General features: G+C 45.7%; 2 protein-coding genes across 8 annotated transcripts; one reads left to right on the top strand and one right to left on the bottom strand.

Moving 5' to 3' along the window:
* Positions 1-8,979: 8,979 nt before the first annotated feature.
* KDM1B (lysine demethylase 1B) lies at positions 8,980-68,585 on the bottom strand. 3 transcript variants are annotated; one of them, XM_040432725.1, is made up of 21 exons: positions 68,529-68,585; positions 65,221-65,334; positions 63,605-63,729; positions 59,815-59,904; positions 59,631-59,742; positions 51,612-51,728; positions 51,058-51,096; positions 39,050-39,245; positions 38,775-38,953; positions 36,343-36,519; positions 36,188-36,262; positions 35,811-35,948; positions 34,694-34,865; positions 34,405-34,532; positions 32,684-32,815; positions 28,680-28,754; positions 27,218-27,334; positions 26,319-26,444; positions 23,734-23,856; positions 12,848-13,000; positions 8,980-9,906 (listed from the first exon to the last, which is right to left on the bottom strand). In XM_040432725.1, exons 2-21 carry the CDS (start codon positions 65,311-65,313, stop codon positions 9,823-9,825), a joined length of 2,451 nt encoding a protein of 816 aa, XP_040288659.1. In that variant the 5' UTR covers positions 65,314-65,334; positions 68,529-68,585; the 3' UTR covers positions 8,980-9,822. The 3 variants fall into 3 exon arrangements, with proteins under 3 accessions (XP_040288659.1, XP_040288660.1, XP_040288662.1); XM_040432726.1 differs by lacking the exon at positions 27,218-27,334; XM_040432728.1 differs by lacking the exons at positions 8,980-9,906; positions 12,848-13,000 and adding an exon at positions 15,183-15,626.
* TPMT (thiopurine S-methyltransferase) lies at positions 68,155-99,372 on the top strand. Of its 5 annotated transcripts, none has more exons than XM_040432733.1 (9): positions 68,155-68,212; positions 76,075-76,199; positions 76,799-76,891; positions 76,975-77,107; positions 95,862-95,914; positions 96,428-96,502; positions 96,749-96,834; positions 98,308-98,352; positions 99,062-99,372. In XM_040432733.1, exons 2-9 carry the CDS (start codon positions 76,084-76,086, stop codon positions 99,181-99,183), a joined length of 723 nt encoding a protein of 240 aa, XP_040288667.1. In that variant the 5' UTR covers positions 68,155-68,212; positions 76,075-76,083; the 3' UTR covers positions 99,184-99,372. The 5 variants fall into 5 exon arrangements, with proteins under 5 accessions (XP_040288667.1, XP_040288663.1, XP_040288664.1 ...); XM_040432729.1 differs by lacking the exon at positions 68,155-68,212 and adding an exon at positions 68,533-68,660; XM_040432730.1 differs by lacking the exon at positions 68,155-68,212 and adding an exon at positions 68,907-69,220.
* The last annotated feature ends 9,781 nt before the right edge of the window (positions 99,373-109,153 follow it).

Genomic DNA, 109,153 nt, shown 5'->3' with positions numbered 1-109,153 from the left:
AAAAAATCATTTTCCGCTAACTTGTGACAAAAAATAAAAAGTTCTATGAACTCACTATGCCCATCAGCGAATACCTTAGGGTGTCTACTTTCCGAAATGGGGTCATTTGTGGGTTTTTTTCTACTGTCTGGGCATTGTAGAACCTCAGGAAACATGACAGGTGTTCAGAAAGTCAGAGCTGCTTCAAAAAGCGGAAATTCACATTTTTGTACCATAGTTTGTAAACGCTATAACTTTTACCCAAACCATTTTTTTTTTACCCAAACATTTTTTTTTCTCAGACATGTAGAACAATAAATTGTTCTACATGTCAATTTCGATTAATAACAAAAAAAGTAAAAATGTCAGCAGCAATGAAATACCACCAAATGAAAGCTCTATTAGTGAGAAGAAAAGGAGGTAAAATTCATTTGGGTGGTAAGTTGCATGACCAAGCAATAAACGGTGAAAGTAGTGTAGTGCAGAAGTGTAAAAAGTGGCCTGGTCATTAAGGGTGTTTAAGCTAGGGGAGCTGAGGTGGTTAATGCAACTCCTTTTAAGTTGCATTACTGAAATAAATGAACTTCTGCATGATAACGAGATTTTTGGGAACTCACCTGTAAAATCTCTTTCTCGCTTTATTCATTGGGGGACACAGGACCGTGGGTATAGCTTGCTGTTGCCACTAAGAGGCGAAACTAGGCTGAAAGCTGTTAGCTCCTCCCCTGCAGGCTTTATCCCCTCCAGCCTGGAGAGAGCATATCAGTTTGTGCTTCAGCAGTAGGAGAAACAGAATTAAACTAAAACCAACAAGGAAAGCACACTGCCGTAAGACCGAACCAAACCCGGTCCCAACTGGCAAAACCTGGACCCACTTGCCGCATAACAAAAAATGGCTTAGGACAAAATGTTTTGCAGAATAATGTCCTCGTTAATGTGAAATGCAGATACAACCTTTGGTAGAAAAGACGGCACTGGGCGGAGCACTACCTTATCTTGATGGAACACCAAGAAGGGCTCCCTGCAGGAAAGAGCCGCCAGTTCTGACACCCGTCGAATAGATGTAATAGCCACCAAAAACGCCACTTTCCAGGAAAGCAACCGGAGGGAGACCTCTCTGAGGTTCAAATGGCACGGCCTGGGGCGAAACCAGAACTAGGTTCAGGTCCCAAGAGTGCAACGGCGGCCGATAGGGAGGCGCTGTGTGAGCCACCCCCTGTATGAAGGTTTTGACCGGACCTAAGACCGCCAGTGTACGCTGGAAAAAAATGGAAAGGGCTAAGACCTGCCCCTTCAAAGAACTACGAGCCAGACCCAGTTCTAATTTGAACTGAAGAAACGCTAGTACAGTAGCCAGGGAGAACCTCCTGGGAGGAAGACCGCGTTCCTCACAGAAGTGTAGGAAAGACTGCCAAGTCCGATAGTAAATCTTGGAAGAGGAGGCCTTCCTAGCCCTAATCATAGTCCGAATGACCACATCAGAAAAACCCCTCTGTTTCAACAGCCACGCCGTTAAACTTAGCGTATTTAAACTCTGATGGAAGACTGGGGCCCTGGGAGAGCAGGTCGGCCCTGAGTGGAAGAGGCCACGATGCATCCCCCAGAAGAAGAATGAGCACTGAGTACCAAGCTTGTCGAGGCCAGTCTGGGGTGATCCGGATTGTCTGGATGCCCTCCATCCTGATTCTGCGCAAGATCCGAGGTAGGAGTGGTAAGGGTGGAAACACGTAAAGGAATGAGAAGCTGTTCCATGGTGCCACGAGAGCATCCATGTTGTACGCCCTCGGGTCTCTTGCGCGGGAGCTTGTGATTGAGCCTGGACGCCATCAAGTCCATTTCCGGACGTCCCCACCGGAGACAAAGAGCCTCTAACACCTCCTGAAGGAGAGACCAGTCCCCCGGGTCCATCGTCGTCCGGCTGAGAAAGTCTGCCGTCCAATTGTCCACTCCCAAAATGTAGACTGCCGAAATCACCGGAACATGGGTTTCCGCCCACTGTAGAATCTTCGCAGACTCCTGCATCACCGCACGGCTGCGAGTCCCTCCTTGGTGGTTGATATAGGCCACCGCAGTGGCATTGTCCGACTGTACTCTGACCGGACGACCCTGCATAAGGGGAGTCCAATGGCGAAGGGAGAGGTAGATGGCCCGGAGTTCCAGGATGTTGATGCGCAGTTTGGACTCTGATGGAGACCAAACGCCCTGGACCGTCCAGGTGGCGAAGACCCCGCCCCAGCCGTGGAGGCTGGCATCGGTTGTAATGACAGTCCATGTCACTGGGAGAAAGGATTTCCCTGAAGACAGGTGCGCAGTCACGATCCACCAACTGAGTGCTGAGCGCACTTGCCGAGAGAGACGAATCCTGAGATCCAGAGAGTCCAGGGATTTGTCCCAGGATGACAAAATGGCCTGCTGAAAGTACAAAATGTGGAATTGGGCAAAAGGGATTGCCTCGAAGGAGGCCACCATCAGGCCCAGCACTTGCATACAATTGCGGATATACGCACTGCGGCGCTGGAGTAGCAGACGCACCGACCTCTGAATGTCCAGTCTCTTGTCCAGTGGCAGGCGTACCACGGCTGCCCCTGAATCTAACGTCATGCCCAGGAACCTGACCTGAGTGGCAGGAGACAGGAAGGACTTCCGCAGATTGACTATCCACCCAAAGCGGGATAGAGTGCTCATAGAGATCTGAAGACTCTACTTTCATTGAGACGCCGTAGGAGCCTTGATCAAGATGTCGTCCAGATACGGGAGAAGAGTAATGCCTCTGGATCGCAGAAGACCCAGAAGGGGGGCAAGCACCTTTGTGAATACTCGCAGAGCTGTCGCCAGACCGAATGGTAGGGCGACAAATTGGTAATGGGCCGAATGAATGCCAAACCGAAGAAAACATTGGTGAACGGTTGCGATGGGGACGTGGAGGTAGGCATCCTGGATGTCTATGGATGCCATAAATTCCCCTTTTACCAATGAAGCAACCACGGAACGGAGGGACTACATCCTGAATCTCTGAATACGGAGAAAGCGGTTTAATAACTTGAGGTCCAGCACTGGGCGGATATCGCCCTCCTTTTTGGGGACCACGAACCGGTTGGAATACAAACCCGTAAACCTTTCCTCTTAGGGGAACCGGCGGCGTTATCACCCCCGTGAGAGAAGGTATTGAACTGAACGTGAAAGAATGCTGCGGCTCGAACAGGATCCCTGGGAGGCTGAGAGGAAAAAACGGTAGGTGGGATAGACTTGAACTCTATCTTGTAGCCCGAGGAAACGACCTAGAGTGTCCATGCGTCCGAAATATGGGTTCGCCAAATCTCCTGAAAAAGGAGGAGATGCCCCCTTCATGCTGAAGGCTGTTTTCCTGGGGCGGAACGAGGTTGCTGAGCCTGCTGATGCCAGGCCTGCTGGGGCTTAAAGGACGGTCCCTTCCGTCGGTCTTGAGTGGACGGTCCTGCCGTTAAGGTGGGAGCTGGACGGGTGCCCGAGAACCGGCGAAAAGGACTGGTAACGGGAGGAGGAAACTCTAGAATGAAAGGGACGCTTCGCCTTAGGTTGGGGCAGATGGGTGCTTTTCCGAAATAATCTCGTCCAGCCGGGCCCCAAAGAGTCGTAACCCAGCAAAGGGAAGCCTCAAGGTCTGCCTTCCAGACATTGAGCCATAACTCTTGGCGAATAGATATCGCGAGAGCCGAGGAACAGGCGACCATCATCCCAGCGCCCAGAGCCGCTTCCAGAGATACTTCCCTGCCTGAGAAATTTGGACTGTTAAAGACTGAAGGTCAGAGGGGGGAAGGTCGGACGCTAGGTCTTGGTTCAAACGGACAGCCCACTCTGAGACCGCCTTGGCTACCTATGCAGAGGCGAAGATCGGACGTAATGCAGAAACACTAGCTGCAAAGATAGACTTGGAGAGTGACTCTATGCGACGGTCTACTGGGTCCTGGAGAGAAGAGTCGTCTGCCACCGAAATGACCGTGTTCTTAGCCAGGCGAGCGACCGGTGGATCCATCTTCGGTCCATTTTTCCACGTAATCGCCTGGAAAGGGATAGAGTAGGTCCAGTCGCTTCGGAACAATGAAGCGTAGACCTGGCTGGTGCCAAGCTTTTGCGACAACCACAGAAAAGTCGTTGTGTAATGGGAAAGACTTAGGTGCCTGTCTTGAACGCAGAAATGACACCCCCTGGTGGCTAGTGGAGGGAAGATCCTCCTGAACCTGGAAGGTGTCACGTATAGCTGATATCAGGCTATCTACCATGGATGCAATCTGAGAAGAATACTCCAGGTCCATTTCTGCATCCGAATCCCCAATCTCCCCCTCTGACAGTGCGTCACCTAAGAGGGAGGATGCCTATGATTGGGAGCCAGGAGGAGGAGGGGATGATGAGGCATCAGAGGAGGAACGGTGGCCTGTTCTGGGACGCTTACTAGGAAGTCTGCCTCTGGTCTGTACGCTATGCGACGGTGTGGATTGCACCGGTGGCGATTTCTCAACCAAACGACCAAGCAAGGAAAGGTTGGAATGGGAGATTTTAGAGAGGTCTTCCACTGCCCGGGACAGGGATCTTGCCCAGTCGGGTTCCCCATAGCCAGGATGGTCCTGCGCTTCTGTGGGCTGCTGAAGAATAGGGGGATGGCTCTGTGCAGGCGCATGACATGCAGAGCATAGTGTTAGTGACTGGCCACGAGGGAATTTCACTGAGCTTGAGGTGCAAGCATAGTAAATGGTCCTGCAGGGTACCTGAGGGGGAGTATTGGCTGATTGTGGCACGGTCTCTATGCTGGAGGGGGTAGCGATCTCCTACCAGAAAATATGGCAGTCCCCGGTCCTGTGTCTCACCCTGTAGCGCTGTGGGAAGGAGGAGGAAGCTGTGCTGCGGCGGCAGAATAAGCCCCGCCCCCTCAAACTCTGAGAATGAAGGCAGAGTGGCCGATTTGAGGAAGCCACGCCCCCCGCTCCGGTGCTCTCGTCAGGCAGCGCATGCGGCCGCCATTAACCACGGCCAAATCGATTTATCACCCCAGACAGTGGCCGCAGCGACAAGAATGGTGCCGCATGTGGCGATATGCGCCCTACTGAAAAAGGTGCCGATGCTGCGCTCCTAGAAAGGGTGTCTGGGGGGGGGGGCATTGAGGGAGGAGACTCTCACCCATCGCAGAATGCATGCGATGCCGCCGGTGGTGGACGCCAGGAGGGAGGAAACCCAGGTTGCTGAGCCAGTTGCTACCCCCTATAGGTCGGGAAGGGAGACAGGGAGAGGGGAAAATACTCACCTGACTTCATCTGTGGTCTACGCCCTTTAAATCTGTACCAGCAGGGCCACCACACAACCGCTAGCACCAGGCAGCAGGGGTCCGGGCAGAGAAGGGCTGGAGATTAGGTGGCCCTCTTGCTGGCGGGAAGCAGGGGAGCGAGGCTGCTCTGGTCCGCTTTATCTTCTTGGGGGAGGCAGGGCGGTGGAATCAGGGACACCGGCCAGCCTCCCAGGGAGACAGAAACGCCATGCGAATCTATGCCCCATTCAGTAAACCTATAAAAAATAAAAATATATAGAAAAAAATAAATCAAAAAGTGCCTCCTACGACACTAAGCTAAAAACTGATATGCTCTTTCCAGGCTGGAGGAGGTATAGCCTGCAGGGGAGGAGCTAACAGCTTTCAGCCTAGTGTCGCCTCCTAGTGGCAGCAGCAAGCTATACCCACGGTCCTGTGTTCCCCAATGATATGAGCGAGAAATTCGAATTTTTCGAGTTTCACCTGTATATGCATAATACCACTTCCCTCTACACAGTGCAATCTGCAGGCAGCATATAGAGCAGAAGGAGCTAAGAAGACTGAGATATAGTTTTGTGAGAAAATATTCAGTAAAGCTCACTATTTATTAATTTAATCCCTTGAGGACAGAGCCCCATTTTTCAAATCTGATGTGTCACTTTATGTCATGATAACTTTGGAGTGCTTTTACATATCCAAGTGATTCTGAGATGTGAAATGCTCAGTGAAATGTAAAGGCAAAGCCTATGGTACCGATGACCAAAACAGCCTTCATTGAACTAGTGGCGCAAAGGGTGTACTAAAGGAATTACTTATTTCCATTATAGGAGCCTCCTTGAGGATTTGTAATTGTAAGTAATTGATGGACTTAGGTCTTTTTTCAATTGTATTAACTATGTAACTAAGTAATAAAAATTATCTGATTAAAATAATAAATTATAAGGATCCTGTGACCTTGGTTCCTTCTGAATCAGAATAGGTTTATTTAGAAGTTCAATCTATATATGGGAAAATGGCTTACAGAACCTTTCTACCAAAAGTCAGACCAATACTGGATGTAAGCTAAGGTGCCACCAGCAATACTGAACTATAGGTTCCCACACACTCTGCGGCATTAGTATAGGCACTTCCATCTTCTATCCTGGACATGCTGTAAATGTGACATGTTTTTCGGTCCTGTGCAGACTGTGGTACTGGCAAGCCTTGTTCTCTAGCTGTCATGAGCTCTGAGGTTAATTCAGGCTTCAATGTTAGGCCCCGTGCACACGACCGTATCCGTTTTGCGGTATGCAAACTGTGGATTCGCAAAATACATATTTTTATATATATACAGTATGGACCAAAAGTTTGGACACACCTTCTCATTCAAAGAGTTTTCTTTATTTTCATGACTATGAAAATTGTAGATTCACACTGAAGGCATCAAAACTATGAATTAACACATGTGGAATTATATACATAACAAACAAGTGTGAAACAACTGAAAATATGTCATATTCTAGGTTCTTCAAAGTAGCCACCTTTTGCTTTGATTACTGCTTTGCACACTCTTGGCATTCTCTTGATGAGCTTCAAGAGGTAGTCCCCTGAAATGGTTTTCACTTCACAGGTGTGCCCTGTCAGGTTTAATAAGTGGGATTTCTTGCCTTATAAATGGGGTTGGGACCATCAGTTGCGTTGAGGAGAAGTCAGGTGGATACACAGCTGATAGTCCTACTGAATAGACTGTTAGAATTTGTATTATGGCAAGAAAAAAGCAGCTAAGTAAAGAAAAACGAGTGGCCATCATTACTTTAAGAAATGAAGGTCAGTCAGTCAGCCGAAAAATTGGGAAAACTTTGAAAGTAAGGGCTATTTAACCATGAAGGAAAGTGATGGGGTGCTGCGCCAGATGACCTGGCCTCCACAGTCACCGGACCTGAACCCAATCGAGATGGTTTGGGGTGAGCTGGACCGCAGAGTAAAGGCAAAAGGGCCAACAAGTGCTAAGCATCTCTGGGAACTCATTTAAGACTGTTGGAAGACCATTTCAGGGGACTACCTCTTGAAGCTCATCAAGAGAATGCCAAGAGTGTGCAAAGCAGTAATCAAAGCAAAAAGGTGGCTACTTTGAAGAACCTAGAATATGACATTTTCAGTTGTTTCACACTTGTTTGTTATGTATATAATTCTACATGTGTTAATTCATAGTTTTGATGCCTTCATAGTCATGAAAATAAAGAAGACTCTGAATGAGAAGGTGTGTCCAAACTTTTGGTCTGTATTGTATATATTTTTTATTTTTGCAGACCCATTGACTTCAATGGGTTTGTGGTCCACATTTTGCAGAACTATTCCATCTTTTTGCAGAACAGACATAAGGATTCAGAAAGCACACGGATAATCCATGTGCCTTCCTCATCCGTATGTCAGTTGCGGATCCGCAATTTGTGGCCTGCAAAGTACATACGGTTGTGTGCATGGAGCCTTATGGCATACTGCCTGAAACAGGGCCACAAGACCAGCATGGCCTGACGCCACTGATAGTGATGTACTTGGGCAATTTTCAGTCTGGAAATAGTCACCAGTCCTGTTGAATTTTATTAATATATACAGTATATTTTTTATATACAGTGCTGCCAATAATTATTCATAGCCCTGGCAAATTTTGACTTAGTTACTTTTATTCAACCAGCAAGTAATTTTTTGATGGGAAAGGACATGGGTGTCTCCCAAAAGATAATAAGACGATGTACAAGAGGCATTATTGTGGAAAAAAAACATTTCTCAGCTTTTATTTACATTTGAGCAAAAAGTGTCCAGTCCAAAATTATTCCTAACCTTCTCAATAATCAATAGAAAAGCCTTTATTGGCTATTACAGCAATCAAACGCTTCCTATAATTGCAGACCAGCTTTTTGCATGTCTCCACAGGTATTTGTGCCCATTCATCTTTAGCAATGAGCTCCAAATCTTTCAGGTTGGAGGGTCTTCTTGCCATCACCCTGATCTTTAGCTCCCTCCACAGATTCTCAATTGGATTCAAGTCTGGACTCTGGCTGGGCCACTCCAAAACGTTAATGTTGTTGTCTGCTAACCATTTCTTCACCACTTTTGCTGTGTGTTTTGGGTCATTGTCATGCAGTTTCTCTGCAGACTGCCTGATGTTGTCGTTGAGAATCCTCATGTATTGCTCTTTTTTCATGGTGCCGTTTGCTGTGATTAGGTTCCCTGGTCCATTGGCCAAAAAACACCCCCAAAGCATTAGGTTCCCACCACCATGTTTGACAGTGGGGATGGTGTTCTTTGGGTTGAAGGCTTCTCCTTTTTTACGCTAACTGGACACTTTTTGCTCAAATGTAAATGAAAGCTGAGAAATGTTTTTTTTTCCACAATAATGCCTCTTGTACATCGTCTTATTATCTTTTGGGAGACACCTATGTAATTTCCCGTCAGAAAAATACTTGCTGGTTGAATAAAAGTAATTTTAAGTCAAAATTTGCCAGGGGTATGAATAATTATGGGCAGCACTGTATATATATTATACAGTAGAGATGACCGTACACTTTACATGCTTCACTGTGATACATTTGTATTAAATATTCCTCATGAAAACATTTGATTGAGCCCCACTCATTGTATTAGTAATGTGTATTTATTTCCCACCCAAATAAGATAATTTGACCGCATTTATGGATAAATCAATCCGTTTCGCCTTATAACAGACTCACCAACTCTTCACCTGGTAACATTTTGTTGCGTTTATTTTGCGATATTATCCAACTTAGCATAACATTCTTCACGCTTGACCTTCTCTAGTCCAGGTTATGATTTACAAATCTGTGAAGTCGCTTCTCCTCACAGTAATCAAAAAATGTATAAAACTCAAAAGGATGGAACTGGTATCAAAATTGTATTTACATTAATATACATTCCTGTATAACCAAAATCTTAAACTACACATGAAACCAGTCAGCTTAAATTATACAAAAGTACAATTATGTAAAAATAAATTACACAACATTAACGGGGTATGCTGCATCCAACCACTTCAACTCACAATTTCCAAGTTGTAAAATGTAGTCTTCTTTGGATATGCTTATACCTACTTTGGTAAGTATAATTATAAAGAAGTATTTCTGCAGGGTACCTTTATTGGAGGTGTCTAGAAGATCTGCACCCTTTTGCATTTAGATATAGTTTATACCGGGGTGTCCAACCTGCAGCCCTCCAGCTGTTGCAAAACTACAACTCCCACAATGCCTAGACAGCCTATAGATATCGAGGCATGTTGGGAGTTGTAGTTTTGCAACAGCTGGAGGGCCGTAGGTTGGGCATCCCTGGTTTAAACAAATGTCAGGTTATTCTTTTGCGCCATTGGGTACATGTTTGACCAATATACACTGCTATAACATTCTTTCAACTGAATTGAAAAGTGTAGACTGCTAAACAGCCTTATAACCATTATAACCAGGTATAGTAAAACAAACACATAATGCACAATTGTTCTGAAATACAAAGGCTTAAGTCAGCCTTTTTTTCCTTGAAAAACAACATAAAAATGAGACAAAGAAAAAGTGAGGCATGATTTAGAAGGCTGTAATTTTGCTTGCTTCTCGCACTCCACTTAAATAGGCTCCAGTCACAGTCTGTGGAAAATGTCGATTTGTGGCCTGTAAAAATGAGATAAACATGATAACATCATCTACAGTTGCAGACACAGAAAAATCTATTACGTACATCTTCATTTTTTTACTTTTATTTAATAAAAAAGTTTTTTTGTGAAGACAATCCCTTTTTGAACAGAAGCTGGCCCTCTAAAACAGCGGTCCCCAACCCCGGGCCGGGCCCTGGAAGATTGTTTGCCGGGCAACAGAGGAGCAGAGACGCCAGGCGCATGCGCGCCTGACGCACACATCAGAGTGGCCAGAGTCAGTGGAGAAGAAGGGAGGGAATCCCTCCCATGAAGCGGCCGCCGCAGAGCCCAATAAAATGATCGGGCTCTGACGCTGCCCGCACCACTGCCACCAATGAATGTGTGGCTAATATTAAAGTAGGAGGAGGGACGGGGGAGGGTTTACCGCTGCGTCGTCTCAGCTAGTGTGCTCGGCGAACGGCAGCCTCCTCCTCCTGAGTCTTGTGTTCTCCTGTCCCCAGCCATTAGTGCTCTGAAAAGCGCAGGTACCCACACACTGCAAAATTATTAGCCTGCCCCAAAATAAAGGCAGGAAAAAAGCATGTATCAGGCAGCCAGCAAGATTTGGGGTTAATGTGACTCATTAACCGCAATGTTGCCAGTAGCCAGAATTTGAGAAGATGGGGTCTGTATGGCTGCCCCCATACAGTATAACGTCTCCTTGTGGCGCCCCCATACAGTATAACGTCTCCTTGTGGCTGCCCCCATACAGTATAACGTCTCCTTGTGGCTGCCCCCATACAGTATAACGTCTCCTTGTGGCTGCCCCCATACAGTATAACGTCTCCTTGTGGCTGCCCCCATACAGTATAACGTCTCCTTGTGGCTGCCCCCATACAGTATAACGTCTCCTTGTGGCTGCCCCATACAGTATATCTCCTTGTGACTGCCCCCATACAGTATATCTCCTTGTGACTGCCCCCATACAGTATATCTCCTTGTGACTGCCCCCATACAGTATAATATCTCCTTGTGACTGCCCCCATACAGTATAATATCTCCTTGTGGCCCCCCATACAGTATAATATCTCCTTGTGGCCCCCATACAGTATAATGTCTATTTGTGGCCCCCATACAGTATAATGTCTATTTGTGGCCCCCATACAGTATAATGTCTCCTTGGAATGTTATAGTTCTGTTTTTGGGCCTTTTGGTTGGTCAGTGGTCAAAAAATACACGTGTGTGTATTTTATTGTTAAAATTAGTATCGGTAATTGGTATCGGTGAGTACTTAAATAAAAGTATCGGTATCGGGACATCCCTAAATAATAGAGTAAGGTGTAATTACACTGCACCTCTGCTACAAAGGAGACAACGCACAGGTCATTTTGAAGAGGAAGCAGCGTTCACACGAGTGCCGCTATTCCTCAAATGGCTTATCGGCAGGGGTGCCTGGTATCGGACCCCTGCAGATCTGATATTTAAGACCTATTCTGAGGATAGGTCATCAATACTAACCCACTACACAACTCCTGTAAGAAAGCAGCCATTTTGGACCTTAAAAGGGTATTTCCATCTTAGACAATGGGGGCATATCGCTAGAATATGCCCCCATTGTCTGATAGGGGCGGGTCCCACCTCTGGGGTCTGCCCCTGTCTCGTAAATGGAGCCTTGTAAGTCACAGATGTTGCACTGGCCATGCACAGCCGCCCTCCATTCATTTCTATGGGGCCAACGAAAATAGCCGAGCACTGGCTCGGCTATTTCCGTTGGCCCCATAGAAATAAATGGGAGTGGTGGCCACGCAAGCGTGGTGCACCCTCCGTGACTTTCAAGGCTCTATTTACGAGATAGGTGCAGGTCCCAGAGGTGGGACCCACACCTATCAGACAATGGGGGTTGTCTGAGATGACACAACCCTTTAAGTATGCACAGATTTTTTTCTTTTTTTTTTGCACTGTTGCATTACAAAAGCCATTATATTAAGATTTTGTTGATGCTGCAGTCTGAGAGCTTTTTCTTTTTGGGGTAAATAAAATAAACAAAGTTTGTAAGGTTAAAAAAAGGACATCTGTCCATCCAGTCCATCTAAGGGGGGGGGGGGGGGGGGGGGGGGGGGGGGGGGGGAGATCTCTGTACTGACCCAAGCCTCCAATCTATCCAGATCCCTCTGTAGCAGTTTACGTTCCTCTTTAAGCCTTCTACAAGATCATTAATAGGTATATTAAAGAGAATAGGGCCCAATATTGACCCCCTGAGATACCCCACCACTTAGATGCTATAGTTGCTATGGACCGTGGCATCTAAGAGATGAAACATCCGGGAACAGAGATCTGATCCCAGTCGTTGCAACAGGATAACAGCTTCATATTACAGCTCCTGCGCATGTGCCATCACTATGCTGCAAATGTATAGAAATTAGTGTTTCAGCCCCAGCCTATTATGTAAATGTACATCCCGAGGTGAGAAAGAATTAAGCATGGCAGATTATGAACAATCAATACTGACAACTATGAACAATATTTGGATCGGTTATGACTAGTGTTGAGCGAACTTCTGTTTTAAGTTCGGCGTCTAAAGTTCGGCTTCCGGTTAGCGGAGAATCCCAATATGAATTCCGAATTTCGTTGTGGTCCGTGGTAGCGGAATCAATAATCGGCCATTATTGATTCCGCTACCACGGACCACAACGGAATTCGGAATCCATATTGGGCTTTTCCGCTAACCGGAAGCCGAACTTTAGACGCCGAACTTAAAACAGAAGTTCGCTCAACATTAGTCATGACTGATCTTTTTGCTTGTTCATGCAGGCTACGGTTGTACAAATGGTTGAAACTATTCAGACCCGATACATAATGGCTTTATGTGAACGGGTCCTGCTGCCGTCTGAGTTTTAGTTTTGACTAATTTCTACAAATTACTATCAACAGAAAAATTATAGACTACATTCATTTATAATATGTGTTTGGTTCCTTACCTCTCCCGCAAAAAATATTTTTCCTTGAACATCTTCCGCTAGTATATCATAGGCTTCCCCACTGCCACCAGTCTTTACAAAACTATAAGCCATCTGTGCCCAAGGGTCTTTAGACCAGCGAGTAACAAAGTATTTCACTGGGGATGGTACCTCCTGCATCAGTAAAGAGGTTTGCTCAGTTAAACATTAGCTGGAATTTTGCTGGTTAAATAATATCAGAAAAGTGAAACTCACGCAACCCACCACCAAGTGTTCAGATGTGCAGACTATTCTCCACTCTATTATTTAGGCTAGGGCCAGACGGGACAGATATTTGCTGGAGCAGACAGTGTCGGTGACCCAAAATAAAATCTGCAAGTGCTAAAAGTGGATTTTGTTGTGCATTTCCCTGACTCTATACATTGTAAAGGGTTAAATCAGCAGTGAAAATGTTCACCAAATCAGCAGCAGGACTTACCTGCTGAGGTTTTTGACAATGCACAGCATGGCCACATAGTAACAAAGGAAACTCCAATACGTTGCAAAGTTACCTGGTATTTTTATTCCACAGATGCTGGAATGGGACATAAGGCTCAATTTTCTAAGCAGGAAGAGACCTCAGATAAAGACACCTCAACAGACAAATGAGACTTAACCCCTTAGTGACCAGCCTGTTTTGGGCCTTACTGACCAAGCGTTTTTCTTCCTTTTTTCATCGTCATGTTCCAAGAGCTATAACTTTTTTATTTTTCCGTCTATATAGCTTTATGAGGGCTTGTTTTTTTGTGGGACAAGTTGTAGTTTTTAATGGCACCATTTTGGGTTACACATAACTTTCTGATTAACTTTTATTAACTCTTTCTGGGAGGGAGAAAGGAAAAACAGCAATACTGCCACTGCGTTCTTACGACATAGATTTAACGGAGTTCATTGTTCGGTATAAATAACGGAATAAATTTATTCTCTGGGTCAGTACGATTACAGTGATACCAAATACATATAGTTTTTTTTACATTTTACTACTTTTTTGCAAGAAAAAAATGTTTTTGCATTGCCGCTTCCCAAGACCCATAACTTTTTTATTTTCCTTTCTATGGAGTTGTATGAGGGCTTGATTTTTGCTGGTATCATTTTGGAGTAAATGACGCTTTTTGATCGCTTGCTATTACGTTTTTTCGGTGGCAACTAAGAATAAATGAGAAATTCAGTGTTTTTTTTTAATGGCGTTCACCGTAGGGGATAATTTACATGATATTTATGTAGCACGGGTCGTTACGGACACTGCAATACCAAACATATGGGGAAGATTTTTTTTTTTTGCAATTTTTTTCATTGAAAAGCGTATTTTTAATGGAAAAAAAGTGTAATGATTTCTTTTATTGAAACAATGAGTTGTTGTTTTTTAAAGTTTTTTTTACCACTTAATATTCCCGCAAGGGGACTATAACAGACAGCTTTTTGATTGCTTTTAAAATGCAATGCACTATCCCTCTAGGGCATTGCATTTTAATAGCAATGTTATTCTGATATTGACTAGCAGGTTGCGCCAGAGAGACGAAGCCTGCTGGAAATTGCTGAGGGCTGGTCTGGGGCCTACATCAGACCGCAGGCAGCCTTCACACACATCGGCACCCCGCGATTGCATTTGCAGGGTGCCGATTGGAGACAGAGGGAGTCCACTCCCTCTGTCAGTACTTTACATGCGGCGGGCATGTAAAGAATTAAACAGCCAGGATCGGCACTCCTGCTGGTCCAGGCTGTTAGAGCAGGGCCACAGCTCTCATGTGAGAGTAGGCTCCCAGCTCTCTGCTGCACGGGAGACCCGTGCAGCGCTTAGACTGGGCTGTCGTAAAAAAGAGGTGGCCCAGCCTAAGGCCCCTTAGTGACCACCGTAAAAACACGTATGAGTGGTCACTAGGGGATTAAGGACTGGGGCTTAAAAGGGTTTTCCAGGATATTTATACCGATGACCTATCCTCAGGATGGTCATCAGTAGAGTTGAGTGAGGCGAGCTTCGGATGCTACATGTTCAAAACTTTGGAATAATACTGTACGGAGATTCGGCTCCATACAGTATTAGAATGTATGGGCTCCGATGAGCCAAAGTAAGTTAGTAAGTGGGGGTCAGACATTCAGAATTCCAGCGGATCAGCTGTTTTGAGAAGGCACCGGCATTCCTGTGAATGCTGCTGCCTTCTCACAGCTCACCAAGCACAGCACCGTACATTGTATAGCGGCTGTGCTTGGTATCTCACTCAGCCCCATTCACTTTTATGGGGCTGAGATGCTCCTAGGCCACGTGACAAATGAACGTGTCGTCACTCAGCCTAGGAAAAGTAGAGAGAAGGCTGCGGCTCTCACAGGAGTGCCGTTGCCTTCTCAAACAGCTGCATAAAACAAAAGATGATGGCAGCATCTCCAGTGTATTTCTTTATTCGACAAGCCTTTACAGAATGCGTGCAATAAGAACCAGACAGCTAAGTTTCGGCTATGTCCTAGCCAGAGGCTTGATAAAAGCTAGGACATAGCCGAAACGTGGCTGTCTGGTTCTTATTGCACGCATTCTGTAAAGGCTTGTCGAATAAAGAAATACACTGGAGATGCTGCCATCATCTTTTGTTTTATGCTACTTGATGGACCACTGAGGATCTGTGGACGTTGGTCGGCTGATGCATTCTGGTGAGGTCATGAAGGTCTGAGTGCTGTTCTACATTTGTCGTTTGCACGTTCTCAAACAGCTGATCATCAGGGATCCCGGGTGTCGGACCCCAAGGTCATCAGTAAGAAAATCTCAGAAAACCTTTAAAGAGAAAGGTATGATTTCAACCATCTTGTGGTGACCATGCACTCCAAAACTCTAGCATTAGAAGTCCCAAATAGGGCTTTTGCGACTTCACTAGTTTTCAAAAGTGGGTTGGAAAATGGGCATGGTTAGGTATGTTAACTAGTTTCACTCCAGATTAGTCTGTGACTTAAAAAAAAAAAAAAAAAAAAGTTTCTGAAAAAAAAAAAAAAGTCACTGCAAACTCACACTAGTAAGGGGGTGGCATAAAAAAAGTGGAGTAACGTACGACAGACAAATAGCATAAAATAGACAAGAGTGTCAGTATAGTACAAACAGCATAATACACTGTAATGCATAAGCAGTACAGTATATTATAGAAGTGATCAGAAGACCAGAAGTGTTATGTACCCTGAAATGGTACCACAACTACAAGTTGTCCCATAAAACACAGCTCCGTAGAAATAAAAATAAAAGTTATAGGTCTTGGCAAGTGGCGATGAAAAAACAATTTGTTTAAAAAAAAAAAAGGGATTTATGTTGTGCAAAAGTAGTACAATGTAAAAAAAAAAAAAAATACTGTATAGTAGTTAACCTGTAAGTTATGTGTACCCTATAAACAAGCCGTCATATGGATACTCTGACAGAAAATAAAAACGGTACAGCTCTTGGAATAAGATGATGAAAAAATGAAACAAATTGCATTACAAAATTATGATGTAATTAGTTTATATTTTATTGTGAATAAAATGTCGCTGTTATGGGAGCGCTGTGGATGTCGCTGTTATGGGAGCGCTGTGGATGTCGCTGTTATGGGAGCGCTGTGGATGTCGCTGTTATGGGAGCGCTGTGGATGTCGCTGTTATGGGAGCGCTGTGGGTGTCGCTGTTATGGGAGCGCTGTGGATGTCGCTGTTATGGGAGCGCTGTGGATGTCGCTGTTATGGGAGCGCTGTGGATGTCGCTGTTATGGGAGCGCTGTGGATGTCGCTGTTATGGGAGCGCTGTGGATGTCGCTGTTATGGGAGCGCTGTGGATGTCGCTGTTATGGGAGCACTCTGGATGTCGCTGTTATGGGAGAGCTGTGGATGTCGCTGTTATGGGAGAGCTGTGGATGTCGCTGTTATGGGAGCGCTGTGGATGTCGCTGTTATGGGAGAGCTGTGGATGTCGCTGTTATGGGAGCGCTGTGGATGTCGCTGTTATGGGAGAGCTGTGGATGTCGCTGTTATGGGAGCGCTGTGGATGTCGCTGTTATGGGAGCGCTGTGGATGTCGCTGTTATGGGAGCGCTGTGGATGTCGCTGTTATGGAGCGCTGTGGATGTCGCTGTTATGGGAGCGCTGTGGATGTCGCTGTTATGGGAGCGCTGTGGATGTCGCTGTTATGGGAGCGCTGTGGATGTCGCTGTTATGGGAGCGCTGTGGATGTCGCTGTTATGGGAGCGCTGTGGATGTCGCTGTTATGGGAGCGCTGTGGATGTCGCTGTTATGGGAGCGCTGTGGATGTCGCTGTTATGGGAGCGCTGTGGATGTCGCTGTTATGGGAGCGCTGTGGATGTCGCTGTTATGGTAGCGCTGTGGATGTCGCTGTTATGGGAGCGCTGTGGATGTCGCTGTTATGGGAGCGCTGTGGATGTCGCTGTTATGGGAGCGCTGTGGATGTCGCTGTTATGGGAGCGCTGTGGATGTCGCTGTTATGGGAGCGCTCTGGATGTCACTGTTATGGGAGCACTCTGGATGTCACTGTTATGGGAGCACTCTGGATGTCACTGTTATGGGCTGCATTTTCAGCTTGTGGTTTTTGATGTGACAAAATACACGGAAACACATGGAGCGGTTTTTGTTTTGCTTCCCATTCATTTCAATGGGAGAATCAGAGCGGATTCTACTCCAAGATAGTAAATAGTTTTTATTGATATCATTTTGAACCTTTTTTCAATTATTGGAAAAATATTTTGTTATTTTAATAGTACGGGTATGTTTATTTTTTTATTTAGGTATTTATTTTTTTATTATATGGAAAGGGGGGTGATTTAAACTTTTCTATTACTTTAAAAAATTTTATATATTTTTTAAAAGTAATGATTTTGAAACTCGTAAATGAGCCTACTAAATAATTTTTTTTTATTTAGAAAAATCATGTATTTTTAAAATGACTTTATTACTGTCCATTTGCTCATTTCTTACTTTGGCCTGCAACCTGGTGGCCAAAATAAGAATTGCAGTTTTAATGCTTAAAGCCTCTTCAGCGAGGCTGAGCGCTTTCGAATCAATTACCGGCATCCTCACTGGCCACAGAGATGCGAATGTTCGTTTTTTTTGCGCATTTAGATGCCCTTATCTCACTTGATCACGGCATCTAAAGGCTTTAATTACCAGGATCAGCATTGTTGCCGATCGCGGTACCGTATATACTCGAGTATAAGACGAGTTTTTTGGCACATATTTTTGTGCTCAAAAAGCCTCCTCGTCTTATACTCGAGTCTAGGTCTTAGCTCCGGTAATACAGGCAGTGCGGGGGGCGGCGCTCACTCACTGACGTCACGCGCCTGCGCCGCCTAGTGGGAGAAGGCGCGTGACGTCAGTGAGTGAGCGCCGCTCCCCGCACTGCCTGTATTACCGGAGCAAAGACAAAGTAAGATATCCACAGTTAAAGGTTACTGATTAGTTTAAATATACTGCTGTGAGCGTCGGGGAGGGGGATCTGTGGATGGCACTGTAGGGGGATCTGTGGATGGCACTGTAGGGGGATCTGTGGATGGCACTGTAGGGGGATCTGTGGATGGAACTGTAGGGGGATCTGTGGATGGCAGTGCCATCCACAGATCCCCCTACAGTGCCATCCACAGATCCCCCCTCCCCTAAACAGTGCCATCATGGCACTGTTTAGGGGAGGGGGGATCTGTGGATGGCACTGTTTAGGGGGGATCTGTGGATGGCACTGTTTAGGGGGGAGATCTGTGGATGGCACTGTTTAGGGGGGAGATCTGTGGATGGCTCCCTGTATTTAATGCAGAGTGTGTGTGTATATAATGCACACACTCTGCATTAAATACAGGGAGTCACCCTCTTGCAGATGTGTGTATATAATGTAGAGTGTGTGCATTATATACACATACACTCTGCATTATAGCTGCATTTCCCACCCTAGTCTTATACTCGAGTCAATTATTTTTCCCATTTTTTGGGGGTAAAATTAGGGGCTCGGCTTATACTCGGGTCGGCTTATACTCAAGTATATACGGGTAATTAGGAAGGGTTGATCATGCTGATTAAAACAATACTTTTATCCGGTTTTATTCATATACTGATGAGCAAGTTGGTGCACCAGGAGGCAGGGCTGAATCCTTGGAGCACTGCCTTCATACCACCCCTGTGCTCTGAACACTTCTCCCTCCACCTGAGTGACAGGGCTGGACATCAGCATAGTGAGGGCGGAGCTGCAGCTGTTTCTCATATCTGTATATCTCGTATCAGTTTTTAAACTTGCCTTCACACTGAGAAACAGATCTTCCACTAGATAGTAATGTGTACTAGCTTTCTAAACATACAGTTGTGGCCAAAAGTTTTGAGAATGACACAAATATTCGTTTTCACAAAGTTTGCTGCTAAACTGCTTTTAGATCTTTATTTCAGTTGTTTCTGTGATGTAGTGAAATATAATTACACGCACTTCAAACGTTTCAAAGGCTTTTAATCGACAATTACATGACATTTATGCAAAGAGTCATTATTTGCAGTGTTGGCCTTTCTTTTTCAGGACCTCTGCAATTCGACTGGGCATGCTCTCAATCAACTTCTGGGCCAATTCCTGACTGATAGCAACCCATTCTTTCATAATCACTTCTTGGAGTTTGTCAGAATTAGTGGGTTTTTGTTTGTCCACCCGCCTCTTGAGGATTGATCACAAGTTCTCAATGGGATTAAGATCTGGGGAGTTTCAAGGCCATGGACCCAAAATGTCAACATTTTGGTCCCCGAGCCACTTAGTTATCACTTTTGCCTTATGGCACGGTGCTCCTTCGTGCTGGAAAATGCATTGTTCTTCACCAAACTGTTGTTGGATTGTTGGAAGAAGTTGCTGTTGGAGGGTGTTTTGGTACCATTCTTTATTCATGGCTGTGTTTTTGGGCAAAATTGTGAGTGAGCCCACTCCCTCGGATGAGAAGCAACCCCACACATGAATGGTCTCAGGATGCTGTTAAAGATGTGTGAATTTTATTCTATGATTTGTATATCTAGGACTGTAATGCGTTAACTTTTTCTTTTCCAAGTGCCTCCCCCACACCCCTCTCTTTGTTTCAAGGCTGGAGAGGAGAGAGAGGGGGGCAAAGTGCTGTGCTGTAAGAAGTGTCTGATTTCTCATCTTCTTGCAGGTGTCCCATAGAGTGTGGTGGAGATGCGTAAGCCAATCATATGGCTTGATGATATATACACTGCTCAAAAAAATAAAGGGAACACAAAAATAACACATCCTAGATCTGAGTTAATTAAATATTCTTCTGAAATACTTTGTTCTTTACATAGTTGAATGTGCCGACAACAAAATCACACAAAAATAAAAAAATGGAAATCAAATTTTTCAACCCATGGAGGTCTGGATTTGGAGTCACACTCAAAATTAAAGTGGAAAAACACACTACAGGCTGATCCAACTTTGATGTAATGTCCTTAAAACAAGTCAAAATGAGGCTCAGTAGTGTGTGTGGCCTCCACGTGCCTGTATGACCTCCCTACAACGCCTGTGCATGCTCCTGATGAGGTGGTGGACGGTCTCCTGAGGGATCTCCTTCCAGACCTGGACTAAAGCATCTGCCAACTCCTGGACAGTCTGTGGTGCAACGTGCCTTTGGTGGATAGAGCGAGACATGATGTCCCAGATGTGCTCATTTGGATTCAGGTCTGGGGAACGGGCGGGCCAGTCCATAGCATCAATGCCTTCGTCTTGCAGGAACTGCTGACACACTCCAGCCACATGAGGTCTTGCATTAGGAGGAACCCAGGGCCAACCGCACCAGCATATGGTCTCACAAGGGGTCTGAGGATCTCATCTCGGTACCTAATGGCAGTCAGGCTACCTCTGGCGAGCACATGGAGGGCTGTGCGGCCCTCCAAAGAAATGCCACCCCACACCATTACTGACCCAATGCCAAACCGGTCATGCTGGAGGATGTTGCAGGCAGCAGAACGTTCTCCACGGCGTCTCCAGACTCTGTCACATCTGTCACATGTGCTCAGTGTGAACCTGCTTTCATCTGTGAAGAGCACAGGGCGCCAGTGGAGAATTTGCCAATCTTGGTGTTCTCTGGCAAATGCCAAACGTCCTGCACGGTGTTGGGCTGTAAGCACAACCCCCACCTTTGGACGTCGGGCCCTCATATCACCCTCATGGAGTCTATTTCTGACCGTTTGAGCAGACACATGCACATTTGTGGCCTGCTGGAGGTCATTTTGCAGGGCTCTGGCAGTGCTCCTCCTGTTCCTCCTTGCACAAAGGCGGAGGTAGCGGTCCTGCGGCTTGTTGCCCTCCTACGGCCTCCTCCACGTCTCCTGATGTACTGGCCTGTCTCCTGGTAGCGCTTCCATGCTCTGGACACTACGCTAACAGACACAGCAAACCTTCTTGCCACAGCTCGCATTGATGTGCCATTCTGGATAAGCTGCACTACCTGAGCCACTTGTGTGGGTTGTAGACTCCGTCTCATGCTACCACTAGAGTGAAAGCACCGCCAGCATTCAAAAGTGACCAAAACATCAGCCAGAAAGCATAGGAACTGAGAAGTGGTCTGTGATCACCACCTGCAGAACCACTCCTTTATTGGGGGTGTCTTGCTAATTGCCTATAATTTTCACCTGTTGTCTATCCCATTTGCACAACAGCATGTGAAATTGATTGTCACTCAGTGTTGCTTCCTAAGTGGACAGTTTGATTTCACAGAAGTGTGATTGACTTGGAGTTACATTGTGTTGTTTAAGTGTTCCCTTTATTTTTTTGAGCAGTGTATATTATTCACTGCCTATAGAGAAGCACCTCTTTGAAGTGTCACATATGACGTATGCAGTATTATTGTTAGAATAGAAGCCATTACAAAATGGCGATGGTAAAGAGATGTTTACATTAGTTCACATTCCAAAGTGGTATTCACTGCGCAGATGCAGGTGTATTATCTCCTCTCTCTTATCTCTTCTTCCTTTTTGACCAATGAAACAATGTTTTAGCCTCAGTGGGGACTGCCCTCTTCTGAAGATGTATAATACGGCTTACCTGATGTAATAAAGTTAGAGATTGCTTTGACCAACTTCTGTGTCAGTGTTCAGTCTCTCAGCCACGTGTGGATATTAACCCCTGGGGGGTACAATGATCTGGAACACCAGAGTGTATCTAAAAAGCCCTAATTTAGGGCTGCTTTAACAATGCTTTACTGTTGGCATGACACAGGACTGATGGTAGCGCTCACCTTTTCTTCTCCGGACAAGCCTTTTTCCAGATGCCCCAAACAATCGGAAAGAGGCTTCATCAGAGAATATGACTTTGCCCCAGTCCTCAGCAGTCCATTCACCATACTTTCTGCAGAAGATCAATCTGTCCCTGATGTTTTTTTTGTAGAGAAGTGGCTTCTTTGCTGCCCTTCTTGACACCAGGCCATCTTCCAAAAGTCTTTGCCTCACTGTGCGTGCAGATGCGCTCACACCTGCCTGCTGCCATTCCTGAGCAAGCTCTGCACTGGTGGCACTCCGATCCCGCAGCTGAATCCTCTTTAGGAGACGATCCTGGCGCTTGCTGGACTTTCTTGGACGCCCTGAAGCCTTCTTAACAAGAATTGAACCTCTTTCCTTGAAGTTCTTGATGATCCTATAAATTGTTGATTGAGGTGCAATCTTAGTAGCCACAATATCCTTGCCTGTGAAGCCATTTTTATGCAACGCAATGATGGCTGCACGCGTTTCTTTGCAGGTCACCATGGTTAACAATGGATGAACAATGATTTCAAGCATCACCCTCCTTTTAACATGTCAAGTCTGCCATTTAAACCCAATCAGCCTGACATAATGATCTCCAGCCTTGTGCTCGTCAACATTCTCACCTGAGTTAACAAGACGATTACTGAAATGATCTCAGCAGGTCCTTTAATGACAGCAATGAAATGCAGTGGAAAGTTTTTTTTGGGATTAAGTTAATTTTCATGGCAAAGAAGGACTATGCAATTCATCTGATCACTCTTCATAACATTCTGGAGTATATGCAAATTGCTATTATAAAAACTTAAGCAGCAACTTTTCCAATTTCCAATATTTATGCAATTCTCAAAACTTTTGGCCACGACTGTAGAAGACCACTATTCTCTATGTAGTAAGGCTATAACCTGGAGGTAAGTGATCTGGCTTCTATATAGACTTGTCAGGTTTAATCCCAGAGGAGACAGATTTTTTTCCTTTAGTTAATTTTTGTCTCCCTGATTTACCCCATAATAAAAACTTGATAGAAATTAAAATCTTTTGTGTATGGCAAAATGCCCTGAAGTCATGCAGTACTGTAGTGAATATGAAGTCATGCTATGACACCGCTCTAAGGGTCCATTCACACGTCCGTATGAACAGTCCGGATCCGTTCAGACCCATTCATTTTCAATTGTGCTGACCCATTCATTTTCATTGTGCTGTCCGCATCCGCATTTCCGGTCCGCAGCTACGGACAAGAATAGGAATTTCTATTGGAGTGCCGGCCCGGTGTTTCGTGGACGTGTGAATGGACCCCAACATGAATTTTACTTCTTACCTGATCCCTACACGTAAGGATGTCTACGCCGGTCAAGAGGGGAGGGTGGTGTGTGCAGAGCAGTGCTCCAAGGATTCAGTCCTGCCCCTGAAGGTCCAACCTACTCATTAGCATATGAATAAAAAGGCAGTAGTTCTAATCAGCATGATCAACCCTACCAGGAACTATGCCTGGTTTAATAGCGTTGTGCATGCTGACAGAGCAGAGGCCCTTTAATTGCATTTCTATTTATGAGCATTCAGCATGGAAGACCATGCTCGGCTTTATGTTACCTCCATATAAAGATCTGACTTTTCAGTATACAAGTCATTAAGTTCAACAATTACTCAAGGAACGTTACTGTGCTCACCTGTTCTTTAAACAGCTCCTTGAGAACCACCATACACTGCTTCACCACTTGCTTGTCATCCATGTCTGCAATCACCTTCACAGCATCTCCGGTAATGACCGACATGAGGACCGCATGTTTACCCTGCAGAAAACAATTTCATATTACACTCATCAATTCCATCCTCTGAGCCTTTCTATATGGGGCAGTCAAGCAATTCCCCTATATACTGGACTGCTATTAACCTTATCAATCATGTTAGATGTGGGAGCCATCAGGGGACGGCAGGTATCTACACGTGCCTCCAAGTGTCATTAACCAAATGAAGGTTAGAGGCATTTAATAATATTCTACATTTTACAAACCAGCACCTGGATCTGAACACTTTTGTTGCTGCATGTAATTAAAATTGAGTATAGTCACTGAGCTATTTAATACAATGCACCTGTACAGTGCCAGCTGCTGTTAGTCCTTTTCCTGATTTTTTGTCCATCTAACTTCGGTGGTCGCACATGCTCAGTTTAAAGGGCTTCTGTCACCCCACTAAAGTGATTTTTTTTTTTTGGGCTAGTTAAATTAGTTATATTGCGATATATGAAAATATAATGGTGTTACTTAGGCTACTTTCACACTAGCGTTTGGGTGTCCGCTTGTGAGCTCCGTTTGAAGGCTCTCACAAGCGGCCCCAAACGGATCCGTCCAGTCCTAATGCATTCTGAGTGGAGGCGGATCCGCTCAGAATGCATCAGTCTGGCAGCGTTTGTCCTCCGCTCCGCTCAGCAGACAGACACCTGAACGCTGCTGGCTACTTTCACACTAGCGTTTGGGTGTCCGCTTGTGAGCTCCGTTTGAAGGCTCTCACAAGCGGCCCCAAATGGATCCGTCCAGTCCTAATGCATTCTGAGTGGAGGCGGATCCGCTCAGAATGCATCAGTCTGGCAGCGTTTGTCCTCCGCTCCGCTCAGCAGACGGACACCTGAACGCTGCTTGCAGCGTTCGGGTGTCCGCCTGGCCGTGCGGAGGCAAACGGATCCGTCCAGACTTACAATGTAAGTCAATGGGGACGGATCCGTTTGAATTTGACACAGTATGGCTCAATTTTCAAACGGATCCGTCCCCCATTGACTTTCAATGTAAAGTCAAAACGGATCCGTTTGCATTATCATTAACAAAAAAAAAACAAAAAAAACGAAGTTTTATAATATGTAAATTAGGTCTCTACCAGCAAGTAGGGCGGCTACTTGCTGGTAGCTGCTGCAGAAAACCGCCCCCTCGTCGTGTTGATTGACAGGGCCAGCCGGGATCTCCTCCTCCGGCCAGCCCTGTCGGCATTTCAAAAATCGCGCGCCTGTGTTCAGGCGCTCTGAGATGAGGAGGCTCGCCTCCTCAGAACTCCCTCAGTGCGCCTGCGCCGATGACATCACCGAAATAGAAGACGTCATCGGCGCAGGCGCACTGAGGGAGTGCTGAGGAGCGATTTTTGAAATGCCGACAGGGCTGGCCGGAGGAGGAGATCCCGGCTGGCCCTGTCAATCAACACGACGAGGGGGCGGTTTTCTGCAGCAGCTACCAGCAAGTAGCCGCCCTACTTGCTGGTAGAGACCTAATTTACATATTATAAAACTTCGTTTTTTTTAAGAAACTGCTGGATCAAAGTAAGTAACACCATTATATTTTCATATATCGCAATATAACTAATTTAACTAGCCCAAAAAAAAAAAAAACACTTTAGTGGGGTGACAGAAGCCCTTTAAATCTTCAACTGTCACCAGCCGTATGTTCTGTTAGAAGCTGTGACAGTTACAGGGAATAAGCTACAGCAGAAAAGACATAAATCTGGCAAAGCAATGAATGGGGAGATCTCTGGATCCATGTGAGGTACAGAGCTGGTTCTAGCTTGTTAGCAAGAGACTGTCATGTACTATGATGTATGATTTTCATTTTTTACATCAGTCATGGCATAACAACTTACCATGTTTATCCACAGGATATGCCATAAATGACCAACAAGTATAATAATGGGAACCACATTTATCTCAAGAAGTGGGGTACCATGACCAACATGTCTCGAGGCGGCAGCTTTCACCATATATACCTCATAGTATGGGTTGTTACAGGTGTGCTGATATCAGTTTTGCATACTTAATAAATAAAAGATAAGCCAACAGAAGGAATGTGTTCTTTTTTTTCTTCTATACCTTATTAACCTGTTTTAATTACGGTATCTTTTTTAGCCCCATTATAGGACTTGAAAGTGCAATACTTTGATCTCTTCCTCTGTATTGCAATGGATTATATCGGTCACTGTTATGCCAACAGGCAGTCTATGAGGTCCTTATAGGCTCCCACATAGCAGGCCTGGGGGCCACAGCAACCAGCCAGCACACCCCACGACCGCCTCATGGGGCACTGATGGGCCTATAAAGCGTTGATTGTGCCATTCAAGTAGTTAAACAGCCTGCATCATCCCTGTGTCACACCACAGTGCATGTATGGTGGGAATCCATGTTGGAGCTATAGATATGGGCTATTCAAGGAAATCATAATGTCTATGGCTGGAGTAACAGTATAGCATTTTACCGCCATATAACCAAGACTGCAGATACCTGAGGATCCATGTCGTAAAACACACCGAACAAACCCCGTTTACTGGAGTCGGGAGGAATGTGACCAAAGAAATCCGCTCCACTAATCTTACGGTTCCAAAACCTATGAGGAAACTGCAAAGCAATCTGAAAATTCAGATTATAAATAACCGCTCAATCATTTCACATTAGAACATCACATGCTTTTAAAGAATACTTGTCAGCGGGATCAACGCTCTAAAAACAGCCATACTGCCTGGTAGAGTTGACCCTGCTGATTAAAATGAAACCTGTCTTGTGAAAATCGGTTGTGGTGTTCCCAAGAAAAAAATACTTTTATTCTTTAGGCAAATGAGGCCTTCAAGGCACCGAGGGGCTGGCCCTAGACTCTTGGTGCACCTCGGTGCTGGCTCCACCCCTACATGCACTGAAGAATACAAGTCATGTTGTTTACTTCAGCAGGGTCAACCCTACCAAGAAAGTTGACCCTGCTGACAAGTGCTCTTTAAATATCAGAGCCATTTTGGAATGAGATTAGAATGCAGTAGGCTTAGACAGCAGCCTGCAAGGATTATCCATACATTTACAAATGTGCACCATCTTATGGTTCTCTTGTGATCACAGTTAATAGAGTTGTTGGAAAAAGTCGAATGACTACATATCCAATGCCGCTATTTAAGTCTATGGAGAGAGACAGGGCATGCTTGTCCAGCTAAAAACAGGGACATAATGTGCATAAATGTCCCTGCCTGTCAGCCAACAGCTAATCCTTCCAACCTCTCAATATACATGCATGCTTGGCCCAACCAAAATAGGCACGGTTGGCTGATGTTCATCTACAGTAATGTGTATGGTACCTTAAAAGCACATTGGATCTATTTGTCTTCAAAAAAATAAAAATAAAAATAAAAAAAACATACCTTCTCAATAATTCCAGCTCCAAGGCAATTTATGGCTTTAACTTTTTTCTCTGGTAGAGGAGGATTAAAGTGGATAATATTTTTCTGCAGTAATGCAAGGGGTACTGTAACCAGAACCTGTAGAAAGGGGTCATTTACTTAAAATTAAATGTTCATTTCAGAATATTTTCCGTACTTCTTTTGATAAAAACCAAACCAACAACCATTATCGATGGCATAAAACCGGTATGTGCACCACAACATACAGTTATGTGGGGGTGATGTAAGGAGTATGAAGTGAGCTCAAGTGCTTAGTCCGCTCCATACGTAATACAGCCGACACCGTGCCGCAGTGACTGGAATCGGCGATGGTGCTGATCCCAGTCATTTAAAGCCTCAGGTGCAATGATCAATAGCAACAGAGATATCTGTGGGGTTAGGCTTCTGATCAGACCAACTGTGGCGAAATTGGGGAGCTTTCGATAGGTTGCCATGACAGCCTGGGGCTTTGGAAAAGTTCCCAGGCCTGTTATGGCTAACTGCCTGAAAAGCTGTGCACTAGACACATTTTCTCAGACAGTGTGTCAGAATCCCATAGAATCCCTGCAATGGACCAAAAATTACAGTGAAAAAAGTAAATGGAAAAAGAAAAATGAAACTATTCAAATCACCCCGCTTCCCAATTTTATATATGAAAATAAACATAATTAGTACTGCCGTGTCTAGACTATTAAAACCTAAAAATAGTTTTCCTGTGACAGAAAGAAAAAATAAGAGAACATGCGAGTCCTGTTTTGGTCATCATGTAACTCCCCAAAAATGGAATAAAAATTATCAGAAAGTTGTATGTACCCCACAATTGTAGTTGTACCATTAAAAACTATTGTTCACCCTGCAAAAAAAACAAGGCATCACACACAGCTCTGTAGAAAGAACTAAAAAAAGTTATGGCTGTCAGAAAATGGCGCATGTGCAGATAACGTCATCCGCCACCTGGAAGAGGAGACGCCCAGCTTTGTTCACATGGAGGAAGATGTTATCGGCGCATGCTCATTAGTCATGTGTGCTGCTAAGGAAGCAGAGGCAGAAGCACTGCACAGGCGCCGATAGTGTTCGCTACGGCACAGGCGTGAGATTACAGGTCCAAGCAGGATCAAGGAGATTGAGGGAATGGTCTAAGGAGCTCTGCTTCTCTATAGGACTCGGGCCCATCCCTAGCTGCACTGAAGACCCAATTTACATATTAAAGAAAAGTTATTTTTCTGAGGAATGGCGCAACAGAGGAACATAAATGAAATATTGTTTTACTCAGCAGGATCAACCCTGCCAGGCATTGTGTCTGTTCTAATAGGTTTGATCCTGCCGATAGATATTCTGTGGTGCTCAATAAATATTAGGGAAGGGTGGTAAATATTATGTTTAAGTAGTTCTAACTGTGGTACATTTATTGCACTAATTAGTAACGGAAGGGCGCAAACTATACCTTTTGTGCACTGTAGATTTTTCCATCTGCTGTTTTTAAACAGATTTCTTGCCCACTGTAATCAATGTGTTTAACCTGTGTCAGAGAAGACATAAGTAAAGTCAAATACATGTGCAAATGTGTGGGTACTGCTTAAGCCAAGTTCACACTCCAGTTATTTGGTCAGTTATTTCCATCAGTTATTGTGAGCCAAAACCAGGTGCCGGTCAAAAGCCCAGAACAGAAGCAGATCTTTCCATTATACCTTATCTCTGAGTAGGCTTTACTACTGGTTTTGGCTCACAATAACTGGAAATAACTGACCAAATAACTGAAATGTGAACTCAGCCTTAGGGCTCATGCACACGATCGTATTTATTTTGTGGATCCATTAATTTCAATGGGTCCACCCAAAAAATGGAAGTTACTCCATGTGCACTCCGTTTCCGTATGTCCGTTCTGCAAAAAAATAGAACATGTCCTATTATTATCCGCACTACGGACAAGAATAGGACTGTTCCATTAGGGACCAGCTGTTCTATTCCGCAAAATATGGAATGTTATCTGTATTTTTGCGGATCCGTGTTTTGCGGTCCGCAAAGTACATACGGTTGTGTGCATGAGCCCTTACTGTGTTCATTTAATTGACTTCAATTGGAGCAGTGCAGTAATAACGAGCTCCCTCGAGTACAAGGAGCTTTGTAGTTCCGGCTCCAAATTTTGTTGACGGAGGTACACCCAAACAGCTAATTGGCAGGGTTACGGGATGTTGGATCAGGTAGTCTTGGCCAATCCTGCGTATAGGCCATCACTTAGTAAAGGCTAGAACAACCCCTTTAAAGGGGTATGTATTCCAGTTGTGTTCATTTATACTCTATCCACAAGATAACTATGCATGCACGCGGCCACTGAGTTCATTTCTATGGGTGTTCCCAAGACAGCTGAGTACAGAGTTTTGAGGTAGGACACCCACCGTGTGGAAAGGAGATAACATAACCAGAATGCTCCTTTAACCCCTTAACGCATAATCCGGTATATGTACGGCATTTGAATAGAGCAGGCTGCTGTGGTGAGCACGCTCCATAAGTGGCAGGTGCGACGGGAAAATACGATCCTGTCGAAACCTGTAATATAACCCCTCAGATGCCTTGATCAACAGTGATCACAGCATCTGTGTGGTAAGGCAGAGGGTTGCGGCTCCCTTTGCCTTCCGACTGGAGTCCCTGCAGTGAAATCGCAGGGCCCCGGTTGATTACCATGGCCGCCTAGACACTTCTAAAGCTTGCCATGGCAAGCTCCCTACTAGGTTGTGCACAAGGCACAGCTCAGCAGGAAGAGCGTCAAAATCCAATTCACCCTAAGGCCCCTTGTAGACGAGCGTGTCCGGATGCGTTGCGGATGCGTTCAGTGAAAACTGCGCGATTTCGCAAGCAAGTTCATTCAGTTTTGTTTTGCGATCGCGTTCAGATTTTATCACGCGGGTGCAATGCGATTTAATGCGTTTTGCACGCGTGTGATAAAAAACTGAATGTTTACAAACAACATCTCTTAGCAACCATCCGTGAAAAACGCATCGCATCTGCACTTGCTTGCGGATGCGTTGCGATTTTCACGCAGTCCCATTCACTTCTATAGGGCCAGCGTTGCGTGAAAATCGCAGAATATAGAACATGCTGCGATTTTCACGCAACGCACAAGTGGTGCGTGAAAACCAACGCTCATGAACACAGCTCCATTGAAATGAATGGGTCCGGATTCCGTGCGGGCGCAATACGTTCGCATCACGCATTGCACCCGCGCGGAATACTCGCTTGTGTGAAAGGGGCCTAATAGGATAGATTAGGGATCACCCTCTGTACTAAGGTGAATAGGAAATCAAAAGATCCCAGGTTCTAGTCCCCTTAGGTGGTTAATAGTTAATAAATAAAAAGTGAAGAAAAAAATAATAATATCAAAAACATCAAAATAGTAAAAAGTTTAAATCACCCCCTTTCTTAATGTTACATATAAAAATATATAAACAAAAAATAAACATATTAGGTATCGCCACGTCCGAAAATGTATGAACTATTAAAATATTTTTAAAATTCCTGTGCAGTGAACACCGTAACGGAAAAAAATGAAAAACACGATTCACCATTTTGTGCCCCCCCACAACAATGGTACAGATAAAAACTACAGTTTGTTCCGCAAAAAACAAGCCCTTATACTAAAATATAAAAAAAAGTTATGGCAAAGCATAAACAACAGAAAATTCGCTGTACTACTGCGTGTGGCACGTCGACCCTGCAGCCTCCTCCACCCAACTCCGTTTCGCCTAACACGCTTCTTTCGGGGAAGCCGGTTAGGCAAAACGGCGTTGGGTGGAGGAGGCTGCAGGGTCGACGTGCCACACGCAGTAGTACAGCGAATTTTCTGTTGTTTATGCTTTGCTCCTGCTTTTCCAGCGTTTATATTCCAAAATGTTTTACCTTGATATACTTAATGTGCTGGTAGCGGTAGGCGTACTCTGTTTTTATTTTCTTTTGTTTTTTTGCTGCTGCTGGTGTGGTCCGCTGACTCTGCGGCTCCCTTTTTGTTGTCTCTTTAAGGCCTCTTTCACACTTGCGTTGTCCGGATCCGGCGTGTACTCCACTTGCCGGAATTACACGCCAGATCCGGAAAAACGCAAGTGAACTGAAAGCATTTGAAGACGGATCCGTCTTCCAAATGCGTTCAGTGTTACTATGGCACCCAGGACGCTATTAAAGTCCTGGTTGCCATAGTAGGAGCGGGGATCGGGGGAGCGGTATACTTACAGTCCGTGCGGCTCCCGGGGCGCTCCAGAATGACGTCAGAGCGCCCCATGCGCATGGATGACGTGATCCATGCGATCACATGATCCATGCGCTTGGGGCGCCCTGACGTCACTCTGGAGCGCCCGGGGAGCCGCGCGGAAGGTAAGTACACTGCTCCCCCGCTCCCCGCTACACTTTACCATGGCTGCCAGGACTTTAGCGTCCCGGCAGCCATGGTAACCATTCAGAAAAAGCTAAATGACGGGTCCGGCAATGCGCCGAAACGACGTTTAGCTTAAGGCCGGATCCGGATCAATGCCTTTCAATGGGCATTAATTCCGGATCCGGCCTTGCGGCAAGTGTTCCGGATTTTTGGCCGGAGCAAAAAGCGCAGCATGAAGACAAGAACGCAAGTGTGAAAGAGCCCTAAGGGGTGTTTCCATTTGCTGCTATTTTTCATTGTTTATTTGTTTTATGTATTTCTGTCATATTGAATAATGACATCTTACTATTTCTATATACGGAGGTTTGTGTTTATTTGATATTGGTTATGGGTATTTTCAACTTTAGGGGCTGAAATGCTTGTACACTGGGTACCAACCAATATTAAACAGGCTACTTATCCAGAAGTCATAACTGTGGGATAGGGCATGTATGATTACAATCCATCAAAAGCAACCCCCCCCCCCCCCAAACCCCCATCAAAAAAAGCAACTTTGATTTTGAGTAGAATATGAAACCACCAACTCACAAGCTTTAGCACTGATTTTGCTTTAGTGTGTAGCAAAATTACTGAAAGTGGTTTTGATACTTTTCTATACTGATAGGCTATCTGGTCAGTTGGGGTTCAACCACCAGCAGCCCTGGCGATCAGCTGTTTGAAGTGGCTTCGTCGTTCCGGTGCGTGCTGCGGACTCCTCACAGCATACCAAAACACAGTGCCGTACATTGTATAGTGGTTGTGCTTGGTACTGCAGCCCACGCCCATTCACTTTGAATGGGACAGAGCTGCAAATAGGCCGTGTGACCAATGAACGCGATGTCACTGGACTAGGAAGAGGTTATGGAGCTCACAGGAGCACCATGGTTTCTTTAAATACCTGATAGGCGGGGGAGCCAGGAGTCAGAAACCCCACCGAACAGATATTGGTGACCCATCCTGAGGAAATGCCACCAATCTGAACTCTTGGAAAACCCCTGTTAACCACAAATAAAGTTGTGTAGCAAGAACCACAACCTCACACTTACGGGTGACTTAAGCCGAATATCAAGTCCGCCTGCCAATCTGTCAGTGATGGCTGAATACCCGGCGGTCAACATTGTGTGATCTCCAGCAAACTGAGCAAAGAATTCGTTGTGATCCCAGGAGCGAGCGGATACCTGTAGACAGAAAAGTAAATAAAAACAAAAATAAGGGAGCCACAAAGTGAAAAGCGCCTTACTCCCCTCTGCTCAGGGGTTGTGCAGCCAGTACCTACAGATGACCTATCCTCAGGACAGGTCATCAATATCTGATCACCGCCGCTCACCAGCTGTTTGAAGCGGAGGCAGAGCTCATGTGAGCGCGACATCCTCTTCAATATTACACTTTTTATCATCTAGGAAGGCTCAGCAGTACAGTGTAATTACTTGTATAGGACAAGCACTTGTAATTACACTGCACTGGCGCTGCAAGCGAGACGATGCGCAGTGTAATCTTGAAGGGGAAGCAATACCTGCATGAGCGCCACCTATTTTTCACAGCTGATCGGCAGGGGTGCCGGAAGTTGGGCCCCCACCAATCAGATATTGATCCATATGTACTGGCTGCACAACCCCTTTAAACATGATTATATGCCCTATGTGTATGGGCAGATCAATGCTATGTTTTCCTGGGCACACATGCTGCCACAACTGTACCCTGTACTGGCCATCTGGAATATACTCTATCATGCTAAGGCTACTTTCACACTGGTGTTTTGGTTTCCGTTTGTGAGATCCGTTCAGGGCTCTCACAAGCGCTCCAAAACGGATCAGTTTTGCCCTAATGCATTCTGAATGGAAAAGGATCTGCTCAGAATGCATCAGTTTGCCTCCGTTAAGTCTCCATTCCGGTCTGCTTGCAGCGTTTTGGTGTCCGTCTGACGAAACTGAGCCAAACGGATCCGTTCTGACACACAACGTAAGTCAACGGGGACGGATCCGTTTTCTGTGACACAATCTGGCACAATAGAAAACAGATCCATCCCACATTGACTTTCAATGGTGCTCAAGACGGATCAGTTTTGGCTATGTTACAGATAATACAAACGGATCCGTTCTGAACGGATGCAGACTGTTGTATTATCTGAACGGAAGCGTTTGTGCAGATCCATGACTGATCCACACCAAACGCGAGTGTGAAAGTAGCCTAAAACAGGTTGTCCCATGAAATAAAATGCATCTGTATAGCGCCACCTGCTGTTTGGTCTTTTCCTTATTTCTCTGTCTACCTCCGTGACATCACTCAGGTGGATGCACATGCTCAGTACTCAGTTCCACCAGCTGAGTACTGACTTCTATCTACTGTTAGAAGCTGTGAAAGATATAGGGATAAAGCTAAAGCAGAAAAGGACACTCCTCCTGAGGAAAGAGAGCTTCAGCTGAAAGGGCACACCGCCAGCTTGAAATAAATCTAGCAGAACAAATGGATGGGGAGATCTTTGAATCCATGTGAGGTACAAGGCTGGTTCTAGCTTTCTTACAAAGATGTTGTCACATATTATATGATATCTGATTTTCATTTTTTACATTAATCAATGGATAACCCCTTTAATCTGAAAATGCTACAGTGCATAATAATTTCATAAAATTGGAAAAAGAAGTGTGTTTATAAAGTGCACCATACGTGATCGTGGTCTGGATTTCTGGCGTTGGTCTAAACGCCATATTTATGAAGACGCTGATGTGAGAAGGAGTCACTAGTCTCAATGAGCCCTGAAGATACTTGCATTATGCAGATTGCTTCCACAGGCGTATTCCAGGTTGCTGAGGTGGAACTGCAAAACCTTTTCCTCCACAGCTGTAAATTGGATTCCAGATTCCTGAATGAAAGTCTTGTAGATCTCCTGTATCTTATCTGTAAAAACATATAAATACATTTACATACCAGGTGTGATAGCGGACGCCATGATGCGGTGGTGGTGTATGGAAAGAAGATATAGATAGGGTATGGGGGCAACTACAAGGAGTTCAAGGACAGGACCGTGCTCCCAGACTATAACCATGCGATGGACCTACCTCCAAGAGGGACATCTTGATGCTGACTTTTATCTTTCCTCCATTCTGCAACAACATCCAATATGGCATTAAAATGAAAATCCATGCGTTTATCTATAGATGGATCAGTCAATCTTCCTCCTTCCTGAATCAAATCACATTTTTCTCGAAGTTTCCGCATTTTAATCCCAATCTGTTACACAAATAAAAGATGTGACTGGACTGAGAGCAGCGGCTGACACTATAAAGATAGTACACTGTACGCTGGTAATACAGATACATTCTAAAATGTCATCATTTGGGTAAACGTTACTCAATGTGCACCCAGTGGTTACATAAAACACATTCATTTTAAAATAAAAGTGCCGTTTCGGAACCTCTCAACTTTCTAACCGACATGTATGAATATCTGGATGCAATCAAATGGTTAAATCAAAGTAATGGCTGAATGGGTTGTACAACACTGGCAGCTCACATCCCCGCTGATTCCAGTCCCTGCTGAACCGGAAAGTGATCATGCCGCGAGTCACGTGACCACACTCAGGGAGTCATCACTTCCTTCCTAGAGGGGATGGGTGCTGTGGACTTTCCAAAGGTGAGCGCTCTTTCATTTTACACCATTTCCATTTTTTTTTTGTTGAACAACCCCTTTAAATCAATATCATAGCTGTATGATGATGTCTATATCTAATATTAAAGAACTGTACAAAACTTTAAAAAACTTTTAAAAAAACACTAAAACAGAAAATTTATGCTAGAATCGGAGCTGGGAGCAGGTGGCTCTGTCCACTCTTTGGTGGCCCTCCTGGGATACTGCAGCTCAACTTCTATTCACTTAAAGGGGTTCTCCGAGACTGTACACCCCTTTTTCATATGGTTAGACAGGATGAGGAATTTAAAAAATACAATCACCTGTGACCTGTGCTCCGGTTCCATCACTAATCTCCTTTCTACTACGCTTCCAGTCCCTGCTGGACCAGAAGTGCCATGTGCTGTCTACACTCTGGCCTACCAGTGGCCTCAGCGGTGGCTACGGTCACATGTCGTGCCTGCACACATCACTGCTGAGGCCACTGACTGGCTCGCTCCTTTCTTTCACAATGCCAGTTAAATAAATGCATTCACCACAGAAACCCACTTGCTCACACATTATCGCAATGGGATTGTTGATGCAACCGTTCACAATCTGTGCTCCTTTTCCAACGGTGACTCCCTTAAATGATTTATCATCCCAGACTCTACCACCAATCCGGTCTCTTGCTTCAAGAATCATCACCTAAAATAAAAATGGAAAAGTGTAGAATTATTCCAATAATGCCTATAGAGCTACATATATAGTAGAATTCTTAAAGGGAATCTGTCACGTTCAAAATGCAGTGCAATGTGCAAGTAACATGGCATAATGCAGCCAAGCAGAGTATATAATATATGTGTATCTGTGGATTTATTGATCTTAGGAGTCCAGTGGGCAGTCCTCATCTGTGACAGACATCTTTCCTTGTATACTCCCCTTACCTGAAGGCCAAAATTGTCTAGCTGCCGTGCGGCGGCTAATCCTGCTGGTCCTGCTCCAACGATAATCACAGATTTCTGTAATAGGAAATGAAGGGCGTTACAGCCGTTTGTAACACAGGAACACCGAAATGGAAAATCGAATGTATTTTACGTACTTTGTGGTATTCCTTTGGAAGGAGGCACTGACCAGGGGAGACAGACAAAACCCCAGTGTTAACTAGTCCTTTCCTTGTCATAAAATAGAGAATCCGTTCCATCTCCTGTACGCAGCGGATGCGGACTAATCCTCTCACCATTATATGATGAGCACAGGTCTGTGGTGTGAGCACCTCCTAGAATCCAAAACAGTTACCAATGTAATTTTGTATCGTTTACTAAAATGCAAGAATACTTGACGGCACTGGGGTGGGGGAAGAGCTGACGGCACTGGGGTGGGGGAAGAGCTGACGGCACTGGGGTGGGGGAAGAGCTGACGGCACTGGGGTGGGGGAAGAGCTGACGGCACTGGGGTGGGGGAAGAGCTGACGGCACTGGGGTGGGGGAAGAGCTGACGGCACTGGGGTGGGGGAAGAGCTGACGGCACTGGGGTGGGGGAAGAGCTGACGGCACTGGGGTGGGGGAAGAGCTGACGGCACTGGGGTGGGGGAAGAGCTGACGGCACTGGGGTGGGGGAAGAGCTGACGGCACTGGGGTGGGGGAAGAGCTGACGGCACTGGGGTGGGGGAAGAGCTGACGGCACTGGGGTGGGGGAAGAGCTGACGGCACTGGGGTGGGGGAAGAGCTGACGGCACTGGGGTGGGGGAAGAGCTGACGGCACTGGGGTGGGGGAAGAGCTGACGGCACTGGGGTGGGGGAAGAGCTGACGGCACTGGGGTGGGGGAAGAGCTGACGGCACTGGGGTGGGGGAAGAGCTGACGGCACTGGGGTGGGGGAAGAGCTGACGGCACTGGGGTGGGGGGAAGAGCTGACGGCACTGGGGTGGGGGAAGAGCTGACGGCACTGGGGTGGGGGAAGAGCTGACGGCACTGGGGTGGGGGAAGAGCTGACGGCACTGGGGTGGGGGAAGAGCTGACGGCACTGGGGTGGGGGAAGAGCTGACGGCACTGGGGTGGGGGAAGAGCTGACGGCACTGGGGTGGGGGAAGAGCTGACGGCACTGGGGTGGGGGAAGAGCTGACGGCACTGGGGTGGGGGAAGAGCTGACGGCACTGGGGTGGGGGAAGAGCTGACGGCACTGGGGTGGGGGAAGAGCTGACGGCACTGGGGTGGGGGAAGAGCTGACGGCACTGGGGTGGGGGAAGAGCTGACGGCACTGGGGGAGTGGAGCTGATGGCACTGGGGTGGGGAGAGCTGAAGGAACTGGGGGAACGAAGCTGATGGCACTGGGGGATAGTGGAGCCGATGGCACTGGGGGGAATTGAAGCACTTGGGTTGATCACACAGAGGGAACGAAGGGTGTTGGGGACTGATGGAAGGGGGTCTGATGAGTTTTTATAAAGGAAAACAGTCTATTAATTCATTATTTCTTATTACAATACTCGATTAATCGTACAAAATAATCGATAGAATACTCGATTACTGAAATAATCGTTTACTGCAGCCCTAGAACCAATTGTCCTAGTGTATGGGGACGAATGATCATCAGTACGATCGCTCATCCCCCTTCAGTTTGCATTTCTCAGTAGCACATTCCCTACTTACATAAATAGATCTGATACTGACAAATGAGAATCTGATCAGCCTACAAAGGGTGTTCATTTGCCCAATCATCGGCCCACGTAAAAGGATCATGTTAATTCAGCAAGGGGTTAAAGGGGATGTGCACTAAAGAGAGCCCCTGTCCATATACCCTATTAGGGCATCGCCCGAGAACATGGTGCCCACATGCATTACACATGGCCACTGTGTTTTCACTTTTGTCTTGCAGTATCACAACTCATCAGGTGGGCTCTCACTTTAAACAGAGATATCTGTGGTCTTATGTCACTAAATAAGTGACTTCAATAACAGGAAGTCTGAACTGGACACTGCCAGAGTGCAACCTCGTATCATAGGAAAAGGAACCCAGAGGATGTTCCTCAGTATTCACAGCCCCAATTGTAAGGGGTGTTTCAAGATTAAAATACTGACGACCTGACCTCAGGATAGGTAATTCATATGTGATAGGTAGAAGTCCAACGCCCGATAACCCGCTAATCAGCTGTTTGAAGAGGCCACGCTGAGACCTCTTCCTAGGCCAGTGAAGTCACGGTCATCGGTCACATAGCCTACGTACAGCCATAGACTGCAATATCAAGTGCACTATACAGCTGGGTATGTTGTGAGGAGGCTGCAGGCTTGGTGCCAATGAAATATTGGTGACCTATTGTAAGACCGGTCATAAATATTGTATTCACGGAAAATCCCTTTATAGACCATTTTCTTGCAAACAAACAAATCTAAGGGTATATTCACACATGACCTATATATTCCAGTAGTAGAAATTTCTCCAACCAATCTGTCACGTGTACTTTACCATAGCAGAGCAAAGACCATGGTAAAGTCATCTTAGTTCTAATGCATAGGACAATACACGAGGAGACACTTACCTTACATTTTATATGCCACAAGGCCAAAATAAGATTTCTCATGGCCAAATACATTGTAGGGTCTCTAGAGTACTCTGGAAACTCATAAAGCTCATCTAGTTCCATCACATCTGGTCTGACACAGAGAGCTTTGCCACATTCATTGGGTTGGTAGAATGGCTGAAAATATGGATTGATCCCTACAGTAAAAAAGAAGAAAAACTGCATTAACTAGTCTAATAATGAATAAGAAGTAACTGTATTGAGAAACATGGAAGCTGAGTATACAGGCTTACCAGAATTAGAGGACACTCCTCTGCTTTGCTCTAGTTTGTGGTCTCCATGAAGACGGTTTGCGCTGGTACATGATGGGCTCATGCCTACACAGTCCGGGTAATAGGCCGCTAGCAATGGGGCAGACGGGCTGTCTTTCAGGAGCGGAGGTAGAATAAGCATTGCATACCATGGCTGAGTTGGTACCTCTGAAACCCTCTGTTGGTAAGCGGAGAGACAATAGCATAACACATCTGAAGGTTTAACCTCTTAGTGACCAGCCTGTTTTGGGCCTTACTGACCAAGCGTTTTTCTTCCTTTTTTCATCGTCTCGTTCCAAGAGCTATAGCTTTTTTATTTTTCCGACTATATAGCTTTATGAGGGCTCATTGTTTGCGGGGCAAGTTGTAGTTTTTAATGGCGCCATTTTGGGATACACATAACTTTCTGATTAACTTTTATTAACTCTTTCTGGGACGGAGATGGGAAAAACAGCAATACTGACACTGCGTTTTTACGTTATAAATTTTACAGCGTTTATTTTTCGGTATAAATAACATAATATCTTTATTCTATGGGTCAGTACGATTACAGTGATACCAATTACATACAGTTTTTTTTACATTTTACTACTTTTTTGCAATAAAACCCCTTTTTTCTAAAAAAAAAAAAAAATAATGTTTTTGCATTGCCGCTTCCCAAGACCCATAACTTTTTTATTTTTCTCTCTAGCTTGCTGGAAATTACTGAGTGCTGGTCTGGGACCCGTGCAGCGCTTCGATTGGGCCGCCGTAAAAAAGCGGCAGCCCAGCCTAAGGCCCCTTAGTGACCGCCGTAAAAACACGTATCGGTGGTCACTAAGGGGTTTAAGATGACCTGTTTCCTCTCCTGACATGTCTTTCTTAGTAACTACTTGCATTCCCCATGTCATACCAATTCTGGATCATCTATTCTTACGACTCTGGGCTGTGCCATTTCAGCATTATTCCTTCTAGAAGTATACAAATAAATTGCCAGCAGTAAAGGTACTGCTGGTTGTTACAAACAGATGGTGTGTCTGTCCAATCACTGCTGCCAGTGGCAGACTGTGCAGGGACACCCCCCAACTGGTAACACCCATCTATACCTTTACTGCAAGCTGCTGGCAATAACAGAAGGAATGGCACCACATACAGCCATAAGAGTAGATGCTCCAGAATTGGTATTACATGGGAATGCTAGTAGTTATTAAAACAGACAGGAGGTGACAGGTCCTCTTTAACTGCTATCAATATTAAACACGATTCCTGTATGTACCGCAAAAAAGAAATGGTTTTTGTCCTCTTGAAGTTATTTCCTTATTAATGCATATTTGCCACATTTCTGATCTCTAAAGGTTATTTCTAAGAGTTTGATGTTGATGGCCTACCCTAGGTCATCAATATTTGATCGATGGGGGTCTAAATCCCGGATTTCCCGACAATCATCTGTTGGAAGAGGCTGCTTTGTTCCGGTGGGCGCTGCGGCCTTCTCAGAACACACCAAGCACAGCGCCGTACACTGTATAGTGGTTGTGCTCGCTATTGCAGCCAAGCGGCAAACAGGCCATGTGACCATGACATCAGTGGCCTAGGAAGAGGTCTTGGCAATTACCGATGCGCCAGCTCATTGGCAAGGGTTCTGGGAGTCTGACCCTCACTGATCAGGTACTGAGGACCGATGCAGAGCATAGGCCATCAACATTGAACTCCCAGAATACCCCTTTAAAGTGCACTTCTAGGTTCATAGAAATGTCAAGATACCAACAGCACGGATTAGTCTACGGTGTTCTGCTCCTATTGAACTGAATAACAGATACATACATCTGGACACGGGGCTGACCCCCATGTATAAGTACCAGGCTCTGGAAGAACAGAAAAAGATCATTGCTCTTTAGTAAAGATATAGAGTATGGTAGTCTAATTAAAGGAACACTCCTTGTACCACCTCTGGGACCCGCTCCTACATTGAGAACAGAGCCCTGAAAGTGGTGGAGGGCACACTGCGCATGAGCAGATGCCCTCCATTCATTTTATATGCGGCTGCCGAAAATAGCCAAGCGCTGGCTCACCTATTTCCGTCGACCCCATAAAAATGAGTAGGAGCGTGGCCGCGCAAGCGCGGTGCACTCCCGTTCACTTTACGTCGACCCCATAGAAATGAGTGGGAGCGTGGCCGCGCAAGCGCGGTGCACTCCCATTCACTTCTATGGGGAGAGCGCTTGGTGGTGGGTGGCCGGACCCAAGGAAACCTGGGGTCCTCCAGCCACCAAGCTCCCCTCTCCGTTCTCGATATAGGTGCGGGTCCCAGCGGTGGTACCCGCACTCATCAGACAATGAGGGCATTTCCTAGCGATATTCCCCTATTGTCTCAGATGGAAATACCCCTTTGAATCTCTGCATACTGCATTTTCTGCCATAGTCATATGCCAAGGCAGTGATCGCCACGTGTTGCCACTGTGGACGACATGTCATAAGGCAGCGTAAGCAGGGGATTGGAGCATTAGTAAGTATAGGAGAAAATGTATAGTTTTAGCCCTACGGAAACCCCTCATTATGGGTAAATTCATTTCATAACTGGCTGCATCACCCAATAATAGACCCAGAGTCTCACATCTCTAGTCAGGAATTTCAGCGTGCCTCAATTTGAATAACTACATTAATTCAGACATATACAGAAGGTTTTAAGGGGTTGCGTCACCTCAGCAAGTGGCATTTGTTATGAAGATAAAGTGAATACAAGGCACTTACTAATGTATTCTGATTGTCCATATTGCTTCATTTTTCCATTACATTATACACTGCTCGTTTCGATGGTTACGACCACTCTGCAATCCGGCAGCGATGGCCATTCTGGTGGCTGGGACCATTGGGAGCGCGAATAGGCCCTCACGTATCTGAGCTGCGGTGGGGGATGTAACCTTGGATATGAGCAGTGTATAATGTAAAATAAAAATGAATGCAGCCAGCAAAGCAGGCAATATGGACAATCACAATACATTAGTAAGTGCCTTGTACTAACTTTCTCTACATGAGACATGCCACTTGCTGAAGTGAGACAACCCCTTTATGCCTATAATTGCTGTAAAATCACTGCTGGCGATGTCATAGAAATGTATCTCTAGCGATAAATCACTCCAGTAAAGTCTAGACATAGAGCTGGTTCTTAAGACACAGGAACCAAAGTTACTGTGGTGACGAGACACTGCTGAAGCGCTAGCGTTACCAAATCCAATGGAAATCACTGTTACAGACAACAGCGATTCCCAGTCTTGTAGCACAATTTCTCCAAATCTGGGCAAATACTGGCATGCAACAATTTAAAAATAAATAAATAAATCAGATCAGCCACCAATCACTTGCACATAGCGACTGATGGGTCAGACCATCCCTGATGAAGGAGCCCGACGGCTCAGAAACGCGTCGGATGAACTTTGATCTCTGGGAGCACCAATAGTACTTCGCGGTGACGTCACACGCACAGAAAATCCTGGACGCCGAACCCATAGTCTGCTCCCTCGCACCACGCAGCTACCGGCCGGAGCAGTGTGAATGCTAGTAGGTGAGCAGTGAAGTTTTGCCTCTCTTCACACCCCTCTACACACAGGAACGGGAACCGTGCAAATATTTAAAGAACTTAGACTATTTCTCCAGCCCACATCCAGAGAAAAGGTAATTATCATTGCGGTGATTAATTCATTGGATTGTCAATTGACATCCATTTTTTACTATAGCGGAATATTCATCCAGCCACTGTATTTAATGTGTCATATTTCTACCTACCAGCGCCAGTGTAAGCTTTTACCGTAAGGTAAATCAACATTTAGCGACTGATGGTGCCTAGTCATTCCTAGAAACAGCGATTGTCGTGCTATCCTTGAGATCACTAGGATTGTGCAACCAAAGTGTATAGGTCTACCCCCCAACCCAGCTAGCCCCAATATTGTCCCCAAAACTATCTAGCTGCATGCCCCAATTACACTTCAGCAGCTGTAAATACACTGCTAGGACGGCAATTTACAGTAATCCAGAACCTGAGCCTGCAGTAGATAATAGAATCCTCATCTTACTGTATTTATACCGCCAAACAGATGTCAGTACGTATCCGCCTTTTTACACATCCTGCACTAAGGACTCGCGTTCTAAAAACAAGATTTTTTTTAACTTACCTGTAAAATCTCTTTCTCGCTCTTCATTGGGGGACACAGAGACCGTGGGTACAGCTATGTCCTCTAGGAGGCGTTGACACTAGTAAAAGCTGTTAGCTCCTCCCCTGGCAGCTATACCCCCTCCAGCCTGGAGAGAGAGCTTCTAACCAGCAACAGCCACAACTGTGGTCGAACAACAATACTGGGTGGGTGCTGTGTCCCCCAATGAAGAGCGAGAAAGAGATATTACAGGTAAGTTTTCCAAAAATCCAGTTTTCTCGCCCATATTCATTGGGGGACACAGAGACCGTGGGACGTCCTAGAGCAGTCCACAGGGAGGGAAAACCACAGACCCATGGAGCAAGCGCCCCTGCAGGTAACTAAGAACTGCCGCCTGCAAGACCAAGTGGTCCAAAGGCGGCGCCCGCCGAAGCATAAGTATGCATCTGGCAAACTTTTGTGAATGTGCGCAAGGAGGACAGTAGCCGCCCTGCACAACTGCGCAGCCGAACTTTGAATCCTCCGAGCCCAAGAGCGCCCACCGCTCTGGTGGAGTGAGCCGTGAAACCGCGGTGGAGTGAGCCGTAACCCTGCCCCGGGTGCAATACGCTTAAGCAAATGCAGATGTGCAATTGCCACCCTGGAGGCCGCCAATGCCTTGCGAGGACCCTCCGTGATGACAAAAAAGGAGAGTCCGTACACCGGAAGGAACTGGAGGCTGGCAATAAATCGTCGGAGCCCCGACAACGTCCAAATGATCTAACTTCCGTTCCCTAGGGGGTGAAGGGGAGGGACACAGTGATGGAAGGACAGTTTATTCATTGAAATGGAAATCAGAGACCACCGTCTGAGAAAGGAATGAACGGGCCGGGGAAGCGCTTATCCCTGTTAGAACCAGGAGGTTCTCTGCAAGAGAGCGCCCCAACCCGGACACCCATCTGATGGATGTGATAGCCACAAGAAAAAAAACACCTTCCAGGACAGGAGTCGGAGAGACATCTCCCGCAAGGGTTGAAAGGGAGAATTCCGGAGCGCTGAAAGGACTAAGGTCAGATCCCAAGGCGGTAAAGGAGGACGGTATGGAGGAACCGCATGTGCCAAGGAAACAACACATTGGCTAGGTAAAAGCAGAGACAATATGAGAATCACCGGCGGTAGAGTTCCGTCAACGACCGTGTATTGACGGAGTAGCAACACTGCTTGACAGAAAATTACGACCAGACCAAGACGAGAGAAAAAACTCCTGCCTTGAAGAGGAAGAATAGGAGGGGTGTTCCGTTCCAGAAACGAAACTCCATCAACAGTCGCGACAGCACCACTGCTCAGCCTGGCGTGGGGAGTCTCGTAGTCTAGCCACGGAACGTGCAGTGAAAAGGCATGACTACATCGGACTGACATGGCAGTCACTAGTCAAGTCTTGAGAGGTAGTTGTAGATACGGGTAGTACACCCTGGACCAACGGGTAGGAGTTGGAAAAAAAAACGTCACAACCCAACAGTCGGTACGGAACAGAAAAAAACACAGAACCAATACCCTGCATCCACATAGATGAGGGGAAGTAGTAACGTAGGAGCTACCAAGGTTTGCGGAGTGGCCGTGAACCCTGAGCCAGAAAAGGAAAAGAAATAAACGGAAGAAAAAATGGCAGGGCGAAGCCCATTCCCCATCTGAGACAGGCACTATACCGAAGTAGCCACCGGATGATAGTGGCGGTGCCATACTTCGTCTAAGGAGGAGGCCATGCAGCGTACGCCACCGAATCTAGCGTTAGAAGAATTCGTCACCTGACGAAGGAGCCGTGCAGGAGGAGCCAGAGTATGTAACGGCTACTCCAGGACCCCCGTACTGTAGTAGCCGTAGTGTGCCCTCCAGCACAAGCTAAGGGACAGACTAGAGGGATCCGGTAGAGGCCATGGTACCATACTGCCTCAGGAAGGAGAGCTAACCTTAAACACGACTGCGAACGCTAGTACCAGCATAAAAATCTGCATCAGCGGAGGAGAACACGCTGCAATGCTAAACCAGAGTGCCAGCACAACCACTTCCCACATTAGAAATGGTGGATAGGGAATATAGAGTCAGTGTAACACTCGACTTGCTGAAACGTAATCACAATATTACGTGCCATGGTGTACGCACTACATATTGTTGAAGACCCATATTGGGACAGTGGAGGGCCATGGATATAGGGGACGCTAGGACACATGAGTGACGCTGGGCAACCCCCTGAGGACAGAGGTTGTCATACTCATCCCTTAAAACGGCACCAAGGACAAAGACACAATGTGGAAACAGCCACCGTATCCCTGGCGGCACCGAAATACCATGAGAAGAAGAGTACAGGGCACCAGCGTGTATCGACACCTGCTACGCTCCACTTGTAAAAGAACCTAAGGCAACTATAACCGTGGCGTAGTTGAAGTGCAACATCCAAGATGTGTACTCATTCCCCACGGTAGTGGATCAGTCGTGGAAAGGGCAATGTTGCAATTATCCCACCATTTAAAGGGGGTAATGCTTACGGCAAGCACTACACTAGTGGTAGTGCAAATACTCCACCATGAGGGTGGTAATGCAGTAATGCATCTAGCAGGAATTGAATCCAAGTAGAGAGTACGCCTCTTACGGAAAGGGCAAGGCATAAGGAGAGTCCCGTATCCATACCCCACCTACGTAAGGGGGTAAGACATACAGTAAACACTGCAAAGAAAAAGGGGGTCAGTCAGCACATCCCAAAGCGCAGGGGCACGTTGCTATGGCTGAGAACAAGACTTAAACAAAACAAGTAATGCAACAGCTCACTGCAAATCAAATAAGGTACAAATTGCATCATAATAGCAAATGCTGAACTAATAAGTTAGAGATACTTGGCAAATCGTTTTGTACAAAATTATTTGAGCCCGTCTGCCGAACGTCAAGGCAATCTCTAGTTAGACGGGTTCCTAACACTAAATATACCTGTTATGTGCCATAGCGGCTATCATAAAATTCAAAAAGTGTAGGTTCCACTTACATGCTGGATCCGCCTGAATTTCCATCATTTTCGGTGCCAAAATGGCCTCCATTATATCCAGGGAAAGCAGTTACCAGCATGCACGCCGGGCCCACTCCACACCACCCCTGGCGCCACATGGCCACCAAGGACTGCAATGAGAGTCCACACACTATTTGCCAAGTATCTCTAACTTATTAGTTCAGCATTTGCTATTATGATGCAATTTTGTACCTTATTTGATTTGCAGTGAGCTGTTGCATTACTTGTTTTGTTTAACAGTCTTGTTCTCAGCCATAGCAACGTGCCGCTGCGCTTTGGGATGTGCTGACTGACCCCCTTTTTCTTTGCAGTTTGTACTGGAGGTGTGGCTGCCTCCCCAGTCATGCACTCCTGACCAGCTCGTCTGTCCCACAGGTTGATTTTAATTAGTGTTAGTATTTAGCTTGGCCTGCTCCCCCCCACTCACTGAAGCCATATGGCACCAGGAGAGAGATAGTGTGTGGACTCTCATTGCAGTCCTTGGTGGCCATGTGGCGCCAGGGGTGGTGTGGAGTGGGCCCGGCGTGCATGCTGGTAACTGCTTTCCCTGGATATAATGGAGGCCATTTTGGCACCGAAAATGACGGAAATTCAGGCGGATCCAGCATGTAAGTGGAACCTACACTTTCTGAATTTTATGATAGCCGCTATGGCACATAACAGGTATATTTAGTGTTAGGAACCCGTCTAACTAGAGATTGCCTTGACGTTCGGCAGACGGGCTCAAATAATTTTGTACAAAACGATTTGCCAAGTATCTCTAACTTATTAGTTCAGCATTTGCTATTAGGATGCAATTTTGTACCTTACTTGATTTGCAGTGAGCTGTTGCATTACTTGTTTTGTTTAACATACAGTAAACACTGAACCAGGGACAATGCCATAGCGCCACCTATGCAAGAGGCTAATGCCTATCGTAAGTACTGTCCCCAGTGAGAAAACAGTTCCCCCACCTAATAAAAGGGGAAACGCCGACTGCCGGCACTGAAACAGTGCTAGTGCGGTTAGACCCTAATAGAGGAAGGTAATAACCAAGGGAGTACTGCATCCAGTAGTAGTGCAAATACTCCGCCTAAGGAAGGGGGTAATGCATACGACAAGTACTGCTGTCTACCTCGGACGCCATCTTGGAAGATCGCACCGGAATCACGGCAGAGACCGAACCACTGATCCCCCCTTCAGACCGAACCTCTCCAGGGAGGGTGCATCTGAGCGTGACCCTAGGGAGGAAGGGTGGGGGTGTGGAGATGACCGTGGAGGAATATATCCTGCTCTGGCCCACTATGTGCAATCCTGCCTCACAGGAACACGCCATGGCAACTGAGACTGCGCCGGTGGAATCTATAAACCAAATTACTTGGGGTGGAATGGCAACGTCTAGAGGTTCACTCACCGGATTGCGCAGGCGGGGGTACATCAACCAAAAGACCCCAGAGGGTTAATCGGGAATTTTCAGAGGTCCAAAGTCCGGAGATCCACCATTGGATTGTGCCGGCAGTGCATATCCCAACAAACGACCCAGGAGGGTGATTGGAAAAATCCGGAGATCCACCATTAGATTGCGCAGGAAACGCTTTATCAACCAACTGACCCCGGAGGGTGATTGGGAAGGTCCGGATGTCCACCATTGGATTGCGCAGGTGGTGCTCATCAATTAAACGACCCCGGAGGGTGATTGGGAAGGTCCGGATGTACACCATTGGATTGCGCAGGTAGCGCTTTATTAACCAAACGACCCCTGAGGGTGATTGGGAAGTCCGGATGTACACAGTTGGATTGCGCAGGTAGCGCTTTATTAACCAAACGACCCCTGAGGGTGATTGGGAAGTCCGGATGTACACAGTTGGATTGCGCAGGTAGCGCTTTATTAACCAAACGACCCCTGAGGGTGATTGGGAAGTCCGGATGTACACAGTTGGATTGCGCAGGTAGCGCTTTATTAACCAAACGACCCATGAGGGCGATTGGGAAGTCTGGATGTACACAATCAGATTTCCGCAGGCAGCGTTTTATCAACCAAACGACCCCGGAGGGTGATTGGGAAGGTCTGGATGTACACAGTCAGATTGCGCAGGTGGTGCCTATCAACAAAACGACCCTGGAGGGTGAGTGGGAAGGTCCGTATGTACACAGTCGGATTGCGCAGGTGGTGCCTATCAACCAAACGACCCCGGAGGGTGAGTGGGAAGGTCCGTATGTACACCGTTGGATTGCGCAGGTAGCGCATGGCGACCACACGGCCCCAGAGGGTGAGTGGAAAGACAGAGAGATCTACCATTGGATTGCGCAGGCAGCGCTTGTTAACCAAAGCGACCCCGGAGGGTGAATGGAAAACTGAAGGGTCCTCCTTTGACCGTGATAGGACACAGGCCCAGTCTGACGCAGACTGAGGGAAAGGACCCGAATGGACTTATTTGTGTTAATTTTTTATTTATTTTTTATATTAAAAAACTGGGATGCTCACCTCAATTGGGCAAGAGGCAGAGGAGATAAGTCCCTCAACAGTAAAGCCCCTCAGCAAGAACCCCATATAACCCTGTGTCAGCTTCAAGAGAAGGCTGACCAGAAAAGGTTAACTGCCTGAGGGCCGAGGGCGGGGCTCTGCGAGTTACAGGGGGAGGGGAAGGCAAGGCCAGACCGCCCCCCTCCCCGGGGATGAATTGTGGGCTAGTAGGCCGCAAGCTGGGGTCTAAAGTTATGGGACCCGGCCAACTGTACAGCCGGAGCACCGAGGGCTGCGGGAATAACGGTGTATGACCACGGCCGGCCGAATCGGAATGCGCCGGTGGAGGGCAGGTGATTGGAAAGGTCCGGCGCGTACCACACAGCAGCGCATCGCTGTAAGCGCAGGTATCGCTTTTGAATGGCGCAGGAGAAATGTGCCCGCATGTGGGAGAGCGGGCCGGAGTGAAGGCGGGGCCAGATTACATGGTGTCCGGACCCAAAGCTGGCGTTAGCTTCCTGGAGCGGTGCGCACTTAGGCGCCCGCTTCCAGGGATGAATATCACAGGGAAGCAGAAGTTATCAACCAAACGACCCGTGTGTCAGCGTTAGTTGCACAGGCACTCTGCATCCGTTCTCCACACCCGACCAAAGCGGTGCGCACGGAACCCGCTGTATAATATAATAGTGCCTGCGGGGACATGGCCATTAACCCCCTTATGTGCCCGAATATCAACGGCACAGAGGGGGAGGGAAGGAAGACCGTTGGAAGCTGGGCTAGTAATAAATGAAGCCCGTGTCTGGCTTAAGAGGGAGCCTTTTCAGTAGAACCCTTAAATAGGAAGGGGAGGGAGGGGATTAACATACTCACCTAGTCCTGTACTCACCTATCTTCCTCCTCTTCTCTTCACCCTCCCTAAGTGGGCCCATAAGGTACCTTTTTCCAGCAGGGTCACCTCCTCAGCAGCTGGCACCGGAGTGGCAGGAGTCTGGTATGGCGGGAGGGTCTTCTCTTTGGCGGACCTAGGTGACCCCTTGGCTGGCGGGATGCAGGGGAGCGAGGCTGCCCTGGTCCACCTTGTCTTCTGTGGGGGAGGCAGCAGTGCGGATGACCGGCACTGGCTCAACTCGACCCCGGGAGAACAGGGAGGCTAGGCGACCACTGTTGTCCCATCTAAAAAAGAAGGAAAAAAATTAACTAAAACAAAAAATCTTCAGGAGCTTCCCTGCAGAGCAGAGTCTTGCCTCCTATTGACACTAGAAAAAACTGAAGCTCTCTCTCTCCAGGCTGGAGGGGGTATAGCTGCCAGGGGAGGAGATAACAGCTTTTACTAGTGTCAACGCCTCCTAGAGGACATAGCTATACCCACGGTCTCTGTGTCCCCCAATGAATATGGGCGAGAAAAGGCATTTATGTTACTTTCCTATAAGGTAGCCCATTAGTTTATTGGTCCAATTTTTTTGCCATTATTATTCCAGATGGATTGGCTCCAACCCACTATGCCCCAGCCTTTTTTAAACAGACTGCGTCTGTATGCGGTCCATTTTTCTCGTGTGCGTTCACTAGAATGGGGGCGAGTCTTTACGGAAACTCCTGCCTAAATGGTGCATGCTGTGGTATTCTATGCATGAACCAATGTGATTTTCTATGATTTGGTCCAATGACTATAATAGGTCCATTCTACACTCAGACAGCAACTGGATGTAAGCATTGGTTGTGTGAATGAGCCCTTATAGGGACACAAAACCTAAACATTCTTATTATCTATTTAATAGGAGATGGAGATGTGGAGGACTGGGAACTTATAGTGGCCCTGGAAAAAATAAATAAAAGTGGCCCCATGGTGTAGATAGGTCCAAATTGACAGAACGCAGGGCAACACATGCAGGTAGGGACAACAAAATACAACAGTGCAGCACAAATGACTGCCGCCCGTGCCACACTGTGAAGCTTTATCATCGTCCTGAGGATGGCAATACAGTTGAATTCAGGAGAGCAACTGCAGGCGGTGGCCAAGTGCGCAAGTGCTTGATGCTTGGATGGCCTCCTGGGCATCAGCCCACCGGGAAGGTTCCCTGTACGGTCTATGACCAGTCCACCCTTGAATGGAGATAATAAACTGTGATATGCAAGAAGCTAGAAAAAGGCTGACTGTAGAATACTTCAATGGGAGGACAGAGAAGGCACAGCCATATAGCCTTTAGAACTCTTTACATACATTTTCAAATGCAGACAATTTCACGTTTAAAAGTCCTTTAAGTCAGGACCACTTTCTGAAACCTATAGGCGAAGATTTATGTCATAACCTTTCACAGATACGCAACAGAAAGCATATGATGAAATGGAATAATTCTAGTTCATCTCTACAGTTTCTAAAATCTGCACTTACCAGATCTTCTGGCATAGAGCAATGATCTGACCCTTCAGCCTACCAGGAAAAAAAAAACATAAAAATGAAAACAGCAGCTATTGACTAGAGTTTAATAAAGGATATATTAAAATAACAAATGAACTAAATCAAATAAAAATCTACAATGTAATATGCGTTGTCACCTCATCATTTCAAACCACAGACTTCAAAAGTACTAAGACCCAAGGAATCCAGGCATTTTTCACACTTTTTTGCCCATTCATAAAGTGTTCATTGCAACGTAAATGGAAAAAAATAAAAGCAATACAATATAGAAAAGTTTAAATCACTGTATAGACTTCAAACTGTAATAAGAAGAAAAATGATATGTTGCTATAGCTTCCTCAAAGAAAAAAAGATATTGTACAAAACCAGCGCAGCAAGAAATCAAGAACCAATCAGCTTACAGCTTTCATTTTTAAAACTGCATTTGCAAAATTATAACTGTGATCTTATTGGCGGTTCTGAGAAACTTCTCCACTTTTTACATGAATTTGTTTCTATAGATGCAGCCCAGTATCATCGCACATTACCTTCAGAGCATTATTCAGCTTCATACCACATCTGTATGTCTTCGCCATTTGCATAGTTAACTGTATCTCCTTTGTTAACTGCCGCCATTTGCCACATTCGGGTTTTGTGCATTGTACCTAGAAATCAATTGAGACAACGTATTACAATAAAAGGTAAAGAAGTCATTTTTCACAAATAGAGAACGATTAGCAAGAAACAATACATGTAAAAACGAGATTTTGGTGAAACTCACCTGTAAAATCTCTTTCTCGCGTGGTTCATTGGGGGACACAGGACCGTGGGTATAGCTTGCAGCTGCCACTAGGAGGAGACACTAGGCTGAAAAAAGACTTAGCTCCTCCCCTGCAGGCTATACCCCCTCCAGCCTAGAGAGACCATGTCAGTTTGTGCTCAAGCAGTAGGAGCAGTAGAAAACATGTGCCAAGTAAAAGAGAATGCAACAAACGCTGGCGGAAGCGAACCCGCTAAACACCTGACCGGCAACCAGACATCACCATCAACAATAATAAATACTGGGTGGGTGCTGTGTCCCCCAATGAACCACGCAAGAAAGAGATTTTACAGGTGAGTTTCACAAAAATCTTGTTTTCTCACTGGTATCATTGGGGGATACAGGACCGTGGGATGTCCTAAAGCAGTCCACGGGGAGGGAAAAAATAATAATCCACGCCCATGGAAATAGCACTCGCGAGAATGCTTAATGCACTGCTGCCTGCGAGACCCTGCGGCCCGGAGCAGCACTGGCGATACCCAGGAAGCAAGTGGCAAAAAAACTTGGTGAACGTGCGCCAGGAAGACCAAGGCGCTGCCTTATACAACCGCGAAGCTGATGCAGTATGAAACATGTATCTCACGAAGAGCTGACTGCTGGTCAGATGTCCCGAACTCCGCTGGGCTGTGCCTTGCCCCGGGAGCGGAATGGCTCTAGCTGGACCTCCAGGAATGACCAGGTAAGAATCTGCACGGAGGAAAGAACTAGTCATGGACAAGCAAACCTCAGAGCTCGAATTCATTCTGATGGAGAGCTCACTCTCTCGAGTGCGAGGGAGAAGGGAAAAGAAGGGAAAACAATGTCCTGTCGACGTGGAAGGCGGCGACTACCTTCAGCAAAAAAGAAGGTAATGGGCGGAGCTCTGCCTTATGCGAGTACCTGTCAAGAAAAACGTACGTACAAGAAAGGCGCTCCCAAATCCCAAATTCGTTGGGTGGAAAAACCCGCCAGCTTCCCAGAAATAAAAAGAGGGGAAGAAGATTTGCAAAGAGGGGTCATATTCCTCACTGAAACGCCACCAAACGACCCATCGGACGTCTGGACGAAACCAGGTACCTGGCCCTAACTCTGGATGCAGAACCCAAATCCCGGGCCACAGGATACACCTCTGCCAAAAGAGAGACTCTCCACAGAAGCGCTCGATTGGCAGACCGATGCCCCCAGAGCCGAAGAGGCTTGCGGGGAGACTGAAAGCTGGTTGATAACCCACAGAGAAAAAATGCCTGAATCAGACACGCCCAACCGCAGGCCAAGGAACCAATACATGTGAGATAGGTAGAGTAAAGCTGGTGCGAGAACCGCCGACAGTGAGGAGCTCCGTCAGTGACCATATAAAATTCTGACCAGACCAAGATAAGAGAAATACCCCTGCTGGATGGAGTGCGATGACGACGTCCAATGCCCCACCCTTACCAGAGAACACTGGTCAGATAGGAAAAAAATGATGAGGGGAGTCCATAGCAGTGCCACGCATGGCTACTGGTCAGGTAGATAGAAGGGAGGAGGAGGAAGAAGAATAGAAAAGGTGTTCCGTTCAAGGAACGAAACGTCCATCAGCGGTGGTAAGGCATGACAGGACCCCCGCTCCGCCTGGCGTGGTGAGTCTCGTAGTCTACCCACGGAATGGGTAGTGAAAAGGTGTGATCACCATCGGACTGACATGACAAACATTACTCATGCCGTAAGAGAGATAATTGTAGATACAGGTAGCACACCCATGATCAATAGGAAGGATTCACCTGTAGAAGGAGGGTGTGGAGGCGTCACAGTCCACCAGCCGGGACGGGAACCAATACCCCGTGCCAATGCAGATGAGGGGAAAGTAGTAACGTAGGAGTCACCAAAGGCTTGCAGGGTGGCCGTGAACCCGGAGCCAGAGAAGGAAAAAGATGGAAGGAGAGAAAAAGTCAGCTCATTCCCCATCTGGGACTAGCACTATACAGAAGAAGCCACAGGATGATAGTGGCAGTGCCATCCTCCGCATAAGAAGGAACCCATGCAAGGGGAACCACAAGTATATTGCTAGCATCACATTCCAGCTGAGGAGGGGGCCACACGGCAGAGGCCACCAAATGCGGCGCTAGAAGAATCCGCCACCAAACGAAGGAGCTGTGGAGGAAGAACCCTAGTATGTCGTGACAACGTAAAGACCCCTCGTGTCATTATAGTCACAGCATGTCCCGTCAATGCTGAGGGGATGGTCTGAGGACTTACAGTATGTAAGTCATGGAACCCTACTGCCCCAGTTAAGTAGAGCTAGCCTAAAAGCCTAAAACACCCCACCAGACAAGGGCGCCGAACAGGAGCAACCGTCAAGCTAGCGTCAGGGAAGAAGCTCTACCTGAGGGGGGACGCCCCACTGCAACAGCTACGACCCTTAGCACCAGCGTAAAAGGTGCACATGCGGAGGAGAACACACTGTAAAACCTAAACCAGAGTGTCAGCATAACCACTTTCCCAGATAAGGAGGAGTGGAGCTAGAGAAAACAGAGTCAGTGCGACCCTCGACTCGCTGGAGCGGAATCACAATATTATGTGCAATGGCGTACGCCCTTCACCTTGTTGAGAACAAATACCATGACCAAATGAGATGTGGGTCTCTAGGATACTTAAGTGTTGGCGGGTAACTCTCTGAGAGGACAGAGGGTGACATATTCAAGCCCCAAACCAGTAAAAGGCAAGAAAAAAGGGCCACACGGGGAAATAGCCACGGTATCCACTGTAGGCATCCATAGTTACCAGATGAATAGTCCAGGGCCCAAAAGAAGCTAAGGTATACACAGTGCAAATACTCCGCCTAAGGAAGGGAGCAATGCATACGACAAATACTGCTGCCTACCGTGAACGCAAACTTGGAAGATTGCGCTGGGTAATGACAGAGTCCAAATCAGTGATCCCCCCCCCCCCCTCCCCCTCGGACAGAACCTCTCCAGGGAGGAAGGGTGCATCTGAGCGTGACCCTGGGGAGGAAGGTTGGGGGTGCAGGAGTGACCGAGGAGGAAATACATCCTGCTCTAGTCCGCTTGTGTGCAATCTTGACTCTCAGAGTCTTGTCCGCAGACTGCCCTGGTGGGATTTATCATCCAAACTACCCAGGGGGTGGAATGTGAACTTCCAGAAGTTCACTCACCGGACTGCGTAGGCGGTGTCTTATCAACCAAACGACCCCGGAGGGTGGATTGGGAAGGTCCGGAGATCCTCCATTGGACTGAGCAGGCGGTGCTTTATCAACCAAACGACCCCGGAGGGTGAGTGGGAAGGTCTGGAGATGCTCCACTGGAGTGCGCAGGCAGAGCTTATCAACCAAGCAACCCCGGAGGGTGATTGGGAAGGTTCGGTGGTCCTCCATTGGATTGCGCTGGCAGTGCTTATCGACCAAGCAACCCCGGAGGGTGATTGGGAAGGTTCGGTGGTCCTCCATTGGATTGCGCCGGAGGTGCTTATCAACCAAGCGACCCCGGAGGGTGATTGGGAAGGTCCGGAGATGCTCCACTGAAGTGCGCAGGCGGAGCTTATCAGCCACACGACCTCGGAGGGCGAGTGGGAAGGTCCTGTGCAGTCGGTGCTCATCAAACAACTCAGGAAGGTGGATTGGGAAACCACAGAGGTCCTCCTCTATCCGGGATGAACTTTAGTTTTTATTTTATTTTTATTTTTTTAAATGGATGCCCAGCCTCAATTGGGCAAGAAGCAGGGAGGGGTTAAAATGCGCAGCAATAAAAACCCCTTGCACCGCAGATAGTATAATACTGTGCCAGCCTCAAAGCGGTGGCTGGCCAGGAAGGGTTAACCTCCTGGAGGACCGGGGGCGGGGCTCAGCGAGCTACTGGGGGAGTGGGAGGCTAGGCGGGAAGGATTCACGCCAGACCGCGCCCCCCCCCTCCCCCACATAACCGAACGAGAGCTGCGGCCTAGTAGGCCGTGAAGCCGGGGCCTAAAGTTGTGGAGCACGGCCGGCCGGAGTACAGAGCGACTTGGAGCTGCTGGGACCGGAAACGGAAGGGAGGTAGGCTCAAGTGAAGCCAGGGTCCGGTCGTCCTGTGTGGGCTTTAAGCCTTCCGCAGCGGCGCGCACGGCACCTGCTGCCTAGAAGGGTGGATAATAGCTCTGGGGAGCGGGAAGCCTCCTCCGCTCCCCTCCCTGCATGACCGCTGGCATTAAAGGTCCGGACCGCAGCAGCGCGGACGGCCGCCCGCTGCGTGCGGAGAGTGTATCTGTGGGACGTGGCCATTAACCCCCTATGCGCCATGAGGGGTAGTGGAGGGATGCCCTCAGAAATCCTGGGCAAAAAAATTGGAGCCCGGTGTCTGCCAAAGAAAAAGTGGGGGGGGGGGGGGGGGGGGGGGGGAGAGTGAAGCCCGGTGTCTGCCAAAGAAAAAGTGGGGGGAGAGTGGAGCCTGGCGTCCTGGCCGAAGAGAGAGAGAGAGGGAAGAGGGAGTCTGGTACTTGCCCTTAGAGGGAGGGAGGCAGGGAGAGGGTTAAACCTACTTACCTAGTCCTGTGTACTCACCCCATCTTCCTCCTCTTCTCTTCACCCTCCCTAGTGGACCGGCAGGTCAGCTTTTTCCAGCAGGGTCACCTCCTCAGCTGCTGGCACCGGAGTGGCAGGAGTCTGGCATGGCGGGAGGGTCTTCTTCCTTGGTGGACCTAGGTGACCCCTTGGCTGGCGGGAAGCAGGGGAGCGAGGCTGCCCTGGTCCACCTTTTTCTTCTGTGGGGAGGTAAGAGGTGGATTTTCTCACCGGTCTTGCTCCCTGGGATAACAGAGAGGCTGGGCAACTCTGTTTCCCAACCTAAAAGAAAAAATATCAAATAAAATAAAGAATCAACTAAGAAAGCCGCCCTGCATAAAGCAGGGAGGTCTGCCTCCTACGACACCAAGCTAAAAAACTGACATGCTCTCTCCAGGCTGGAGAAGTATAGCCTGCAGGGGAGGAGCGAAATCTTTTTTCAGCCTAGTGTCGCCTCCTAATGGCAGCAGCAAGCTATACCCACGGTCCTGTGTCCTCCAATGATACCAGCGAGAAATTGTGATTTCACTGCACAGAAAATATACCTAGTGCTGGGTCACATCACGTTTCTGGATCAGTTATAGGGCTGTACAAAGTGGATGACCGATATGTTCTATATGGCATGATGAAAGACGTATGGCCGCGTTCACATTTTGCTCATGCACTTAGCAGACCCATTTCACACACACCCAAAAACCACATACAGATTCCAACAGAAGGGCTTGCATGGGTCTTTTGGCCACCTTTAACAACGCTATATAGAACATAGTCGACCCCCAGCTAGTACAACATTTAAAATACAAGAAATTTGTTCTGTAGGAATTGAACACCATGTCATTAGCAAAAAAATAATGTTTTATCATCGCCAGCATTCAACCTTCTCGCTTACAATTTCTATCAATGTAGACTTCATGTTGAGTACAGGGCTATCTAAATGGAAGACAGGGATTTAAGCTCAGGGGGCACCATTGGACTGCTTCCTTAGTAATAGGACATTTTTTTGTCCAATTGTTATGAGTTCTGATGCCATCTTCATGGAACAAATGAGAACCTATTAGATACAGGGTGTTGTAGACCAGGGGGAAGGGGGTGCAATCAAAGTCCTTTATAGACAAAATGCCAAACCGGGCTGCTTTCCAGGGTAATGGAATTAGTGCATGCCACAGACGGTACGTCTCCAGGCCACCCAATGCTGGTGAATAGTGCTGTATATATCCATAGACCAGAAGATACACTTCAAAAGCAGCCTTGTCATAATTCAGGTTTTGTAATAAATAACTTATGTTCTTTTGTCTCAAGTGAAAACATTTTCTGCCTTAGGAAACCTACCGCATCATATATTGGGTGAAAGGGTTATTAATTCCTATTTGTGTTTGGTATGCCTAGGTTGATAAAAAAATATCCTGTAAAACTTGCCAGTCATATTATCCTTCTCAGAGAAGTTGTGGTTCAAATTAGAATGATGCCATACAACTTTCCACTTGTTGCATGTAATTAGGCAGCCTCCTGGCACAGGACTAACCACACCGATACCCCTTTGTAGGGCCAATGTTCGGCTGTTCTCCTAGCGTGGATCCCTAACTGATCTATTTGGTATGTGATTCATTATTGTATCCCCATTTTATTTCTGTACTGTTTGCTTGTCTGTATATCCTCTTTGCCATCTTTTGGTAACCTGTTAGCACTGTACCTTTTCGTATGTTAACTCTTACATTTAATAAGTCGTTCCTTGTTGCTCTAAACACACCCAGACCCTCAAGGTACCGTCTAGCAGTGCTACCACTGAAGGCCAGTGTGCTAGAGGACCATGACAGATCTGTCACTAAAACCACTAAGTCAATGGGGGACGTTTTCTATGTGTCCAAGAAAACGGATCCGGAAGGACACACAATGCAAGTCAATGGTGCCGAATCAGTTTTATTGGAAACATAGAAAACGTCCCCCATTGACATAAAATGGATCAGTCATGGTCATTTTAGACATAATACAACCGGATCCATTTTGTTCTGCATCCCATGACGGAAATAAAACCGCAGCTTGATGCAGTTTTCTGTACAGTATGAGAACGCAACCAAACGGAACGGAATGCATTTTGGAGCATTCCATTCTGTCCAGTTCAGTTTTGTCCCCATTGACAATAAATGGGGACAAAATGGAAGCGTATTGAGATCCTCTGCCGATCTCAATACCAGAAAAGTGAAATGCAAGTCTGAAAGTAACCTCACTCAGTGTGTACCATTTGGCACACTGGAAGAATACATCAAACAGCTTTTTTTTGTGTCTTTCTGGATCCAAGGAGTATGGATTGTATTTTTAATATGCTACCCTTACAAAGCAAAGCATATTCAGCAGATACACCCAGGGGTTTTCCGACACTTGCAATATTAAAGGAATTGTCCAAGTTATATTTATTGATGACCCATCTTCAGGATAGGTCATCAATATCAGATCGGCTAGGGTCCGACACCCGGCACCCCCGCCGATCAGCTGTTTGAAGAGAAGGCGCACGCCGTGCCAGCGCTGCCTCCTCTTCTCCGCTTACCTTCTCGCCGTTGCATCTGCAGCGGTGAGCAGGTGTAATTACACCTAACCATCCAATTCATTTCAATGGGACGGATCGTTCCCATACACTTGTATATGAGCGATCCGTACCATTGAAATGAATGGGACGGCTTGGGTATAATTACACCTGCTCACCACTGCAGATGCAACGGTGAGAAGGTAAACAGTAAAGAGGAGGCGGCGCTGGCACGGCGCGCGCCTTCTCTTCAAACAGCTGATCGGCGGGGGTGCCGGGTGTCGGACCCCAGCCGATCTAATATTGATGACCTATCCTGAGGATAGGTCATCAATAAATATAACTTGGACAACCCCTTTAATGATCTACCCTCAGGATACGTCATCAATATCAGATTGGCGGGGATCCAACAAGGTCTGTAGAGCCACAGTCTCCTCACACCAAGCACAGCATGTGCTTGGTATTACAGATCAGGCCTATCCAACTGAATGGGACTGGGCTGCACCTAGGTCATGTGACTGATGAATGTGACATCAGTGGTTTAGGAATAGGTCGTGGCTCTCACCTAACAACTAATGGGCAAGGGTGCCAGGAGTCAGGCCCTCGCCGATCTGGTACTGATGACGTGTCCTGCGGAGAGGCCATCAATATCAAAATCTTGGAGAACTCCTTTAATAAAAGTCAAATTTTAGCTAAACAAGTTAAATCAAGCATCTCACCCAGTATGGAAGCTGCTGGTCAGCCATGAATGCTTTAAGGCTTGGTTCGCTTTTTCCATTGCTTGTCCATATACGCTTCCAAGAAGCATATATATCATAACCATCTTTGTGACTACAGAAAAAAGTTACATGTCAGTAGCTGAGAAAAACGAGCGTCCTAAAAAAAAATGATGTCACCACCAACCTCCTATAGTAGTGATCAAAGCATTCATTGCAGAAATGTTCCCCACAGGAAAGATGATACCATCTTGATGTGTAACCATTCTTTGCACATCTGAAATTAAAGAATCAAGTCACATCTTCACCTATGGTTAAACCTACAATATAGGGATTCTTATATTGGGTAACAAACTGTCTGTGAGCAAAACATAATGATAAATTACAAATCACATCCCTTAGGGCTCAATTACTGCTGTCCACAGCACGGACCGAGTCCGGCAGTGTGAACTCCATGCTGTGGTGTAGATCCATTGACTTGAATGGGTCCGTGATCTGCGAAATACGCCAAAAGATGGGACATCTATCGTTCTATCTTTTGCAGTATTTTACGGACAGCGGACCCATTTAAACACGGACACGGTGACTATATGGTCGTGTAAATGAGCCATTAGGCTGGGACTATAGGAAAACCTTGCCACAACATGTGGTCAAAGACTGCAAAGTGGTTGATTTGTGACCCGCAAGTTGCCACAGCCCAACCATCTCAAAAATTCAGCAGTACATTGCAGTGAATGGGAGCAGCGCTGCATTTACCAGCTCCATTCACTGCACAATGGATGGAGCGGTGTAGTTCCCGCAACAGAGCCACAGATAAACAGCCAATTGGCAGTGGTGTGGGGTGTCGGACACCTAGGCCATGAATATCTCATTGGTATCTTGAGGATAGATCATCACTTGTAAAGGAGCAGACAACCCCTTTAAAGGGGTATTCCCATCTTGGACCTGGTGGGACCCACACCTACACTTAGAACGGAGCCCATAAAGTGCCGGTGGGCGCACTGCACATGCACGGCCGCTCTCCTTTCGTTTCTATGGGACTGCTGAAAATAGCCAAGCGCTGGTAGCTATTTCCATAAGCACCATAGAAGTTAATGGAGTGATGGTCACGCTTGTGCGGTGGGCCTCCCATTAATTTCAATGGGACTTCCGAAAATAGCCAAGCACACTGCTCAGCTATTTTGGCAGTCCCATAGAAATGAATAGAGGACGGCTGCATATGCACGGTGAGCCCCCAGAGGTGGGAACCGCACCTATCAGACATTGGGGGCATATCCTAAAGAGATGCCCCCAATGTCCAAGATGGGAGTACCCCTTTAACCACCTAACTGTTTTCCCCAAGTCCAGCTCGGGTTGTGGGAAAAGTAGCTAACTGTTCTGCCGGAGCTGGGCTTGGGCAGAAAGTGGAGGGGGGGCTGCTTCAGATGCTGCTATCTCCTGAATGATAGCAGCTAGAAACATGCAACTGGTCTGGTTTGAAAGCTGACATTCCAGGCTTTCATACAAGACCAAAAAGAGAGTCCAAGCAACAAAGCAGAAATCACTGTTAGCAATTGAGTCTGGAATAATCGCGGGTAAAACCTGCTTTTACTTTCACTTTCACTTTCAGCTGCACTCACTGCATCCCGATTTCTATCAGTGATATCTTCCCCTGTACTGAACGTATTGCTGACATTCTGGTATTGTCTGAAAGCTTTGAATGCCAGCCAATACAAAGCCCATATCTCTAGGTACCAAACCAGAGATATGAGCAGTTAAAGCCGCCGCCCCCCTCCCTGTCAGTGTGGAGGAGAATGAGGGAGCAGCTGCAGAGCTGACAGCTGCAGGAGGAAAGGAAAAAATATATAGAAATGTGACATTATTATCATCATTGTAGTGACCCAGATAATAAAATTATATTATTTTTACCACACAGTGAACGCCATAAAAAAATTCCACAAAATAATGTAAAATTGCAGTTTTTTTTATCTTCCCCCCCCTACAAATAAAATAATAAGCTATTTAATACACTATATATACCCCAAAATGGTTCCTAAAAAACCTACAACTAATCCCACAAAATAAAACATTTGTAAAATATTATTGGTTCTCAAAGGGGTTGTCCGAGTTATGAAAAAGAAATATAGAGCACTGTATATCTGATGGGCAGCAATATATAACTGAGCTAAGCAAGTTTTAGGCAAACAAAACATCTATTTTCTCATTTCCCTGGTTCTCTTCTGGCCCTTTGTTTACCTGCAATAACAACAATCTCTGCCCCTCCCCCTGCACTGCTAAGGGAGTGAATACAAGTGCTGCCCTGAGTGACATGTCTGCCTGCTGGGAGACTCAGCAGCATGTTGTATGTGTAGGACTACAAGTCCCAGCTGTACAATGACACTGCTAATACACACAGGATCTTCTCCCTACCTGTTCTTGTGCAATGCTCTGCAGAACTCCTCTGTCGGCTCCTGTGCCCAGCATTTGTCTCCTCACTGCCTGCAGCTACCTAGTAAAGCCTCCAGCCCTGAGTCTGTGCAGCTGAAGGGGTTAATGTTTTTCCTCAAGAATCCAGGGAGAGAGCAATAAGCAGCAGTGCAGAGAGGTGTGGTATACAGGCACATATCTGCTCTCTCAGGCTTATGCACGAAATATCATTAGAGCAGGTAGAGAAGCTGACATCACAGGTCATGTGACCCTCAGTGAAATCTAAGAAAGCAGCAACTGGAGATAAAGTAAGTGAATTGTAAAGGCCTTTCATTTGCCTAGTTAGAAACATGCAAAGAAAAAAAAATAACTCAGACAACCCCTTTAAGGCTCAAATTAATGATGTCATTAAGGGGTTAAAATGCAATAGTGTCCCCTGAGTTGTGCGTCAACAAGATTTACTGCAGACACACATTAAAAATCTACAATAAAAAAAAGTGATTGTTGGGAGGGTTTTTCCAATTTTAACATGACTGTTAGGAGATTAAAGGGACACTGACAGGGCCAATAAGCATATTGAGGTATATATATGGCAGTACAGGTCTTATAATGGGTATTACAATCATCTAAGTATCCCCCCTGTCCACATTATACATACAGTAAACTTACGTTTTATAACCTGCTCCAACGGTCTTCAATCTGCCCAAGGGGCGGCGTTTCACCTCTCTTGCGCCCAGCCAGCCTCCCCCAACTGCCGCTTTGAAGCGCCGCCCAGCTCATGAATATTCAGTTTGCTGGGCGGCTTCTGCGGTCCCCGCTCTGAAGCGCTGCGCTTAACAGTGCCCTGCGCATGCGCCGGATCTTGTGAAGTTGGGGACAGTAAGCGCCGCCCAGCGAAGTGAATATTGATGAGCTGGGCGGCGCTTACTGTACCGGACTTCACAAGATCGGGTGCATGCGCCGGGCACTGTTAAGCGTAGCGCTTCAGAGAGGGGACCGCAGAAGCCCCCCAGCAAACTGAATATTCATGAGCTGGGCGGCGCTTCAAAGCGGCAGTTGGGGAGGCTGGCTGGGCGCAAGAGAGGTGAAACGCCGCCCCTTGGGCAGATTGAAGACCGTTGGAGCAGGTTATAAAACTTAAGTTTACTGTATGTATAAGGTGGACAGGGGGGGATACTTAGATGATTGTAATACCCATTATAAGACCTGTACTGCCATATATATACCTCAATATGCTTATTGGCCCTGTCAGTGTCCCTTTAAGTTCACACACAATGGACTGCAGTGTGATCATAGCAGGGATCAGGCGGCAGATTCACCTTGGACTGCACCCTATAAATTAAGAGGGTACTAATATCTGAGGCTTTCCTCAACTTGAGTGTGCTGCTCTGTATGTCCTATTACAGATTGGCATGTGTACCCTATGCATATGCAACTCCTTAAAACTGAGAAACACCCCCGATTGGATATATTCCACCCAACACCAGACCTTGATTTATGTGGCATGCAATTGCCATGTAATAATCCAAGCTACATAACAGTGGCCATTCCAGCACTTGAGGGAAGCCTACCTTTCAGCAGCACTGGCAAAGCAAACGGGACAAGTTGCTGTGCACCCGGCCTTCTCACATTTCCTGTATTTCTTCTCCAGGTAATCCTCGTCATCTTCTATTGCTTCACTTGTCTTTTTCCTCACCTAATCCAAGCCATAAGGTACAATTAAAGGCTATGGACACTTTCTGAGGCATTTTTTTATGATTGCGCTGTACTCATTTTCGGTGAAAAATAGCTTTTTTTTAATTGGTCTTTATAAAAAAAAATGTGCAGCAGTTTCTGAGATACAGGAGTTAAAAGCCAGTCTGTTTGCAAGCTATCACTTTCGGTTTTCTTTGAATCCCGTCAGCTGACGGCTCATGCAGCGCTCGTATGTCTGATCTCCTGACCTCATAATCACTTATTTAAGCCATATTCTTATCAGTTTGAGTGTTTTTGAGGTCAGAAGATCAGAGATAAGAGCTACACATTAGGGATCGACCGATTTTTTTTTTAGAGCAGATACCGATAATCTGTGAACTTTCAGGCCAATAGCCGATAATTTATACCGATATTCTGTGCATTTTCCTTTTTGAAAAAACAAAAAATCCCTACAGAAGCCTGCTGAAAATGAACATGTTTATTGTTAACGTGTAGCTTTTTTTTGGTAAGTCTTTCTTTTTCATCAGGGTGAATAGGACTTCACACTCTCCCTGCTGCCCTGTGCTTTGTGCTGGCGTCCTGGCTGCCATGGTAACTGATCGGGGCCCGAGGATTACACTGCTGGGGCTCCGATCAGAAGCTGCCACTGCACCACCAATGAGGAGGGGAGACCCTGTGGCCACTGCCACCAATGATTAATACTGGGGGGCTTGGGTGGGGGGGGGGCGCACTGCGCCACCAATGAAGATAACGCTCTCATTAATTCATATACAGGAGGCGGGAGCTGGCTGCAGAATCAGATAGCCGCACCCAACCTCTATGAGCGGTAGCTGTGATCCGCGGCAGTTAACCCCTCAGGCGCAGCAGGGGTTAACTGCTGCGGATGGCAGCTACTTATCATAGAGGTTGGGTGCGGCTATATGATTCTGCAGCCAGCTCCCGCCTCCTGTTGAATTTGATGGAGCAGTGACCATCATTGGTGGCGCAGTGACCACAGCCGCTCCCCTCCTCTTCACCTTTCCTCTCTCCTTTCATTGGTGGCAGCGGCACAGGGGGGAGGGAGACTGCTTCCTTCTCCCCTGTGGTGCTGAGGGAACACGGAGAGCGCTGTCAGCAGCACGATTCTTGTTCCTGATTCGTTATCGGCAAAATAGATGCCGATACAGATAACTTTGAAAATCCTGAATATCGGCCGATAATATCAGTAAAACTGATAATCGGCCGATCCCTACTACACATGTGCCGGAACATGACAGGATTCAGAGAAAACAGCTTGCAAACAGACTGATTTTTAACCCCTGTATATCATAAACGGCTAAAAATTTTCAATAAAGGCCAATTCAAAAAATATTTTTGGCCCAGAATAAGTAAACTGAAATAAAAACATTGCCTCGCCTCAAAGGTGTCCATAGCACTTAAGCTGCAATAATGTCTATACACATTCAGGGGCAATTTACCATGAATGAGGAAAAGGGAATGAAAAGAATGTCACCTGTCGTCCAGAAGATCGCAGAGGTAGGTTGTCAGGTGAGGGGGCAGATGGAGGGGTGGCCTTTTTCTTTGCTCTGCCTTTAGAGCCAGACATGGCTGTGGATCACCAGATCACCTACAAAAAGGCATATAGACTAGATGAGGCTATAGATCTGTGCTGATGGATGCAGGAAGGGGGGGGGGGGGTAACGCTCATAATCACATAGGATGTGACCCTTTCATGAGCAGGCTACATAGAGCGGCGCTTAGGGATCTCCCTGCACTTACTATTATTCCTGGGCGCCGCTCCATTCGCCCGCTGTGCCCCCATTACTGTCTCCTGCTCCGTATGCTAATTACTACTATCGGAGCAATGGGGAGGAGACATCAGCTTCTCTCCTGGGCGTTCCTTCTCCCTGGCTGTGACATTCTGCACTGCGACTGGACAGCGCTACAGCAGGGAGAAGGAACACCCAGCAGGAGAGAAGCTGATGTCTCCTGCCCATTGCTCCGATAGTAGTAATTAGCATACGGAGCAGGAGATGGTAATGGGGGCACAGCGGGAGAACGGAGCGGCGCCCAGGGATAATAGTAAGTGCAGGGAGAAATTTCGATACCCGCAACAACCCTAGATACAGCCATGCAAAAATGAAGCTATGAGGAGGAAAGAAGTGCCTGTAGAGCTTGGAGACAGGATTATGTAGAGACACAGATATGGAAAAGGTACAAAAAAAATCCTAGGAGCACAGTGGCCACCAATTCTTAAATGGAAGAGGTCTGGAACAACCAGGACTCTTCCTAGAGCTGGCTGCCCCACCACATTAATTGGGGGGCAGGGTTTAGGTAAGAGAGGTGACCAAGAACCCAATGGTCACTTTGGCTGAGCTCTAAATATCCTGTATGCAGAAAGGAGAAACTTCCAGAAAATCAACCATCATGGCAGCACTCTACCAATCTGGGCTTTATGATGGAATGGCCAGAAATAAGTCCATCCTCAGTAAAAATTCATATGAAAACACCTTAAAGGGACACTGACAGGGCCAATAAGCATATTGAGGTATATATATGGCAGTACAGGTCTTATAATGGGTATTACAATCATCTAAGTATCCCCCCCTGTCCACCTTATACATACAGTAAACTTAAGTTTTATAACCTGCTCCAACGGTCTTCAATCTGCCCAAGGGGCGGCGTTTCACCTCTCTTGCGCCCAGCCAGCCTCCCCCAACTGCCGCTTTGAAGCGCCGCCCAGCTCATGAATATTCAGTTTGCTGGGCGGCTTCTGCGGTCCCCGCTCTGAAGCGCTGCGCTTAACAGTGCCCGGCGCATGCGCCGGATCTTGTGAAGTCGGGGACAGTAAGCGCCGCCCAGCGAAGTGAATATTGATGAGCTGGGCGGCGCTTACTGTACTGGACTTCACAAGATCCGGCGCATGCGCCGGGCACTGTTAAGCGCAGCGCTTCAGAGCGGGGACCGCAGAAGCCGCCCAGCAAACTGAATATTCATGAGCTGGGCGGCGCTTCAAAGCGGCAGTTGGGGGAGGCTGGCTGGGCGCAAGAGAGGTGAAACGCCGCCCCTTGGGCAGATTGAAGACCGTTGGAGCAGGTTATAAAACTTAAGTTTACTGTATGTATAATGTGGACAGGGGGGATACTTAGATGATTGTAATACCCATTATAAGACCTGTACTGCCATATATATACCTCAATATGCTTATTGGCCCTGTCAGTGTCCCTTTAAGGACTCTCAGACCGTGTGAAACAAGATTCTCTGGTCTGATAAAGCAAGATTGAACTTTTTAGCCTCAATTCTAAGCGTCACGTTTGGAGGAAACCAGGCACTGCCGAATACCATCCCTACCTTAGTGTGTGTTGGGGGTCGAGCGTCTATATGGCAACCACCGACTTCCCAGGAAGTTGCCCCAGTTACATGGCTATTCCTGCCCTTTTGTGGTGTGATACCCAATTAGACTGGAGGCTATAATCACTGTCTGAAGGTGCTTCAACTAAGTACTAAGTAAAGGTTTTGAACATTTTTTCACATTCTCATTTTGGGGAAAAATTTTCACTTTTTTTTATTTTAGCACAAGGCCGCAACAAAACAGTAGGGTCTGAAGACTTTTTGAAAGCACTGTACACGTGGTGTGTGAACTGCGCTGGCAGTGCGTGTCCAACGCTGCCTCACTCTCCCCTGTAGGCATGGACAGCGAACTACTCACCCTGCCCGCCGCTGTCCCGCTCGCCTGCCGGCGGTGTTCCCAGCCACCGCCATCTTTGAATGTGTGTGTGTAGGCTGCAGCCTGCGCATTTTCTGTTAGGCCTTCTGGCCCCCTCTACCCAAAGGATAGGGGATAAGTGTCTGATCGGTGGGGGTCCAACTGCCGGGGTCCCAACTGATCACAAGAATGGGGACCCATGTTCCCTCTTTTGGATTGGCAGACACACGCCAATATCTACGGGACTACTGAAGATAGCCAAGCTCAAGCGCTCAACTATCTCCCTCAGTCCCATAGAGTTGAATGAAGTGACAGACATACATGTGTGTCTGCTGCTCCAATCAAGTGGAGGAGCATAGGCCTCTGTTCTTTCAGTCCCAGGTACAATTCCCGTAATGGGAAAAGCCCTTTAATAACGGATGTTGACTGGTGACGGGATGGTGTGGGCCCCGACTGGGCGGTGTAGAGAATATAGTCCTGTGCACAATACACAGAAGTGTAGCTACTGAATGGACAGGCGTAGTGTGAAGGAGGCTTATTCAATTTGATATAATATATGATCAGGGGCCCTGATCCACAGTTTGCTGTGGGGCATGTACTGGCAGCAGCATTGTCCCCCAGGCACCAGACACTAGGCGATATTCACATGATTTGCTTTAGAGATATTTGCAGTAGATGTGAAAAAAATAATAATAATAATCTGCTGCAGAATTCCAAAAGGTGAAACTCCGATTTCTGGGATCGGTCTCCTCAGAATTGCATCTCCAGCACAATCCACACTGCATGCAGGTTGTTCCAGGTGAAATCCCCCACTCACATGCATTTCAGACAGGTCAGAAGCCTAAATCCTGCCCGTGTGAACACGGCCTCACCGGACCGCCACCTACCCATTACCTATAGGTGTTCGGGGTCAGCGCATTTTCCGGCTTTTGCAGGCGGACGAGTGTAAATACTGACCATGTGACACTAATGACAGTGGGCGGAGCTATTGCTTAACTCTTTCAGTGCGCACCTTGGCGCCCTACCAGCTACCGCTAAGATTTTCTTCGGTTCCGCGGAATCTCAGATCCGCTGCTGAGAAGAAAAACCTAGCGAAGCCACTGGAATCAGCTTACCGCGGCTCCGCCGGCCTACCGCTTGTTCCAGGGTTGTGTCTAGAACTTCATGCGCCGTAAGGACCTTGTCACGTGACATACTAAAGGCACGTGGGGTTGAAGAAGCCGCGGGAAATGCGCTGCAGTATAAAGATTAGTAATATAATAGGAAAAATACTAAGAAGCAAGCCTAATACTAGTGGTTATTGAGAGGCGCATGGTCACTTTGAAATTGAAGGTTCTGCGCTCTGTGACGTCAGAAGGTCCTTAAGGCGCATGGAGTTTAGTAGAAGGGTGCGCTCTACAAATGTGTTCCCCCGGAAAATAAAATCCGACGCGCTTAGTTCCGGGGGAATGAGAATGGTAACACCGAGAATGACAGCTGACGGGACGTCATAGACTTTCTTCTCTGCCCTGAAATTGAATTCATGTCATGAAGGAATTTATTACATCTCAGCCGGAACTTCTGCAAGAGGAAAGAAAAAACAAGTTTAGTGCAACACGGGGGACGTCACTGTCTCAAGTGACTGGAGCGACAGAGACGCGTGCGTGTCTGCTGCTCCAATCATACTGGGGAACACAGGGACCCTATCCTTGTGATCAGAACCCCGTCATGTCACGTGACCGTGTGACGTCACAAGGTCCTTACGGCGCCTGGAGTTTAGACACGATCCGCCAAATACGGGAGCCCAGTCTGATAGATCAGCGGAGAGGTAAGCGTCCGGGCTGCTAGGGGGTCGTCTGAGACCAGTGGGCGGACTCAGAGCCCGACCTGTGTCAGGATTCTGTGGAGCTGCCCTCACACTCCGAGGAAGCTGCTGGGGCTGTGTATATAACATGGATCTAATCCAAGAAGACACTTTATAATAGAATACATATAATAATAAATAATTAGACCAACACCCTAAAACCAAGCATAATACCTGCTGAATGGATATGCAGCATATTAATCTGCCCCAATATAACGTACCGTAGATTATCCATAGCCTGGTGTAATAAGGTGACCAGTATAGCAAGTTACTGACCTCCTCACACCGCTCCTTATTTCTCCTTACCGCAAGATCATATTCCTTATATCATTTTGGTTACCGCTGAATTCTTCTAACATATTACCTCCACTCCACTATTCTGGGGGCATAGTCGTCCACTTCTAGATTAATATGCTGTATATCCATACAACGGGTATTATGCATTGGCTGTGAAGATACATGTAGTGCATGGCTTTTATAGTGATTTTATGGGATTGGGGTTTTTGTGTATTGGTCTGATCATTAATAAAGATATATAGTATTATTATTATTATTAGGCCTCTTGCACACGAACGTGGTTTGGTTCTGCATCCAAGCCGCATTTTGAGGTTCGGGTGCGGACCCATTCACTTCAATGGGGCCGCAAAAGGTGCGGACAGCACACGGAGTAGCCCCGCCCAAAAAAATAGAACATGTCCTATTCTTGTCCTTTTTGCAGACCAGGATAGGCATTGTTACAATGGATCCGGATCCGTCCATACGGACGTTATCCGTTTTTTTGGGGGTTTTTTGCGGATCCGCAAAACGCATACGGTTGTGTGCATGTAGCCTTATTTGTGTTCTTTTGAAGTGATTTGAAATTAGATCCAGAAGAACATATAGGTGTTATAGTACGTGTTGAGTTTTTCTGGTATCATAGGGGTGTATCTGATTAAGGGCCCTTGCACACGACCATATGCCCTCCAAGATATACGGTCCGTGAGCGGCCATATGTCTCGGAGCGGCATTGATCGAGCGCACAGCATCATAGATTACAATGATGCTGTGCACGTCGGGCCGCCCGCGGGACTAAGATCTTATGAGTATCGTGATCCCATAGAAATAAATGGGATCATAGCGCCCTAGCCATATAGGTGCTGATTTATAGGGGGGAAAGCAGTAGGCTGTAAAGCCCACCAGGCTTTGGCTGCAGCAGTCACTTGTGGTCAAAAACATGATGTCATTGCTTCAGTGGCGGGGAGGACTGTAGCAGCGGTCCTGGAACGGAGGGGTTTGTTTTGGTATTTCTACCCACATCCTGTTTTCACAGCAAAGCTAAAGTTTACAGAAATATATTATATATGTGTATACATATTCAAAGCAATACAAAAGTATTGTTCTGACTAATACAGTCGATCACAGGTTCAAATTCCCTAAAGGGACTCACAATATGTAAAAATCAGTTGGATAAAGTTTTTAACAATATTAAAAAATATATACGGTACATTAAAAGTAAAAAAAAAAAAAAAAAAAAGTTTTCGCATTTATCATATTCCAAATAAAAAAGTTGCATGTTCAAAAGCTTATTTCCCAGTAAAACAATAGGGGTTTTCCAGGATTTACAAATAGAGGACCTGTCATCAATATCAGATCGGTTGGACCCCCGCCAATCGCCTCTACAGGCCGGCCGCTCCGTGAGCACTTAGACCACCTTCTAGGCCATGTGATGTCACGTTTATCAGTCGCATAGCCAAGGTGCATTGAAGTGAATGGGGCTGAGCTGCAATACCAAACACAGCCACTAAAATGGATGGCGCTGTGCTTGGTAAGCTGCGAGGAGGCCACAGCACCCACGGGAATGGCTGATCTGCGGGGGAGCCAGGATCTCGTATTGATGACCCATCCTGAGGATAGGTCACAATATGTAAATCCCGGGAAACCCCTTTAGGGCTGTTTCACACAAGCGAGTTCATTGTGGGAATCGCGCTCCTTGTGTCGGCATGATCCTCCGTTCTGGACTTGCAGGAGCGCATTATCATTATTAATGTGCCTGTGCTTGACCTTATAGATACAGAATAGGGCTGCAAAGATTACTCGATTGAATCCAGTAATTCTACACAAAAAAAATCCTCTGCAAATTTTTTGCATCGAGGATTCGTTTGCGTCATGTGACCATGGAGCATGAGTGAAGCGCCGGCCCGCACCGCGCTGCACTGTACTGTATCCCGGCACATCATCAGGTCGTAGTGCACGCTGTGTGACGTCAGGACTACAGTGCACCGCGCGGAGAAGAAGATGGAGGGGCGCCTACAGGAGAGGTAAGTGTTAAACTGGGACTGATGGCTATGAGCGGAGATGGTGGCACTGGGGGAGCTGAGGACATGGAGGACTGCTGGCATGGGGGGGTGACAGCACAGGGGGAGCTGATGGCACAGTGCTGATGGCATGGGGACAGCAGGCCTGCAAAATACGGGAACCGGCCATGAGCACACCGTATCACAGATGTGGAACCATTCACTAGAACGGGTCCGAAATCCGGAAGGAGCGGTGTGGAACAGAGCCACTTAAGCACTACGGAGTGCTTCCGTGGGGTTTCTCTCCGTGCCTCCGCACTGCAAAAAAATAGAACATGTCCTATTCTCGTCCGCAGCCACAGACAAGAAAAGGCATTTCTATCATAGTGCCGGCCATGTGTGGTCCGCAAAATGCGGAATGCACATGGCCGATGTCCGTGTTTTGCAGATCCGCAACTTGCGGACCACAAATCGGTTGCGGACGTGTGAATGGACCCTAATGCCATGCCCTCCTGCAAGTCCAGAACAAAGGATCACACTGACACACGGAGCGCGTTTCCCACAATGGACTCGCTCATGTGAAACAGCCCTTAAAAGTCAAAGTGGTTAACAAGCAGCAATTTACTGAAGGAGACATAGAATTATGTACAATATCTCCTGAGTATAATTCATACAACAAAGACACCCCTGTTGTGCCATTTTTTGAGGGGGCAGGGAGTGTCTCCTCACAAGCTGCACATTTGGCTCAGCTCTTTTGGATGTATTCGCTGGTGGAGCACATCTCCTAATCCTGCAGATGGCGGTAGCTTAGACTATATAGCCTTATTTTGAAGTGTACACTTGGAAGGTGAGTTTTCATGGTGACTAGGCGATTTTCCTACATTCCTGGGGCGGAGGAGGGATCAATCGTCCCATTTACTGTCATTGTATGTGTCTACTGAGGAGTCATCCTCATGCTGTAACTCACAGGTAAGAGTCAGATACAGAGAGCTCCCATTGCGGCTTTTGTATGAGAGGATAACCTAGCTAAGTGTGTCTGTAGTAGAAAAGACTGTGGGGGAGACTTATCAAAACTGGCTTAGTTGCCCATAGCAACCAATCAGATTCCACCTTTCATATTACAGAGCTCCTTTGGAAAATGAAAGGTGGAATCTGATTGGTTGCTATGGGCAACTAAGCCAGTTCTACTTTACATCAGTTTTGATAAATGACCCCCATTTTGACATGAATGAGACGAGTAAATGTAAGATACAGTGGGCAGCGCGTTGGTTAGCACTGGTACCGTGCAGCACTGGGTCCTGGGTTCACATCCAACTGATACTGTATTTCAACATGACAACATCTGCATGGAGTTTGTATGTTCTCCCTGTGTTTGCGTGGGTTTCCTCTGGGTACTCCGATTTCCTCCAACGCCCCAACATACTGATAGGGACCTTAGATTGTGAGCCCCAGGGGCATTTTTAGGGTCTCAAAAGATCTGGGGCCAAAGCCCCAATGAATTTGGCCCAGTTCTCTAAATCGACCCTCCCCCCACACTTTCCTGTATTTGCTATACAGCAGCACATACCTGTCACATCCAGGGCCTCCCAGGTGACGTCTCCTCCGATGTAGATCTTCTCTGTCATCATCTTCTCCATTTGGTCCGTACAACTTCTTTTAGCCGCCTCTTCTCTGCAGAGTGTGACACACGGACATCTTAGCTTCCTCACATTTCTATCATCATCCCCCAACCTGGAGTCCCCACAGTGTTATCCTTCTGCTCACTGTGCCCCCCAATACCCCAAATACTATCCTGAAGAAAAAGGAGCCCCCCCCCATAGTAATAGTGCTCCTCATAGTCCCACCAATAGTAATTCCCTTCTAGAATGCCCTCATTAGTAATACTGCCCCCTACAGTGCCCCCAACTGTGATAATGCTCCCCAAGAGTGCCCCCATTAGTAGAAGAGCCCTCCAGTATTAATAATACCCTCACAGAGCCCCCAGTAGAAATAAGGCCCCCTATTATTCCCCCAGTGGTAATAAAGCTCTCTACAGACCCCTCAGTAGTAATAAGGCCCCCCATAATGCTCTTCGTAGAAATAAGATGGATCTATAAGTCTCTCCTATAGAGCCCTCAGTATTAATAATACCCTCACAGAGCCCCCAATAGAAATAAGATGGATCTATAAGTCTCTTCTATAGAGCCCCCAGTAGTAATAAGAATGCCTATAGTGTCCCCTGGATTTATAATACCCCTACAGTGCCCCCAGTATTTATACTGCCCCCTACTGTGTTAATGCTCACCCTGAAGTGCCCCCAGTATTTATAATGCCCCCTGGAGTTATATTCCTCCCTCCACCATACAGTCCCATGTAAATAACATCACACCATCTCTCCTGCCCCTCCAAAATACAGTCCCATGTAAATAACACTGTACTTTGGCACCACTTGAATAGGTGATGTATTTCGTGAGATAATCCCATTGCCGTGAAACATAGAAAATGCATAAAAAAAAAAAAAAAACTGCCACAGCTCGTCCTCCCTGATTTTCATGTTCTCTTCCTTATCCTATTTTGTCTTTGATTACAATTTTTAAAATTGAGAAATCTATAGAGAAGTATTCTATATGCCTCAGGTGCTTTCTACATTTAGTGTCTCTTTTATGGAAATTTCACCAAAATGTGGGCTTTAACAAGTAGATGTAGTTTACAAAATATTATAGGTTTTTGTTTTTGTATTTATAATTTTTTTTTAAACTATTTTGGTTCTGTTGCACCAGAGGGTTAAAAGGAGGAAACAGCCTAAGGGGTTGTCCAGTTTTTTTTTTTTTTTTTTGGTTCTTTAATTTTTTATTTGCCCCTCAGTCAGCAGTAACTGTGAGGAAATCCATACTCCCTTGCTCTATGCCTCTCTGTTTCGGCTCCGGGGGTCTTGGACGGCTTCACTGGACTTTAGAATTTCTATACAAATGGGGTCTTGTGTGCTGCTGCAGCCAGCTCGTGATCCAATAGAGTTCAGCCATTGGCTCTAGCGGCGCACATGACGTCACTGCTGAGGGCAGGCATTGAATGCAGCAGCACACATGACCCCATCTGTGCAGGACGTTTACATGTAGGGACTAGAAGTTCAGTGAGCCATGTAGCCCGAACGTAGCGGTTGGGAGATAATCTAGGTCCTGGTGGGGGAAGGGGAATTTATAAAAAATGTAATAATTCTGGGCAAATAATATTCTAACCAGAAAGTCTATAGCCAACTAGCACTTTTTTATTACATCAGGCTGAGATATGTTGTAGTTGTGCCGACGTGACATAAGTTAGTGTTGTGTGGTTGCTAAGGGGTTAAGTAAACCAGTATAGCCACTGAAAAAGCAGGGCAAAGTGTAACAGGGAATAGCAGAGTATGCTCTTACTGGCAGCGAACAGACACCAGTCCTGGAAAACTCTGTAATAGTAGATGTAGGCTTTAGTGCAGTGTTTAGTTGGCACCGGGCCCCATCACTCACTGACTGCTAGGGATCCGCAGGGACCTTGGCGCCTTCTGCTTTTCTCTGCACAGGGATGCTCGTGACTATTTGCTGTGCAAAATGTATTTATAAATTTTTTTAAAGTGGACCTTTCATGGGATTATGGGTTACTATGCTTACCTGATAGGGCGGCCTCTACAGATACCAGCACTTTTATTTTATTTTTTTTCTAAAATACCCCTCCGTTTCGGCGCTGTTTTTGGCGCCTCATATGTTAATTTAGAGTATCGGCACAGGGAGGAGGAGACGGATAGGTTTCTCAGTTTTTTAGTCTTCTTCTCCCTGGCTGTCCTCCTCCCTGTACCGATACTCTAAATTAACATATGAGGCGCCCAAAACAGCGGGGGACACAGCGCTGGACCGGGGGATATTTTAGAGAAAAAAAAGTGCTGGCATCTGTAGGGTCCGCCCTATCTGTTAAGCATACCAGTTTGTAACCCATGATCCCATGAAAGGTCCTAGTCCCCATCGCGACTGCTATTGGCTGCCCCAGCGAACCCCTCCCCCCTTCCTCTCCCCTTGTCGCCGGATGTTTTTATCCACGCGAGAGGGAGATGCAGTGGCAGCCGTGCCAGCGTCAGAAGCAGCGCGGGGAGCGGGGTAAGTATGACCAGTATGAGGGGCCCGGGCATTCGCATGCTCATAGATTTCTAGTGAATGTACCACTCTGCGGTCATGTCAAACACGTCTATATTATGCATTGTTTACGGTATCGGTATGGACGTATACATGAGAGACAGTTTGCATTTCAAGTGAACTACACAAAGCTCGATGTGGCGCTGTTGTAAAAACCCGGAGGAGTGGCACATTCCTGCTCCTAAAGGTAATGCTACGTAAGCAACTCTGCTTTTCCACATCTGCAGATCTTTTGTGAAAGCAAAGGCTATTGAAATGTGATGTGCTACTGAGTGCCCAGAATGATTAGTCCTCTCACCTCGTAGGGGAGAAGCCCCGTCTGGTGCCAGCCGTCAGCCCACTATTCACAGATTATTGCTGTTGTATTACTTTATACTGTAACGATTCTTCTTTTTTCCTTTAACAGCCTCGTAGCATGGCCAATCCTTCCCAGTTCAGTGAAACGCAACAGAACAGGGTTCTATCGGAAATGGACTGGAATCAGAAATGGGAAAACAGAGAAATTGGGTTTCACGAAAAGAGTGTACATCCGTATGTATCTAAAGCTGGCGGTACACAGTGCAATGTTATAGCTGTATATGACCTTGAATGTAATAATCCCGCTGACGATCAGGATGGCGCCATGAGACTGTCCAACATCTTGGAAAAACTTTTTGCCTTTCTGAAATTCCTCTGCTTATTTTTACTAAAGTGGCAGATCACAGATATAGGGGTCTGAGAACAAGACCACTCACGGATCATAGGTGTCATGGATCCACTCTTAAAGGGTAACAAGAGGTTAGCCCCTATCCACTGGATAGGGTGGAACTGTTAGATTGATGGCGGTCCGACCCCCACCAGTCACGAGAACAAGGTTCTCATGTCCCCTGATTGATTGGAGCAATGCACACCACCCCTCAATTCAAAGCCCGGTACAGCACTTGGCTATTTCTGGGAGTCCCATAGAGTTTGAATAGAGAGGCAGCGCATGTGTTCTATTGGACCCTCAGTCTCATGATTGGTGGGGGACACTCACTGATCTACCAGCAGATAGTGGTTAACCTCTTGTTACCGGGAATACCCCTTTAATAAATGTCTTAGCAATATTGTATTGATGTATAAAATTGTCATCCTTTTTTTTTTTTATTCAGGTTACTAGAAGAATTCTTGAATGAAATGCAAGCCGGAAGGACGAAGCTGAACATCTTTTTCCCTCTCTGTGGCAAGGCGGTGGATATGAAATGGTATTTGTCTATGGTGCTGAGCTCCTATGGTAGCAAGGACTTGAATCATATTAATAACTAGGATCTTCTGTGGTTTATCCTAGGCTGGCTGACATGGGCCATACTATTGTTGGGGTTGACGTCTGTGAAATTGGAATCAAGGAATTCTTTGCTGAACAGAACATCCCTCACAATGAAGAAGCTGTAGCTGGGATCCCTGGAGCTAAAGTATTTAAGGTTAGAGAACTGTTCCTGTGCAGGTGAGCCTATGCTCATGCTGCGTATGTGCTAGGAAAATCTCCCTGCGCATATGATAAACCTAAGTCTCCGATCTATGCAGCTGTGTGCCATGGTATTGATTGGGGATAGTGAGCTGTGCTTTTTGATACAGTTAAAGGGAATGTGTCATCAGAAAATGACCTATTATTTAAATCAGGTTTTTATGTTAAAGGGGTTGGCCACTTTTTGGCTACTGTCGTTCAGTGTGTTTGTAAGATGACTTAATGGCACTTACTAATATAATAATTTGTCCAAGTCTTTTGTGTTGTCCACATTGTCCTGTCCATAAAATGGCTGCTGATGGAGGGTCGTGTGACCAGACAAATCACTCAGTTTCCTTTGTTAAAATACAATAAGCCTGCACTAAACTCTCTCAACATTACAAGTGCAGATAGAAGATGTGGTGTATTGGTGTGGAGAAGGCTGAGTGATGTGTCTGGAGTTATTTTTGCCTGGTCACATGACCCTCCATCAGTGGCCATCTTATGGACAGATGTCCTGTGTGGACAGAACAGAATATTTGCCCAACAAGGGGACATAAAGCAAACGGCAAGGAAAATCAACATTTCAACATATCAACATATTAGTAATTGTCATATAGTCAACTTACATATACATTGGCAAAAGTAGCTAGAAAGTGGCCAACCCCTTTAAAGAAGCGCTCTGGGATTTGTTTTTTTTCTTTGCCTACCGTATTTTTCGCCCTATAAGACGCACCGGCCCATAATACGCACCTAGGTTTTTGAGGTGGAAAATAATAAAAAAAAATAATTTTAACCAAAAGGTGTGCTTTTGGTGGGTTTTGAACTAATGGTGATCTGTGCATGACACTACTATGGGGAATCTGTGGGTGGCCCTGTTATGGGGGGGATATGTGGGTGGCCCTGTTATGGGGGGGATCTGTGGGTGGCACGGTTATAGGGGGGATCTGTGGGTGGCCCTGTTATGGGGGGATCTGTGGGTGGCACTGTTATGGGGGGATCAGTGGATGGCACTGTTATGGGGGGGATCAGTGGATGGCACTGTTATGGGGGGGATCAGTGGATGGCACTGTTATGGGGGGGGTCTGTGGATGGCACTGTTATGAGGGGATCTGTTGATGGCACTGTTGTGGGGGGGATCTGAGGGGGGCACTGTTGTGGGGGGGGGATCTGAGGGGGGCACTGTTGTGGGGGGAATCTGTGGATGGCACTGTTATGGGGGGGGAGATCTGTGGATCGCACTGCTATATATGTGTCACCCACAGATCCCCCCCACCCCATAACAGTGCCATCCACATATCCCCCACCCCATAATAGTGGCCCTAATATACCGGAGCTAAACCTGTGGGAGGGGGGGCGGGGCGGTCACTGTACTCCGGCCCCGCCACTCACTCACTTCCTTAATGCCTATACCTTTTATAATAATAACTTTAATTGAAATTCCGATCCCCAGCCCCATCTGTACTACTTACTAAATGTCCTGTAGCAGGCAGAGCAGGGCGGGTGGCCAGCCATAACTCACTGACCTCACGTGCCTGCGTCGCTTACTTTATGAATGAAGTAGGCGGCGCAGGCACGTGACGTCAGTAAGTTACGGCCGGCCGACCGCCCTGCTCTGCCTGCTACAGGATATTTAGTAAGTAGTACAGATGGGGCTGGGGATCGGAACTTCAATTAAAGTTACCATTATAAAAGGTTTAGGCAATAAAGAAGTGAGTGAGCGGCGGGGCCGGAGTAAGGTGACCCCACCGGCCCCGCTGCATTTTCATGACACAGGCCGCACCTCCCTCCCCCCTCCAGCTGATACATCACGTCTTATGGGGCGAAAAATACAGTATATTGTGCAGAATAGGCCCTTATTAAAGAATAAGATAGAGGCTCTTGTGTTTGCATGTGTATACCTGTTTTATCTAATGTGTAATTTGTGGGCTGTCTGCCATCTTAATTCCGTCCCCCCTCAGATGTGGGTTTCCTAATCAATACTACATTTCCCATCATACCTGGTTTGGCAGAGACAGAGGGGGGCAGAGTCTAACCTCACTGAATTGCTCTGTGTTCTCTGAGGGCAGCCATGACAGATCAGTGACAGTTGCTATCCCCTCACACTGCAGGGACTCTATGTTTTTCTATGTGATACAGCTTGAGCCTGTCTCCCCTCTCTGACCTGTTATCTCTCCCCTGTCAGCTCTTACATGCAGGAGGCTACATCTTGTAGAACTACACTGGAGAGTCAGCACACACAGATAGTACAGACAGGCAGTGTGAGTCAGGAGGTTTATATAACTGCAACTAATCACTGTATACACTCACCTACTATATATATGCACTCCGGATCCTTTTGATAGGGGAGATCTTCAGGGTAGAGACAGAGTTCCTTTTTTTTTTAATTCTTTTTTTTTTACTCGTTTTATTGAAGTATAACAAACAAGTAGTGGTACATTACAGACATCGAGGTATCACAATGTGCATTTTGTCAAACATACATCTGTAAATCACATGAATAGAGCAATGCTTTACATAGATTCACCTTTAAGTAAAGGTGAGATACATGTCAAAATAATATATAGTCATGAGATGAGGAACCCCGAACAGAAGAGGCAATACTACACATAGTGCATAGCAACGCAAGGCTTAAATTGAGAAAAAATAAAAATCCAGACGGGCTAGACACTGGGATACATATGGGCTGAAGAAACCGTCAACTGAGACGAGCACCACGGCCCCCAAATTTTCTCAAATTTTTGAGGGCATTTCCTGTGTGTGAACATTATTTTCTCCATAGGAATAGTTTGATTTACCAGAGCCCTCCACTGACTGACCGTAGGCGGTCTCTCTGCCATCCACCGAAGGGCAACTGCCTTTCTAGCGAGGAAAAGCGTTTACCTCAGGAAAATACATACATAATGTGAGCGAAAGTCATCCTCAATTAAAAGACAAACCTTAGGGCAAATCTCCAAACCGCCAGGAATCATAGTGGACAGAACTGCCACTACATCCCTCCAAAATGAAGATATTCACAGTCCCACATAATATGCCAGAAATCTGCGTTCCCTCGCGCACATCTATGGCATCTGGTATGGGATAACCTGCCCATTTTAAAAAGTCTGGTCGGAGTAAGATAACACTTATGCAATATAAATAACTGTATCAATCTATTGTTGAGAGACGGTGAGACACCAACAGAAGCTGTTAAAGCCTCGCTCCACTCCGTAGTGAGGTAAGGAATGTTTCCTCTCCATCTACTCTCCACAGCCAAAGGTGTTGGCAACATTTTTTTTTCAATTCAGATAATTTTTATTGCTTTTCAGTTTTTTTTAGCATCATCATGTTATGCTTAAACGATAAGCGGACTCATTGTAGAATACATACAGCAATTGTAGTATGGATCACGTACATACATATTCAAGTCATATATCCAAATATACAGTATTGCAGTTTACATGCTCATAAACCGGTCAATAAACCCCCCCCCCCCCCCCACACCAAAACCAGGGCAGGACAGAGTGACAATATTCACATTGAGATTCCTCCTATGAGAATTGGAGATGTGTAACGCAGATAGCACAAGGCCCTCCACTAATAGTGGAATATTATTTCTTCCCTACAAGCTCTAGTTGTAAACCATCAAACAGCACTGTTTCTCATAAGCGCATATAAACACAATGCATCCCAAGCAAGCATCCATGCAAACTGTCAACTGTACCATAACTCCATTTTGGTTGGTATACTAATAACTTCGACATTCACACCACTCTAGCAATTTCCACAGTACCCTCCCTCCGCTCCTGTTCCTGGCCCATATCTATTCTCCTCGATCGGTGCATTTACACAGAGCGCAACAGTCCTCTTGTGAGCGCCAACCAAGGACTACAACATCCAGAATTATCGATCCAGGCTCCCCATATTGCCTCAAATTTAGATAGACTATTTCTTTTTTGGTATACTCCAGGCGAACCACCACATTCAGTCTGCTCACATATTCAGAGATATCCGGAGGTATCGGTTGTATCCATTTTGCCGCTAACGTTTTACGTGCCTGGTATAAAATTCTATTTATTCCAGTGGTTACCACTGATTGTAAATTATCCTCTGGTATTATACCCAATAAGCACAACTTAGGGTCAGGAGCAAAATGGGCACTATATACCTTGTTTACTAAGTGTACCACCGCTTTCCAATATGCTGTCAATAAGGGACATGTCCATAGCATATGGAACAAGTCTGCCTCAGCATTTCTACATTTAGGACATTCCAGACTGTCTCTATAGCCAACTTTGAATAGAAACACTGGGGTCTTATAGACTCTATGGATTAAATATAGGTGAGATAGACGCGCCGCCTCACTGAGGGATAAATTTGGGGTGAGGTCTAATACCTCCTCCCATTGCGCATCTGTAATGCTACCCACATCTCTTTCCCAGTGTTGTCTCATTTTAAGAGGATATTTTTTTTAAAAGTCTTAAAGCAAGGCCTGATACACCGTGGAAATTGCTCCCTTTACCGGCCCTGCACTAACTGTTGTGTTCAGCAGCTGACTACAGTCGTGGACAAAAGTTTTGAGAATGAAACAAATATTAGTTTTCACAAAGTTTGCTGCTAAACTGCTTTTAGATCTTTTGTTTCAGTTGTTTCTGTTATGTAGTGAAATATAATTACATGCACTTAATACGTTTCAAAGGCTTTTATCGACAATTACATGACATTTATTCAAAGAGTCATTATTTGCAGTGTTGGCCCTTCTTTTTCAGGACCTCTGCAATTCGACTGGGCATGCTCTCAATCAACTGACTGATAGCAACCCAATTCCTGACTGATAGCAACCCATTCTTTCATAATCACTTCTTGGAGTTTGTCAGAATTAGTGGGTTTTTGTTTGTCCACCCGCCTCTTGAGGATTGACCACAAGTTCTCAATGGGATTAAGATCTGGGGAGTTTCCAGGCCATGGACCCAAAATGTCAACGTTTTGGTCCCCGAGCCACTTAGTTATCACTTTTGTCTTATGGCACGGTGCTCCATCGTGCTGGAAAATGCATTGTTCTTCACCAAACTTGTTGGATTGTTGGAAGAAGTTGCTGTTGGAGGGTGTTTTAGTACCATTGTATATATTCATGGCTGTGTTTTTGGGCAAAATTGTGAGTGAGCCCACTCCCTTGGATGAGAAGCAACCGCACACATGAATGGTCTCAGGATGCTTTACTGTTGGCATGACACAGGACTGATGGTAGCGCTCACCTTTTCTTCTCCGGACAAGCCTTTTTCCAGATGCCCCAAACAATCGGAAAGAGGCTTCATCAGAGAATATGACTTTGCCCCAGTCCTCAGCAGTCCATTCACCATACTTTCTGCAGAAGATCAATCTGTCCCTGATGTTTTTTTTGGAGAGAAGTGGCTTCTTTGCTGCCCTTCTTGACACCAGGCCATCTTCCAAAAGTCTTCGCCTCACTGTGCGTGCAGATGCGCTCACACCTGCCTGCTGCCATTCCTGAGCAAGCTCTGCACTGGTGGCACTCCGATCCCGCAGCTGAATCCTCTTTAGGAGATGATCCTGGTGCTTGCTGAACTTTTTTGGACGCCCTGAAGCCATCTTAACAAGAATTGAACCTCTTTCCTTGAAGTTCTTGATGATCCTATAAATTGTTGATCGAGGTGCAATCTTAGTAGCCACAATATCCTTGCCTGTGAAGCCATTTTTATGCAACGCAATGATGGCTGCACGCGTTTCTTTGCAGGTCACCATGGTTAACAATGGAAGAACAATGATTTCAAGCATCACCCTCCTTTTAACATGTCAAGTCTGCCATTTTAAACCAATCAGCCTGACATAATAATCTCCAGCCTTGTGCTCGTCAACATTCTCACCTGAGTTAACAAGACGATTACTGAACTGATCTCAGCAGGTCCTTTAATGACAGCAATGAAATGCAGTGGAAAGTTTTTTTTGGGATTAAGTTAATTTTCATGGCAAAGAAGGACTATGCAATTCATCTGATCACTCTTCATAACATTCTGGAGTATATGCAAATTGCTATTATAAAAACTTAAGCAGCAACTTTTCCAATATCTATGTAATTCTCAAAACTTTTGGCCACGACTGTAGATTCAAATGTCACCGTAGCTTTTTTGGACTGAGCTTCCAAAGCATGTCTGAACTGTAGATATTTATAAAACTGTGTGGAAGGTAAGCTAAATTCAGAACATAGCTGCTGGTACTGCTTTAGGATTCCATTTGAGTAGATATGGCCTAAATTCCAAATCCCTTTTATTTTTTCCATTGCGAATACCCATTTAAGCCAACCAGTTCATGGAGCGCCGGGTTGTTCCATAAAGGCGAAATATTGACCAAACCCGATATTCCTAGAATATCCTCTGCCTTAGCCCAAACCTTCCTCATAAGTTGTAAAGTTCGAATACGCCCAGCTTCTCCTTTTACTCCTCCCTCCATGGCTGCTAAGGGGGGAGACGTACCCGAGACCCACTCCATTAACTGACCACTCCTTCCCAGTTCACCTATCACACCCCAGCCCTTGAAGTGTTGTAATTGAGCTGACAGAAAATATAACATAGTATTAGGTAGCGCCAGACCACCCGCATTCTTATTTCTCTGTAAGGTCTCGTATTTGATCATACCTCTATTATTTTTCCAGAGAAAAAACCGAAACAGCTGTTGAATCTTGTAGAAGTAATGTGTAGGAATCCACACAGGACAGTTTTGCAAAATATATAACAGCTGGGGCATCAGAATCATCTTCGATAGGTTACCTCTCCCCACCATCGATAATGGCAACTTGTGCCAGGTGGCAACCTTATTTTTGAACTTCTCTATCAAAGGCAATAAGTTATTAGAAATATATTCACCGGGGTCCGTCGAGACCACCACCCCAAGATACTTAAAGGAAGACACTACTTTGAGCTCAGAGGAACTGGCATCAAAAGCTTGTAAGTGTGGAGATATTGGGAGGATCACTGATTTTATCCCAGTTTATAAGAAGTCCAGACTGGCCACCAAATTCCGAAATTATGGAAATTTTAGAATCTAGGGAATGAGCTAAATTACCTACATATACCAGCATATCATCCGCATAGAGAGATACGCGTTCTTCTATGGTACCCCTCTCGAATCCCCGTACCAATGGTGTGGACCTTAGAAGACATGCTAACGGCTCTATCGCCAGTGCGAACAAGAGAGGGGACAACGGGCAGCCTTGCCTCGTCCCTCTCTCCAAAGCCAATGCAGGCGACAGCTGACCATTCACTCTAATTCTAGCCCTGGGCTCACAATACAGGAGCTTAACCCAATTAAGAAATCCCGAGCCAAAGCCCATCCCATTCATAACCGCCCAAAGATATTCCCACTCGACGCTGTCAAAAGCTTTGGCAACGTCGATTGAGATCACAGCAGCTCCATAATCTTGTCTATCTCCCCCCTCAAGTTGAAGATTCAAAAATAAACGCCTGAGATTTAAAGATGTGGATTTTCCAGGCATAAATCCAGATTGATCATCATTGACAATAGTGTGAATGACCTTAAGTAGCCGATTGGCCAAGACTTTAGCAAGAAGTTTTATATCCACTGTCAGGAGCGAAATGGGTCTATAGGAGTCTACAAGGGTGGGGTCCTTGCCCGGTTTGGACAGTACTACCACAATTGCCTCCCTCATGGAACAGGGCAATTTACCCTCCCGAAGGGCATCCTTAAAGACCACTAGAAGCTGCGGAAGTAATAGCTCCCTATGTTTCTTATAAAATTCGCCAGGTAGGCCATCACCACCCGGCGCCTTATCATTAGGGATAGATTTCAGCACTACTTCTTCTAGTTCCTCTAAAGATATATCTTCATCTAAGAGTTGGATCTATCGGATGCAGTGGTGGCCAGTCTGGACCTATACACCTCCCTAAAATGAGCATAAAACTCTCTCAGAATACCTTCATCTCTTGTTACCAATTGTCCCCCAGACTCTCTAATCGAGGCTATACAAGAAGGGCCAGGTTGTGCCTTAATTACGGTAGCCAACAAGTGGCCCGCACTTTCCTCTTCAGCAAAGTGTCTCTGAGCCATAAAAAGACGCTTGTTCTCAGCTTTAACTTGTATGTCTTCTTTCAATAGATCTTGGACTTCCTTCCAATTTGCCTTGTTAATCGATGTGGGCTGATCTACATATTTAGTTTCTAAGTGCAGAACTCTATCCGAGAGTTCTCTAAACAGATCTCGGCTCCTAGATTTCTTTACACTAATATGTTTAATATACAGGGTGGGCCATTTATATGGATACACCTTAATAAAATGGGAATGGTTGGTGAAATTAACTTCCTGTTTATGGCACATTAGTATATGTGAGGGGGGAAACTTTTCAAGAAGGGTGGTGACCATGGTGGCCATTTTGAAGTCGGCCATTTTGAATCCAACTTTAGTTTTTTCAATAGGAAGAGGGCCATGTGACCCCAAAGATAAAAGTCTAAGGGGGTCAGATCGGGAGACCTTAGGGGCCATTCAACTGGCCCATGACGACCAATCCACTTTCCAGGAAACTGTTCATCTAGGAATGCTCGGACCTGACACCCATAATGTGGTGGTGCACCATCTTGCTGGAAAAACTCAGGGAATGTGCCAGCTAGATGAACAGTTTCCTGGAAAGTGGATTGGTCGTCGTGGGCCAGTTGAATGGCCCCCAAGGTCTCCCGATCTTTTATCTTTGGGGTCATCTGAAGGCAATTGTCTATGCTGTGAAGATACGAGAGGTGCAGCACCTGTAACTACGGATACTGGAAGCCTGTGCTAGCATTTCTCCTGCGGTGTTGCTATCAGTGTGTGAAAAGTGGGAGAAGAGGGTTGCATTGACAATCCAACACAATGGGCAGCACATTGAACACATTTTATAAGTGGTCAGGAACTTGTAAATAACTCATGAAAGAATAAAGTTACGTTAAAACCAAGCACACCATTGTTTTTCTTGTTAAATTCCCAATAAGTTTGATGTGTCACATGACCCTCTTCCTATTGAAAAAACAAAAGTTGGATTCAAAATGGCCGACTTCAAAATGGCCGCCATGGTCACCACCCATCTTGAAAAGTTTCCCCCCTCACATATACTAATGTGCCACAAACAGGAAGTTAATATCACCAACCATTCCCATTTTATTAAGGTGTATCCATATAAATGGCCCACCCTGTATAACCCCCTAACATACGCTTTTAGGGCATCCCATACTATCGCCACAGATGCAGAGCCTACATTAATAGCTAGATAGTCAGCAATGGCCCCAGAGATTTCACTTCCAGTATCCACCAACGTGAGCCAGAATGGGTTCAAGCACCAAATAGGCCATGTTATGTGCAGTTACCTTCCCACTACCAATGTAATCAACAGTGAAGAATGGTCAGATATACTTCGAGGAAGATAGGAAATCTCTTTTGTCAGAGCCACTAAGGCTGAGGATCCAATTGCTAGGTCTATTCTGGATAAGGAGTTGTAAGAAGGAGAGTAACATGAATATTGACGCTGTCCCGGATGCAGGGTTCTCCAAATGTCACATAGATCCACTTCCTCCAGCAGTTTTGCCAGAGAAGTAGGGGCATTGGTGTGTGCCCCTGCTCCAGCATGAAATTTATCCAGAGAGCCGTCAAGATACATGTTAAAATCCCCCACAATAAGTATTGGGACTGACGGGAATTTGGAAGTGAAAGCAATAACAGTCTTCATAATTTCAGCCGAATACAGAGGGGGAACATATACAGCCACCAGAATAAGCCGGAATTGAAAAATCAGGCAGTCCACACATACAAATCTACCGTCGATATAAATATATGATTCCTGAGCTATAAACGGAATAGATCTATGTACTAAAATACTGACACCTCGGGCATGCGTGGAGTAGGTAGAATGAAACTCACACACCATCCATGCTTTATGAATCAGACGCGTATTATCAGGGGTTAGATGGGTCTCGGACAAACATATAATAGCTGGTTGAAGGTCCTGTAAAATATGAAAAATAGCAGACCATTTAGATGCCTGCGACATCCCTCTCACATTCCATGCGAGAACTTTAAAGGAACACATCATAGTGCCACATGTGAATATAGAGAAATCAGTGCCGAACACCCCGGAGGAATCCCCCAATAGCTATAGGAAGAGAAATATATCCTGCTCCATTATCCCCTCATCCCAACAATCCCATAACCAACATAGACATATTCTGTATTGTGAACCAAACAGGGGTAAACATGAGATAAGCAAAGTGAACCTAACCGTTAGAAACTAACGATATAAACAAAGGTGACGAAGTGGTTATGTAGTCAACATAAGCGCTGCATCCTGGATGCACAAATGGGTTATTTCACCTAACCTCCCAGCCTAACAGTATTGCAACCCCTATAGTGCTATGAGTAAAAAAACATATATAACCTTCCTCCCCTCCTCAAATAGCAATAGTCTCGGAGAACCATATCACATAATAAAGGCTAATAGCCGAAGAAAAACTGCAATTATAGAACAGTTCTGCCAATAATGTCACCATTCCTTCAGGTGTTGTTGCCACGCCGATCTTTTTCATGGGCATCCAGTCATTGACAGGCCTCCGCAGGATCTTTGAAGATGTGCGTAGATCCATTCGCCACCACTCAGAGTTTAGCCGGATACAACATGGAGTGCGGCCATTGTAGGGATCTCAGCCGCTTTTTAACCTCCAAAAACCTCGCTCTCCGTTTTTGTATTTCCGCAGAAAACATCAGAACACGGAACACAGTTACCATTGATTTGTATATCTGGGCAGTTCCTGGCCGCTCTAAGGATGGCGTCCCGGTCTCTGTAATGTAAAACTCTGATCAAGAGAGGTCTCGGAGGCGCCCCTGGTGGTGGTGGGCGAAACGGCACCCGGTGTGCTCGTTCAATTGCAAAGAGCGGGGACAGTTTTTCTCTCCCAATAGTGTCCACAGGCCATTTTTCCATAAACGTTACGGGGTCCGAACCCTCAGTGCATTCTGGAATTCCAATAAATCGAACGTTGTTCCGTCTCAGACGGCTTTCCAAGTTGTCCGACTTTGATATGAGCAGGGTAACATTATGTATGACACGTAAGTCCCTCTTAACGGGCGGCAAATGGTCTTCCATCTCACTCATACGGCCCTCCAACTCTCCAATTCACTCCTTAAACTGCCGCACATCTTGTCTTATCAACAGTACCTCTTCTTTGAGGCTCCCCACATTGGTATCAAGGGAAGTGAGGGCTGTATTACACTGCGCCACCATTCTATACACGTCTGCTATAGTAGGTTCGGCTATGGGTGCAGTCTCTAGCAGCAACTCTGGACCCACCTTCTGTTGCACAACAGAGGCAGACGAGGCCGTTTCCGAGCTCGCTGCTCCCTGTGGCTCGCCAGTCGGGCCAGTGTCTAGCAAAGGAGCACTAGCTGCAGGTGTCGAGGTGCTGGCAAACTTCCCCAGCTTCGCCGCTACTTCGGAGAGCTTTGCAGCGTGCGCGGCGGCATTTTGTTTGGTCGGCGTGTCCATGCCGCTCTCCTTTACCTCCTTCTCCTTAGACTTTTGGCGGGTCATGGTGCCTCCAGACAGGTGACCAATGTCTGGGGAGGTTCCTGAACTGTATCGGTCTCCAATAGAGTCAGGTAGATGACAAGCAAAAGATTTATCTCAGGAGTATGTCCTAGGTCAGGCCACGTTCCCCCCCCCGTTGGCAACATTTTAAAGTCAAGGAGATGTGTGTAGAGAGCGGAAACCATACCTTTCGGGCCCTGGGTCTTAAGGATACCAATTAGCGGATAGGTCGATACAGATCTTTTAATAATGTGAAACTGCGTTTGGAGGGCATGTCGCAGCTGCAGATATCTAAAGAAGTACAGGTGGGTAATCCCTGTTTTTTCTTGTAACTGAGTGAACGAAAACAAGACTCCGTTCTCGTACAGGTCCCGTAAAGTGAACACTCCAAGGCCTTTCCATATATTTTCCCCTTCACAGTGTAGTAAATGAGGGAACATCATATTGTTCCACAAAGGAATAACATCTGGCAGATCACTATACTGCTGAAGCTTTGCAGCTCTCCAAACCTGGTGCGCTAGTCTGTGGATTTGTAGAAGTTGTCCCGAAACCGATGACAAGCTTTCCAATACAGGCCACAGATTGGACAGCCGCAAATGTTGCTGCAAGTAATATTCAGAATTAGGAAGTGTGGTTTGTGACACCCATTGCACTAAGAATCACAATTGACCAGCAAGGAAATATAAATATAGGTCATGCAAGGCCGCTCCGCCTTGTTGCCAACTTCTTTGCAAGGTATTCAATGCTAGTTTCCGTCTTTCTTTGCCCCAAATAAAGGTGGCCATTATAGAGTGCAATCGGTCAAAGAAGTTACGGGGAATCTGGGTGCAAGCATGTTCTAGCAGATATAGCGCTTTAGGCAATAAAATCATTTTAATCCGGTTCAGTCTCCCCATGGTAGATATGGGGAGAATACCCCAGGACTTGAACAACTTGTCTATAAAATAAGATTCAATGGGAACAATATTTAAATTGTGGGATAGGAGGGGATCTTTTGTAATGATAATGCCCAGATATTTAAACCGGTCTACAACCATTAGATTGTGATAAACAGAAGGCCACTCTGGGGACCACAATGGCATAAGAGCCGGCTTGGTCCAGTTGATGCGAAGACCAGAGAAAAAAACAAATTGCTCTATGAGGTCTATCGCTCTGGGCAACTATGTCTCCACCTCATCCATATATAAAATTAGATCATCTGCATAGAGACCTAGCCTGTCTTCTCTGTTTCCCATAGATATTCTTTTAAATATTGGGTCTTGGCGGATTCTAAGCGCCAAGTGTTCAATAGCTACCGCGAACAGAAGGGGAGACAGTGGGCACACCTGCCTGGTTCCCCTGTGTAGCTGGAAAGTTGGTGATAATGAGCCGTTAATTAGAATGTTGGCCATAGGTGTCTTATACAGAATATTAACCCACTGGATAAAAACTGGGCCAAAACCAAAACATTTTAAGGTTTGCACCAAATAGGGCCACTTAACAGAGTCAAATGCTTTGGCCGTATCCAACGCAGCTAAGGCCCATTGTTGTTGTCCTGCACACCCAAGTTGCGAGATGTCCTGTGCCCACCTAATGTTGCTAGATGTAGACCGACCGGGGATAAAACCCGTCTGATTCTCATGTATTATGGAGGTTATCACCTTATTCAGTCTATTCGCCAATACTTTTAGTTAGAATTTTGTAATCTAAATTCAACAAAGATATTGGGCGATAAGAACCGCACTCCAGGGAACTCTTGTCAGACTTCAGCAGTACAACAATAGAGGCATCATACAACGACTCAGGAAGGCGGCCCCTTTCAAAAGAAGAAATATACATTTTTAGTAATTGCGGCCCTAAAACAGCCACACATTTGGAATAGACTTCTAGCGGTATACCATCCGGGCCCAGGGATTTCCCTAGATTTAATCCCTTGATCGCCTCATTAATCTCTTCTAGCGTGATTGTATGCCTCCAGGGCGGACGTGGAGTACTGAATTACAGATCCATATAAGTCCTGATAGAACTCCCTGAATCTGCCCAATACTCCGTCCGGCTCTTCAATCAGGTCTCCCGTAACACCTGCAATACGCAGTATTGGAGGAGCCATGCTATTTCTGCGTATCTCCTGTGCCAGTACCTTACCCGTTTTAAAACCTTGTTTAAATGACTGTTGTTTGAGGAATAGCAATTTACGATCAATTTTTTTCTTTCAAGTGTGTCATATATAGTCTCCCCTTCATCATCCAGCCCGTCTTGTTTTCCTCTGTAGGATCAGAAGTATATTTACGTTCAGCATTTCTACACTGAATGCCCAATTCCTCCTCTCTACGGTGGGAGAGAATTTCTTAATATAAGAGATGGAGGATTTAAGGCATCCACGCAGGAAGTCCTTCAAGGTCTCCCACAGTTAGGGAGGGTCAACGTCAACTATATTAACTTCAAGAAAAGGATTTGGTTGATCTGGGATACGATCATTCACATTCATCAAGGATAGCCAGAACGGGTGAATGCGCAGCTTGGGGCCACGGCTGACCTCACCAGATACAACGGTCGTCGCTATAATAGGTGCATGGTCAGAAGGACCTTGAGCACCATACTGCACTTCTTGTATCGCTATAAAAGTATTAGCAGTGCCAATCAAATAATCTATCCTAGATAAGGCTCCCTTAGAAGAAGTAAAACAGGAATATTCTGTATGACCTGGGAATTTTTCCCTCCACACATCCAACCACCCCAACTCTGAAAGGAATCTCGCAAGGATGGTATTAGACGAACGGGGGCCAATACTATTAGACGGATTGTGAAACCTGTCCAAAGATTCGTTCAACACCATGTTAAGATCGCCTATACAGAGTAGTCTTGCAAAAGGAAATTGTGCTGCAAAACCCGCTGCCGCTTGTAACAGAGAGCGATTAGCAGGAGGAGGATTATATAGATTTAGTACAACATATGGAACACCATTAATATGAGCGTAAGAAAAAACATATTTCCCCCCAGGGTCAACAATCGTCTGATGTAGTTCCCACCAAACCGTGCAGTGTATCAACAAAGACACCCCCTCTGGAGTAGGAGTTCCCAAATAGGCTTTCCACCCACTGTACCCAGGGTTTTTTAACTCTCCCTCCCGTATCGGCTGTAAGATGGGTTTCCTGCAAACCTAGAATATGCTGGGCGTAATTACGGATATGTGTGAATACTGCAATACATTTCTGGGACCTCCTAGACCTCTCACATTCCAAGACATCACTCTGATATTCGCCATGGGTACCGTTGAATATCATAGTGAGGATGGGGACCTGATAAATGATGCCTGCTATCAAAAGCAGCAAATGATAGATGAGAGATATACCTTACAGTACTGTACGTTGCTCTAGAAACAATGAATAACACATAACATAACCATATTACCCATAACTTTGGGTATAGCACATGAATAGGAGTAATATACACAGTGACCATTTGCACGGGGGACCTGCACAGTGTAGGAAGATGTTATACTAGTGCAGGTATAAGAACTGACTCCCCATACCAGTATGATCTCTTGCAAACCAGAATAATGATGATCAGAACTGAAGAACAGTGTCCGTGGACTGACAGACATCACAGACTCAGTACATAACCAAGCTCTGTTGTATGATCGATGCATATCAAAAAGAAAGAAAAGAGTCACAACTGCAACTCCGTCAGTCCCAGCGAAAAGCAGAAATGTGGGGCCCTTCAAATCCTCGGAGGGACTCACTTGTGAGAAGAACTGCGTGGTCTCCTGCAGTCTGCAGTAAGGGTACAGAGGGGTGGTAACCTGTTGGGGGGTGTGTCTGCACAGTCTGAAAATGGCAGCACTGATTGGATAGAGTGAGTCTGTGCAGGTACACACCCCCAACTTGTTACCTCCCCTCTGTACCCTTACTGCAGACTGCTAGCAATTCATTTATAACTTCTAGTAGAAATAATACAGGAATGGCACAACATAGAGCCATAAGAATAGATGCTCCAAAATTGTTATTACATGGGGAATGTATAAAGCTATTAAATGGGCATCTCAGGAGTAGTGTTGAGCGCGAATATTCGAATAGCGAATATTAATCGCGAATATCGCAACTTCGATAATTCGCGAATATTACGAATGTACTGCTATATATTCGTTATATCGAATATTCAGCATTTTTTCCATCTGAACAAATGATTCCTCCCTGCTTAAAATGCTTGTGGTCAATGAGTCATTAGCCCACAAGCAAGAAGCAGAGAGGAATCATGACTTTAGATGTTGAAAAAAGACGAATATTCTAAAAAACTAATATATAGCACTATAGCGAATATATTAGTTTTGACATTTTTTAGAATATTCGTCTTTTTTTTTTTTTTTTTTCTCCAAACAGAACAGTTAAACCCCTTTGGCATACTCCTCCCCACAAGCGTCCCCGTCACCATGGGAACGCCTGGTGGTTAGAATATACAATCGGATCTGAGTTAGATCGTGAAAACTCAAATCCGATGGTATATTCTAACACAGAGGCGTTCCCATGGTGATGGGGACGCTTGAAGTTAGAGTATACCAACAGGCGCATACATACTGGCCCCCTGCTGCCTGGCAGCACCTGACCTCTGACAGGGCACTGTGATCCACACAATTAACCCCTCAGGTCACCTCACAGGTCTGTGCGGTGTATGCTTATAGCAATGCGCCACACAGATCTGTGAATTTGAGAAGAAAGAGCGCCCGGCGGCCCCAGCGCAGGTAAGTACAATGCTGACTAACTGACCATGGCAGCCAGGACGTCAGTAGCGTCCTGGTTGCCATGGTAACCGATCGGAGCCCCAGCATTACACTTCTGGGACTCCGATCGGAACTGCCGCTGCCACCAATGATGGGAGGGGGGATGCACTGCCAGCAATGATTAATACTGGGGAGGGAGGGGGGATTGAGGGCGCACTGCCACCAATGATTGTAATACTGGTGGGGGGGGGGGGGGTTAATGCGCACTGCCTATGAATGATTTTAATAGTGGGGGTGGGGTGGGGGGGCGCACTGCTGCCCGGCGGCACCCGACCTCTGACAGGGTGCTGTGATCCGCACAATTAACCCCTCAGGTGCAGCACCTGAGGGGTTAATTGTGTGGATCACAGTGCCCTGCCAGAGGTCAGGTGCTGCCAGGCAGCAGGGGGCCAGTATGTATGCGCCTGTTGGTATACTCTAACTTCAAGCGTCCCCATCACCATGGGAACGCCTTTGTGTTAGAATATACCATCGGATTTGAGTTTTCACGCTCTAACTCAGATCCGATGGTATATTCTAACCACCAGGCGCTCCCATGGTGACGGGGACGCTTGTGGGGAGGAGTATGCCAAAGGGGTTTAACTGTACTGTTTGGAGGAGAAAAAAAAAGACGAATATTCTAAAAAATGTCAAAACGAATATATTCGCTATAGTGCTATATATTTGTTTTTTAGAATATTCGTCTTTTTTCAACATCTAAAGTCATGATTCCTCCCTGCTTCTTGCTTGTGGGCCAATGACTCATTGACCCACAAGCATTTTAAGCAGGAAGGAATCATTTGTTCAGATGGAAAAAATGACGAATATTCTAAAAACTAATATATAGCAGTATATACTGTAGTTCTATATACTCGTTTTTGACCAACACCTTTTTTCTCATACAAATTCGCATTATGCGAATTATTATTATTTTTTAATTACAGATTTTTCGCAATAAAACAAATATCTCGAATACGAATATTCGCGAATATATGACGAATATTCTACCATATATTTGTGAAATATCGCGAATTCGAATATTGCCCCTGCCGCTCATCACTAGTCACGAGTGGTGAAAGGTCTTCTTTAATATGCATTTAAAATTTAAGTAAATCGGTACTAGTTATTCCAGTAAGGCTAGTTTCACACTGCGCCTGACATATACCCTTAATGTGTCTATCCACAGACAGACACATTCTTGGACAGACTTCTTTGGACTGAACATATAACATATATTTTAAGGCCTCATGCACACAACCTTACAAATTGTGGATCCTCAAAACACAGACACCAGCCATGTGCATTCCACATTTTGCGGAATGGAACCTCTCACCCTATGATAGAAATGCCTATTTTGTCTGCGCAAAACGAATAGGACATGTTCTACTTATTATTATTATTTTTTTGCGGGGCTGCGGAATGGAGCAACATTGAAATGCATGGGTCCGCATCCAAGTTTCAAAAAATGCGGCTCGGATGTGGGCAAAAACAAAGGTTGTATGCATGAGGCCTAAAAGAAATGCCTAAAATCATGCATTTTTCACACTGACCACTAAGCCTAAATTATGTTGATACTTCCTGTTTTGTATAGATAACTTTTCAGTAGCCACTACATGTCTGGAGTGGTGAGAGGGTTTCTGATATTGTTCATAGGCACCTGAGATAGGACATAGCTGTATTTGTCGGGGGAAAGGCAATGTCACGGCCTCGGTGTTGTGCGCTGTGACACATTTGCCGTGCATGCCGGTTGCCAAACACAAAATCTAGTAGAAACCACCTGGACTACCATGCGGCATGAACCATGGTGGCACCAGGCTGCGCTGCTTATAGTTCCCCCTCCGGGGAACTCTAGGGATCCCCTTTCCGGAGGTATAGGACATACAATGCATATGTCTGGCATCCATGCTGACCTGAAACACCAAACAGGCCAGACATGAAACGCCAAACCAGACATAACAACAACCCCTAACATAAACCCACACAAAACCTACAACAAGTGAGGTAGGGTAACTGAAACAGACACAAAGGGGTGACATCAGAAGACATCAATGTCCCACTAGGTGTCCCTCAAGGACTGGGCAGATAGAACACCCTGGACTGGAGCAGAGCTCCAGCACCAACGACAGCTGCAGTACAACTGACTCCTGCCAGGGAGCCACAAGTGATAAAACCCTAGTAGCCACACCCAGCCAGGAAGTTAACCCCTCCAGCACCAGACAGGGGAGGAACCAGGAGAAGGGGAGCAAAGCACATTCAAGCTGACAACAACACGTTGCTCCAGGCAACCGGCATGCACGGCAAATGTGTCACGGCGCACAACACCGAGGCCGTGACAGGCAGTTCTTGAAGAAATGTTAGCAGGTCAAGCATCAGCATTACTTCACAGTGTGCCTAGTAGGAACACCTCCATTAGATCTATGTAATATTCCTACTATTTCCTTTCAGAGTGCATCTGGGAACATTTCCCTGTACTGCTGCAGTATCTATGACATATCTGAGTAAGTACTTATTCCTTGAGATTATTCACAGGATGCTGCTTTTAGCAAAACTATTCTCTTAAAAACATTGAAAATTAATTCTGTTGAGTATGTGAGATGGTAAACACACTGGGGCAGATTTAGTAATAGTGTCGCCAATCACAGTCTTAATATTAGAGAAATTTACTATTCTGGCGCATGGACCTTTTTAAATTTGAAATCATGTAAATCCTGTGCCAAATTTACGCTAGAATTCTGTTTGTGAGCCAAAATTTGTACACGAGCGCCAAAAAAACTGCCTAGTCTAAATTTTACTCTGCCGATAAGTTGTAGTTTCAAAATGTTCGCGCATGGAGGTGCATTTAGGCCACTCCCCTTTCCAGTGATGCCATGCCCCATTGTGAAAACGAGGCCTAAGATACTTAGAAAAAAGTGTAAATGTGATACAAAGCATTTTCAGTAGTAAATCTGCCCCACAGTTCTAAAGGAGTACAAATGTGAATAGGGTTTAATGGTTCTGTGTGTTATTTGCAGCGCAGTCATTGGAAAGTTTGATGGAGTGTGGGACAGAGGAGCAATGGTAGCTGTGAACCCGAAGGACAGAGAACGGTTAGTTGCTGTATATATCCAGTCATATAATCTTTAAAAAAAATATAAATATATTTATATATATATATATATATATATATATATATATATATATTCTATAAGATATAATGCAAGAACCCCTTATGTATAAAAAGAGAATTACTATCGGCTTTTTTCCAGCGTGCTTATCTCTATCTATTATGATTAATATTGTAGAGAGCGAACACCTTGTCTTATCATGTATTCTCTGGTTTATTATTCTACCAGTTACACCAGTGTCGTTCTGTCACTAATGGCTAAGGACTGTAATTACTTACTTGTAACACTTGAATATGATCCTAAGTTGCATAAAGGTGAGTATGTAAGATAGATGCCTTTTTAATACTCATTTTATTTAAATGGATCCATCAAATTCCACATCATAGTTCTATTACTTTACAGAAATGTATTTTCTGTAAGGTGGAGGAGGCATTTCATGCTTAATACTGCTAAGTGTAGTTATTTACTTACTATTTACTTCAGCTCTGTACTGCACCTTTGTTCTGATGCTGCCAGAGCTTTCTGTCTGTGGAGTTATCATGTAAAGGGCTACAATTCCCAAGAATCCTCTGCCTCTCTTACAGACATTGCCTCCATTAACAGCCGCCTGTATGCCCTTCTATTACAAGGTGTAATGTAGTGCTGTAATTACTCATTGTCTTCACACACAATACAGATCTGTTACTGACACTATCTGTTGCCCAGCATGTGAAACATGATCCCTCCAAAGACAGGAAGGGATATGGAGAGCAGGGAGCAGTGAAGATAAGATGCATCCTATCTGTGAGGTCCCATACAGCAAATAGAGGAGATGGGGAGATAACCACATATTTAGTGTATGTCACACAAGCAGGAGACAAATATAAGGAGCATGGTCATGTGACTACATATGAGACTGCATATGAGACTGACTTACAGAGCCGTCCCAACTGCAGACAATACATTAGTAAGCGAATAATCTTTGTACATGTCAATCAATTTAAAGATTGGAAAATTGTTTTAACTTCTTAATATATACAGCCTTTTAAGCTCCAGTTTTTCTTTATACAGAGCTCCAAAAACCCTATATACACATAGATTTAAAATCACACTGGCTGCTGCCAGAGGTGGTCTGGTCATATAATGCATGCTGCTGTACTATTCTGTTCCATGTATAAACAGAGTAACATTACCTCCCATTCTCCCTCTAGTGTTGATGGTCATTATGCTGTATTTTGAGTCCTTTGCGCACCTTGTAGGTCTGATGTGTGCAAGGCGAGTATGGAGTGGGCTGATGATCTGAGCCCACACCGTACATGGCAAGTGCTTAATGTTTTATACAGCTAACACCCACCCGATAATTTCACTGTGTACGGGTGCCACTGATCAGCCGATGAGCGAGGAAGCGCATGTCCATTGTGTGAAAGCATTTCTGGTGCTGAAACCTGAATCGTCATTTCTGGGCAGCAGATTGTGCTGTGTAAACAGCAGTCTGCTGCCCAGAAGCAATGATTCTCTATAAGGACAAGCAATCGCAGCAGCAATCCCATGTCCCCATAAAGTGGAGGTGATTGCATGTAAATGTAGCTCTCACCACCTCTGACGAGCAGGCAATTATCAGGAAAAAACTGATTGTTCCCGATAATTGACTGCTGTGTCGGCCGATGTAAGGGGGCCTTTAGAAAGGAAGCTTGTTTAATAATTTGCATGCCATGCAGGAAATACACACACCTCTGCCCCATGAGCTGTGTCATGAGCTTTGTTTGTGCTTTGCGCCAGTGAAGCAGTGATTTGTCTCTTTTTCATAGGCCCACCATTCTACGTACCTGAATCTGAAGTAGCAAATTTACTTGGTAAGTAATTGAATGTGAAAATTTGGTGACGTACATAGTTATGCTTGTAAAATGTAGTTTTCGGATAATCATAATACTCCTTATAAACTAGGGAAATTATAAACAATGCTCTTACCTTTGAATTCATATTGGGTCCTATCTGCTGACCTGGTTCAGTCTCGACCACTGATGATGCATGTTCTATAATGATGTCACATCATACAAACTTACTGCTAATTGCTATGACTTAGGATCCCGCAAATATGACATCTAGGAGCACTGGAGTTTACTTCAGCCGTTCACTCTTCTTCCCTTCATGGGCATCATGTTCAACCAAGCCAAGCATATGCATATTAGTAGTGTAAGCAACAGTGTTTTGGTACCTGTCAAGCATCTTGTGGGATGATGTTGAATTAATGGGGCTGAGCTGCACATAGACTAGGCTGAGAGAAGGCATCAGCACTTTTCAAACAGCTGATCAGCAGAGGTCCTGGATGTTGATCAGATACTGAAGACCTATCCAGAGGATAATTTATCAGTAGACAAGTCTCGGAAAACACCTTTAAAAGTCACTACTCTGGGTCTAGAGCTGGCCGGGCATGCATAGGCACTTTACAGGAATAAATAGAAGATACTGAAACAGCTGCACACCTAAAACAACATGAAAATAGTCTGAGCAATTATTTTCTGACTAGTTCTCACATTTGTCTCCGTATTTTGTCTTTTTCAGGTTCTTCATGTGCTTTTAAGATATTGAAGAAGATTGATGCACTTGGTGACAAGCAGAAACAATGGGGACTCGATTTTTACTATGAAAACATTTACCTGGTCACTCCGAAACTGCAGTCTTGATTAACTACACCCTTATTTGTAGTCTTTTATTTTTTTTTTGAAACACAGAGCTGTTAGTTTGTCATGATGTCTACCTCTTGATTTTAGATGTTCCTTCTCTTGTTGTCACTACCTCTTGGCCCCTCTAATGAGCAGGCAGTAAATCAAACGTATTATACTTTTATCAATAAAATATATTTCCTCAATGTTGCCTAATATTTTGCAGTTTATGTTTTGCATTTCCTTGCCAACCTTATTAGAAAAGAAGCTGAGAGCTTATTCAGGTCATTTGGGAATGTTTTATATATTCCTTTTTTTGAAATATGATTGGAAAAAAAAACAGAAGGGAGAACAGATTTTCCTGGCAGCACATGCACTTGCTGACAATTTTGTCTATTATATAAATTGCAAATGTTGTTATGCCCTTTTTATAGAAGGATGTAAGCAGTATCGCCTCAAGAGACCTAGACAAATGTGTATCTGCACAAGCCCTATTTACAGTGGTCAACCAGAATTTAAGAACATTTTATAAAAGGGGAGTGCGGTAAAATAAAAAGAAACTTGACTTAATCCCCGTCACCGGTCCTACTGGCTTGTCCTGATGTTGTACTGTACATAACCATGTCAGCTAATGATTCCAGTGATCGGCTGCAGCAGTTACATGAACATGTGCGGCACGTCATCACTGTAGGACAAGTCAACAAGACCAGAAGGGGCAATAGAGCAATGGGGGAATAAATGGGTGATCAATTTTTCAGGCATTCCTGCTTTTAGTTTTGGGGGATTTTGTGGTTGTTATATCTTTCCTGATATGAAATACATAATTACAGAATTAGTGTCTGTAGACCTAGATCCAAAAGAGAGTGGTGATTGTCCTGTTGTACAAGAATGTTAGTGTAGAGACTCATTTGAGTACTGTTGTCTTGGCAGCTCACACAATTTGAAGCTCACATTTAAAGAATAGCAAATATTGCAGTAATGCATATATATTAGTAGCTGCATAATGAGGCTTCAGGAATGTTTCCTCTATAGTGATAGACCACCTGATATGTCACTGTGGATGCAGTTTAACCACCTCAGCCCCCCTATCTTAAACACCCTTAATGACCAGACCACTTTTTACAATTCTGCACTACACTACTTTCACGGTTTATTGCTCGGTCATACAACTTACCACCCAAATTAATTTTACCTCCTTTTCTTCTCACTTATAGAGCTTTTATTTGGTGGTATTTCATTGCTGCTGACATTTTTACTTTTTTTGTTATTAATCGAAATGTAACAAAATTTTTGCAAAAAAAATGACATTTTTCACTTTCAGTTGTAAAATTTAAAAAAAAAAAATACATTTCTATATAAATTTTTCTCTAAATTTATTGTTCTACATGTCTTTGATAAAAAAAAAAATGGTTTGGGTAAAAGTTATAGCGTTTACAAACTATGGTACAAAAATGTGAATTTCCGCATTTTTAAGCAACTCTGACTTTCTGAGCACCTGTCATGTTTCCTGAGGTTCTACAATGCCCAGACAGTAGAAACACCCCACAAATGACCCCATTTCGGAAAGTAGACACCCTAAGGTATTCACTGATGGGCATAGTGAGTTCATAGAACTTTTTATTTTTTGTCACAAGTTAGCGGAAAATTATGATTTTTTTTTTCCTTACAAAGTCTCATATTACACTAACTTGTGACAAAAAATAAAAACTTCCATGAACTCACTATGCCCATCACGAAATACCTTGGGGTGTCTTCTTTCCAAAATGGGGTCACTTGTGGGGTAGTTATACTGCCCTGGCATTTTAGGGGCCCTAATGCGTGAGAAGAAGTCTGGAATCCAAATGTGTAAAAAATGCCCTGTAAAAGTACTTATTAGAATTTGGGCCCCTTTGCCCACCTAGGCTGCAAAAAAGTGTCACACATGTGGTATCGCCGTACTCAGGAGAAGTAGGGCAATGTGTTTTGGGGTGTATTCTCACATATACCCATGCTGGGTGAGAGAAATATCTCTCTAAAAGTCAACTTTTCCCATTTTTTTATACAAAGTTGTCATTATAGAGAGATATTTCTCTCACCCAGCATGGGTATATGTAAAAAGACACCCCAAAACACATTGCCCAACTTCTCCTGAGTACAGCGATACCACATGTGTGACACTTTTTTGCAGCCTAGGTGCGCAAAGGGGCCCAAATTCCAATAAGTATCTTTTAGGAGGGCATTTGGATTCCAGACTTCTTCTCACGCTTTAGGGCCCCTAAAATGCCAGGGCAGTATAAATACCCCACATGTGACCCCATTTTGGAAAGAAGACACCCCAAGGTATTCCGTGAGGGGCATGGCGAGTTCATAGAAGTTTGGTTTTTTTGGCACAAGTTAGTGGAATTTGATTTTTATTTTTTTTTTTCTCACAAAGTCTCCCTTTCCGCTAACTTGTGACAAAAAATAAAATTTTACATGAACTCGCCATGCCCCTCACAAAATACCTTGAGGTATCATCTTTCCAAAATGGGGTCACATGTGGGGTATTTATACTGCCCTGGCATTTTAGGGGCCCTAAAGCGTGAGAAGAAGTCTGGAATATAAATGTCTAAAAAATTTTACGCATTTGGATTCCGTGAGAGGTATGGTGAGTTCATTTGAGATTTTATTTTTTGTCACAAGTTAGTGGAATATGAGACTTTGTAAGAAAAAACAAAAAATATATCAATTTCCGCTAACTTGTGCCAAAAAAATGTCTGAATGGAGCCTTACAGGGGGGTGATCAATGACAGGGGGGTGATCAGGGAGTCTATATGGGGTGATCACCCCCCTGTCATTGATCACCCCCCTGTAAGGCTCTATTCAGAGGTCCGTATGTGTTTTGCGGATCCGATCCGTGGATCCGCAAAACACATATGGACCTCTGAATGGAGCCAGCCTTACAAGGGGGTGATCAATGACAGGGGGTGATCAGGGAGTCTATACGGACGTCTGAATGGAGCCTTACAGGGGGGTGATCAATGACAGGGGGGTGATCAGAGAGTCTATATGGGGTGATCACCCCCCTGTAAGGCTCTATTCAGAGGTCCGTATGTGTTTTGCGGATCCATGGATCGTATCCGCAAAACACATACGGACGTCTGAATGGAGCCTTACTGGGGGGTGATCAATGACAGGGAGTCTATATGGGGTGATCACCCCCCTGTCATTGATCACCCCCCCCCTGTAAGGCTCCATTCAGGCGCGTCCACCCAGAATAACAGAGCCGACGCAATCCTGCATACGGCGGTCCTGTAGTGGTTAAATATATACGGTATAAAGTCACTGCAATGGCAAATTTTAAAGCACAACAAGAAAGTGGCCTTGTTCCTCAGAGCCAATCAGTTCAGCTTTAATCTGACAAACACTAAAGGAGAAACTTAAACTTTAGGGCTCATTTTATTTATTTTACTCAATGGAGGAGCCCCTGATTTTTAACTCCTTGAGGACTAGGCAATTTTCATTTTTTACTCCCTGCCTTCCAGGAGCCATAACTTGATTTTTCAGTTCACATAACCATATGAGGGCTTGGTTTTTTCAGCACAAGTTGTACTTTCTAATGGCATCATTTTATATTGCATACCAGAGGCGGATTGGCCATAGACCTTACAGTGAAATTTCCTGGTGGGCCAATGCCCATGGGGCCACCCAAGCCCTCCTCTCTGCCACTGTCCAGGTACATAATGAGCTCTCAGCCGTAATTAACCCTGTAATAATCAGAAACTCATGTACCCCACCAGCGACCGCACATGCCATCTGAATTCAACTGCTGTGGCCCACATCAAACCTCCTAAGACCCCTGCTCCATATCTTAATCAAAGACAACTGGAGGACAGAAAATGGCATGTAAGGATAGCTACAACAGAAGAACAGCTTTTGGGGCAGTATATTGTGCTGCTCTGTGGTATATGTTTCTCCTGGGACAGTAATCTGCGCTATGGCCTTGCTGGCCCTGCATATTTGTGTTGCCCCACCTTCTGTCAATTTGGACACCCCTACAACAAGGGGCCACTTTTATTTATTTTTTCCCAGGGCCACTTTTAAGTTCCCAGTCCAGCTCTGATTCACATCCTTTATTCAGTACTTAGTTGAAGCACCTTTGGCAGCTATTATTGGGTATGATGTCACAAGGTTTTCACACCAGGATTTGGAGATTTTTTTAAATATTTTTCTCTGAAGAACTTTTCAAGCTCTGTCAGGATGGATGGGGACTGTCAGTGGAAAGCCATTTTCAGGTCTCTCCAGAGATGTTCGACTGGGTTAAAATTAGGGCTCTGGCTGGGACACTCAAGCACATTCCTGGAGTTCTCCCTAAGCCACTCCCATGGTGTCTTGGCTGTGTGCCTACGGTAATTGTCTTGTTAGAAGGTGAACCTCCAGACCGGTCTGAGGTCCAGAGCACTCTGGTTCAGGTTTTCATTAAGAATAGCTTTGTACTTTGCTCCATTCAGCTTTTCCACATCCTTGACCCGTTTCCCTGTCTCAGCCGCTGAAAAAAAAACCCACAACATGATGCTGCCACCACCATGCTTCACTGTAGGGTTAAAATGAGCAGTGTCTGGTCTCCCCCAGACATCATGCCTAGAATTGAGGACAAAAAGTTAAATCTTGGTTTCATCAGGCCAGAAAATTTAGTGTCTGAGAGTCCTTTAGGTGCTTTCAATATGTCTTTTAATGAGGCTTTCTTTTGACCACTCTGCCATGAAGCTGCACAGAGGGAAGCTGAGGCTGCACAGAAGAAAGCGGAAATGGAAGCTGAGGCTGCACAGAAGAAAGCGGAAATGGAAGCTGAGGCTGCAGAGAAGAAAGCGGAAATAGAAGCTGAAGCTGCACAGAAGAAAGCGGAAATGGAAACTGAGGCTGCACAGAAGAAAGCTGAGGCTGCAAAGAAGAGAGCAGAAATAGAAGTCTTAGAAAAACAATGTGAGCATGCCAAAGACATGGCAAGACTAAGAGTCTTAGAGCAGGCTGTAAGTGACAATGAAAGAGGTGTCGGTAGCCATTACTCTGTTATATCTTATGCATCAGTGTCATCACAGACCTCATCAAAACTCCATCACTCTGTCATAGCAGCCAAAGAACTCAACCAAGGTGTTGTCTCTACATCTATTACACCTTCTCAAGTGGCAGAAACGGGTACGAATAGAAATGACCTACCACACTATCGCACTAACCTGCCACCCTCTAACCAATCCACTATTATGCGGCTACAAACCAAAACACCTTTGGACCGTACACCAGCTCCAGTGTTAAACACCTCAGCACCATCTTATGTTCCCAAGTCACTCAACGTCAATGTACCAGCTACTGCAACTAACTTTGTTCCGCCTACAATTGTACAGGGAGTGCAGAATTATTAGGCAAGTTGTATTTTTGAGGATTAACTTTATTATTGAACAACAACCATGTTCTCAATGAACCCAAAAAACTCATTAATATCAAAGCTGAATATTTTTGGAAGTAGTTTTTAGTTTGTTTTTAGTTTTAGCTATTTTAGGGGGATATCTGTGTGTGCAGGTGACTATTACTGTGCATAATTATTAGGCAACTTAACAAAAAACAAATATATACCCATTTCAATTATTTATTTTTACCAGTGAAACCAATATAACATCTCAACATTCACAAATATACATTTCTGACATTCAAAAACAAAACAAAAACAAATCAGTGACCAATATAGCCACCTTTCTTTGCAAGGACACTCAAAAGCCTGCCATCCATGGATTCTGTCAGTGTTTTGATCTGTTCACCATCAACATTGCGTGCAGCAGCAACCACAGCCTCCCAGACACTGTTCAGAGAGGTGTACTGTTTTCCCTCCTTGTAAATCTCACATTTGATGATGGACCACAGGTTCTCAATGGGGTTCAGATCAGGTGAACAAGGAGGCCATGTCATTAGATTTTCTTCTTTTATACCCTTTCTTGCCAGCCACGCTGTGGAGTACTTGGACGCGTGTGATGGAGCATTGTCCTGCATGAAAATCATGTTTTTCTTGAAGGATGCAGACTTCTTCCTGTACCACTGCTTGAAGAAGGTGTCTTCCAGAAACTGGCAGTAGGACTGGGAGTTGAGCTTGACTCCATCCTCAACCCGAAAAGGCCCCACAAGCTCATCTTTGATGATACCAGCCCAAACCAGTACTCCACCTCCACCTTGCTGGCGTCTGAGTCGGACTGGAGCTCTCTTGTTCAGTGGTGGTCGTCTTTCAGCCTTTCTTACCTTGGCCATGTCTCTGAGTATTGCACACCTTGTGCTTTTGGGCACTCCAGTGATGTTGCAGCTCTGAAATATGGCCAAACTGGTGGCAAGTGGCATCTTGGCAGCTGCACGCTTGACTTTTCTCAGTTCATGGGCAGTTATTTTGCGCCTTGGTTTTTCCACACGCTTCTTGCGACCCTGTTGACTATTCTGAATGAAACGCTTGATTGTTCGATGATCACGCTTCAGAAGCTTTGCAATTTTAAGAGTGCTGCATCCCTCTGCAAGATATCTCACTATTTTTGACTTTTCTGAGCCTGTCAAGTCCTTCTTTTGACCCATTTTGCCAAAGGAAAGGAAGTTGCCTAATAATTATGCACACCTAATATAGTGTGTTGATGTCATTAGACCACACCCCTTCTCATTACAGAGATGCACATCACCTAATATGCTTAATTGGTAGTAGGCTTTCGAGCCTATACAGCTTGGAGTAAGACAACATGCATAAAGAGGATGATGTGGTCAAAATACTCATTTGCCTAATAATTCTGCACGCAGTGTATACCCAAAGTCTGAAAACACAGACATGTCGCAGTTTTTGCCAAGTACATCCTTCGCAGAGAACTCACTAGGACGGGCCTCACCATGTTTGATGACAAACCTGAAAATTACTGAGGCTGGAAATTCACCTTTAAAGCAACAATCAGCGAATTAGACATCACTGTTGCAGAAGAATTTGATCTACTCATCAGGTGGCTAGGTCCTCAGTCAGCTGAACGTATCAAGAGACTTAAAACCATTTACATTTCCAATCCTGCTGCAGGTCTCAACGCTGCTTGGGACAGACTTTAACGTAGCTTTGGCAGCTCTGAGGCCATCGAAGATGCCTTACTCAAAAGGTTGCAAGGCTTCCCAAGGATTACAGCTAAAGACAATCTAAAGCTTCAAGAACTTAGTGATCTTCTACTAGAGCTTCAACTAGCTAAAGCTGACACCCACCTACCCGGTCTTAGTTACCTTGACACCCCTTGTGGCATCAACCCTATTGTCCTTAAGCTACCATATGGCATCCAAGAAAAATGGGTTAGTCAAGGGTCTACTTACAAGAAAAGGTATGGAGTAGCCTTTCCTCCCTTTTCCTACTTCTGTACCTTCATAAAGGAAATTTCAGACTCTAAGAATGACCCAAGTTTCTTCTACGGTGACTGTAACCCTCTTAGTCCACCTTCTCCAGGACCTGCAAACACGCGCATAACGCACAGAGACCGCAGGGGTCCAGTGTCAGTGAAAAGGACTGATGTTGATACAGTGCCCGGATTAGCTTCCTTTCCTAACTGTGCTATGTGGTGGGTAGTAGCAAAGACCTTGTTTCTCTGTGCTTTCTATCTCCTTTATTCTGATTAGCTTTGAATATGTGCTGTTTGAAGATGATCAGAATGACATAAGATGGGTGTGAAGTGGCCTGTTAAACAGTTAAGAGAAGTACACCAGTGGCTATTCTTTGGAAGTATTGATAATGTAACCGATTTTGGAGGTCGGACCCGTTCCATCGCTCGGGTGGGGGGGGGATGGGCTTTAGTTTGGTAGGGAGGGACGATCTTTTGTTTATAAACCGAAAGGGGTGGGAAACTTGGTTTGTACAATGGATATTGTGTAACAATATTACTTGATCTCATGCACGTCTTCTACTATGCTGGATGTATTAATTCCATGAATACAACACAAATATTGTATTCATGGAATTAATTTTATGACTGATCATGTAATGCTTTGGTAATACCTTTATTGGCTGTTGCATGTATATTGTGCAGACTATTTTCTTTCTCTGTATTTTTGCAATTTACAAAAATTTTAATAGAAATTATCTGATTAAAAAGAAAAGGACTGATGTTCAACCTACACCTCCTACGGTTCTTCCGAAGACTGGACAAAACAAGAAACTTGAGGATCCGAATCGCCAATGTCCCATACATAACAAACCACACCCACTTAAGAAGTGCATCGGTTTCAGAAAGAAACCTCTACAGGAACGCAAGGCACTTTTAAAGGAATTTGGAGTTTGTTTCAGATGCTGTGCTTCCACAGAACACCTGGCAAAAGACTGTAAGGCCATCATTAAGTGCATAGAATGCGGTAGTGACAACCACGTTCAAGCCCTTCATCTGTACCAACACAGCACTACTCCATCCACAGACATTTTCCCCAGGGCAAAGCTTGGCGGGGAGCACGCTGAACAAACAGCAACCTCCACCCCAGTGTTCTCTACATGCACTGAAGTCTGTGGGAAATCCTGCGCTAAGATATGCTTGGTTCGCGTATACGCAAAGGGCAAACCTGAAAGGGCCGTAAGACTGTATACCATTCTCGGCGACCAAAGTAACCGATCTCTCGCAAGTACAAGGTTCTTTGATCTCTTAGGCAAAGCAGGAGGTGCTCTACCTTATACTCTAGGTACTTGTGCAGGGATTACAGAAGTCTGGGGCAGAAGAGCCAGTGACCTTGTAGTTACTCCTCTCAACGGCAACTTGGAAATACCCTTGCCTACTATCATTGAGTGTGATCAGATCCCAACTAACAAGGATTAGATCTCCACTCCTGAAGCTGCCTTGCACCATACTCACTTGAAAGACATAGCTGATCAAATACCAGCCTTTGATGAGAATGCTGATATCCTGTTGCTACTCGGGAGAGACATACTAAGGGTGCACAAGGTGCGCCATCAAATCAACGGCCCACATGATGCACCTTACGCCAAGCGTATGGATCTAGGCTGGGTCATTATTAGCAACGCCAGGAAACCTCTCTCGGTTTCTTCCTTTAAAATTCATGTCCTGCCCAATGGACGCACTACTTTCCAAGACAACAACATCACTATAGTGTGAAAGAAAGACTGTGTGTCAAAGGTACGCCAGAGCGCATCATATTCGATGATAGGAAAGCATTTATCTATCGGGATGACAACATTGGTAACACAGTGTTTGAAGTAACCACAAAAGACAATAAGTTAGTAGCCACAATGAAAGACAAGGAATTCTTGAGAACCATGAGTAAAGAGTTCTATCAAGATGATTCTAACAGCTGGGTGGCGCCGCTACCATTCCGCACTCCAAGGAAGAGAATTCCAAATAATAGACAACACGCAGAGTCACGGTTCGTCTCTTTAGAGCGCAACCTGAAACGGAAACTGGAGATGAAGAAACATTTTGTCGACTTTATGCAGAAGGTGTTTGAGAGAGATCATGCTGAACCTACACCCCCTCTTATACAAGGAGAAGAATGCTGGTACCTACCGTGTTTTGGTGTCTATCATCCTCGTAAGCCTGACCAGATTAGAGTGGTCTTTGACTCAAGCGCTCGCCATGAAGGCGTTTCTCTCAATGAAAATCTTCTCTCTGGACCCAATCTGAACAACACCCTATTGGGAGTCCTACTCCGCTTTAGACAAGAGCCAATTGCCATTATGGACGACATTCAACAAATGTTTCATTGTTTCATCGTCCGTGAAGATAACAGAAACTTCCTCAGGTTCCGATGGTATCACAATAATGATGTCAACAACGAGGTCATAGACTATCGGATGAAAGTTCATGTGTTCGGCAATAGCCCTTCCCCAGCAGTTGCCATTTATGGACTGAGAAAAACTGCCCAAGAAGGCGAACAGGAGTTCGGGACGGATGCACGTCAGTTTGTGGAAAGTAACTTCTACGTGGATGACGGTCTTAAGTCCCTACCTACGGAAGAAGAGGCCATTGACCTTCTCACCAGAACA

This window comes from Bufo bufo, chromosome 5 (genome assembly GCF_905171765.1).
Source record: "Bufo bufo chromosome 5, aBufBuf1.1, whole genome shotgun sequence".
NCBI classification, from domain to species: Eukaryota; Metazoa; Chordata; class Amphibia; order Anura; family Bufonidae; genus Bufo; species Bufo bufo.
This window is presented reverse-complemented; position numbering and strand designations above follow the sequence as displayed.

Excerpts from the sequence above, each read along its gene's own strand:
- TPMT (XM_040432729.1), top strand. Across the intron at positions 76,200-76,798 it reads CACGAAAAGAGTGTACATCC|GTTACTAGAAGAATTCTTGA; the intron begins GTATGTATCTAA and ends TTTTTTATTCAG. Across the intron at positions 95,915-96,427 it reads AGTATCTATGACATATCTGA|CGCAGTCATTGGAAAGTTTG; the intron begins GTAAGTACTTAT and ends TGTTATTTGCAG.
- KDM1B (XM_040432725.1), bottom strand. The coding sequence starts at position 65,313 with ATGTCTGGCTCTAAAGGCAGAGCAAAGAAAAAGGCCACCCCTCCATCT. Across the intron at positions 35,949-36,187 it reads TAGACAATTTTGGCCTTCAG|GTGATGATTCTTGAAGCAAG; the intron begins GTAAGGGGAGTA and ends TTTTTATTTTAG. Across the intron at positions 27,335-28,679 it reads AAATCTACAGTGCACAAAAG|GTTCTGGTTACAGTACCCCT; the intron begins GTATAGTTTGCG and ends CCCTTTCTACAG.